Raw genomic sequence first — 126,623 nt, 5'->3', positions numbered from 1 at the left:
GAAGAAAAGTGGAGGTCCATTTGTTCGGTTGGACGCGCTGCCGCCTACGGGCGGGCGGGCGAGTTGGTGAACGGCGCGTAATCCCCTAGAAAAAATTAGAAAATTATTATGCGAACTGGTGTTTTCGATGTCCCCATTTGCCACACGTTGATTGGCTGCGATTCACGCTACGTTGTCTCGATGCCAGAACTGCTCCAGCAGCTGAAAGTTACGTGACATAGTTCTCTGTACTTGACATTTCAACTATGGCCTATAGGGACACTAGTGTAAAAATGCTTATTAGTTCCGGTTTCTCAACCGGAAAGTTAATTCGGAACAAAAGGTATCGGTTTTTAAAGGACCTGCAACGCTAAAAAAATAATTGGCAAGCACAACCATCTCTGCCTCGCGTATAGTTTTCTTACCATCTTATCTACACAGCACATATGACTCTAGACAGGATGTTTTCTTGTTAAACTGATCCGTGAAGAATCCTTTTGTCCTAACCCCAGCCGGGAGCCTCCAACCGGAACTCAATCAGAACTAAAGGTCCCCACCTCCCTAGCCGTTGGAACTGGGACTAATGTTTTCATTAGTTCTGGATCCAACCCCGGTTTGAACTAAAGGGGCGGATGAAAGATCTGTTCTGTACTGGTGGGATGATAAATCTTTGCACGACTTCAAAGTAAGCATATTTTATGAATTGTGATATATACTTTTATCTAAGATCCAATCAAGATCTTTCATTTCAATTGTGTGAGAACTTGGATCATTTTATCATCCGAGGGTCTGTTTCTCTCTTCCCTATCTATCTTTTGCCAGAGGTTAGGTGGGAGGACAAAGCGATTTTTGCAATTATTAGCTCCCTTCAATCAGTCAATGGGCTAATAGTTTGCTAGGGATCTACTAATAATTAGCCCAGCTATTAGTTTGTGTACCCAAACAGGATATAAGGCTCAATTTGTATAGATTTTCAATTAGAAATCCACTTCATCTTACTGATTTCTTTAAAGGCGGAAGAAGAATTATTAGAGGACGGCATCACTTTATAAAGAGAGCTCAAAATGTGAAGCTATAACTCAATCAAACATACTAGGATACATGTTCTCTTGCAAAAATTGCATATTTCTATCTTGATTGGACCTTGTTTAGAAAAATAATAATCATCTCCAACTGATTCATATCGGGAGTGGTCAGGGGAATTTAATTCATTGTCCACCCCAGTCCTCATGCATCGGGATAGGATGATTTTGTCCAAACAAGTTCTTAAGTGTTGCGAATTGACGACTCTTTCGTCACCAACTCACCGTCGCCCCGTACTGTTAAGTGAAATAAATAGGAGCAACTATTCACACCCTTAGTCACACTCAAGCTAGCGTGTAAATGGGTTCTCCAGCCACAGTATTAGTGGTGTTAGACATCTACAAGATATGCTAAGGCTGGGGTAGACCAAGCTACTCTTCCTAACCTATGTCTCCGTCATTGACATGCCACCGCAATCATGGTGCAAGCTCGCAAGAGAATATACTCCGCACTGCAGTCACAGTCGCAGCAGCTAGCACCCACGCTTGCAGGAGCGACTGAGCGAGCGAGCTAACACTCCCCGAAAGCCGCTTTGGTTCTCACCGCCGTCAGCTAAAGCCTGAGATCGAGCTCGCTGCAACCTAACCGTACGACAGGGACGCCCATGTCCTGCACCCTAACAACCCAGATGCTCGAGACGGAACCTTGCGCCCGTGCACCAGGCTACCAGCAGTCAGTTCAGCTGCGAAGCGTGTGCAGTGCAGCCAGACACGGCACGGGGTTGCTCGATCTGTCTGGCCTCGGCCCCCTCGCTCGTTCCCCCATGTCGCCATGCCACCAACTCGATCGCCGCGGGCGGAATCCCAGTCGCCGTCGCACGTACGAGTACGGCGAGGAGCTCCCCGCCTTTGTTTCGAGCCTCGTCCACCGGGGACAAGGGTGGGAGGCAGGTGCAACCACCGCCGCCCGTGCCGCTGCCCCCGCCGATCGGGGCTTGCGGGGGAAGAGAAGGCGGCGGGGCGCGCGGTTGCTTGACGCCAAATGCAATCGCCGGCCGGGTCAAGCTGGCCGCGCGCTGCAAGGCAAACCCGCTTCGGCCGCTGGTCGTGTCGCGGTCGGTTGGGTTCACAGTTCACACCGCGCGCCGGGTTGGGTTGGCGCGGAAGTCAGGCGGGGATCCTATCAGACGGTGTGGGCTTGGCTGGAGTCCGGAGCAAGAAAAAACATACGGGGGGCGCCGCTTCGAGCCTTGTCTCACTCGCCGCTTTCCCGGCTTGTCTCGGTGGACCATCGGATACGCGAGCCTCCCTGGCTGGCTGCGTTCAGATCGCGAGAGGTCAAACGCAATCATCGTGCGCGTGCCTTTTCTTGTAATCACGTGTTTTGGATCCGGGCGGAAGTTACTTGCATGATTAAACCATGTGGTTTTAGGTTTTTTTTTCTGAAGGTGTTTTCGAGGTCCAATTGGCCTGGTGTGACGATCGATCGACAGACGACAGTCGACGCGACTTACGATGGACCGATGGCACGTGCGCAGTTGATCATGGGTTCATGTCGTGCTACCGCTCGCTGCCGCTTGGGATGGGGTGGTAAGGACATCGTTCACTGTCGCTTGGGTGGGGTGGCACATTCGCCGTCGCTGAGGTGAGGTCATACCGTCGCTGTCATTTTTCTCGAGGTAAAACGGTCGTGGTTAAATGATTGCGAAAGATGGATACTTTTAGCGTAGCTCAATATCAGGTACGGTGCCAGTCCATTTTGCCGTCACGTTCACACGAGGGGGAGAGGCAAGGACTGTTCAATCTTCCCAACCACCACAGAGCGCGAATCTCAAGACTCTAAATGCACGAGCTGACAGTCAATTTCAGGGAGAAAGCATTTCTTGTATGGCGAAAAAAATCATTTTTATTTTAGGTGCTCACGACTCGCGAGGCCCATCCCTCGCATGAAAACGGTCATGCATGCAAATGGTTTCGCCAAGTGCCAAAAAGTTGTTGTTTACAGAAAGGCGCGTGATTTAGTGTGACTAATGATCATCGAAGAGAGAGAAAGCCAGCTAAAGAAGCCAAAAAAGAGAACTATGGAAGTGCCCGTCAGAGAGAGAGAGAGAGAGAGATCGGCAGAAAACAACACGCGCAAGAGGGGCCCATAAACAAATGTAGGTAGAGTAACACGCAAGCCAAGACGGAGTCTTCTCCTTTACGACCCAAATAATCCACCAGCGCTAGCGCTAATCGATCTCGCCTCTCCACACAATCCTCGCGTTTCGCAGGCGTGCAAGTTTCCCCGAGAAATCTCATTAGATATCATTTTCAGATTGTTCTATAAAAAAGCACGCGATTTTCAGTTAACCTTTCTTCCCTGCCATAATTCCGGCCCGTTTTTCGATTTTCTATATTTCCCCTGGGTTTCTATATTCCTAAGACAGAAGAGAAGGGAAGTAAGCAAGACTGAGGCGGAGGCGAGCTGTGGCCCTCGCTCCTCCCCCCTCTGCTCTCGTCAGATCCAAACCCCACGCGGGAACCCAAACCCTAGCGCGCCGTTCGCGCCGCTGCGTGCTGCCGCGGGGGTTTCGAGGCGATGAGGGGCGTCAGGGCGGATGGCGGCGGTGGAGGAGGCGCCGCGTCCTCGTCTTCGCCCGCAGGTGATCTTCTTCGCGGCTAATTTTGGCGTGCTTCCGTTGGGATTTTGTTGGGCGCGGTTTTGATGGTGGCATCCTCGGGATTTTAGCGGTGGTTTTGATGGTTGTTCATGGCGCGCTTGCCGCTTCGGAATTGCTCGGGTTGTTGGACTCGATTAGCTAAAATCGCAGTTTTTCTCCCTTCGTCTGCAGAGAACTCGCGCTTCGACGCGGCGCAGTACTCCTTCTTCGGCAAGGGGCCCATGGAGGGGCCGGAGCTCGGTGGGTTTTTGGAGGATGGAGGCGCCGACGGCGATGGTGGCGGATTTGGTGGACATGATGATGGGGGCTACCAGTTCTCTTCTATGGGGGAAGAGGTGCGGCTCTCGGCACCTTCATATCTGGCAAAACTGGCTTCATAATTTCTTGCTTCCATTGTATTTAAGTTCTTGACAGCTGTAGTTACTTTTCCTCTATAATGCAAATCCCTCTTTCAACAAATATTTTAGTAGCTATGGACCAGAGATTGAGATTGAAGTACAATTGGATTTAAAAGGATCCCAGGATCCCAATCGACTATAATGTAATCGGTATGGGTTACTGTTTGGTATAGGTGGCACTTGGAAGTGTTTAGAGGTATAATGATCATAGGAGCTGTGCATGAGCACAACTGCCCATGTTCTTGCTAACAATTTAATCAGTGAATATAGTTTGTAGTTGTAGCCTTGTAGCTGTTGTACTTGTCTGGATCCGGACAACAGCATGCTTTTGTGCACTAAAAAATGCAGTTAGATTGCTGTAATATAGTTATAGCACAATTGATATGAAAGATTAGCTAGCAAACTTTTAGTCTGTGCTACCAATTCGTTTCATGGGCTGTTCTAAGAATTAATTAATTCATCAAATCCAGCCCAAACTATTGGTGCATTTGCTCCTTCCCTTGTCTCACTTCCTTTTCCTGGTTTACTTCTATTCTTTCTATAGATCATCATGATCATTTGTCTGCCATTTGTCTTCCTGCAGATTGATTGTATGAGTAACTTGTCTGAAATTGATGATCTTGCAAGCACTTTTGCAAAGGTTAGTGCCTTGTACCACTTTCTTGATTGGTGATCAATTCAATTTGTGTCTTCTACTTCAAAATTCTCATACCTAAGCATATAAGATATCTTCGGTTCATATGATTTACTGTATCCACGGTATTGAATTGTTTGACCAGCACATGTTTGAAGGTTTCTTAAGGCTATGTCATTTATTCATTATTGTTCTTTTCTTTAACTCTTTACAACCATGTCTATTTGTATATACCGCATGCCCAACCCATTACGTTCTTAGCCATTCACATAAAAGTGGTTAAGTTATATAGAATTCTCAAATTTTTCTAGTCGCATATTATGTTATGAATCTTGAGATTATATATGCCCCTCTTCCTTAAAGTTTTTTTATTTGATTATGTGGGTGGCTTCATGGTGCATTGAATTTTATCTATATCATACTCTTTTACAATAATAACCTTTTTTTGGTCTTGCTACACTTCATATATTCAGTTGAACCGAAGTATTAGCGGAACAAGGAATCTTGGTGTTATTGGTGATAGACGATCAATTTCAAGAGAAAGTAAGTAACATTTCTGCCCACTATTACCATGAAGCTTAGCACCGCATATAAATGGAGGACAAGGTTTCGTTATTATTGAACCTTTACTTTTGCACTTACAACGATTTATTTACCTTGATATGGCATGATTTCATTTTGTATGACGTCTTGAACATCGTATATTCTTATATTAAACTAAAATAGTTCTGGACATTGTAAATATGTTACACTGGCTCGCCACACTGAAGATTAGATATTTTGCTGATGGGTAATCCAAAGTCATGCTTATTTTGTAGTAAAGCACCACACCTTTTACAAATAACATGAGGAGAAAAAGGCACAAAATATCTAATTGGCCCTTGGTAAAAGAAAAAAAAACAAAACTTCATTCATGTCCAATGTTCCCCGAGCAAGTACTCAGGCTGACCGTGCCCCCTATCATTGCCCCTCCAAAACTACCACCATCTCCCTTCTGTTGCAAGTGTGCTCTCTGAATCACTGTTATTGATGTAATACTAATATATTGCCTTGTTGAGAAATAACTGTGATGTCATTTTTTTGTCACATTTTTGGCAATATTCACTGACCTATATAGTTTCTTCCTTCAGGTTCTTTAACTACTGACTGGGTTCCAGATTCAGACTTCACCAGTTGGGTAGATCAGGGTATGCTAGACGGTGATGAATTTCTGGACAGCAAACAGTGGTGCTCGCAGCTGCAGTCTTCACCTCACTTTGGAGAGTCCAAACCACTGTCTCGCACGTCTTCATATCCCGATCAACCACTACAGCACCGCTCAAGCGAACCTATTCTTCTACACAGATCTACTTCATTTACATCCTATCCACCACCAGGTGGCAGCGCTGGGTTGCCTTATCCTGCTCAAGGTCTTACACGGCACTCGAGCATTCCATCACCTGCTGCTGGTCACCACATGGGTTCTCCAAGTTCGTCGCTTTCTGGCTCTCCATATCATATGCATGGTCTGTCTCATGGATTGCCTTATGGACGAAGCACATCTTACACCGCTGCAGATCCTTCAATGAACAATCTCGTGCAAAATGATTGGCTGAACCAAGCTGGCCCACTCGCTTTTGATCACCTTAACCGGCGATCCAGTTTATTGCAACCACAATTATCTCTTCCAAGTAGTTCAATGTCTTCATTGCTTTATTCTCAGCAGCATCAGAGATTACCACCAGTCCAGCCGTCTTTTCAGAATTACCTAAATTTGCAGCCTCACCTATTCTATCACCATCAATCTCCAGAGATAATGGGCAATTTTGATCATATTCCTACCGTGCCTTCACCCAGAGACAAGAGATCAAGGTCAGGAAGAGGAAAGCGCAGCATACGCTTACCTCAACAGCCTTCTGATGCAAGTAGCCAGCATAGTGAGAGTGTGGGTATAAAGTTCAGATCCAAGTACATGTCATCTGAAGAGATTGAAAGCATCTTAAAAATGCAGCACTCTGCAAGTCACAGCAATGATCCTTACATCGATGACTACTACCACCAAGCTTGTAAAGCCAAAAGATCTGTAAATTCTCAAAAGTGCAATTTCTGCCCTATATCAATAAAAGACTTCCCCTCAAAGTCCCGCTCTGGTGGTGATCAGCATTCATATCTACAGGTTGATGCTAATGGAGGAGTTTCATTCTCTGCCATACGTAGACCTCGCCCTCTTCTTGAAGTTGATTTGCCTGGATCTGGTGATGGTTTGTATGATCATAAGTCATCCACGAGGCCATTGGAGAAAGAACCAATGCTTGCAGCCAGAATAACTGTTGAGGATTCTCTTCGTCTTCTTCTGGATGTTGATGACATTGATCGATTCTTACAGTCTAGTCAGCCACAGGACAACAGTTTCCAACTGAGGCGAAGGCGACAGGTCCTCCTTGAGGGCTTAGCTGCATCACTTCAGCTTGTTGACCCTTTTGGCCCCAACAAACCTGGCCAGTCATCTGGATTGGCCCCTAAGGATGACCTAATTTTTCTTCGCATTGTTTCTCTCCCTAAAGGACGTAAGCTTTTGGCACGCTATCTTCGACTTCTTGTCCCTGGAAGTGAGCTGACCCGGATAGTTTGTATGGCTGTCTTCCGACACCTTAGGAGCTTGTTTGGGGGTTTGCCGTCAGACTCTGGTGCTGCAGAAACAACCACTTGTCTTGCCAAGACTGTTTCCTCTTGTGTGCACCATATGGAACTAAGTGCTCTCAGTGCCTGCCTTGCTGCTGTTGTCTGTTCATCGCAGCAGCCACCTCTCAGACCACTGGGTAGCTCTGCTGGTGATGGGGCCTCTCTGATCATAAAATCTGTACTGGATAGAGCAACTGAGCTACTGGCAGATCCTCATTCTGCAGCAAACTACAGCAGATCAACACGTTCACTTTGGCAAGCGTCATTTGATGCCTTCTTTGGACTGCTGACGAAATACTGTGACAGCAAGTATGAAAGTATTGTGCAGAGGTTTGCCATGCAGGGATCCAACTCTCTGGGTGGACCTGAAGCCACCAAAGCAGTTAGCAGGGAGATGCCTGTTGAGTTGCTACGTGCAAGTCTTCCTCATACTAATGACCAGCACCGCCAGACACTGCTAGATTTTGCTCGAAAGTCTACGCATGTTTCTGGTTTCAGTCCTAATGCTAGCCGTGGACATGAATCAGTTCCAGGATAGAACCATTGAAGAGACCCCAAAGCTTAATTTATATGTGCAGTTTGTCTTCAGATGGTATATCTGGAGATGTGCTTGTGACCTCATCATAAGGTGCGAGCTTGGAGAAGTTCCATTGGCTCAGTGAAGTTAGCATTCAGGATGTGACCATGTGTAGGATCGAGATTATATTTATAGACTGAAAATCTCCTTTATCTAGGTCCTTTTATATCACCACCTGATGGTTATAATAGATTATGCATGTATGTATCCTGTTGTAACTGTGTAGTGGTGAATTGGACATCTGTTGCAGGTAGCCTAATTGACTTATTTTCTCCCACCGAAGAGGACATTAGTGGGTGGATAGCAACAGCGTAACATACCACCGTGCCACCTACTTGTTTCTGGTGACGTTTGCTTCAACTGGGGATGTGCCAAAGGCAGGAGTGATCTGCTACAGCTGTATCTGCTGCTCCCGTCTCTCTCCCTATATCTATATGAATTGTAATACAAGCTTGGTATGATTAGTCTATTAATTGGTTACACTTTACTGATCTTGTAATTCATTTCCGATGCCTTTTTCCTGTGCTTATTCATCTCTTTATTCAGGGTATGTATGTTATGTTCACATACCCTTATTTATACAACAAGGTTGCAAAGATTGATATTATCAAAAAAAAGGGTTGCAAAGAATGATGTTTGCCAACGGTTGTTCTGCTGCTCTAATAGCCAATTAGCTGTTATTGCTGTTTTTTTTTATAAGAGCTGTTATTGCTGTTTGCTGGATGCTTGCCTTCTCACAGCAGTCGAAGCCTCGCGCGACTCTGGTATCTCTGATTTTCTCGCAGGAGTCACCACTCACCATCCTGCCATAGATCCACACCATAAAGTTTTAAGGTTGCGTTTGGTTGGGCTATAGTTTTTCGAAAAGCTGTTGTGGGTTGTGAGAAAATTGCTGTGGGAAAAGTAGAAAACCGTTTGTTTAGAGCAGCTGTAAGCTATGAGAAATTGTGTGCTGTGGGTGAAATATTTGCAATACCTTTGAAGATTTTGTGGAACTGTTTATATGCAAAATATTCATACAAATCTAATATGTTCACTGTTTTGCATGTAAATATATTTTTTGAAAGAAAAATATTAAATTTTCTAAGTTTTTCATCCATATGGTCCAGATAAAGAGCTCATACAATTATGATATATCTCAACATAACTATCCTTTTCTCGCACTAACCAGATCATCAGCGATCTTGTGCGAATAATATTCATGGTATCTTCATTCTCCACATCTTCACTTCCATCTCCTTCTGTTTGTACCGAGCCACTTGTAGATGGTACCAAGTACCGCTCATTAGCATCACATCTCTCAAACTTCTTATCACGCAAATTGCTATCACGGATAAAATTATATAAAACAAACCAAGCCATGATTATATGCTTTTGAATATGAGGTGAGAAACTTACATGCTCTTCAAAATACGCCACTTCTGCTTCAAGACTCCAAAAGACTTTTCAATCACATTTCGAAGGGACGAATGCAAGAAATTGAACACCTCGTACTTTCCTTGAGGAGGGCATGTACGATGCCGAAATTCGGGTATATGATATGTGCTTCCTTTGTAAGGTGCGAGATACACTATTCGGTTTGGATAATCCGAATCTACGAGATAATATTTTTCTATAAACCTAAGCAAGTGAGGCAAAATAAATAATACAAGTAAAACTAACATAAAATGAAGGAAATAATGTACCATGCATACCTTTAGGGGAAATGATTTACCATGCATACATTTAGGATGCACGAGAAATGAAGAAAAATTTGCTAATGTATGATTGAGAATACGCGTGTCATGTGCAGCACCTGGCCAACCAACAACAACAAAGTTAAACCTCATATCAAAGTCACAAATTACTAGCACATATGTATATCCATAACGACATCTGTGGTTAACCACTTCGTCCACTGGCACTACCACTTTCACATGTGAACCTTCTATTGTTGCTACCACTTTCACATGTGAACCATTTATTGTTGCTCCAATTGCACCTTTAAAGTATGGCCAGAAATGGTTCTCTCTCACCCTTGTATGGTCTGTAGAAAAATTAGGATCTCTCGGAATAATATTGTCTTTACCTAACTTGCGCATACACTTCAACACTTCATGAAACTTCACATGAACCGTCTAAAGCGATCGAGTGAAACGATTTTCAGCTTGTGAAAATAATTGTGGTCCTACGACAATTAAAAAAATATCGTCAATGACTCAATGGATGAAACATTATTGGTAGAGATCAATCCGTTGATAGAGACTAGCAAGTCATAAAGTATCATAAAAATCTCGACGCTCATCCAAAACATCTTATAAAAATATCTTGAACGACCATGCACCTCATCACCCATTGAATTCTAGTTTATGACATTTCTCCAGTATTCACCTTTGCGTAAATACAGCTCATTGTACAACTCCCTCATTTCTCCCATAACAGCAGTATGTTGGGCTAGTTCAACTACCATCAACGAATCCTTTTACCCTTCTTTGGCGACATTTGCCAATCATTTTTTATTCAACACAATATAATAATAGAAACTAGTATTTTATATACTAAATTGGTTTAGATCCTAAAATATGATAATGCTGCATAACTTTGATATAATAAAATAGTTCAGAATATGGAAACATTAAAATATGAAAACAAGAAACCATTGGCGCCTATCATGCTCCCTCTTAATAAAATCGAGCTTTTCCTCAATTATTTTTAGAGAGCTAAAACCCTCCCTAAAATCTAAAAACCTCCCTAAAATCTAGTTTCACAATAAGTAAGGTGGCTGTGTACATTAGAGCAGTTACTTCCTCCACCCCTATATTTTTTTCACCATCTTCATAGTCATTGCTATGGTAGGAACATGGTTGGCTGGAGGAGGGGATGATGCTTCAACACTTATGGAGATCTTCTCGGCAACAGTTTTTATCTTCTGACAGGTATTCTTATACAAATGAAAGAAATAGCTCTTCTCATCCTTCTCCTCAGCACCAGTGGATGCCCCTTGCGTTTCCTTTTTCCTGTATTTCTTATGTGTTTGTTATCTTGTTAACATTCTCTACATATTTTGGTACCATATCATCATCCTAATCACTTGCATCGTCAAAGGATATATTTTCAGGACATGATACAGAAGACCCACTAACATGTACGTTGTCAAATACATAATACATATCATCAAAAAACTTTGGGGCTTATTTTTAGAACTTCGAATGAGGATATTTGATTACTTTCTCTTTATTGTTGCATCTCTGAAATTAAATAAAAATAAAATCAGCAAGGCATAGTATATAATAAATATTAGTGAAAAAATACCAAAGTCGGATTATTCCACTTACGGTAAGGTGTTCATCCCACCATTCATCCGAGCAGTCCACAGTTTGTTTAGCCTCATCCGATCCCAGCCCAGTGATAAGATTCTTCAACTCCATAAAAAATGTATAATCCTTTTTCAAAGTATCTATCTTATTCTTCAATTATTTTTTATATTTATCATCAGATTTTTCTACAATCTTGAATATAAAATTCTTCCAACCGGTAGTAGTGAAAATTCCCGACGATCTATTCCCAACTTCTATCTTTTCTTTGCATGCATCGTACAAATACCTCAAAAAATATCACCTCAATCTGCTTTGTCACCCATTCTTGAGCCAAACAAAATTTTTCCAATCAATTTGCATGCAACAAGTACTAATCACATATCCTCCAATTTACCAAACAATCATACATTCTTGAATCAAAACTTTCTCCTATTCTCCAACGGACAGAGCAATAATTTTGGATAAAGGGAGAAAATATAGAGGTAGAAAGACTAGCTGCAGTGCACTACCGGCGGGGTGAATCCAAGGCGGACGACGGGCGGACCGGAACAGAGGTCGGCGGGCTGAACGGAGGCGGTGCAGGGGCGGCGGCCGGGCTGGAGGCGGGTAGGGGCGGCAGCCGGCCTGGATGCGGCGCTGGGGCTCCAACAGGGGGCCATCCGGCCTGGAGGCGGCTGGCGGGTGAACTGGGATGGCGCCGCAAGGAATGCGGCTGGACTGGAGCGGCGGCTGGCCGGTGGACGGGCACTGGGGGGCGGCCCAACCGAGCTGCAGGTGGGAGGCGATGGCGGACGGGAGAGGTCGGATGGGTGGGAGTCGGGGTCGGATGGAATAGAAGAGCGAACCGTTTTTTCATAATTAATGGTAGGTGAGTAATTTTTATCCCAAAGTCACTAAAAGTAGTGGAAGAGATATTTTTACATTTGTACTGCAGTAAAAATTTCTTTTAGATAAAAATACCTAAATTTTTTTAACCTTTTAGTTGGCTTTTAGCTTTTAAAAAATAAAAGCAAGTTGGAAAGGCAAAAAACACACGGTAAACCGTCTGGCGCCGTGGCGCGCCATTTTCTTGGGTAAAACCGTAACAACCAGCTCGTCCTTCCACTTCGAATCCATCGCCGCGCTCCGATTTCCCCGACCGCCGCAATACAGAACTCGTTCGCGGCAAGGCTGTCGTCTCCCTCGGTTCGCGCGCGCCCCGCTAGCCTGAGCCGCCGTCCTCGGCCCAGGTCGGCGGTGGTGGTGCGGTGCCAGGTGGAAGGGGAAGCGGCGGAAGTCGGTGGGTTGGGCGCCTCCGGAGCCGTACACGGGGCGGGACCCGGAGGTCAAGAAGCCGGCGTGGCTGCGACAGCGGGCGGTGCAGGGGGAGAAGTACGCGAGGCTGAGGGATTCGCTCGGCGAGCTCAAGCTCAACACCGTCTGTGTCGAGGCCCAATGCCCCAACATCGGAGAGGTAGGATCGAATCCAACACGCACTGCTAAATGGTAGTGTTAAGATTCGATAAATTGTAGGCCGTAATGCGGGTATGGTTTTGGATTTTGGTTTGATTTCGTTATGACGATGGTGTGCAGTGCTGGAATGGAGGCAGCGGGGCCGGCGGGGAAGGGGACGGCATCGCGACCGCGACGATCATGCTCCTAGGTGATACATGTACCCGGGGTTGTCGATTCTGCGCCGTGAAAACTAGCAACAAGCCTCCAGCGCCGGACGCCCTGGAGCCTCTGAAGACAGCAATGGCAGTCGCGAGTTGGGGGTATGATCTCTGGCAGAGTTATTGACATGTTGAAGGTGATGGTTAGGCTACAGATTGTCTGATAGATAACGTCCTTTGCAGAGTGGACTATGTTGTGCTGACAAGTGTTGATAGGGATGACCTTCCTGATGGTGGAAGTGGCCATTTTGCTCAAACAGTCAGAATTCTCAAGGTTTATCCCTTACCGCACTCTAGTTTGACGGCGATATTCCAATCTACTATGCTAAGATTTTTTTTTTCAGGAGTTGAAACCTGGGATATTGGTGGAGTGCCTGACTTCAGATTTTCGAGGTGACCTGGATGCTGTTTCATCATTAGCAAACTCTGGTCTAGATGTATATGCACATAACATTGAAACAGTGAAGAGTCTGCAGAGAATAGTTAGGGATCCCCGAGCAGGGTAGTGCTCTTCTTGATTTCATTTCTGTCACAATATTTTTCCAGCTCCTCTGTATAAGTTTTATCAATACATATTCCTGGGGATCGTGACACCCATTTAAGGCTTTCTACAATCGCAAGTTTTATAATACCGACCATGGATATCTGCAATTCCTATTTTTGGAAACTGAAGTCAAGAAAACTAAATCATATAAAATCAGTGGAATCGTTGCAGTTGCATTTGGCCTAGTTTTTTCTCAAACACCTGGTTTCTTATCCCTACAGATATGATCAGAGTTTAGCTGTTCTGAAACATGCTGAGATTAGCAAAGCGGGCATGGTAACAAAGTCCTCGATCATGCTTGGTCTAGGAGAGACAGATGAGGAGGTGAAGCAAGCCATGGCTGACTTGAGGGCTGTTGATGTTGATATCCTGACCTTGGGGCAATATTTACAGGTTTGGTCTTCGTCCCCTGTGACATATTCTTTACCCCTTCATGTATTCCCACACTTTCCCAGCCTTCTTCTTGTAACACTATACACTGAAAGCTTCCTGATTTTACAGCCCACAGAAAGACACTTAACAGTTAGAGGGTATGTGACTCCTGAGAAGTTCGATTTCTGGAAGGAGTACGGAGAATCTTTAGGTTTTCTCTATGTGGCTAGCGGACATCTGGTAAGCATAACATATACGTGCTGCTTTTCAACAATGTCATCATAGAACTACCCCCAAAAAATGTCATCATAGCAAAGGAACAATATGCTTTCTAAAAAGACGGGATTTTACCAATGCTCATTGTGGCGTAGAGAAGGATAACACTTTTAACTTGTATTTGCTATTCACTAGCACTTGCTTTTGTACTTGCTGCATGTTTCCAGGTTCGGTCGTCATATCGCGCAGGAGAGCTCTTTCTATGTTTGGCACTTGCTTTCACTAGAACTTAACGCTTGCATCTACTGCATCTTAGCCAGCTACCTTCAGGCCGCTTCTGCTCTTCGATCATATCCCCATACTCGATATTGTATTATAGTATGGTCAGCAGAAAGGCCGGTGGCGCAATAACCCATCTACTCTTCAAAGTTATATGCCATTGGCATTTGGAAGGACAGACTTGTAATTCTGATGATCCTGTAATCCTTTGTGTTACACTGTTACTCTGGCTGCCTTAGGGTGAAATTGCCAAAATTTTGATTTGTACCATTTCAGATGTGTATGGAAATGTGGCCAGATGATGAGAATCAATTAGTGTTTTTCTTAGCCCAAAAGGAGTATTTTTTTCTTATTTTTCTGTATTTCTCCACTTATACTGTTTTGTTTCAAAAATAAAATAAAATGGAGCAATGATTCATCCTAATTAAAAACGTGTACACTGATGTTCTGTTCAATCTGCATAATATGCAACAGCGATTGCGACTTCTTCCAGCGGAAAGCTGCAAGGTATAAGCCAAACATGTAAAATGTCTCATGCAAAAGAGCCAGAAGGAAAGCCAGCCTGAAGCAAGACGGTCAGATGAACTCAAAATGGCAGTCCAGTGCCTGGGGGTCTTTGTGGTTCACAGATTACGGATTTCAGTGGTTTTACCTTTTTTCATTTGCACAGCCATCACAGCGGGGTGGTGGCGCAGTTGGCTAGCGCGTAGGTCTCATAGCTTGTTGAGTTATCCTGAGGTCGAGAGTTCGAGCCTCTCTCACCCCATTTAAGTTTGGCCAGGTGATGATGAAATGCCCATGTGACACATGGGTCGTCACTATTAGTCATCTACATAGATGATACGAGCTCCTCTGAGCCTTGGCCCAAACATTTTTAATTTTTTTTTATTCTCCTCCGAGCCTTGGGGATCCAGGTGGAAGGTAAAAAAAAACATTCGACAAATCGAAGATGTGTTAGGACTTAGAAGGAGAAAAACAACTGCCAAGAAAGAATTCAGGGCAACGCATTGTCAGCAGTTCAGCAATAGCAATCTGGATCGAGCGGGAGGGCAGGACGCAGGAGGCCAGTAGCTCCGCACGATACGCACGGGCTGCGGGCAGGACCTTGCTCCCGGATCACGACCCGGGACGCCTCGTAGTCGGCAGCGGAGGGCCGACGAGGGGGAGGAGCCGGAGGGCCTCATCCATGGCAGCCTTGCTCAGTGCCATCTCGCTCGGGATGGACGCCGTTGCGCTGCGCAGCGCCGGCAGCTCGCGGTGGGGTGGGTCTCTGCCCCCCCGCCGTTCGCTCGTCTCCTACCCGTTGCGCCTGGGCGCGGAAGGTTTGGGTATGGCGAAACGCGTTCTTCTCCGCCGGTGCGAGCAGAGGCGGTCTTGAGGTAGCCGGACCGGAGCCGCAATTGCGGCCACGGTGAGGTCGCCGGCGCGTGCGGCTGGTTCCGCTCCCCAATTTACATTACCCCCTAAATTTACAAATAACCCCTAAATTGGATCATCACTATTAATCGCGATCCGATTATTTACACAAAACCCCCCTGAATCGGATCACGATTGTTAACCGCGATCCGAATATTTGCATAAAACTTCCTGTATATTTACATAAAACCCCTTAATTGGGCCTGGTATCCTCTGCGCCGGCCCAATGCCTCCCCTTTCCCGTCCGCCGACGGCGATGGCCGGCCTCGTTCGCGGCGAATGGACTTCCGCTCCTCCTACGAATACACTCCTCTCTCAATGCCGAATATCCACCGCAGTGGATTTCATCATCGGCATCCTCCGCCTGACCGGTGACCGCGGCCCTCACGGCACGCGTCCTCGACGAGCACGCCGCCGGGCTCCCTCGGCGAGCACTACTCTGGGAGGAGGTCCCTGGAAGATGCGTTCAGCGTCTACCCCTTCTCGACCTCCACGAGCTCCTCATTTCCCATCCCGCGAGCGTCGTTGAGTCCGCTGCGCCTCCCCCTAGTCGGCGCTTGACGGTGGCGCCGGATGCGGCGTCGCCGCAGGTGAGCCCCCGGCAGGACTCCGTTTCGACTGCGTCCTCTAGGCTGCGGTGAGAATTCCATATCAATAGACTTGACTTGGGACATCTGATATTCTGATGTAATACCATTTGTTTGTGTTTTGTCTTCCAAAAAAATGTCTGTCTTCGTGAAATCACCCCAGGCCTTCAATCGGCTCCGAACCATTCATGGATCATTGTCCAATTGCTGTGCCTGTGGGTGCAGGGATCATTTGTCTTGTAGTTGACAGGCAGTTTGGACAAATCCTGAACTCATGCTTGCAAACATGGCTTTACCTATTGAGCTTGAGCATGGCAGGTTCCCTAAGCTTTTGCAGAGCTTATGTGCTTCAGCTATGCCTGATTCTAAACTTATTTAGCCGTAGAATGTTTGCAATATGTTTACAGCAAGACCACTTGTTTTTGTCAAAGAAAAGAGAACTGTTTCCATCATTTAAAAATATGCAGCATGCCACTTTCTGCTTTGAAGGATAATGTTATATCAATCTTTTTCTCCCACTTATTATTTGTGAGAACCGTCCAATTTAATATCATTTTAAGCGAAACCGTCGGTCGTTATCATGGAGATGAGAGCTAACATGCACTTGCACAAATGGCGCGTTACGGGTTAACCCACATCTAAACTACTACGGACCAACTTAACCTTTCGCCGAAAATAACATTAAACCCGGTAGTCCCGGTACGTGCTCCAACATATGCCCAAGATCATGCACATGCACATACCGTCACAAGCTCTTACATCACCAATGATCCACAAAGAGCAAATTTTAATACAAGTTAAGCAACTAACCATTACAACATTAATTTAAGAAAAGATTCCGAATCTGAAGTTTAAGGTTCAAATAAAGGATACAAGCCTCGGGCTCACAATAACGTAGAAGAGATAAAAACCATAGAGTCTAGTATTTATCATGATATCCCAAGAACGATACGCAGTGGAAAATATAACGATAGATAATATTAATGGCGTCTTGCTCAAGGACACCATTGACCATATTGGCCAATTCCTCGCCCGCGCCGGGTTCGGCGGGGTAGAAATGGCCAAACACCACTTCCGGCTCACCTGCAACTTAGTATAATAAAGCAATATGAGTACAAAGGTACTCGCAAGACTTACACGAATAAATAGATCAAGGAAAATGCATATGAAGGCTCACAAGAAAGATTTTAGGGTTAAGTAATTTAAATAAGCATGAGCTCCCTAATTCCACCATCTAGCCTCCTAGCATTTTAATTAGCTTGCCCAACCCACCTCAGATTTTAGTTAATTAGATAACTCAATTCCTAAGCATCAACAAGAGTAAACGTAACATGCAACCAACGCTTCGACCAACACTTCTACGAAGATTTCGTAGGATAAAGAGCTTGCTCATAACCGAGAGCGCGGCAATTCGAATTGATTCATTAACCTTGCAAGGGCGTACATCTTTACCCACATGATGCAAGGACCATGCGACTCACCCAACCGATCACATTGGGCAAGGGGGTACTCGCATCAACCTTTCCCGACAAGTTGTAACCATTGAACATCACGCCTAGCTTGCGTGGAGAGTTACCTAGGTCCACCGGGGACACTCCTAAGCCTCTCTACAAAGCCCTACGGCCACATATCTAGGACCGTGCATCAACGATTAGAACTAGAGGGTAATCGGTTTATCCACCCCATGAATGGATATGTGGTAGTACGATAAGTGCTCAATTTCCGAGGTCATCCACGGACGGTCCTTAACCAATTCGAGCGGACTATGCCTCCGAGACTCCTTTCCCTAGGCCCTACCTTCCGCTCGAATTAAGACATAACCATCTCACTAATCCCTTTTTCCGAACTTCCGACAACAAAGGATAAGCACACATATACTAAGAGTGGTGTAGTGAGTAAAGTGATCCTTATTTCAATGTTTCTTGCAACTAAAGATCAAGTCTAAGCATGACTAAGCATTCATTAGATCATTTAATTATTAACTACACGTGACAAGGACACGGAAGTAAGATCAAGAAAGGTCATAACTCAAAAGTAGGATTAACAATGCAATATATAAATATTAACATAAGCATAGATACCCCAAGTGAAATAACTAAATTTAAGCAAGTTAAGTAGGTCAAGGGATCATGCTTAGCTGCTTGCCTTGGTTCTCTTCTTGCTCAACCACACACTCGGCTCCCGGCTCGGTCTCAACGAACTCGGTGGGCTCAACGGGTGCGTCCTCCGGCGTCTCGGTCACTATAATGCATGAATGAGATGTATGCATTAGGATGATGCCAATGATGTGAAAATGAGATGATATGCAATGACATGGTAATAGAAGAAAAATGTCACATCAACGCGAAAGCAAAATCACCATGGCACCACAAGCTTGATTACTAACTTAAACACTAGGACCGAGGCGAATTTCGCTTAACAAAACATCTACAAGCATAAATCATGGTTTAATTTAGGCACACAGGGGATCTCAAAATAAACTCATGAGAGTTGAAATTGCATCAATAGCATATTTGTGGAATTACTTATGTTATTTATAATTTTCAGCCATTAAACTCAAGTGAAATCTTAAAAGATACACAAAGCATCTCTACAAATTCTCAAATAATTACTGGAGGCAAAGTACATGATAACAAAAGTAACAGAAGTGGTTTTATCATTTTATCAATTTTCTATCAAAAGTTATTCATTTTACAAGCTTGCAGGCAGCAAAACCAAAAATGCATTAAAAACCTATCAAACAGTACAGGAACAATTACATAAGCTGGACCATGAGATAGATCATTTCACAAGGAACACAACAATATTTAGTTTGACATTTTTAAAGCATCACACAACAAGATTAACAATTAACTTGGTTTAGCAAGAAAAAACTATAACTCAAGGTACAGGGCTCTAACATGCATAACATTAATTTATCTAAGTAGATCTATTACAGAGGATTCAAACAAAACAAATTTCATAATTTTTGGAGATCTACAACAATTTCTACGCAATTTACAAGTTCACACATGAAATGATAAAGCGAAACGGGCGGCAAACGCTAAATCCACCCGGGCCGGCACCCAACAGGCGCCGACAGGTGGGCCCGGGGAGGGAACGGGGCCGAGTCAAGGCCAGTCGTGGCCTTGACCCGCCGCGGACGCGGCCAGGGCGTGCCGTGGCGCGGCCCGCACGCGAACGCGCGCGCGCGACGTCGCGGCGGCCGGCACGGGGCCGCGGCCCACGGGCGCGAACGCGCAAAGGCGGAGCGCGCGCGGGCAGCGCAGCGCGGAGGGGGCGCTCACCCGCAGCGCGGATGAGCGAGGCGGGGCGGCGGGGAACAGGACGGCGGAGAGCGGCGGCGGCGGACGGGGGCGCGCGTCGGGGAGCGGCGGCGGTGAAGGAAAGGGGCGATTGAGGGCCGGGGTCGAGTGAGTAGGTGGAGGGGAAGCTTCACGCGCGGGGAATCGGGCGGAGGTGGAGCGACGGCGGGGGATTGCGGCGGCGGGCGGCTCGGAGAGGAGGAAGCGGAAGAGGCGAAGGCGTGCGGGGCTAGGGTTGGAGGGGAGAAGGAGAACAGCGCGATTTGAAGTGGGGAGGGGAAGAGAAAGCGGCGAGCGCAGGAGACGAGGAGGCGGCGGCCACGCTGGACGGGCCAGCGGCCGCCAGCGTGCCCCGCCGCGCGGGCGCCCAACGGGCGGGCGCGGAGGGCCGGGGGACGCGGAGGGAGGCGCTGACGTGCGGGCCCGGGCGCACGGAGGAGAGAGGGAGGAGGCAGACAGGTGGGGCCGTGAGAAGGGAAAAAAGAAGAAAGGCAACAGTTCAACTTACAAAATCAAAAACATGCATTTTCCGCGCTCCAAAAATCACCAAATTTTTACTGAAGCAATATCACACCACCAAGAATATAATTCAACAACAAACACCCAAAAAATATGCCAAAACTTGCCCACAATAAATCATCCAAAACTACAGTTTTCAAACTTTCCAAGAATTTTATGGCTCGGCAGAGACATCCAAAAATTTAGTAAAAATATCTAAAAATCATCATTTGAAATCTAGTATTTGAATAAAATATTTGGGGGCACAGCCACATAGCAATTTTTAAACTTCCTTCACAACTTACACATTAAGTCACACAAGAAGATGGATGATCATTATGTAATTAAGTGCATATGATGCTCCTTGATGCTTGGATGATGCTCATGATGATGTTTTAAATTTTATCCCATGCTTTCACATTTTGGGTCGTGACATTATTTCAAAAAATAAGAGCTTTTTCTCACACTTGTATATATCTGCTAACATCTGTATAATCTCGTATATAAAATGCACATCTACTCACTATTCTTGTCTGCAACTTTAATACATTTTCGAAAGGAAAGCAATGCAAAATAAGACCAGATTTTGCCTATAAGTGTTTGTTTGCAAGGCACCTGCAAGATTGACTACTGCCTTGCAAGAGTAAAAAGGCTTCACATCGCAATTATCCCAAATTGACAGTAAATGAACATCACAGAGTTGCTGATGGCCCACCAGTGCTTCAAGATCGATGGTGTAAAGTTTCCTTCTGAATTGAGTGCTCACAAGACATCACTACATAGTTCAGCAATCCCCTGTCAACTTCATCAGATGCATTTCTGCGGAGCAAGCACATCACATACTCCACTGCCACTGCATCACAAGGCGGTGTGATCCTGCCATCGTCTGTGAACTCAAATACCTCAGACAAACTCGGCAACTCACTGAAGACCATTATGCCGAGATATGCCAATGGGACCGCAAACAGTCAAAACTTCCTACGTGCATTGGTGACTACCAAGGCAGTTTAGCGGAGAAGCAGCAGAAGCAATGACCCCGTGTTAATTGGGATCAACGTGAAGTGAGAGGGACAGACTAGTTCGGCTAGCCATCATTCAATCAGATGCCGATCAGGCTGACATCCTCCATGGTGGGATTCCTTTCCGTTAGGCGTCAGAACATGAGAAATTGGCAACGTAGGGTACGTTCGTTTCCTCCCCTCTAGAATTTAGACCATCACATCAAAAAGAATCTTATCATTCAGAAGTATTAAATAAAATCTGTTTATAAAACTTTTTGCACAGATGGGTGCTAATTCGCGAGACAAATTTAATGAGCCTAATTAATCCATAATTTGCCACAGTGATGCTACAGTAATTATCCGCTAATCATGGACTAATATACCTCATTAGATTCGTCTCGCGAATTAGCCCTGGGGTTCTGCAATTAGTTTTGTAATTAGACTTTATTTAATACTTATAAATAATAAGATTCTCTTTGATGTGACCCCTAAACTTTAGGCCCCAGGAAACGAAGGGTGTGTTCGTTTTCTAAGGGTGTGTTTGTTTCCTAGGGCCTAAATTTTAGAGGGGTCACATCAAAGAGAATCTTGTCATTTAGAAGTATTAAATAAAGTCTAATTACAAAACTAATTGCAGAACCCTAGTGCTAATTCACGAGACGAATCTAATGAGGTATATTAGTCCATGATTAGCGGATGATTACTGTAGCATCACTGTGGCAAATTATGAATTAATTAGGCTCATTAAATTTGTCTCGCGAATTAGCACACAGCTGTGAAAAAGTTTTATATACAGATTTTATTTAATACTTCTAAATAGCAAGGTTCTCTTTGATGTGATGGATCTAAAGTTTAGAGAGTAGGAAACGAACAGGCCTCAAGTTTCGGTGATGCTGCTTTGCAATCTAACACTACTGGCTGGTACAACAATCTGTTGGAGCATCGTGCATTTCGGTAATCGTTCCTCTCTGGCCTCACTTTCAGCGTCACAGTTCATACATCAAGGTAGTAGGGGCATTCACGATTTCCATGGCGGGGTATCGCCGCTGTGGGAATGGTTTGGCTCAATTCATGAGAGTTGGGCAAGCAACAAACTGCTGTGACTAGCTTCTGAAGATAACACCTGGAATGTCAGCCAGCTAGGTGCTTTGTGTTTGACTTGCCTGATATAAATAGGTGTTTTTACATGTAAATAATTACTATACATATTAAATTGAGTTTATGCAGCATATTTATATTAACAAAGGTATTTCAAGCTCTCCGATGTAGCAAATTTACCATGGTGGTTTACAGTCAATTTTTGTTTTTGCATCAAACAATCTACGAATCCTTCGTTTGTGCTGCTCCATAACTCCGCAAAACTGGATCATGAAGGCAAAAATATCACGTTAAACCAAAAACTAATGTTTGTGTTGAAAAATGACATAAAGCTAATGTGTTCACACGTGCCGAAGGACATCAGCATAGGAAGCGGATGCAAAACTCAGACTAACAACTTGTCAGGCATGGGCACAACCCAATTCTGACTTGTAGTAGTCTATTTGCAGACCGACAGCAACGGGGTGGTGGCGCAGTTGGCTAGCGCGTAGGTCTCATAGCTTGTTGTGTGATCCTGAGCTCGAGAGTTCGAGCCTCTCACCCCAAAATTATAATTAGGACAGGCCATGATGAAATGCCCTGTGACGCATGGGTCGTCACGATTGGTCCACCCTCCTAGGTGATACCGGGCACCTCTGAGCTTTTTGGTGCATACTTTTTTTACCCCTCATTTTTTTGGCTTGATCCCATCCCAGTTTCTTGAAAATCTGGCCCGTTAATTCCTGATCCAGCGAACGTTATCTCACTAGCTGCTGCAGCCATTCCCCATCGCGTAGCTCGTCTCCAATCCGCCCAGTAACTCGCAGCCTCCGCCGCTGCCAGCAACGATGCCGCCGCCGCCGCACCCTCACCTCCTCCTCGTCCGCTCCCAAAACCTAACTCCTCTCCTCCGGCGAAGCCCCAGCCGCGACACGGCCCTTCGCCGGCCCAGGCGGTTCCTCTCCGCGCGCGCCTCCGGAGCACAGCTCGCCGCTGCGGGCGTCGCAACGGCGCAACAACCTGAACTTGGTTAGTTTTTGGTTTCTCTTTCTCTTCTAATGCTTTTTTTTCAACGTCGGCGTTGGTCGGCAAATTTGCTGTAACTGTGGAGTGCGTTTCGTTGCAGGGGTGGAGGATGCGGTGGTGGGCTTTCTCACCGGCAGGAGGAAGGCCACCGAGGTAGCCCACGCGTAGGTACTAATCCCATTGTTGCTTAGTAAATGTGTACACTGTAAACTTCTTTCCAACGTCGAAATTACAGCATGGGAAGCTTGCCCTGTGTACTACTGAGAGCTGTGGAAGGAGATCTACTTCATCGCCCTGTCTCATATTATCTCCATATTTCTCAGATAGCTAATTTTGCGTGTGTTTTCATGGTCAGGGTGTGGAGAAGTATTGCTCGGAAAGGGGATACGGTGGTTGATGCCACATGCGGGAATGGCAACGACACACTTGCTTTGCTTAAGATGGTGGCTGATCAAAAAGGTCAAGGATGTGTGTATGGGATGGATATTCAAGATTCCGCGATAGAGAGCACTTCCTCTTTTCTGAAAATGGCCGTGGATGATGACCATCAGGTGTGCATTTGAAGTAACTGCAGAAGACATTATGTATGTTGCTAGGTTCCTCTAAAGAAGGAAACATAATGGATAATGACAACAAAAAAAGGCATTCAGCTTTTAGCTTTTCATGAAATATATCTGTACCTTTTGTGACTATACTTGTTTTGTGTGGCAGGGGGAACTAGTTAAGCTATTTCCAATATGTCATAGTAGAATGGAGGAAATTGTTCCCAAAGATGCTCCTGTCAGGTGATCAAGGCCCTTTTGAGTTCATTGCTATTTGAATGTTTATACTCATTTAGTAGTACACCTCAACAAAACAGTTTCCTCGAAATGCTGGTCTGTAGCTACAATCCTAGACATGCTGATTCACCGTGACACGTTTGTTCTAGGCTTGTAGCTTTCAACTTGGGCTACCTTCCAGGAGGAGATAAAACACTAATCACAGTACCTAGGACAACCGAGCTAGCATTGCAGGCTGCCAGCAGAATTCTTAGTTCTGGGGGACTCATAAGTGTTCTTGTCTACATTGGGCATCCAGGTGGAAGGTAAACACCAATTCCAAAAATTGTGCCCATGCACTGTAATATTGTTCTCTTATTGCTAATCATGAAACATTAAATATTATAACTACTCACAGCTCCAGGTTCTGGACAAGGAACATAATTTCTATGAATAGAAAAATAAATAAAATTATTTGCTGTTGGGTTTGTATGGTTTTGACTTGCCAGCACATTCATGTTGTTTAATAGAACACCAAGTTTTGTTCAAGAATCAGTTAAAAGTTAGGTTGTTGATTTTTTTTCCTCTGACTCGTAGGGATGAACTCAATGTTGTTGAATCATTTGCATCAAGCCTTCCAATTGATTCCTGGGTGAGCTGCAAACTTCAAATGGTCAATCGGCCAATTGCTCCAGTGCTCATTCTTCTGAACAAGAAATGATCAGTCTTGGTAGAGGCGTAGAGTGACACAATGTTAGCTCTTAGGCAATGTGAGTGACTAGTGACCATGCTTGCCAATGGAGCTCAGTACCACTGTAATATGGATTCAACTTTCACCTTGGCATTGGCTGCACTTCGGCTGAGTATGCTACATGGGGCACAATATTACGGCCAACTGCTTGGCATTTGTACAAGCTTTGAGGGCAACTGTGGTGTACTCTGCATATTTTAATACCCCTCTTGATTTGTATTGTACTTTTTCATGGCTTGTAGAATTCTCCACTTTTGGTTCTTAGATGTGTTAGCATTTGCTGCAGAAGCCATGTCTTTTAAACAGGAGTACAACGATTCCACAATTGATTGAGTTCAAACTGCAATCACCATGAATAGCAACCTGATAGGCTGATACCCACTCCAGCATTGGGGCAGTTTTTTTTTAAAAAAAACAACGTTAAGTATATGTCTATGGCATGATAAACTCAACTCTTTCCAACAAGAACATAAAGTTTGATTCTAATACTTGCAATATAAAATTATGCATTCCTGTCACATACTAAATTTTATGTCCATTACTTAATCTACCGTGCATGCAAGCACACACTTAGGGCAACATAGAAGGCTCCCTTCTAATTTAAAGAGGTTGAAGGTTGCAAGCTGCTATGGAGTCGATTATCCATGCGCTGCTCACAACTCTGCCACCAGACGCGCAGGCCAGAGCCTGAGCATCTGCTTGGTTACAACCAGTATGGACACCATCCTTGGATTTTGGTTTCACCTTGTCTTGATTTTCCACGCTGTAGACAATGAGGATGAGGGAGCTGTTGTCGACCAACTTCTGCTGGTCTCTTGACACAGGCTTTCTCTGTAGGACATTTCCACCGGCTGCAACCACAAGGTCCTGCAGGTAGCCCCTGTAGGATTTGGAGTAATCTCCATGGAGGTAGAGCTGAATGCCGTCGAATAATTTAGGTTGCTGCATAAAGAAAGATTGTGATTACTAGAACATATCCCTGGGAACAATGATGCTCATGCTAATAAATGTCCTTAACCTAGCATTATACTAATACTGTCAGCAGTACTGTGTAGATAATATGAGACAACCAGATGGAGTATGCAACAAGGGCACACAACCTTACCTTGTTGATAACTCTTTGCCTGCCTAACTTGGGACCCTCACTAACCCCATGTACATCAGTGGTGACTTCAAATCTAACTTCATCAACAGGTTCCATACGATCCATACAAGTTTTAACCCCTATGGAATAAAGTCAGTATTTAGCAACAAATGGTAGCAATTTGACAAGCACTGTTCTGCATAGATATTATGATGGTCACCCAAGGTAGGAAAGCGGACTTACAGTCTATAGAGAGAATCCATTTGCCATTCAGGATTGCCATCAGAAACTTCAGTGTGCGCTTGCAAGCACCGGACAGATCCGTTTTTGCAATAACATGAGTAACACTGGGATTCCAACTAGTTGAGATAGGCACACCAGCTATTTTTGCAAATTCTGATACAATACCCTAAGTGATTTGTTCATTTTTCTATCAGTTGAAATGCGTATGAAGCAAACATCATAAAAATCATCAGGAAAATAAGATGGACACTAGAAAACACCTTTTCTGCAGCAGAAAGGGCTGAACAGCAGAGAACCCACTTCTGTGGTGATCCAGATGGCCATGTCCATTTATTACCAGAATCCTGACAGGGTCTTGCTTGAGATGGCCTGGAAAGCAGTTATGCTACAGTGAATATCCATATCTTTGTCAACCATAACCTTTTTAACTAACATGCCATAAACACTAAGAATACCCTTTTGGTGTTAGTCTCCTCTGAGGCATCTTTTTCGACTCAGTTTCTATTGGCAACTTTGAAGATTGGTGCAAAGGGCACAGCATCACAAAGTTTTCCTGTCAGCAAGAAGAAAAGAAAAAAGTTGGCAATAAGGCGATACAACTGGACTTTGCAAAATATCAAGAAACTATTCTAGTACAGTTGAAAACACTAGTGTAGCAACCGAACTTACATTATCCCATCTACATTCTGGGATCAATTTAGCACAGGTGAAGTGGAAGCTTTTTCGACAACTCATCTCAAAGCATCCAAGTGCAGCACCTTTAATTCCACAGCAAGCACATTTGATCCTTCTACTTCTAGCCAATTCAGTTGCAAGATTAAACACAGAGTCATCTTTGAAGTAGACATCAGGAGCCCTTCGATGAAATAAAAACAAATACGAATTAGCTAGGGATACTGAAATTTAAAACTTTGCCAATATAACGTTCCGTTAGAAAGGGCAACATACCACTCAAGGCAGTTTTTGTGGGAATGTATTACACTAGCCCCTCCACTAAATTCTGCAGGCACTTGTTTCCCATAATGATAGTGAACCATCTCTCCAGATTCCTTTAAAAAAGACATATTTGGTTAATTTATTCATTTAGTAAAAGGAAGGATCTGTAACTTCAAGAGACTTGTCTGCACATACCTCTGTGATATCATCAGACTGGCAGAAAGCACATGAAATCTTAGGAACTTTATCCTCACATTTCTTCAGGACAGCACTGCGTGCAGTGCATGATCTGATAGTTCCTGAGTAACCTGTTTGTTCGATGGCTTTTGCACTACTATTCTTTACTGAAGGAACTGTGCGTATGGCCTCATTAAATAGGCATCTCCCAGGTAAAATGCTTGGCGTATGTGGACCAATGTTTGATTCTGTGCTTTGTTTATTTCTGCCATCCAAGGATTTATATTGGCTGCGGCCTTTTATGAAACTCTGAAGCTGCAGTGGTTCTGTTTCATTTTCAGCCTCTGAAAAAACTCTTATCTTGTCAGCTACAACACCATCAGAAATTCTTCTGAAACGCTTACTTCTTTGTTCAGATGTTTTCTCTGCAGTCTTCAATGCACTATCCCCTGTTATTTCAAGTTTTTGTCGACTGTTTTTATCCATTTTTGAGGACCTTTCTGAAGGCTGGTCCTCAGGTGCTTCAACCTCCAAACCATCATCTTGTGGGGAAACTGTCTCTGTAGATTTATCACTAGAGCAAAGAAATCTACTGCTGTTGCCAGAGACCTTGTTTCCTCCACTTGAAGTATTTCTCTCTCTTTTACTGCTGTTCTTCTTGCATTGCTTTGCATCAATACTTACAGGCATATTTGTAACTTGGTTATCAGCGTCAGATCCTTTTGTACATAACTTAACACAATTGGGCAGTTTTGAATTCTTGTTGCTCCTAGCCCTTGACAACTTTCTCTTCTTAATTTCTTTAAAATTGACAGGCTGAGTGGAATTGGCGTTACTTTCATGGTCTAACTTATCAAATGAACAACCAAGATTCATATCTTCAACATCATCTGTCTCTGTGATTTGATCTAGAACATTCTTCGATTTACCCTGAACAGACAAAACAGCTAAGTTAGGTACACACAAAATGCAAGAACTACATGAATTGTCAGATTGCAAAGGTGGCAGAAGAACTGGAAATTATAGAGCTACTGTCAGTTAACAAAAATACCTGTTTTTTCAGTGGAGTAGATCGCAGCTCAGGGGAGCAAGGTCTTTGGCTCCATTCAAAGATTTCACTGTCAAACATCTCTGAAACCTCAGCTTTGCTCTACAGCACATGGAACCAAATGGTGTGCACAGAAGTTCAGCCAGGAAATAAAATAACAAATGAAAAAAAATGCTCAGAAGAACTTACATTAGGAGTAGCATCATTAGGTATTTCATCATCAGAATCTATGATATCACTGAAGGTAGGTGCATTGTGACGCAAGGGTGTGTTCAATGATAGTGGTTCACTTGAAGTTCCAGCAGTGCCACCTTCTTCTTCCTCTTCTCCCATCAGCCAAAAAAATGGTGATAATGAAGGGCTTTCTGGTCTATCAGAATTCAGTGTTTTATTAATGTCCTCTTCAGCATCACCATTCAGCTTAGTTTTTTGCTCTTCAGGCTTCATAATCTTATTGGGCCTTGTTGGTGTCTCAGATTCAGGAAATGGTGTCACGTGTATTCTTTTGTTAGTGGAGATTGAAGGCTTTGTAGTAGGACAAGATGCAGAAGCTGCAGTAGCCTTGGATGTATTATTTTCCTTCTTGGATGCTACCTTCTTTTTCCGCGACCTTTTAGCCTTGCTACCACTGTTCCCACCACATTGTGATTCATCTTCAAGTGAAAGTAAGAAAGTAAGTCTAGTATATTGTTCAATTTCTCTGAAATTCGATTGTTACAGAGAGTCAAAGACCTAAAACAGCAAATATGCTGAAATAGACTTAACATCTGTGGTCAGAAGACAGAGATGCAAAACAATCGCTGTAAGTATGTAACTAAATCTTGCTCATGTGCCATAAAACAGGAAACTAAATAAAGATTTCTAATTACCTGCAACCTTGGGTGCAGGAGCCAGCTGTGTTGACACAACACTAGTACCTGCTGCAGCTTCCATACTTTTGAAAACAGCCACCAAATTGTCCATGTGAGGTGCTGGCCGTATTTCTATAATCAAAAGACCATCACATGCAATGAGTTTTGCACAATACCTCAAGGAATTACCTAAGCATTTCCAGTAGATACCACTTTCAACAAAATCGGATAATAGCAAATTTATAAATGAAATGCACCAATGGAGCCCAACAAATCATTGTTGGTGCAGATTCCATTGTCTAAAAGGTTTGTGCGGATTTGGAATTTCTTCAGTTAATTTCTACACCAAGCATACGCAATTCAGTTGCTGCAACAATCACCGCAGCAATGAACTAACCTCTTCGACGGAATGGGACCTTGCACACCGGGCAGCTGGACGAAGATTTCATCGACTCCGTCAGGCAGCCGCTGCAATAAGAGACGTGTGAAATCAAATTGAGCAAGACTATAAATAGCGACTATAGTTCATTGGAGAGGAACAAGGGACGGGACTCACTTGCAGAAGATGTGGTTGCAGGTGATGGACACTGCCGAACTCAGCAGGCTCAAGCTGCCAGGACCAGGAAACATTTCAGCAAATACGCAACAAATCGCAAGTCTCAAGATTTACCATTGGGGAATAGCAGAAATGTAAGAAAAGACCTCGACAAAGATCACAGAAACAAAATAATACGGATCCAAGAAAGCAAAGGGAAGGCTGGCGGAGCAGCGCAGCGGCGGGGGCGGCGGCGGCTTACCAGATGGGGCACTTGAGCTCCCGGCCCATCTTCTCAAGGCTCCCCACGTCCGCCATCACGGTCCTTCGATCCCGCCTCCGGATCCTCGGCGACTCTTGCGTTTCCTTGCGGCGATTTCTGATCTCGGTTCTGGGCTTCTGGCACTCTGGCCGTCTGGGAGAGGGGGATTTCGGGGGCATGGTATTTATGGTGGCGGGAGATTTCCCTCCAAGCTTTCGTTCAATTTTTGTGCTCCTCCTTTCGCAAGCTGGCGGGGATCGGGGCGCCTTCCAGAATCCAGAGCGATTCAGCGGCAGCCGGGTCGGAGTCGGCCACTGGGCCGGGCCCCCACCGCGTCTTTTGTGATATACGGGCCTTTAGGGGGAGCGTCAAACTTCGTGCTAAGAAGCAAGAAAAAAATAAATGTGCTAATGAACATTTTAATTTGGACGCCACTCGACCCATTTTTCTGCAGGTGACCGTTGGCGTGCGTATGGTGTTTAAGAAATGATACCACTATATTTGTACCAAGAACTAACCGAATTGAGCTACTGCAGATAGTCAGGATTCCAGTTTTTTGTGATTAACAATGCTATTATATTAGTAGCTGGTGTTATGCTCATCAGCTTTGAGGGGGCATGTTATTAATCAGTCTGTGCGTGATTCCTCGACGGCTTCAAAACCTCGTTCATGATGAGCCCACGGTGTTGGTCGGTCAGAGGACGATCACAAAACTATCAAACTGAACCGTGCTTGATGGACCAAGATAATGTATAGGTGCATGCCCCACCACGCGTCGGTGTAGCATGTTTTTTCCGTGTTTCACATGCACACACGGTTCACGGCAGCCTTTGACGCGTGGCTATGTTTTGCGTGGATCGATCGGTGGGCTTATCAGCTTCACATAAATTTGCCGGGGGCAACGCCAATACTAGCCTTTCAAGACAGTCGTATATATTATTGCCGCCTGCTACGAGCTGCGAGCGTTCGTTGTCGAGACACAGAATGCCATATATAGAGAATACTGCGGCGCTTCTTAACTTTTCGAAGCGTGGTATAGACGATGAATAGTATTTTGTGTTTATTATTTTGAATAAAAAGTTATATCACTGTCGCAAAGACCATAAAACTGTTTTGCTAAGGTATGTATGCATGGATCGTGAACGCATGTAATTTATCCAAAGTAGGATTTGGCATTCTCATTTGTTCCTCCGAAAGACACGGAGGGTATGAATATTAAAAGAGTAAAATGCACTACCGGCACTCGAACTTGACTCATAGTGTCATCTAGTTAGATCCCCAAACTTTCAAAATGGACACTCAGCTCCACAAACTTCCTAATTGTGTCACGTGAAGTCCAAATTACCATTTATAAGTTATAAAGCGGAAGTATTTATGTTGATGTGGAGCTTACATGTGTCCCAAATTTTATTTTTAAATTTTTTTGCTCAACTCTTATATTTTTGAAATTTTCTCCAAAATTGTGTTTCAAAACTTTATGCCCGAATATCGTTTCCAATGTTTCCTCCAAAATTTGTTCTTTTTTGTTTTCTAATTTTTAAAGATTTTGGCATATGAGTTTCATTTTCCTACAAAATTTTATACAATATTTGAACATAATTGTACAAGTAAATTTGTTATGATTTTTTTACATATATATGTTTTATATATAATTTTGTATTTAAACAATTATATGACTTTCGGTTTAGCTTAAACAATTGTAATTTGGACCTCACGTGATACGATTAGCAAGTTTAAGGATCTGAATGTGCATTTTGACACCCGAACCGAATTTAAGATCCGGCCGTGTATCCTACTCTTATTAAAAGGTAGAACACCTTCCTCCTGTACTGAGAAAATTAGTTGTAACCATCCTTTGCGATAAGGTATAATCGATCGATTGGATTGGGATCAATATGGATTAACAGTTGCATGCTCGCAGACTAAGTATACCTTAGTTTTTTAGATCTTCGTGTAGGAATCTTTCTAACCAGGTTCGAATTTTAAACTCAACATGGTGGTCAAAGCGTGTATAGAGTACGCGGCGTCCAATCTCGCTAATTACTAAGACAATAGGTAATTGTATCGTCCATTATTCCCAAATTAAGCACGAAATATATAAAGCACTGTTGCGGTTTGCTACCAAAAGTTGTACCATTACAGACTTGTTAATTTGTCTTGCGTTTTCCTCATTTTATCGTTGGTGGTGTCGCTAGGGAAAACGGACGGCCAAATTGGCTCGTGGACGCTGTAGGATGGCTTGATCACCACTGCGTGGGCATAGGCTGCTCGCGTATCGCATTCGCGTCGCTAGAGCCCCGTGTCTTCGTCCGCTGCCATGCCGTCCACGAGCGCAATTAATAAAATGCCCCCGCCCTCCTACTCCTTTCCACTCACCGATGAAGGCACTCGATCTGGCCAAGAAGAGTACTACACCACGTGGGAGCTCACACCGCGGTCTACTGCCATGGCCATCCTGAACCACGGCGACACCACCACAGCGAACGGCAGCAGCCCGGCCGACGCCGCCGCCGTTGCACCTGCCATGCCTTCGCTTGTTCAGCCGCCGCTGGACGCCGACGAGTTCCGCAGGCAGGGGCGCCTGGTCGTGGACTTCATCGCGGACTACTACACGCGCATCGACGAGCACCCCGTGCGTCCAGCCGTCGCTCCGGGGTTCCTGGCCCGGCAGCTTCCCGACACTGCGCCGGCGCGGCCAGAGCCCGGCGACGACGCGCTCGCCGCGGCGCTCCGCGACGTCCGCGACCTCATCCTGCCCGGCGTCACGCACTGGCAGAGCCCCCGCCACTTCGCGCACTTCGCGGCCACGGCCAGCAATGTGGGTGCCCTCGGCGAAGCCCTCACCGCGGGGCTTAACATCAACCCCTTCACGTGGGCAGCCTCGCCGGCAGCCACCGAGCTCGAGGTCGTTGTCACCGACTGGCTCGGCAAGGCGCTGCACCTCCCGGAGAGCTTGCTGTTTTCTGGAGGCGGCGGGGCCACACTGCTGGGGACGTCCTGCGAGGCCATGCTCTGCACCCTCGTTGCAGCGAGGGACCGGAAGCTCGCCGAGATAGGCGAGGAGCGGATAGGAGACCTCGTCGTCTACTGCTCCGACCAGACCCATTTCTCCTTCCAGAAGGCCGCGCGCATTGCCGGCATCCGCCGGGGAAACTACCGCGAGATACCAACGTCCAGGGAGAGCGGCTTCACTCTCTCGCCCAAGGTGCTCCGTGCCGCCGTGCGTGCTGACGAGGCGGCGGGCAGGGTCCCGCTGTTCCTGTGCGCCACGGTGGGGACCACCCCGACGGCGGCGGTCGACCCTCTCCGCGAGCTCTGCGCCACCGTGGCCGGGCACGGCGTGTGGGTGCACGTGGACGCGGCCTACGCCGGCGCCGCGTGCGTGTGCCCGGAGTTCCGCCACGCCATCGCTGGCGCGGAGGCGGTGGACTCGTTCAGCACCAACCCGCACAAGTGGCTCCTCGCCAACATGGACTGCTGCGCGCTGTGGGTGCGGCGGCCCGAGGCGCTGACGGCCGCGCTCGGCACCGACCACGACGTGATCCTCAAGGACCCGTCGTCGGAGCGGGACTGCGGCCGTGGCGTGGTGGACTACAAGGACTGGCAGGTCGCGCTGAGCCGCCGGTTCCGCGCGCTGAAGCTGTGGCTCGTGCTACGGTGCCACGGCGTCGAGGGTCTGCGCGGCTTCGTGCGCGCCCACGTGCGTATGGCCGCGGCGTTCGAGGACATGGTGCGCGCCGACGCGCGGTTCGAGGTGCCCGTGCCGAGGCAGTTCGCGCTGGTGTGCTTCCGGCTGCGCTCCGCCGCCGCTGGGGAGAAGCGCGCCCGTGACGGTGACGACGCGGAGCCTAACGAGCTCAACAGGAGGCTCCTCGAGGCGGTGAACGCGACGGGGCGGGCGTACATGAGCTCCGCCGTGGTCGGCGGCATCTACGTGCTGCGCTGCGCCATCGGCAACTCGCTCACCGAGGAGCGGCACGTCCGGGAGGCGTGGTGCGTGGTGCAGGAGCAAGCCACCGTTGTCTTGGCTGCCGCGGCGTGCACGGAGGAACGTGCGGTACACAGTGCCCGTTGCGCCGATGCTCCAGCTGCTGTTCCTCCTGTGCAGAATGAGGTTTCCCTCCATTCATTCTTGAACAGTTAGGGGCGACTTGGCGACTCTTGCCATTGTGGCTTGCAAGTTGCAAGGCCTTGTTTGGATTGTAAAAGCTGGGGTCTGTTTGGATCCTTAGCTATTTTTTCAAGTTAATTGTTTTTTTTCTGAAGGGTTGAAGTTAATTGTTTATAATGCCATAGTTGGCTCGCATGGTAAGTAAATGGCATTGTAGGGTAATCTACTAAAAGGCATGGTAACTATAAGCTGGTTAAAGCTAGGAAAAGACATCTTATGGGATTATTACATTCTGGTTTGTGGATTGTAAAAGTTAAGGCTAAAAGCTGAGGTGCTTCATGCTTGGATAAGCTAGGTATTTAAACAAAGGATTTGTTTCATAATCTTATAGTTTCTAACCGAGCCTTAGTCCAATCTTCGGAGCACATCTTTGGCCCTCCACAATGTGAGTGAAGCCCAAAACTATTCACTAGAGCCACATCAGAGAGAAGCTAGATCCGCTTTCACAGTTGCAGCATTCAAGTATCACTCATGGATCCCACAAACTGAAATAAAGAATCTGCATATGGGCTCCATTCATCCACTACTCACTAGTTTGCCTGAACAACACAGAGGAATCAAGTGCACGTATTTTACTTTTCCTTTTTTTAATCAGCAAGGCATCGGTGAACCTACAAGCATCGCTGCTAGAATTTTTGGCACGTATTTTACTTTTTCTTTTTTTTAATCAGCAGGGCTACGGTGAACCTACAAGCATCGCTGCTAAAATTTTTGGCACAAGCATCGCACGCTGCAGCATAAAGAGTGAAGCCTCAACCTATCACTCTTGGAGCACATTGTGGAGGACCTTAATGTTCAAGCTTCTGACATGGATTATATCGAGATTGTAGCTTAAACAAGATCTACATTTTGTAGTTGACATTTTTTTTATTTGATAGCTTTTAGGATCCTAAATATTCGATATAACTTTTCAGATCTATTTTTACAAACGGGTCTTTTGAATTTTCAAACAACCTCGGATGAAGACAAACTAGTAATCTCCATAAGATTTACAACTTTATAGTTGACAATGACAACTTGTCACATTCGGGATCCTTTATGGTCCCAATATTTATTATGATTTCATAGATTTACTTTAAAATGAAGTTTTGAATTTTTCAAATGACCTTGCTTGAAGACAAATTGTATATCAAAATCATAGAGATTAATGAAATCTTAAATTAACTTTATAGTTCGCAACTCTTCGTTTAAGGTCGTTTAGATGACCAAATATGAAATACAAGGAAGATATTATCGGTGTTTTATCGGCTGCCCACCGAGGGGTATGCCCAAGGTGGTAAGTTTAGATGAGGAGACGCCGAGATCACGAACTTGAAGGTGCAAGGAACACAAAATTTAGACAGGTTCGGGCCGCGAGGTGCGTAATACCCTACGTCCTGTGTGGTGGTTTGTATTCCCTTGGGTGTAGAACGATCTTGGGATGATCCGCTTTGAACGGGTCCCTGCCCCCCTTATATATCTGGGAGGTCAGGATTACAAGAATTCTAGTCCAATACTAGATAAGGAATCGTAACTGAATACAACTCGAGTAGATTCCTTCTGTACCGACTAGCTTTATCTCCTATTCATACGGGATAAATAAGAGATAAATGAGATAAATAAGAGATAAGATGGGCTTTATCTCTTAAGCCTGTTTAAACTACGTTACGTACACAGTCCCGTGGCCCCGGGTCTAACAAGCCCCCGAGCTCTTCGTAGCTGAGTATTATTGGCTTCTCGAGTACTTTCGAAGTAGTCTTCGGCTTCTTTTGAAGCTCCGTCTTGAAGTTGTTCTTCGAGTACTTTCTTGGCTGTATCGAAGCTATGAGTCGCTCACGCCCTGAATTACTTCTTTGGTATGGTATGCGATTGAAAAATTGCTCCATATGAAGTAGCCCCCGAGCCCCGCAGCCCCCGAGCGTTGAACCCAAATCTCCCAGGTTTGGGAAAAAAGATCCAAGAATCATGGCATTGGTGTTACTCTGAAATCTCGAGAAAAACTCTTCGCCTTCTGCATAGTAAAATTAAGCCTCCCGCTGGTTTATTTAACCGCGCAGTGACTTAGGGTTTCTTCTGCACTCTCAATCTTCATATGAGTCATCTTCGAGTAGTTTTGCGGCATCCAGCCCCTGAGCTTACGAACCAGGAGAGCCGAAGGAGCCATATCGAGTAGTGTGCATCGCCCAGCCCCTGAGCCTGGGAACTAGCGGAACTTTGATGGCACGCTGTGCTGCCTGGAGGGTTGTTGCATAATACGAAGATACCGAGTAGTACTCAGTAATAATGTGAAGACACAAAAATTTATTCGGTGTAAAAATTATTGTGTCAAGCTCTTTATTAGGCCATTTAAATCTCCCGAGCAGTCCACCTGTTACGTTTAAGCGCTTGGTCCTGTTTTAGCCGTTGCTGATAGCGTGTATGAGATCTTTATCTCGTGTACGCATAGAGGCGTTAGGCGTGACAAAAGAGCCGAGGCTTCACGGATTAAGGCATGTGCTACCCGAGTAGATTAGCGACCGTTAAGAGGAGACAACGAGCGGAAAGTAGTCGTCATGCGACAAAGAGGATGCGCAGTGCGCAAAAGTAGTCGATGAAGTGTAGCTCTGGAGGGTTTCAATGTCCGTCGAGAGACGTACACAAATAGGTAGTTGACGAAGTCTAGCTCTGGAGGGATTCATGCCCGTCGAGACATGTACACAGATAAGTAGTCGATCATGGTGTAGCCCCCGAGGGTTTCATATCCGTCGAGAGGCGTACCAAAAAAGGTAGCTGATCATGGCGTAGCCCCCGAGGGTTTCATGCCCGTCGAGAGGCGTACCCAAAAAGATAGCCGATTCTGTGAAGAACAAGTCGGAAAAGATATAAGTCACTTAGCTTGATTCGTGGACGAATGTCGATGAAGCCGTGGAGCTCGTTGATGGAGCTGTGACGATTTGTTGATGAAGCTCGACTAGTCGGAATCGATTCCGACTAGTTTTTAAGTCAAGGCGAGTAGTCGAAGTAGTCGTCGGCGGGCAGCCGATCGTCCTCGCGAAGTCGAGGTAGTCGAACTCGTCGCTGGTGAACTGGAAAAATGCCATCGAGTTCGCCGGTGGATCTTCGACGCGCTCCCCTACCTGGCGCGCCAGCTGTCGGTGTTTTACCGGCTGCCCACCGAGGGGTATGCCCAAGGTGGTAAGTTTAGATGAGGAGACGCCGAGATCAAGAACTCGAAGGTGCAAGGAACACAAAATTTAGACAGGTTCGGGCCGCGAGGTGCGTAATACCCTACGTCCTGTGTGGTGGTTTGTATTCCCTTGGGTGTAGAACGATCTTGGGATGATCCGCTTTGAACGGGTCCCTGCCCCCCTTATATATCCGGGAGGTCAGGGTTACAAGAATTCTAGTCCAATACTAGATAAGGAATCGTAACTGAATACAACTCGAGTAGATTCCTTCTGTACCGACTAGCTTTATCTCCTATTCATACGGGATAAATAAGAGATAAATGAGATAAATAAGAGATAAGATGTGCTTTATCTCTTAAGCCTGTTTAAACTACGTTATGTACACAGTCCCGTGCCCCCGGGTCTGACAGATATGAAGTCAAAATAATAGCATAAAATAGCATCCTACCGTCCTCATCTAAGGCTTATTTGAATCATCTAGAGTTATGGTTAGCTGGCTAATGCCTTTCTATTACCTGGCTAATTATAAGCTAGCTAACCATTAGGTGCGTGGGGGAGAGAGGTTTTTGGATCCACCTGATAACGGGTTTTAATTAGTTGGAGTGGTAACGCTACTCTACCTTTTCTTTAATTGTATTTATGGTTGCACCAATATAAAAGTAGAGATGGGTAATATTTAGTTAAGACTATGGGCATTTTAGTGTTTTGTCAATCCATTAGTTGCTTAGAACCAGGAAGGTGGATATGGGTGTTACGTAGTCTGTCTGGATTAGCTAGAGCTAAAATTAACTAGCTAGCGGTATCAGGTGAGTGGATTAAAACAAGATCTAGTCATAAAAAATCACGTGACCTGTAACTTGAAATGTAGATGCTCACTTTGAGTTTAAGGATCTCGACGAGAATCCATGAAAGTTTTAAGGATCCGTGTGCATTTACTCCTCGGGTTCACCAATGCTTAACTGCATGCATGCATACGAGTGTCTTTTTTGAAAGGAAGCTAAGCATCAAGCATGCAGATGCGCTTAGTGCCACAACGGCGGCAAGCCGGCAAGCACATCGTACATATATACTGGTACCACATAGCAGTGGCGTACATGTACAGGAAGCTTGGGCCGTGCTGTCGACGCAATCAACAGAATCGACACCAACGACCGGGTATCTCGTGATAGTATCACTTGGATTGATGCCTTGTACGAGATCGGATTAGTCCTGGGATCGCGTGATGCACTGACGTGCGGCTCGCAGATCGGATCCGCGCACGTTGGCCTGGCCTGTATGTGCGATGCGGGCACGTGCTCTGCCTGGCTTTGGCTGCGCCCCCGTCCTGCCTGCTGCGCGTGGACCATCTCTCGCGGCAATCGCCATTCGCGAGGAAGATAATTGGCATTGTGGGTAATGCGTGGTAGGGGAGCCAGGTATGTACGTACGGCATCTTAAAATTTAGCGTAAATAATCTAAAAATCAATCTTTAATTTTATATAATTTTGAGCTAAAAAAATATAAGAATCAGGTTAGATTGTGAAAAAATCACTAGGACCATAGTCGGTTACCACTCCTACATACGTTATAAGTTTGTCGACAAGGCCGATAGCCAATCTAGACTATATATGGTACATATAATATGACATGGCATGAATAAATAAAGTGCACTCGAAAACAATGTTCACATGAAACATTTCGTACATATCTCGTAGCAGATGAATTAAATTTGCGGTCATCGTCGCTCGCAGTGTTATCATCCGTGTTGGTGTCATCAGCACTGTTTTTCTAGAAGGCTATATGATTCTTTTGTAGCAACTACTACCGCCAGCTTATCTAGTAGGTTTCCTGTAGTGCTCGTATTGATAAAAATTGTCAGTGGTCATCTCTGTTAGTATACCAACTCATTTACTGTTTTTTTTCTTTTCCATTCTCACTGCGAGATGCATGCTTCTAAGTTCTAAACGATATTACCGTCAATGCTCTGAAAACTAGAAAGGCAATTATTAATTAAAAACTAGCAGCGCAAAGATACAGAAGGTATTGAAGCAGCTCAAGAAAATTTGCCCCCAGGGCGGAGCTGCACCGAGGGAGAGTGGGCACACCCCATTTGGCCTAGAATTGTCCAAGTGTTTCCACGTCTTACGGTGTTAGCTAATTAACTTGCTATGTGCAAAAAGATGCTATCAAGCCTTTCTTCTTTTCTTGCTCGTGCACACAAAATACTTTATATGGTTTGTTTTTGTTACATATAATATTTTTTTTTTCAAAATACAGTACTAGCGCAGACGCTCCCAAACACACGCGCACACTCACATCTATGAATACATGCATTGGCAGGTTTCACTATAAGAAACCTTAGCTTAGTTCGCACACATATCACATTTTATGATATTGTTAGTTTAAACACTGGAGCTAGTGAGATCTTAAATATGTCATCTATCCACAGCCAATATCCTCTAAAATTAAGAGTGCAAGGTCAAGGAGCTGGCATGCGAGGAGACGGCACTAGCCGCATTTGACTTCCTGCAGTGCCTAGGAGCCAAAGGCTAGCGCCATATAGCAGGTCTCCCATTCGGTAAAACTAGCTAGCAAAGCTTCTCAGGTCAGGTCAGGAGTTAGCATACAGACCCTTTTCAAAAAATTGATAGGGTAGCATCTCAATCTACACCTAAGTATGTGACGCATTATTATACACTAATTACATGCCTAAATCCTAAAGCAGAATCGTCGAAAGGATTAACTGCAGTCACGTAGTTAGCAACTGCCGTTTTCCCTGTGCTCCGGGGCACTGGGCTGGCCACCTTCGTGAGCGCTGGGACAGGCACGACAAGGCAGCCACAAAGCGAAGTTCTCCGGCGCAAGGGTGCGTGCTCGTTCTCGCGAGCTTCTTGCCGAAAGATCGACGCAGGATATTGGATGGATGAGCTCAGTTTTGAGGCCGTTTTTTCTCTCGCACTGGATGTCTGGATGGCTGACGGTCTTGAAAATTTCTTTCGGGTGGGGGAGGAGCCGGAACCCAAGCTTCACCTCCATGAGGGTCCACACTGTGTACCTCATGTTTATGTATGAGCTGTAGATACCTAGTTGCGTGCGCATGACGCCCTGACCACGTCACGCACGCTATTATTACGACTCGCACGCTGAGGCTGCCCCTGCCGCGCGCCGGCAGTCGGCGATCAGCGGCTCTCGTCGCGTCTGTCCCCAGTACACTTGAAAGGCACGGTGAGTGGGCGCCCACGCAGGTCGATTCGGCATAGGTGCGCTAGGCTAGCGCTCGAGCAGTACTGCAGAGGATCCCAGTGCCCCACGCCTGCGCCACAGCTTTGCCCTTTCTGGTTTTCACAGGCCTACATGAAACATAAGGTCTGAAACACGCGCGCTGTAGCGATCGCCAGAACGGAAGATAACAATTTCGGGTAAAGATCTTCCTTGTTCAATGCTATCAGTTTTTTTTTTCTGGGGGAAAATGACAAAACTACAAAGCGCTACAGCGACCCAAATTGTCCCTCAGCTTCTTAGCAAAGTTTCTACACACGCGTCAAAGTTTCTGATCACGAAAAATGGGAGAACTGATAAATCCTGGCCAACGGCTCCAAGGTCGGCGGCCACCTCTTCATCCTCGCCATCTAGAGCTCGTCCTGGAAATGGCATCCATGGCATAGTGTCAGGACACGATTTGACGCGTGAGAAATTGTTTTGTCGGAACTGAGAATTTTGGATGGATGAGCAACTTACGTGCTTCTCATCATCAGAATCCTTGCCATCCTCGGCATCAGAGTCAGCTTTGTCCTCGTCTGCCTTCTCATCATCTTCCTCATCCTGAGGTTAATATATGTAGAATTTAGATCAAGTACATCGCTTAAGTAAATGACCCAGGAGGAATATGATAGATGCAATGCTTACCTCTAGGTCATCGTCCTCATCACCAGCCTTGGCAGCTTCCTGTTGACAAGATATTCATAATCAGTGACAAGCAAAATTCCAAGAGAACAAGCAAAACCATGGTGGTTCAGAAGAAAAAAAAGAGACTTCAGACATCCAACATTTTGTCATTTGTCTGACAAATACCAAAAAAAAAAGAGCCAGGGGTATCAGTCAAAACTTAAACTCACACTGTATAATTTACCACCATTTGATTAGGTTTTATGGTAGTGACAAGGTAGTTTTATCAGTTAAAATCACATTCGCTTAAGTTTAGCTAAACATATATCAATTGGCTTGACCTGAAGCACTACCCACAGAAAACAGCAAGGTGACCACATATCATCAGAAAACTAGTCCCTACTTCAACACGGACCAGAGGATACATGACAACAACAACATTCAACAACCAATATACAATAATGGGCAATTACACAGTTTGATACCCCTCAGCACAAAACGTTTTATGGGTTAGAAAAATTACCTCCTCTTCCTTCTTCTTCTCAGCCTCATCAAAAGCAGCCTTCTCAGCCTGTCAAAACTCATCATAATTAGTGCATGTTGGATCAACCATGAGCTGGTGATAGGGGTTACAACAAGAAAACCAAACCTCCTTGTGCTTGCCCCATGTCTCCTCTGCAAATTTCTTAGCCAACGCTGGGTCGTCGGTGATGATGATGTTGTCAAACAAAGTACCTGATTTAACCTGTATATAGAAAAAGCCAGCATAACTAAACTGTGTTTGCCATCTTAACAAGAGAAAGGAAATGCTGACTATCCAAAACCAACCTGCCACAGCTCAATGCCAATGTACTTGAGGCTGTCAAAAGCATAAATGTATGGATCATCCTTGAAATCTGAGAAGCACAAGAATCAGCATTCACATTTCACTAGCTGAACAGTAGCAGACAAACAGATTTCATTTCAGGGGAACATACCTGGGTTGTCAATCATAGGTGCCTTCCATTTACCCTGGTAGTTCGGGTTCTTGATTTTCTGGCAAAAGACAGAACTCTCCATTAGACATCAGAATACGCATTACTGATTAAGTGTTTGTTAGATAGAAGGAACAGTCATACCTTTTGCTTCCATGGTCCCTTGTATTCTGGGTTGGGAATGGTAGGGGCAGTCCATTCACCATCTTCCTCATCATCCCAGTCCTCAGGCTGCAATGCCACATTTTAGACTGTTTAAACCCACACTGTTATCATCATATGACATACATACTAAATAGCCAGTTTAAGTACCTTCTTAGCATCAGGGTCAGGAATTTCCTTGGGAATGTCATCATAGCCCTGAAAGTAATGGGAAAAGGAAATGAGCCATGCTGCAGGGGGAAAATAATATAGCTTGTTTCTAACTGCAAATTTTCAAAGAAATTCAAGAAACTAGTGGCTAAAGCAAGAGCAAATAGCTCACAAAATAGATCTCCTAATTATGGCCAGGTAAGACTTTTTCATAAATAATTGACGTATACACACAATACCAAAAAAACGAATCAGTACCTCTGGCTTCTTGTCCTCAGGGTCAGGAATGTACTCCTTGTCATCCCAGTCTTCGGGCTGCAACCATCAATAATACAAAACCACTGTTAATTCTGAAGAAACACAAGAAGGAAATTCAAAGAGACAGCAACCAATATCATAGCTGTACCTTCTTAGCCTCTGGGTCCTTGATTTGCTTTGGGGGAAGTATGTCCCAGTGCTCGTAGACGCTGCCTGTTTGCTTCTCTTCATTGTCAATGAGAATGGTGTATGTCGCATCAGGGCGGATGATCAAAGTGTACACATGTGTCAGCTGGTCAGTCTCGCAAGGCACATCCTTCTTGATCAGGTGGTTCTTGCCATCCTTTGTCAGGATAGTGTGAACCTTCTTGGTGCTGTATCCACAGATATCTGGTCCAAACATAATGCTGCAGTACAGAAGTACCGAGTTAACTACGTGATAAGATAAAATAGGGAAAAAGAGTACAAGAATGGAGTCAAAAGCTACCTGTAAGGTGTGTCTCCACCGAATTTCTTCTGGTCGACATCACCGCCAAGCAACTTGACATAACCACCACCGCAGTCCAGCTTCTGCTCGTGCTTCACTGAGAACTGCAGCACCAGGGTCTTATCCTTGTTGCTGAACTCAGGGTACTCCGCCGAAATGGCATAGAACCTGTAGTCCTCAGAGGTCTGGATACCTGCAACAAGAAACACCAGTTCAGTAAATAATAAACTGAATCACCAATCTTCCTCGATGAGGTGTTTAAAGGGATTGTGCATTCACCTTTGTCCTCAGCATCTCCATTCCATTTCCCAGACGTGTGGTTCCATTCACCAGCCATGTTCTCATCCTTCTTCCAGTCGGACTTGACCCACCGACTTTCCCAGCCATCTGGGCATAACCAGGATCCATTTAGACAATGCGACATGCCAGGCACAGTGTATCATAAACAGAACAAATAAAATCAGCAAGCAAATTGTTAAAGACTCCTGAAGTATCCACTTATGATTGTAGCACCGATAAATGCAATGGATGTCCATTGATGGTCACCTGATGGCACAAACTGAAACCGGTAAAGTACACAACATGGTCGGGCCTAGATTGACAAAAATTAACACGATAACTCATTGTCGGGCCTAGATTGCTACTAGCATTCCATAATCAAGTCCCAAAATCAAGCTATGTTCCAGAACACACAGATATGCTATATTTGATCCGACTCATAAGAGGAATTGAAGTAAATTTCATCACATTATCGAATACAACCTATCAAACGTCAAATAACTGCATATCAGAAATGAACAGACAACAATTATCGACCAGTAGGTCCAATCCGAACCAGCGAGTAATTGAAGTGATGTGGCCTACCGAGATGACCGAACACTACAAATAAACGCCCCCTAGATCCCGCGAGCAAATGCACTCCGAACAACAGAAAAACGACCGAATACCCCGGATCGCTGCAACCTGGCATCATCAAATGGGCAGAAAAATCCTAAATCCTAAACCCTAAACAATTCCACGGAAGCGCCACCAGATCCCCGACCACCACAACACTCTTAGACAGCTAAACCCCTAAACCCCACGAAAAATGACAAAACCCCACAGATCCGACCAAACTAATACCAAACCAGTTCGCAGGCACTGCACTCATCGATCCACTAGATGCGTAGATCCAAGCCAAGTGATTGGGCGCATCGCAACAAACGGGATCGCGCTGCGAGAGGGGTGGGATCAAGGGGATCACCTTCGAACTTCTCCTGGAAGAAGACCTCGCCGGCGACGGCTGCGACAGAGGCGAGCGCGAGCAGTGCCGCGAGGGCAAATGAAGACCCCCCGCGAATCGCCATCCCCGGCGGCGCCCGACGGTAACTCGCAGAAGCTTACGATCCGATCTGACTTCTGAGGCCCCCGCTCGTGTTCTACCGGTCGTCGCGAAGCGCGGGCGAGGCTGCTTAATAGTAACAGGGAGCCTGCCGCGGAATGGCTTCCGCTCACCCACCCGGTGGGGTCACCGCACGTGGCCGTCTCTCTGACGGCTGGGCCCGGAGGAGGTGAGCGTAAGGCGGCTGCCGCGGTGGCGGGTGTGGGCCGTGGCGTCCGGCCAATGGGAGGCGAGCCTTCGGTGGCCGGCCAATGGGGGAGCGACGCGTGTAGAATTCGACGTGTTCTGCTTCTTCCTCGTGCTGCGGCCACGTCACCGTTCCTTATGGCCCGTCCGACCTGCTATGGACGGCCCCGGTATCTCCGCCGACGGGCACATCTCGATTGCCATTGGCGTTCCTGCAGGTTCTGAGAACGCAAATTACTGGAGAAAGTTAACCGTCAGTAGAGCACAGAGGCAGCGAGGAATATCCGAATATCATCCGGCGGCACCAAATCCATTCTATGGGCGCCTGTTCGTTTCCCACTCTCTAAACTTTAGACCCATCACATCAAAGAGAATCTTACTATTTAGAAGTATTAAATAAAATTTATTTATAAAACTTTTTGCACAGCTGGATGCTAATTCGCGAGATAATTTTAATGAGCCTAATTAATCCATAATTTGCCACAGTAAGGCTACAGTAATCATCCGCTAATTATGGACTAATATATCTCATTAGATTCGTCTCGCGAATTAACACTGGGGTTCTGCAATTAGTTTTGTCCGTATACCAAACTCGAGCCCTTTGTCCGTATACCAAACTCGAGCGCTTATGCATATTCACATCAGAAGGCTACAGCATTTCCAGATTCGCAGTATTACGATACAAGTCTAAAACACTTGCAAATCCTTTTTAAGTAGTATCACCAGTTTTCAGCTTTCGCTAACTCCAGTCCAATCTATGAGTACACTCATGATACATGTTGATTTACAGGGCACATCGGATGCTATTATGCAAACAAGCAGTGCGATCCAAAGCAGAAATTACATAAGGTTAGTCCCTTGATGTGGATACCTATAAGAAAAAAAATATCTATGCCACCACATCTGATCTCAGTGATAAGGGAGCTCCCTCAGCGCAAACACCATCAGCTCAAGCTTGCCTCTCTACTCCAGCATCGATAAATTAACGCCTGGATTCTCTTCATTTCCATCCATGTTCTTGCTGGAATGCTGGCAGATGTGCAGCACGGAAAGGAATGCATCCATCACAATTGGAGCACATCCAAAATAGGTGCAGATTGGGGTATAAAAAGGCAGCCAGAAATGACCCTTGTAGGTATAACATCCTGAAATGAAAAGAAGGTTTCAATAGTATGTCAGAAGTGATAATTTTATATCAGGTGTTAAAGGTATCCAAACTTGCAATACTGATCGCCAAAAACTCCATGTTAAACATATTAACTTATAACTGGAACATCTAGTGGAACAACTGCTGAGCGCTCTAAATCCAATATGCATCATGGAAATATAGCATCCATCAAGTTTTGCTTTTTATGTGTTTTAGTCATGCATATGTTTATGAGTTAACATGGTAGTGAACGTTAACTGAAGTAAACCTGATGCTTTTGAACCATAAATTTTCTTAAAATCAATTTGGAACTATTTCGGGGGCTCCAAGAGTTCCATAGGACCCATGAAGAACCTGACAAACCTTATATTCAGCCTAAACTAATTCCATCGCAAAGAAAATTTCCCATCACTATTCACTACAACACAAAAACAGAAGGTCCTTGAGTAAATCTAATGAAGTTAGGTGACTGACATGCAATGTCCACTGAAAAACTAAATCGTAGGGCAAAAAGGTTTCTCATATTGCTTGCAAAAATCTGAAAGTAGTTAATCACTAACTACAACAAAAGCATGCATGTGCTCTATTGGCTAGGGACCACCGAACCATACTGACGATCCACTTGATGGAAAGATATTGAAATACTATATCCTTTCCAAAAACTGAGCAGTCCATCTGTCTACCCTACACACAAATTTGACTTCCACAAGCTTCAAACATCTAATTTTCCCTGTCCCTTTAATGGATAACTCGCAACCAGTAATGGCATGGCAACCCGTGAAGGGTCATGCAATACAGCTCTTATCAGCTATAATCATGTATAAAAGCAGCTGCATTCCACAGATTAGGCCAGATTCTGGCCCAGTGAGTGTGACAGTCCAACCACAACGACGCAACCCAAACACACCCACATGCATCTGTGGCAACCACCAAAGGGATTTGGGAAAGTAATTAAACTTGATCAGCTAGACCTGTTTACTTCTAGATGAAGGTACGGTTACACTTATTACCCAAAAAAGAGACATTTTTAATTGCAATAGAAGACATTTTCAATTATAGAATACATCTCCAAGAAACTGGTTGATGCCTTGTTCATTACTAGTTGCCACTGGACTACTGGAAAGGGGTATCCAAGATTTGTAAGATTCTGTGGGGATGAGAGGTAAAATGGTGTATCTTCAAAGCTTGGATTAGAAGGCTTTCAAAAGAGGAATCAGAATGAAGGGTCATTGTATAGTGATATAGTCAATTAATGATGCTAGATGGCTAAAATGAGCGAGGAAGCAGAATACCTATACTTAGCAGTTGGTACAATAGCAGAATCAGGAACAGACTAAATGCAAATGATTAATGACAACATTTCGTAATAATCCATATGCAAAACTATCTAAATATGGAACAGAATTGAATTGTCAAGAAATGAACAGAACCACTGTTGGCTCAACAAAGTTGATTTGCACAGAAATCACAACAAATATGCATGCTCACAGCATCCAGAAACGGCATGGTCGATGAGCAGGCCAGCGGAAAGCATGGTGAAGCAATAAAACTGTCATAAGGAGCCCATGAATTGTGGACTTGTGCAAACTAGCTAGTAATGTCCTTCTTTGCAGCCTAGGGCCTTTGGTCTCCTCCTCTTTTGTGCTTTGCCATATGGCCTTTACAATAAGCTTCAGTACATCCACACAGAGCTGCTGTGTAGCCAGGGGAGGTGTGCCTAATAGGTTGGTTATTGAACAGAAGTCCTGGCCAGTGTTACATAGACACAGGTGTGGGTGTTCGTGCCCAAGTCGAGTGTGGGTGTCCGTTTCAGCAAAAAAAAAAGGAGCAAGCCAAATACCACTTAAAATCTGACAAAGGTGCTTGGCAAGACTTGGAAAAAAAAGGAACATGGGTGTCCAGGTAGCAACAGTCCTGAGTCCTGACCGCCCAAAACTTAGTTCCACCTGAGTAAACTAAAACACAAAATTAGCAATACTTTACTTCTAAGATACAACAGAAGCTAGACTTAAATAGGCAGGCATAAATCCAATCAAAGATACTTTGACTCATGCTGTTTACACAAATGTGCGCTTGTAGCAGTGACCTGGTTGTAATTGACTCATTGTGTCACAACGACACAAGAATACTTAACTTGATATGCAGAACAGCAATTACAAGAAAAAATCAGGCAAACATCAGATTTCAGTTTAATATGAACTGTACCTCTCATATATGAAGCTTCCAAATGCCACCTCTATGGATTAGAATGAATTCATCTCAAGGGTGTAAGTCCTCCGCTTGAGAAGCATCCTCGCTGCTGTCCGGTATGGCTCCTCGAATGCATCTAAAACCCAGGCTGCCGTAGCAGCCCCATTCCCTACCATGTCCCTTGTAGCCTCCTCACTCGGCTTGATGGCCACCAAAGTCGCACCATTTAGCACCAACCCCCCAGGCAGCTCAATGCATGGTGCGTACCACAACCACATGCTAAGCTCCGGCATGAGGGTCCGGTGCGAGGCTGCAGATGATGATACCGGTCTCACCCGCAGCTCCTGCAGTTGGCACTTGTCCATGGTGAGCACTCCCTGCCCATCTGCGTCCGTCAGGTCCAATCTTTCCAGCGTTGTGTGGTCAGCAACGATTGGCTGCAGCAAGTAATGCCTCCCTGCTGCTGCAATCAGCGAGCTGATTGTCCACACCACCCGCAGCCTCAGCCCCCCATTTGTATAGAACGATTCTGGGATGCTTCCTGAATCGTCACATTCCTCGGGCTCGCTGCGGCCACTGTCAACAGAGGGAGCTGTGCTCGCGCCATCTGAGCCAGCAGGGGACGGCGAGGCCGAGGATGCGCCGAGGATGACGCAGCTGCCGAGCGTGGACCCGAAGTCAGCCTTCCACTTGAGCATCACGCCGTCGTCCGTGCCAAGCTCGCCCGCCGGAAGCTCAATGCGAAGGTGGCGGAGCTCCTTGAAGGAGCGGAGCACCTCCGAGGGCGAGTGGTGCGATACGTCCCCAGGAGGCAACGGCGAGTACGACGTCGAAGATGGGGGGAAAGATGACGACGAGGAAGCGGAGGATGCCGAAAAGCCGGAGGCAGAGTGGGCCGGTGAGAGGATCTGGCCGAGCGCCTGGATGGGCTTCACGATGCCGCCGAGCACGATGCGCGCGATCTGTGAGAAGACCCCGCGGGCGCGTACAGAGGCCGTGGGGGAGGACGGCGCGGACGGCGAGGAGGAGGAGGGGGGCTCGTCGGGGATGACGCAGTCGACGCGGACGAGGACGGAGTCGACGAGGGGGACGAGCTCGTGGAAGCGGCGGGAGACGATGGAGCAGCGGCCGAGCGCCTTGACGTCGCCGATGCGGTTGAAGATGACGAGGAGGAGCGCGTCGGGGAGGCGGTCGAAGTGGTCGTCGCCGGCGGCCCCCGACAGCCAGCGGTCATCGCCGCAGAGGTCGCACCGCCAGCGGCGGGATCCCGCTAGATCTTCGGACATCGGCGGCGGCTGGGGAGACCGGATCTGGAGGAGGAGGGACGGGGGGGCGTGGGAGACGTGGGCACGCGACGTCACGAGGAGCGGTAGAGAGAGAAAGTAGAGAGAGATGGAGAGGAGGTCGGCTCGCACTCTCTTGTCTGCTCCTAGTTGTTTTTTGTTTAGGAAGATGCAGAGAAACCCCTGGAGCTCCCTGAAATTACCGTATACTATTGTGAATTTAAACACTAGGGCCTGGATAAAGTTTTATTTGAAACTGACTGCAGGTAATGCAAGGCCAAGAGCTAGATATTTCTGGCAAAACGGATAATTTGATCCTTCAACTTTTTCCAAGGTTCAAATTCGTCCTTCAACAATCAAAAGACCAATTTAGTATCAAACTTTTTATTTGGGCCCAATTTTAACTTTGATGTGATGTGGCACGCCTAGTCATCCCAAAGTGCATGTAAAATTCTTGGTATATTACCAAGTGCAACACAAATATCAATTTTATTGCTATATTAACCCATAATTCATTAATATAGCAAACTTAAGTTAGTGTTGATATTATGTTTACGAATAAAAGGTTTACACTTTTATTTATTTGTGCATTCTAATTGACTATTGAACCATATTTTTTTTTTGACATTGAACGCGAGGAAAAATTAGAGGTTAAAGAGTTTATTTATATCTATTGACTTATTTTTACATCACTCATTGTTGACTAGGCATGCCAACATGGGACGACACATAGGACTAGGGATGAAATTGAGCCCAAATAGAAAGTTTTGAGGACTAAATTGGTCAATTTTATAGTTAAGGGATAAATTTTAGCCTGAGGCAAAAGTTGAAGGATCAAATCGGCTATTTACCGATATTTCTCTACATGAAACATACCAAAGGTGGCCATAAATTTCAGTTAGGTGAATTTTTTAAACTACAAATTTCTTGTAAAATAGTTAAAAGTAAGCGTGAAAGCTGGAAATCCATTAAAAAAGAACACAAAAGATTTATTATGAATGGATATAGCAGCTTTTAAAAAAAAATTCAATATAGACGTGTACTCACATGTATATCCTGCCCCTATAAAGGTTGATGAAATTAGCATATGCTTCATATTATCGATGAATATATCACCTACCATTGAAAATACCATCGTTAATTTCTACAATAAATTTTAAAAAATCGGAGTAAGTTTAGGACTTTGAACCGGGGTCCAGAGCAATCATTTACTTTCCTTTTGGACCTTACTGTGCAAGGAGTTTCTTTGAACTGCTTCTACACGAACAAAGACAACAAGGTCGGTAAATAATTGATGACTTATGCCTTTTTGGCTTCTTCCTGTCTATTGATCCAATCTGAAAATAGTTCAAAGCTCGAGGTTCCAGACGGGCACTTGATGGGTTGAGTGGGTGTGCTGCACGCACAGTACTGACGCGGCGATGGCTGATGCCCGATGGCCTTTTCTGGGCTCCGAATTTCTCCTTTCCTCCGGGCGGCAGGCAGCTTTGGGTCGAGGACTGGCGCCGTGGCGCGCCTCGGCATCCCTAGGCGGCGGCGGCGGGAGGGGACATCTCTGCCGCCGCGCAGGCGCAGGCCCGAGCCGCAGCAGCGCAGGCGCAGGTGCGGGTGCGGAAAACGAGGGCGGAAGCGGCTGGTTTTCCGGTCATTTCGTGGGGATTCTGCTGAAAAGATGCCATGGTCTCGGTGGTCACCGCGGCCGCCTCCAGCGGCCAGCGCCGAGCTGCAGAAGCTATTATGCTCCCTCGCAAGCTGATGACGCTTGACGGCGACCGCGCGCGCAGAGCTAGCTTGAGCTAGCAGGATGTGTTTCTTTCCATCCAACGGAATCTTGGTAGAGTGGCTTCTTTAATTCGCCCGTTTTAAATTGGAAAATGGTGAACAATTGTGGCAATTCTCTACTGTTTAAGAGAGCCAATCCAGTTGGGCCACAAACATTTTTTTTCCCTTGCGTGGTGGCGTGGCGCAACATGTTGGGCTTGCAATTGCCAAAACAAAGAAAAATGGGATGAATCGCAGGTTTGGCTGGTGGCACGAGCTCCAGCCGTTGCCGCGGGCGTCGCTCGCGAGTCGCGAGGACAAACGGAAGCATCGCACAGCTCACACCGCTTTCGCCAGTCGACGACGTAGTGGCGTGGACGCGAGCGACGAGCGGACGGGACGGTTGGCCGGACCGGCCATTCGGTGGGACGCGTCCTGGCGGTGTCGAGCGTACAGGTCGCTGCCTCGTCCGACCTCGAGCATGACAGCTCACGCGTAACGGTTCTCCGGGCGATGCTCGTCGAGGTGGTTGGTCTGGTCGTCGCCGACGATGCCGACGCCTCGACGGACGGCGACTGGTTGGATCTGAGGCGTCGGGCGCGGGATCGGGCGGCTCGCGTGGCCTCGGGAGCATGGTACACTTCTTGGTTGGGCTGCATGTACACGTACCGAACTTCCAAGCGATTCAGGTTCCCCCATAACAGTCTCTAACAGTTTCTTATTTCAATCTAACATCCGTGCATGTATCCATCACAAAAGGTATCTTTTGCTGAGAAGATTGCAGGTACATATGCGAAGGCTCGGTTCGAATGCGAAAACGATACGCCAACAAGCAACGATTCCACGAGTAGACACGAACCATTCTTCCCACTTCTCCATTTGTTCACCTCTCGAATCATTTGCTGTCCTCTCTTATCAAGTTATCATGCAAGAACGAATGCCTGATGGCTACGCTATTGTTCCAGCGCATCAGCGCCGGGAAGTTCCAAAGCAAATACGTTACGTTGACAAAGAAATAAAACGATAAATGTTCTGAAACAAGCTTTGAAACAACTTGAAACACAAACACTGTCCTTGGCGGTCGTAGCTTCAGTCTCCTCCTCAATATGCCAGTGGCATTTTTGCGTCTTAGCGCAGTTCAAGAGCATGAGGACATACCAAAGTACACAGCTTCACAGCACAGACGATGTGCACGAACCGTTTCCCTTGATATTCATTTTTTTCCGCTTACATGCCATCAGAATTATCAAAATTCTTGTATATTCTCAGGCCAATTTGCATCCGGAGATTACACCAAAATTTTACATTATGTCTCTATCGAATGTTCCCCCAACAACTGAACTTAGTCCAAAATTAAGGACCTGAAAAGGTTGAAAGTCCATTTGTAAAGGGTCAAAAACATGAAAAATCATGCTTTAATCTGCCAGCTATTATCTTACAGAAGGGGGTGAAAGAGGATCTTCTACATTCTAGACAGAAGGGGACCAATCAGGGTGGGGACAGTGGTGCCTATTGCATGGGGAATAACATAAAAAAAAAGGATATTGTACATGAAACTTCGCCACTCCTTGTCTCAAACTCAGCAAGGAAAACAAAAATGTCCTCAAAAATAAGCCGCGCAAGGAGCTGGATAGTTGACCACCAAGATCCAATTGGCACCTAAATTGTCAGGGATAAAAGGCAACAAAAATATATTAATGGTGATCAGGCATAAGGAGAATAACAAGATAAGTATCAGGTCAATCAAGTATTTCCACATTAAACAATTATAGAAACCTACACAATATACTCTTTGTATCAACCAAAAAAATAAAGATGCATACCTAAGTGGCTTCTGAAGAGCTACTGCATCAAAATTAAGGATTTGGTGGATATATGCTCTCAAAGTATGATCTCAGGCGTTGAATGAGACTTTCCACCAGTGACTCCGGAACTTTTGACCTAAATATTCTTTCAGAATCTGATTTTAGCAGCTTTCTGCATTACAAGAGAAAAGCATAGCATTAGAACATGAATCTGGAAATATCTTGAGAGTACTTAATCCAACCAAGGCCTTTGATATAAAATAAAACTAAGGAAAACTACAGAATCTTAATCAGCAAACTTCCTGCAATCAAAAAGCAAGATGTTTTCTTCCATTAACAACAGCAAAGCACATCACCTCATTGCATCAATATCTTGAGGAATGCCTGGGTTTTGAATTCGCCGTCTCTTTTGTGAGCGCATAAAATTACTGACATCATCCACCCAAACAGACAGCCGAAGCTCAGAAGAAGCTGACTTAGCAAGCCTAGATTTTTTTAATCAACAAAACACTCCATTAGATTACAAGATTATTACAAAATGAGACAGAATATAGTCTGCATATACATCAAATGGGAGAAAAGAGAGTGTGGCCGTAGCTAGGGCAAAAATGGTAACACCGTAATTCATACATGGATCACTGAAAAATGTCAAATTGATTAGGTATAGGGTTTTGATGAGGCAAGAGCCTTCATGTGTGATTGCTAAACACTAGGGAAAGTTGTCTCCTAACATCTACGAACATCTAAGCCCCATGCAAGTATGCAAAAATTAGCACGGTCAGAGTTGGTAATATTTCAAAATAAGCTCAAATGAATCATGTTCTGCAGCAGCTTACTTTCCAGCATTTACCAACTACCATTTCTAAAACAACACATCTGTATCCATCCTAGATGCTACTAGTTCTTGACTTCAGACTATCCTCTCCTCTATTAATACAATGACACACAGCTCTCCTGCATCATTTGAGTGATAAAAATAAAAAAGATGCTAGTAGTTCAAAATACAAAGTTTTATGTGCAAACCAAGTATGGATAATTAGATGTTAACATATTCTAAATTCGCATTGTAAAGGATCAAATATAATGAGTACATGACTGAACTTGGAAGCTGCTAATGTTTGCAAAGTGCAAAAGGCAACTGAAAGAAATGGATGATCCATATTTCATGGAAAAATATATCAAAAGAAACAATATTGATTAAGGGCTTACACTTCCTTAAACCTGTCTTCTTCATGTTGGCGTTTCAGGTGCACGCTATCCTTGGATGAATTCGCCACATCCTTTACTTTAGCAGACTCTTCATGGTGTGAAACTGGACTTTTAGAGGCAACAGCACCAGATGACTGCTCAGAATACTGTTGAGCACATGTGGCATTACCATTACTGGCCTCGCCAAGATATTGGGAACGAATCAGGTGGCCATTTCCATTTGCATCCTGCAATATTCTTTCTGAATGATCATCAATCTTTCCACAAGACATAGTACCATCGGCATCCTTTTTACTGGGTTCCGCAAATTTTCCAGTCTTGTGCCCATTTGATTCTGATGGTATAGCACTCTCATTAACTTCTGGGTTCATTTTTGAAGGGAGGTTTTCTTTGCCATTTGACTTAACCTTCTCTGTCCCACTATTCTTAAAGTGAATCGGCTTGATAAGTGGACCTGATGCAATCTTGCCATTCTTCAGGGGCAGCAGGGCATTACCTTCGGTAGAACATGAACCATTCTGTTTTATCAAAGGTATCTTCAAGGTCTCATTAGGTGAGGTGCTTGATATGCCACTTCCATTGGTGCTGAAAGGTTTAGCTGCAGTAGAAGAGCAACCATTTGGACTAGGCTTTTGATTTTTCGAATTCAGTATATAAAATAGGATATAGACCTTCTCAGACAAAACATTCTGAGAGCTTGATAGGGAGACATGAGAATCGTTACAACAAAACCATCGACCAATAGCATCCTGCAGATAATGCATGTTCCTAGTCATAATTTAGATAGATGTAAAAAAAAGGATCAAAGGAGCCTAAATACTGATTGAATACTTTATTACCTTAACATACGCATAGTAGTGACCAGAATCAGGGGAGAGCCCTGAGTGGACGATACAACCAAAAAGATTATATGCTGGATGTGAATCCTGCAGCTCCATGCAAAGCAATATATATTTTAATCAATCAAGGAGGATAACTGATACAGAATATATTGTCGATATTATGAGCAACATATGCACGAAAAAAATAAAAACAAAATGTTTTCAAGAAGACATGGAAAAGCACCATGCCTTGACTAGATGAAAAATTTATTATTACAAACAGTAATGGCACAATATATGATTAGCAAATCAGCAAAGTTAATACATTCATACAGACAACAAAGAAAAATAATTCACAAAGGAGCTCGAGTGATCCACAATCAAATACAGAGAAAGAGAGTTCAAGTGAGTAAAATCCTGCAAAGCAGTCTCACAGTCCACATTGCCATTGCACCTCTCTGATACTGTTGTACCCTCCTACCAATGCTATGCCAAAATGATACCCATAAGACCTACCTAGTTAAAAAAAAAATCCTTAAAATTAGATGGCCTTGAATCGTGATTTAGACTGGCGTATTTTGGTGATAGTTTCATGCAGTAAAAATGACCTTGAGTATCAAGACCGGTAAACGAGGTAAATAACTGACAACTACTACAGAAAGCAATTTGATGCAAGCATGCATAAAAATTAATAGCGTAGGAGGCACCCAAGCACCAGCAGATTGGTAGAAGTCCCAACAGGGGAAATTCAAATTCTACATGAACCTGTTCATTAGGTGACTTTACTCTCATCACACTCAAGGTAATGACATCTGACCCCTATCACACTCAAGGTATTTCTCTTACCACAACTCTAAATTCAACTTGACTTATCACCAAAACAAAATACACAAAATGGCTAAGCAAACAAAAATTGGTTCCCTAGAGCTGCATCAATAAGGAATAAGCTCTATAGCTCAATTGTAGATAACTAAATTAAGTATCTATAGCTCAACTTTGGCTTGTCTTAAATACAATAATTATTCAGTGGCTACTAAGTATACTAGTACAAAATTGGGAACCAAAAGAAAACGGCTAACGAATGCTAAAACCAAATTAAACCAGATCCTATGCATAGGTATCAACAATGAGCACGAATATACTCCTACATAGTTAAGATATAATGAGCAAGTATCAACAATGAGCAAGTATACGGTTTGCAACATTGAAGAAGTTATTCATTACTCCTGCTGTTCGTAAATTTATGCAGAATGCGTGCAGTCAAAAGCTTTGTAACTTTGACAAATATATAACCTTTTTTTGAAGAAAAAAAGAAAAAATAAAAACTATTGGCCATATATACATAGTATCACTGGATTTGAGTATATCAGCAAATGGGAACTGTGTTGATGTCCAAGACCTGACACATTTACAAACGGAAGGAGTTGGTGGTTTTTCTCTCTGGTAATAGTAGAAGCAAACTGGTTGCGAAGAGCTTGCAAATAGCTCAAAAACAAAATCAAAGATAAGAGCATGTTACATCAAAACAGAGGACAGAAAATTAGGGCTCAAAGTGGCAAGGATATCCTTTTCCTTGCAGGAGAGCCATTTTAGTGCTTAAAAAATATTTTTAGCTCAAATTTTCTGATAATTAGACCTCACACACAAGTACTAAATACAATTACAAATAAAGGTCATGAACTAAGCAATAGTTTGCTCAAAAAATTAATCGCTAGCTCAGACAAAACCCATTAGAAGTGAGTATCACAGATTATTAGACAAAGTTATTATAAACTAGTTTGTGTACATCTTCTTTTTTTAAGTTGATCGGTTTACTTGGCTCAAATGGACATTTGCTGCAATTACCTCAAAGAAATTTGATCCACATAATTGCAAACATAGTCCTTGAACAAACTAGAAACTGATGGCAGGAATTATAGCATACCCAAAAACTATCAAACAAACAGCTAACATGTGGTTTCATCTCAATGAGCAACCTACTACAGGGGAATAAGTAAGTTTCACAGATATATCTGCATTCTCAATTTTTTGATGCCTAAGGAAAATTCTAAGATTAAGCAATCCAAATTATATGTTTTACCTGGTTTTTATCATACATGAAGTCAGAAAGAACAAGAGCCTCCTTGAATTCTATACTCCTGTTGATCTTTCCACCATTTATCCCCTCAAACCTCTAACAGCATCATTAAAAAAACACAGACCATCAGCAACAGCTCCTAACCATGTCCAAAAAACAAGAACATTTTTTGTCCAAAACAAAACATCAGAAATGACTGAGGATCAATAACCTTGAGTTGTATGACAAGCACCTTAGGTGCCCTGAGTATAAACATTTGCTTCCGTGCTGACGTGAGCTTTTTACATCTGCCATAACCAAAATCAGAGTTAAAGCCTGTTTGGATTTTGGACGTAGGAACTGGAAATACAGGAGAAACATATCTGGATGAATGAAAAGAAAAGCACAGGAAATTTTTATCGCATCAAGAAAGGCGATAGCAAAGTAAGTATTGAATATACTGGAAACAAATCCTAAAGTTGACATTAGCTGCTTTATATTGACAATTTCAATTTAATCCAGATAGAGCAATAGGGTGTTTTTTTTACCAAGTTTGTCTTATTAAGCAATCATATACAGGTGAAGTTACCAAGGTTATATGTGATATCTTTTGCCTTGGTGTGAAATGTATACATGTATAAAATTCCAACCACTACAGAATAGTAAGCTTTTCCTTCTCTAAAAAGTAGCCAGGTAAATTTCAAGAGGTTCAAACTAACATTTACATTACTGTCAAATTGAAGGACTAGAAAACTGAACTAAGTTTTTTCTATAGGGATAATTACATTGCAAAAGCGGCTGGTGATAATTTCTACGGGATTCACAGTCCAGATTATGATCAAACCTAAGGGCGAGTTTGTATAAACCCATTCCATTCCAATACATGTGGATTGGAGTGGAAAATGAACTAATTTCCACCTCAATCCCTCCCAATACCTATGGGTTGAAGGGGATTATCATGTTTCCAAACAAAGTCTAAAGTGTCCTGAAAGTTTTTTGCATTCCAAACATGTGATTAGTGAAAAATCCTACAATACATGTAACCTTCCTCTGGAAATCATTTGTTCCATTAAAAACATACCTTTCGCAACTATATTTGTTTGCACCCTCCAAGATCTCCGGCTGAAAGAAGCGGGCAAGGGCATCAGCAACAGAACTGCTCCCAGGTAGATCGAGACTGATATCCATTATATCGTCTGTCTTGTTTGACTCGCCCTTGCACAAAAGACACTTCACCTGACTGAGCAGCGCCCCACCAAATGTCTCCCTCATAATCATACACATACCCTGCCCCCGGCCCTCCTCCTCACCACAGTTTCCATTGGCAACTGCCGCAGGTAGCCGCTTGCGCATGCGGAGACCAGCAGTGTGACAGGCGTCTACGACATAGCGGAGGAACTCGTGCGCATCCTCCTGGCGCCCCCATCTGAAGTGCTCGGCGAACAGGGGCATGCAGCGGATGATCTTCGCTGGCGAGTCGAGCGCCCCTGCATCTGCCCGTAGGAGCCGCGCGATCTGGCGCTCGAGCACGCAGAATGCACAATCCTTGTCCCTGTTCGGGAATATCTTCTTGCCTACAATCAAACAAACCTACACGAACATCAACCGCCTGACGAATTGCGAAGACACAAGTACACAAGGGAAAAGGCGGTCGCGCTAGGGTTCCGTACACAGGTTGGAGTGCCGCGAGGCGAGGCAGAACGTGGCGAGGGGCGGCGTGGACGCGAGGCACTGGAGGACGCTGTTGAGGTAGCAGGTGTTGCCGAGGTTTTTCAGCCCCGGGGGCGGGCCCGTGCGGGGGCGCCGCGGAGGCGGCGGCGAAGGTGGCTCCGCGGTCGGGGCCATCACCGGCTCCGAGGGGCGGGCGCGGCGGGGGTAGCGCCGCCGCGGGACAGCACAAGGCCCCCCTCCTCCTCCTCCTCCGCTCCACGAAGCGCCGCCGCCGCCGCCGCCAACTCATCCGATGGCATCGCCCACCAGCGGGCGCCGCGGAGGAACGGCCACCGTGGAGAAGCTGGGCGCTCCCGACGCGAGCTCGAGGGTTGGCGCGGTCGGCGAGGGGAGCTGCGAGCGGTGGGGAGGGCGCGCGCCCTCGAATCGGGCAGCAGGACGGCGACGAGGGGACGCGAGAGGAGGGACGAGGGAGGGAAGGCGAGCTGTCCGATTTTCACCCTCCGGGGTCGGAAGAGAGAAGGGTACTAAAGAGTTGGTTCGGTGTGATGGCTCGCGCGGTTGAGTTCGGCTGCCGCTCTGCCAGAGTTGGTAGAGCCGACCGAGGGTTCGTTCGTTTCCTCCCTAAAGTTTAACTCGCTACGTAAAAAAAAATCATGCTATTTAGAAGTATTAAATAAAATTTGTTTATAAAATTTTTTGCACAGATGGGGGCTAATTCACGAGACAAATTTAATAAGCCTAATTAATCCATAATTTGCCACAGTGATGCTACAGTAATCATCCGCTAATCATGGATTAATATACCTCATTAGATTCGTCTCGCGAATTAGCCCTAAGGTTCTGCAATTAGTTTTTTAATTAGACTTTATTTAATACTTCTAAATGACAAGATTCTTTTTGACGTGACACCTCTAAAATTTAGACCCTAAGAAATGAACATACCCTGAGACCGAGAAAATTCGGCAAGCTTGGCCGTTTCCATTTTTATTAAGCTATCTTTGATATGCAAATGTTGGTGTACAATTTTGCTTGATGTATTTGAGGATTTTATGAACAGAAAATACGAGCAATTATCTTATATACCATAGATTCATAAATTTAAACAATAGATAATTAAGTTCTATCTCCGTTAGGTTTCTTTCTTTAGTTTGCTAGTTGTTCACCGTAGATATAAATAGTCCATGCAAATTTTGGCTACCAAGACGGCCATCCCGGATTTGGTCGATTATTGGCTAGAAAATAAACTGAATGTGCGCACATGATCTTGGGCAAACTAAAATATGGCCTCGATCCAAACGCAACTCCGCCCACAGTCAAGAACCAAATTTTGGCATGGTATGTATAGGTTGTCATCCAAATACACCCTTGGTTTGTCTGATCCATAGCAATTTGATGAGATGTTTCGATAAACATGATCTCTATGGATAAGTGTAAAACCATATAGTTATGGTGATCAAATTAGAAAGATATCAAGAAGATGAAGACGTGATGTACGCGGTTAATTTTTTGTGCTGTAACTCGTTGTAAATGCGGCAGATAAACAATGCTACACTTGCAGTACAAATAAAGCCTAAGGTTGATAGTTTCGATGTTGTATAAACAAACTCGTGCTAGACTAATATTTGTAGAGCTATGTTTGGTATGATTTTTCACCGACTTCTCCTGATAATGTAAATAATATTCACATGAGTTCATTTTCTCTTTCTTCTATCTTCACTCATAAAATACACTTAGGAACTGATGAAATTATTATTTTTAGCTTTACTAGTTCGGATTAACAGAGACTACAATATTGGAGCTGGTGCTCTCAAGAGTCGTTGGGTTCAAAGATATTGTAACTCTTTCGATCTAAAAGACAGTACATCTAGATATGATGTAGTTTAGGTGTATATTAAATTTATATTTTTTTAAAAAATCTTTAAGGATTTATAATTTGTAACGTATGGAGTATGATATAGTACCTTTGGGGGTGTGTAGATCATCTACTCCACAAATATGAATATGCAGCACAACACATGTTGTAAATAAAAAAACAAGATATATCATCCAAGAAAAAGTAAATTAGAAGATAATTTAAACTTTGATGTGATCCAAGTTCAAGTTCTCAACACAAGGTAGGTGCTCGTATTTTTCTAAATTTATTTTAGAAGTTAACTACGCTATTTTTTAATATTATGTGATTTTATACATTGTTTTGTTAAAAAAGTGAAATAATTAAAATTATGAGAATGGTAAATTTTCTTTCTTATAAAGAGAAGGCAGCTCTTCGAGAACACGAGGAAGCCGCGCTTATAGCTAGGAGCCTAGGAACCGCACTGAAGCAATCCCACTATCACGGCCTCACTTCTCCCCCTGCCCCACGCAAGGCACCCAAGGCCTCCTCACCTCCCGCTCAAAATTCCTCAACGCATCGCGCGGAGCGCCGCCGTGCCTGAGCTCGCATGAGGTGTGCCTCCCCGCGCCCGCAGCCATGGGAGCTCAGCAGAGCGTCAACGCAGGGAAAGGTCATTGCTCTTTCCTTTAACCTGTCTTGTTTTGTTCGTCGGGGTTGTCAAGCGCGTGTGTAACATGCTGTCGTCGCTCACCTGTTCGTGGAAATGCTGCAGCCAAGGTGGATATGCAAGTCGACCTCACCCACATGCTGTGCGAGGCGCTGCTGCTGCCGCCCCTCAGGTGCTCGGTCTTTTGCCTGTTAGGGAGAGCTCGAACGCGTGTGTGCGTTCCTTCATGTTTTTTTCCTGGCTATCGGATCCTGACGTTCTCGTGTTCTGGGTGGTTTCAGGAGCTCTAGCGTCGCGTTATCACAAATTGTTGGAAGGTAGGCTTGTCTCCGTTTTGCATTCGTTGGTAAATTTTGTTCATGGGCACTTTAGACTTCAGCATCCTGTGTCTGCCTATCTCTGTGCATACGCCTTTGGTGCTCGGTGCTTTGGACATGTTTGTGCTTGCACGCTCTTGCATATGTGCATCATTGTCTTGTCTGTTTAATGCACATGCAGATTCTCGCTCTGTCATTTTATCAGATCTGTGCATTTGTGCGTCATGCCTATGCATCTCTCTCTGTGTATATGTGTATAGGTGCTTATGTCTTCATTACTGTTTGAAATCTTACTACCGTATTGTGAGTTTTGGGGTTTGGCCTGCAGGATATCACTCAAACACCCAAGCCTCTTTGGGAGAAGCGAGAAGTTGGATGTTATATTGGATAAGGGAATCAATGATTCCAACGTTGTTGTTGCCTTTAGGCGCCCAAGGCCTGAGTGGTTGTCACAGCAATCATTTGTGATTCAGGTTGGCATTGTGTTCAATTTATCTCGGTTATCTTTTTTTCTTTTCTAAAGTAAAGCTGAAACACCGGGAAACCTACATAGTTGATGATCTTCTGACTGACTCTCCACAAATTTTCTCATTTTCCCCTGGTTTGAGCAATCAGCACTCAATGACACCAGAAGTTGCAGTCCATGGGTTCCCGGCTGATAACTTCACACGATCAGGGAGCAGAGGGATAAACCTTAGCCGGCTGTCATTTGGTTTGGAGCTTAATGAACCAGCAACATCAAACTGGACTTCTGGAACTAGTGTTAAGTTTGAGGTCTGCCTCTACTGAAATATGATTTTTAGCGTTAATACCATTTTATAAAAAATATTTATCTGTTGCCTTTTCCCGACAGCATATCCGGCCTGTTAATAATCAGGGCCGCTCCATTGCCAGAGACCATGATGGCTTTCCTCTGACCTGCAGGTGATGATTTCATTTTTTGAGGGGATTGCTTTAGAAATGTAACTTGAAGTGGTTATCAATGCCTAATAGTCTTGTCCTGCAGTGGTAACCTCCATGATAACATGATCATCTTGAAGCAAGAATCTGGTTATGCAGATGTTAATGATAATAGCTTCTTAAAAGTAAGTTTATGCCTACTTTACGATGCATTTTCTACCGTAATGCATATCTTACACAATAATTCTTATTGGTAGGTTAACTTCCAAATGGAACAAGGATTACCACTTGTACCAAAATCACTGACCTTCAATAGAGTTAAATGTGCAGTTTCAAAAGGCATTAAGTTGGGCCCAACATTTTTGGTTACTAGGTAATGCTGCCCCCACTATTCATTCTCTAGAATGCTCTTCTCTGTTGGTTCTTCATTTCTCTCTATCTTACAGTCTGACAGGTGGGTCCATTGTGGGGGACATGGCACCATATCAAGCTTTTGCCATAGGTGGACTTGGTAGTGTCCGAGGCTATGGTGAGGGTGCGGTTGGTTCTGGAAGACTATGTCTAGTTGCTAACTGTGAATATACGATTCCCTTGGTATGTATAATAGATCCAGCCTACATTATGGATTTTGGTTTGATACTTATACTACTTCAGAACTTTGATACTTAGAACAAAAGTGAATGAGGACCATATTAAAGAAAGATGAATAGAAGCAGTTGCAACAACACTTGGAAGCAGTAGCGCTTACCTTTGACTAATTACATGAAGTGGCAACTTGTTTTTAGCTAGGTAGTTTAAGCAATTAACAAATACTTATTTATGAGTGTGCGGTTTCTTGATTCTTAAACTTTAGGTTTAACAGGTTCCTTTTGCAGTTTATCATGTGATACATCATACATGTTTGCCTGTTCTGAGCTAATCATGTGATACATGTTTTATGGCCTGTTAGTGTTCTGTGGTAGTTCATGTTGACCATTTGAAGATCAATGTATTATGCTACAAGCTCTGAATTCTGAGAGGTGTTTCTACGCGTCGCTCCTTTGTCGTGGCACACTGTTTAGAGCACTAGACAAGGGCTGATTCTGGGCACTCCCTGTTATGATCCTAAGATCATTAGGGCAAAAACTACCAGGAAGATAGCCGGGCGTCATCTTGGAGGGAGACTAGACTGTTGGGGGGAGTTGGGGTTAATTCTTCTTCGTTGCTTGATTTCAAATGACTTGTCATACCTCTGCATATATAGAGCCGGACCTAACAACCTGATAATTATCCTAACAAACCAACGAACTGATCTAATCTTGCTCCTAATCCTTATCTCTCTATGTGAAGGATACATGGGCTGGCCCTCTGGCCTCCCCATAACACACCCTCATTGATGTTGAGTGGTGTAACATCTATATCTTGATTTCTCTTTGATGATATTCGTTGAATGTGAAATACACTTCTGTAAGTTGTCGTGGTGCTTTCCAGCTACCCGCAATGCCACTACTGAAGTATGATCACACAACTGTGTAATCATTTATTATTATTTTGTTTGGAAAAAGTTTGGAAGCTTTCTTGAATCTTTTAATTAATCGAAAGTGCAGATCGGGGATAAAAAATATGTAATATATGTTTATCAGAAATCAGCAACAAGGCTCTAGCTCGAGAGAACGATGGTCACTAAAAGTTTTGAAGAAAAAATGTCAGCAGTTAGGCTCATGTTGCCAAAGCTAGTACTCTAACTAAGAATTTTCCATGAAAGTGTCTCCACCATCATCAGTTCATTGCGCCTATTATTCAGAATAGCCATATTTCTTTGGAATGAACACAAAGTATTGAAACTTATGTTTCTGTGAAGGCTAAACATCTCGAGGGTTCTATTTTCATGGACTGTGGCAGTGACTTGGGATCTGCTCGTCATGTTCCTGGTAAGGGCATTGCTTCCTCTGCGTATACTAGTGTACTAATTTCTCTTTGTTTCAAAACAGACTTGAGATTAATTGAATAATTCCCAAGAAAGTAACAGCATAATTTCTTAATTTATGTGCAATTTTGTTTCTTTTTTTTTAAAAAAAGCTTGGAATTTTTACTAGAATCTTTTACGCAATCAGAATTCAGAGCAGGGATGGCAAAGTTTACAAATTCACCAGAAGCTGAAATACATTATTCTACCCTGCTCTATGTAATTATCAAGATGTCTTGCAGGATTTTTTGTCGAAATGTGTAGATGAGATATCTTCCAGATTGAACTAAGAAAACCAATATTATGGCATGAAAGACATCAATGTGCTGTATAATACATGGCACTTACAGAAATACGACAAAAATACATGATTGATAATAGATGACTGCATACTCATCTTTAGTTATGGAACATGCAGTTTTTAACTTCACTGTGCTTTATTATCATCAGAGGCTGTAATTTCCATGGTCTTACAGCAGATAATTCATTCCTGTAGAATTTCTATCATCAACGATTATTTACACTTGATTGCAGGCAATCCAGCTCTACGGCAGGGGAAACCAGGATTTGGCATTGGATTTGGATATGGACTTCACTTCAACACGGACCTAGGTCAGATCCGTGTCGACTATGCTATGAACGCATTCAGTCGCAAAACCATCTACTTTGGCATCAACAGTAGTGGTGGCTCGTAGGTTATGAGAAACAAACCTCTCTCACTTAACATAGACTTGCAATTCAAATTGATTCTTGACATAGAAGGGGCTCCCCTGGTTTCTTTCTTGACGGTGTGTTCCGGACATGCCAGCAGAATCATCTTATTTCTATATGCTGGCATTCAAAAGCTGTATAGTTGAGATGCACGAGATGCATGCCCCTTATTATTTATTGTTACATTTTTTTTTCTGGTCACACGCTGAACAAACGTGTGCCGATAAGATATGTGTTGAACTGCTCCAAAGATACTTTAAGTACATTATAACTTCATTAGGTTTACAAAATATACAAATCCTAGGCATGTAGCTTCATTGCTTGTCGTTAATTTAGTCAGATGGTGGACAAAAAGTTCGCCGGTGAGATGGTATGTGTAGAACTGCTCCAAAGATACTTCCATTTCATTTCATCACTTTACTGAAAAATACTTATACTACAAGTAGATATTTGCGGCCAATTGTCATGTCGTGGAGTTTTTTTTCTTTGAGGGGGTCATATTGTGGAGTTGTGTCGACGTCAACGTCATATATTTTGCATTTGAAGGGCAGTTCGTTCCCTGGGACAAAGTGTGCATCCATTTTTATTCACAAACCTGTCACCCGTGCGGCAGATGGAATCTGACGTCGCCTCTGATACGCTAGTGATTAGCATCACTTAGCTTTTGGATGCGATATGTTGATGTTGCTATTTGTACCCGAAAGGAAAAGATCAATCCAGCTTTCTCGAGTGTCAATTGTCTCGTCTCGTCTCATCTCATCTGCACAGTTCATAGCGAAAAGGGCAAAGAGATGCGATGCTGCCGTCGACAGCACTTGTGCAGCCCGTCCATTGCCACCCACGTAAAAGACGGTCCATTTTCTCGGCTTGAAACCTGAAAGAGCCAGCTTCACTTCACTGCCACACGCAGGGTTTCCACTGTTTGACCGCGGGAACGAAGCCTTGAATGGAGGCAACTCGGGTGGATCACCCACCAAAAATCGTGACGCGACTATTTCTTCTAGGCGATCCAAGGTCAAGGAAATGGAAGAAAAATGAGGCACCAAATCGTCAAAGATAATTCACATCATCATGCTCAAAGGTACAACAAGCTCGATTCACAAGCCAGAGATGAGAGATCCAAACTTCGACGACGACGAAGACGAATCATCACGGAAGTATCTGTAAAGTGTACTACTACATCACGCAGAGGCAGAGCACGCGAGCGGGAGCTCCAGGCAAGCTTACGCCGGCGAGGTGGTCTCGAGGGGGTCCTCTCCTAGATCGCCGTCGACCTCGTCCCCGGTGATCCGGTCGAGCACGAGGACGATCCCCATGGCGAAGGCGGCGTCGAAGCCGGCGCGCACCCAGAGCACGAACACGTCCCGCCCCATCACCACGTGCGCGTCCTCGTCCACCTTCCGCCGCACCTCCGCCACCACCACGTCCTCCTCCGCCTCGCCGCCGCCGCCGTCGGCCGCGGCCCAGGCCTTGGCGGAGGCCACGACGCGGCAGCACCGGCGCGGGAAGGACCCGTCGACGTGGAACTCCCCGGTGGCGCCGGGCGCGAGGAGGTCGACGAGGACGGCGGCGGCGCCGGTCCCGGCCCCGAGGATGGAGGAGCGGCGCGCGGAGAAGAGGGGCTTCTGGTGCCCGCCCCCTCGCGCCGCGGCGCCGTCCCCGAGGAAGCCGTCCCAGCGGTTGTGCAGGCTGGGGCGGCGGCGGCGCACCGTGAGCACGGGCTCCCCCTCGGCGTCCAGCAGCGCGAGGTCCCCCGCCGCGGCCCCGCCCCCGCACTCCCCGCCGCGCCCGTAGGTCTCGACGCGGAACGCCAGCGCCCCCGTCCGGTGGTCGTACGCCTCCAGCCCGTCCCCCGGCGTGAAGAGCGTCGTCTTCCGCACCGTCAGCTCCCGGTCCTCCCCGCCGCAGTGCTCCTCCCCGACTATCACCACCTGCTGCTGCTGCTGCCCCATCCTTTCTAGTTTCTCCGCCCTCCCTGCAACTTGGCCTCCGCAACCTGCGGCTGGAGACGAGACGGCTGGCTAGTAGTTTGCTTATGAAGGGGGAGGGGAATGGCGTAGCGCTAAAGATCTCGGCGTTCGCTTTCGCGTCGCCCTCGCGGGGGAGGGAGAGGCTGCTCTCCCCTGTTTATACACGCCCCGCGCGCCTCCGCCAGCGCGCCGGCCAATGGCGGGTGTGCAGGGGCCCACCAGCGGGGGTGGATTCGATTCGATTCGATTCGATGCGCCGTCCGGGCGCCGTCAGTCGCCGATGCCACAAGCTTAGGACGCGGGAAAACAACGGGAGAGGCAGGGCAACGAATTCAGCTTGGATTTGGATGCGCATTAACGCGACGATAACGTATATAATGCCACGAAACAGTGTTGACGTGGTTGTTTAGTGACTTGGAATCGTTGGCCTTGGGTAAAGCTCGAGCTTTGCAGCGAGATAAGCATCGTAAGCAAGGGGTAGCTAGACTTGTCAAAGCCTGTCCGCAGCCGCCGTGGTGCCCGTGCGGTCGCCGACATGGCAAAACATGTCCGGTAAAACGCCGCCGCGGTAGCACGTTCCTCCTCTCGGCTCGAGGTCCGCCGGGTAGGCTAGTTGGTAGCAAAAGAGTTTCAGTAGTACTTTAAATTTTAATTTTAATTTTCTATAGGAGCGAATTTTCTATATTTTAACGGCTTTTTCTTTTAGTGGTGGGCGATGTTTCCGTCGACAGCGAGATATCTGTGGTGATTTTATTAATCTTGAGAATTTACCGTTTCAGTTTTTAAAGATGCGATCGTGTGCGTACGTTGTTTAATTAAAAAAAAGCTGAGATGGATATGTATCAAGCGGGAAAAGGCGCATCGGCGCAGCAGCTCAGATCTTTGCAGGCAGTTGGCACACGCTTGGTCCACGTGGTAGAGGGCGTGCCACGAAGCCGAAGCCCAGGCCTCCAGTCCTGGGCCCCCGGGCGGGTGTTGGGCTCCGGAGTTCTAGATTTCGCCACCGCCTTTGTCGGCCCTTTGGGGCGCAGTGTCAGGTGAGCGCCATCTGCGGGCCTCTTTTTAAAGGCGGCGCGGGGGCCCGCGCCGATGTGCGGAAGCAAGCAGGCACGCGGCAGCGCGTGCGCGGCGCGGCAGTGCGGCACCATGCAATGTGAACATCGTCGCGGGCTCGCACCTCCCAGCCACACTCTAGGATCCGTGATCGGTTGCTGGCAGCGGGAAAAAATAGTCCTCGACCTGTCACCTGTCTGGATTGTCAGGTTTGGATCCAAAGATCTCAGGATCCTTGGAGCCCGAGAGCAAAGATTCCTCAAACATCTTGAACATGGTCATCATCAGTAGGCTACGTTGAAGGAAGCATTTAAGCATGTGCTGACGCAGCTCTTTTGTTCGGAAAAAGCGTGCAGATGTCGTGCCGCTTCAAGCTGGAGTTGACAGCTGAGGCTGCCGACCGCGTGCCAAACTGCCGTGCTTCTGCACACCTGCTCTGCTTTGCTACCGAGCTGTCTGCCGCAGCACGCGCTGGAGCATCACCTCCCGGCCGGTCTCCTGCATGGCTGACGCTGACTTGGCAGCGGCGAGCCCGAGCCAGGAAGCCGCCGCCGTGCCCGTCGTGGCTGCCGCGGTGAGTGAACACGCGCACGCGCATTCACAGCGGCTGCCAAGTGCCAAGTGCCAAGGCTCGGAGTCTAATCCAACCGTGTGCGCTCCAACCCGGCCACATGTCAGCGGCCGCCGCATGCGTCTCGCCGTTCTCCGCGGTCTCACTTGTTCCTTCGCGCTCGGACACCAGCTTTCAGTCACCGACCAGTGGGTTCCGCGAATGAACTTGATCCTGACATGTAGGCCCCGCCGAGTTGTTGACCTACCCCTCCGCTCTCCTAGCCACTCCCTTTCCGCCTCCGTTCTCCGCAGTGTCAGATCGGCCGTCGCGCGCCGAGCCCGAGCCCTAGCGCAGCCGCTCGCCCCGCCTCTCAGCCCCGACCTCTGAGGAACAGCGAGGGCCTTGCGGATCGGGATCGCGCCGCGGCGGCAGGACGACCGATGGGCGAGGAGGCCAAGTACCTGGAGACGGCGCGGGCCGACCGCTCCGTGTGGCTCATGAAGTGCCCCCCGGTCGTCTCCCGCGCCTGGCAGGCCGCCTCCGCCTCGTCCTCCTCCGACGCCGCCAACCCCAACCCCGTCGTCGCCAAGGTCGTCCTCTCCCTCGACCTGCTCAGCAACGAAGAGCCTTCCCTCCAGGCAAGCCCCCTCAGTCGTCCCCTCCGCCCTCTGTGCTTCAAATTTGACTTGTAGAATATGCTCGAGCAAACTGATGGGGAATTCGTGAAATTGTTGTGGTTGGCTAACTGGCCGCCACACTGGAAGCGCATACTTGAACAAATCGCGTGCCTGTTTGAGTGAGTCGCATGATTTAGGTGTTTACACTTGGACCCTCTAGGGCTGGAGAGAAATGTGCATAGGTTTAAGCAGTGGAACGGGGAGCTTTAAATTTGCTTCTAGATTCCAGGATTGGTTTCGAGTACCCAGGTGAACTGTATATGTGGCAGGAAGACCAAGAGGTGGAATCCACTATAGCCTGTTATAGGAGGTGGCACAAATTAAATTGATGTTCAAGCAAAGCAAGTGTTCCCATTTCAGTTGGTGTAGTCTCTGCGGTTTACATACACTATGAACAGTACATCAGTCTTTTTGCAAATTGCATGGAGTGATTACAAATCCTTAGATGTTTAATTTGAATAACTGTTGCCGTAACAGGCGTTCCCTGGTGTTATTTCTGCTCATTCTGTACTTGTTTCTCATTCATCATATCTTGCTTTTGGTGCCTATTATTGTTCTTACATCATGCTATTGGAATTACAGTTCAAGATGGAGTTGGCGCAAACTAACACTGGCAATACACCTAAAAGCTACTCTTTGAATATGTTCCAAGATTTCGTGCCCATGTGTGTTTTCTCCGAATCTAACCAAGGTAGGATCCAAATTCACAGCTCGTCAGCTTTACACTGCTTTACTGCACACTTCTCTGTGGATGATTGAAGGCAAAGTTTACTGTCCAGATAGACATGATTTGCCTTTGTTGTACCTATATGATTATAGTTAGACAGTGATGTTGTTTTGGCACATGTACAATTGTAATCTTGTGGAAACAATCAAGTATGCCAAACTATTTATGTGTATGCAATATGTTTAGTATTGCACATTTTCTACAAGAATGCTATGGCTACATTTTTGAAATATTCTTGTGGGATAGAAATTCATTAAACCCCTCCCCTTTTTATTTCCTTTTGTGTTATAGTGATTTAGTCATCTGAAGTAAATTCATATAGTTATGCACTAATGCATATGTGCAACTAGCATTTGTCTGACAAAAATGTGGCTAAGCCGTTATTATGTTTTACAATATATCTAGATTGTTTGGTTCACAGTAGGTTGCTATTGTATGCTATAGGGAATTCACGCTGATGCTAAGAAACTTTCACATAATCTATGCCTGTTTACTTATCTTCTAAGAAAGTTATATAGAAAGAAATAGGAAAATGAGGGCATATGTTATTTCACTTAAACAGTTAAACTTATCTGAGCTAACTGTTTCCAGATTGATTTAATCATTTTTATTTTTTTTCTTTTTTAAATAATCAGCTGGCATCAGGTGGGTGTTACTAGTAACTGTTCGCATGCAGGTTTACTGCTTGTAACCAGTTTGGGAAGTTAAAAATTTCCAGCCATTCTGGTTTTTGATTCTTGAATTATTTTTGGGTTCTTCCAATAGCGCCCTATTTGTTGCAGGGAAACTTTCATGTGAAGGAAAAGTCGAGCATAAATTTGACATGGAACCTCACAGTGATAATTTGGTGAACTATGGAAAGTTATGCCGTGAAAGAACACAGAAATATATGGTTAAATCTAGACAAGTGCAGGTGGAGTGGTTTGATGGTTGTACTTCATTATTATGAAACTTTCTGAAGTATTGTGGTTTACCCTTGTGTTGATACCTTGTAGGTACTTGACAATGACCACGGCATGAGCATGAGACCAATGCCTGGCATGGTTGGTCTAATACCTTCTGGTTCAAAGGTAATTTCATATTGCACTTCAACAGCTTAGAAATTATACATTTTGCTGTTGTCCTTAATGAGGGAGATCAATATTTCTATGTTACCTATATGGTCGATGCTTGGGAAACAGTTTGTTTGCATTGATGAATTTAAGCTTCTTTTTGATCTTCCGTCACATTGTCAATCTCAATCATGTCATCAGTCTCTTCATCTTGGACCATCAAATATAGCTTCTCATGACCTGCTCATTTTTTGCTTGTCAGGAGAAGAAGAAGCAAACACCAGCCAAACCATCTGATGTCAAAAGAACTCGTAGGGATCGCACGGAAATGGAAAATATTATATTCAAGCTTTTTGAAAGGCAGCCTAATTGGGCACTAAAGGCGCTAGTGCAAGAAACTGACCAGCCGGAGGTATTTTTCTGGGCTCTTTTGTAATATTTTAGTAAGGAAATGCATGTGCTATGACAAACATATTTCAATTATGGATTTTTTCGTTTGTTGTCCTCTGAGAGCTCATGCAGTTATTGTTTATCTTCAACTTTGCACAGCAATTCCTTAAGGAGATACTGAATGATCTCTGTGTGTACAACAAACGAGGACCAAACCAGGGGACACATGAGCTCAAGCCTGAATACAAGAAATCCACAGGCGATACTGATGCTGCTTGAAGATGCAAGTCCATTTATCTGTAGTTTTATGAGTGAGAGATACTGACGACCTGTTGGCCTGACATGCGAAAACATTAGCTCTCTGTTGGTAACTCAGGCTACATGTTTGTAAACATGAGATGATTCAGTTTCATTTGCATGCTTTGAGAGGCATTGTTTGTAAGGATATGTATAAGCTGGATTCCAATTGTTCACAGAAAAGAGAAAAGAACTGAAACCACATGTAAGAGTGTGAATTGCCGGATGAATGTGCCTCAAGGGTATCACAATGAGGATTTGATATGCATACACTAGCTTTTAGCTGCTTAGTGCAGAGGAAACGGACAACCTGAATGATGTTGTCTCCCAGACTTGAAATAACTTACTGGCATTCTCTGATAGAGCTAGGCTCAATGCTGGATCATGGGAGTTGCTTGTGCCTTCCCTTAGTTAGCGAGTTGCTGTGTCGCACAAGCTAAAAAAAATACAAAATAATAAAGCTAAATGTCTAGATATGCTTTGTCTTACAAGCTAAAAAAATACAAAATAATAAAGCTAAATATCTAGATATGCTTCTCTTTTCAGTTTCTCTTTCTATTCATCAAATTAAATCTATTTTTATACATGCGTCTAATCATCTTTCATTAATACTGTAGCTGTGGAGGCGCTCTGCCACAGTTTAAAAAAATTAAGAACATCTTAGGCTCAGATCGACCTCGGTTCGGGATACTCCAGCTTGAGGTGGTAGGCTCCCTCGAGCTCGGCTCATTGACAGCCCTCCCGCTCAGGGCTCAGGTTCATCTCCCTCTGTTTCTTAAACCCTTTCCCTTCTCTCGGACTCTCTCATCCCTTGCTCTTCCTTCCTGGCGGCGACGAGTGGGCGAACGGCGGCGACGAACATCCACCAAGTATGCCCGCCCCTTTCTCTTTGCTTCTGCTGTACGAGACGGAGCACCCCGAACCCTAACAAAACTATTTGTATTCGGATCTGAATCCAGTTACAATATGTTACCTACTAACTTCGATTTCGTTTGCAAAAATTATCGGGTGTACATGTGTACACCCATGTCCTATGCTGGGTCCGCCCCTGCTCACGACACAGCAGGCAGCTGCTATGCACCATGCATGAGAGGTGTTCGTTCATATGCCTCAATGGCCTATCCTTGACATCTGATCATTGGCATGTTCCCTCCGTGTAAATGTTAGTTGAATGCAGGATTCTAGTCTGATGACATGCCCATGCTGTTTCTTTTGGAGGGATACTGCAGTGAGATTTAATCTGTGTAATTTGTGTTAGCTTATATTAGAAGGATTGCCTCCGGAAAGGTGTCAATAGTGTGTTAGGTATATTGTTCAACCAGAGTAGAAACTGTTATGGCTTGCAATAAAGCACTTTGCAATCAGGTCTTACCTCCATAATTGTTTAATAAACAATGCTCATCTTGCACTATCAGAAAAAAGATAGCAGTGACTGGATTCAAATTGTCAGCCATTGTATGTATTGTCCCATTATTAGTTATATAACTCCTAGAATTAGTCCATGCTTTGATAAAGAATAAGTGTTCAATGAAAAGATGTGTTGCTTTGAGGGTAGAAATGACCTGCACCAGGATTACGGAAGCAGGAAGATTGAACTCCACATTTACCATTTTGTCTTCTGGTGTCTATAGTCCGTACACAATATTCAACTATTCATATATAAGGTGTTCCTCTGATGCATTTAGTTGTTCTGAAGCTTCTTCTTTTAGCTTCTGTGCACTAGTTTCTCATCATTCTAGTCACGGTGTTCAGATGATCAGTTGGTATCTTGATGTATCATTTTGTCATGTCCTTTTTTACTGTTAACATTAGGTCATAAAAAGCTTTGAAGAATAGTATGCTAAAGTGAGAATTTGAACAAATTTGCTCTAGTGCTTTCTTTAGGTTCAAGGAGGGAAGCAAGAAAATCCCAATATTGCATTTGTGGTTATATCTTCTAACCTCCTTTTCTCTATTCATGTAGATTCACCATGAGTAATGCAAGCACTGGATTGCTGAAAGGCTTGAGGAGGGTCTTAGAACAGCAAAAGATTTCAGCTGGTAGTATTTGTTTCATCATTATTTTCAGATTACACCTCATATGTAACTGTGATCACTGATCAATCACTCTATGATATATACATCTGCACTGAGGTGCAAGCTATATTAAACCTTTCTCTCTGCAGTTTTCTGCAGACGATCTCAAGCTTGGAGTTCTACTGTCTCTTTTTCTGACCTTGATGAGAAGGGTGATATGGACTTTGACAATGATTATACAGATTCAAAGAGAGAGTTACAGCCCCAGACCGTAGATCCCAAAAAGGGCTGGGGGTTCCGCGGCGTACACAGGGTATTGAACATAAATAAAATGGAAATGCTATAATATTTATATGAAATGATTCCTTTCGTTTTGGTTTTGAGGAGCCTAATTTTACATATATAGTTCTGTTCTGCTCTTGCTAGGCTATCATCTGCGGCAAAGTTGGACAAGTGCCTGTGCAAAAAATTCTAAGGAATGGGCGTACAGTAACCGTTTTTACCGTTGGAACTGGTGGCATGTTTGACCAGAGGGTAATTGGGCCTGAGGATTTACCAAAGCCAGCTCAGTGGCACCGAATAGCTGTTCATAGTGACCACCTAGGTGCTTATGCTGTTCAGAAGCTGGTGAAGAAGTATGTGGTTTGGATCAAAAGATCCTCTTTTCCTCTCTGATACATCTATATTTGTCCTTTTCGCCATGGATGCTGTTATATTTGTTCTTTTGCCTTATGTCAGTTCTGCAGTCTATGTTGAGGGTGATATTGAAACCAGGGTCTACAATGACAGCATTAATGATCAAGTCAGAAACATACCTGAGATATGTGTTCGACGTGATGGTATGCTGATTCAACATTCAGCTTTTTCCTAGTAACGTTCCTTAGTGAAAATGCATTCTGTATAAGTAGTTTTTATAGTTAACTCAATGGCAGTAAGAACTGTTTTTTATGTGCTAACAATCATTAAGCTCTGATTCTGATTCAAATATGATTTGTTTGTATGGTAGTGTCCACCTATCTCTCTATTTCTGTGTCTCTCTATTGTGCCAAAGCCTTATGTTTGGATAACTATTCTATGTGCAGGCAAGATTCGTCTGGTTAAATCTGGGGACAGTGCTGGTAACATATCATTAGATGAGCTCAGTAAGTTCCCTGAATATCTTGAGATTCTAATATCATAAGAAAGTACACACCACAAATAAAAAATATAGTTGTTTGTTTTTTGTAGACAAACAAAAACTTGTTTGTCTCATCAAATTAGTTTCTGTTTGATCTTCTTTTTGAATGGTGTGTATGCAATTACTAATTACTATTCTAGTGTCCACCTAAATTCATAATTTCTCAATACAGTTGATAGCATGAAAACCTTGAAATATTCGAAACATTGCGATTCATTAGTCCTTAGCCATACACTTTAAAAAATGGGATAGCTATCCATTTATTACCTTTTCTGAGTCCATGTTTTTTTTGATCATGCAAATTCCGATAACAACAAAATTTGGTTGCAGGAGAAGGGCTGTTCTAGATATAGTTTAGGATGTCAGTGCAAGCAGATCATGAGGTTGCTTCTTGCTTGAGACAAGTTTGAGTATGTTTATTCTTATTATTATAAGCAGTGCTAATTTAAGTGTTATGCTTTCATACTATTCTGACTGGATTTTCATTCGTTTGAACTCTGCCTTATAGTACCAAATTTACATATCCGCAGAACATTTCTGCCCTCAATTTAAACATTTCCCTAAATACTTTAGTGCTACTATATCTTTAATATCTTTACCATGTGATTCACATCTTTCATTATCCAGTCCTCAATCCTCATGTTGACTTCCTTTAAATAAAAAAAGAAAGCTTATAATTAACTGAGTAAAATAACTGTTCACTCTCCACGCCATGAGAACTGAAAGGAAGAATTGACTTGTGGATACAAATTATCAGAATCAATTGAGTAAAATAAACAAGCCACCAAATGAATTTTCTAGACTTGAAAACAAAGAAATATGGAAAGGAAGAAGCAAGTGAAAACAGAAAAAAGAGATATCTACAAATGTTGTCTCAAAAAAGTGGCATTCATGTGGATGCCACTTGATTCATGCACTAATCTTGAAACCTCAGATTAATAAGATTGCTCGTATTTACACTTGACATGCTGCCTCGTAATATATAAAAAAACTTATAGGAAGATAACATTTAGTAGATTGAGAGACTCTCACATCAATGCACTCACCTTAAGGCGACTAAAAACATCTTCATCTACAGTCCTTGATTGTGAAGTTTCTTACCTACCTTGCGACACTGGGTGTGCCTTTGACGGTGTTGCTGGCCTCAGCTTGTCCCCTGACCTCCTCCTGAGCATCTCCTTCATGCCATCAGCTACCCGGACCGCTGGGCTTGACAGTGGAATCCTGCAGAATTCCATATGAGCCTTGATAGCCTCTTCAATTCCATCCTGGCTGCTCCTGTCTTTACTGAGTCCATCCCTTACAGCTTCTGAGCATAAGCCACAGAGCCATTTCCCTCCAAAGTTGCCCTTGACATTATCTATGTATTCTTGGGTGCAATCCTCTTTCAGGCCACAGCAAGCGCACCTCACCGATTCAATGTCCATCTTCAGTGCTCATGAAAGCAAGGTGTGTGAGCCAGCATTAGTGTAGAAATAGAGCCGGAAAGCAATAACAAGGAGGGAGAGGGAGACAATAGATACCAGTAGGGAACAATTGGGGCCTCAGCTCTCAGGACTAGGTTGCTACTTGTATGGAAAAATTGGACAGCTTGTCTTTTCCTCTGGATTGTATTGCTTAGCTCTGATTGATGATTGAAATTTCGGGATTTGCCCAGGCCCATTGTATCTTGAGCAGTGCACTAGCTGGTGAAGGCCTATGATCTGCGTCGATGGCTGCTGGTTCACATGGCCGTAACTGTGATGAAGGTACGAATAGCAGCAGAAGCCTATACCGATTGGAAAATGCAGTAAAACTTGGGTTCACGCCTCCATTTCTGACTGTACTTCTTCCTCCATGTTTTCAGCACCTAAACAATGGTCTATGAAGCAACTTTTTTTTCTCCGTTGAAGCAATACAGATCGTTTATGGTTTTTTATACCTGAAAAACTATTGACCAGGGTTTCATATACTTGGCATGTTGGTCCCAGCCAGCATTCTCAGGTTGCCTGTTGGAATTTCGAACTGGTAATTTTACTCCTGTCACCTCTATCGTGTGCTATTGCTTTGCTGGGCACTGGGCAGGCTAGCAACTTGTGCGTTATGTCTGCGGTTCTTTTGCTGAAGGCCTCGTTTTCTTTTAAACGAATTTTGCTGAACGCATGTATCATGAGACTCGAGTTGAAGGAATGCTTGGACGAGAGAATTGCATGCTCAAGGATCCACGTCTTAATATAAACAAACACCTCTGGGCTCTGACCTCCGAGGTCCGTTGCTCACCCTTGGTTACCGTGCAAGTTCAATGGGCATGCAACATGCGCATTCGGTTGGCTCCCCTGGCTTCCTTTGCTTTCCTCTCCTAGATAGGATTCCCTTATCCCCGGCTGGGGTGGCACCGCTAGTGCCCCGGCTTGGACGTTGCCGGTCGAGATCCCAGGCATCGCCATCACTGGCTGTGCCGCCGTAGATCTCGGCCACTATGCGCCATGCCCGCAGGCCTTGTCACTGCCTCCTTGCTCGTCGAATAGCGCGCACCGCACCCGGTGGCTGGACCCAGAGCCCTGGGGGAGAGCGACACCGGGGCCTTCTCGCCGGAGAGGGAAGCACCATGCAGGGAGCTAGGCCCCAAGCGCCACGCGAGCAAAATGAAAGTTGGAGCCATCCAACTCACTCCTGCTTCCAAATGAGATCAGGTATTAACTTGGTAGAGTCCGAGCAAGGTAGTATGGTGAACGTTTTTCCAGCCCCGCGCGTGCACGATTCGCGCGCCCGCGCCGGACTTGCGGGCACCTGGGGACAGCGCCCCGCGCGGCGCTTGCACGCGGTAGAGACGAGGCTGCCGACGGAGACGAACGGGCCCAGTTTCTCTCGCCCTGGGACGGGGCCGCACAGGCCATGTGCGCGCGCGCGGCGGGCGGGGTCACGGGCCGGGGCAGGCACGCGGTGGCCGCGCCGTGGCGCTTGGCGCGTTCCGCGCCGCGGCTCCGAGCCTCCGACAGGTCGTGGCCACTGGCCACTCGACCAGCGGCTGCCCGAGGGCTGAGGCGCGCACTGCCGCCTCCACGTGAGGGCGAGGGCGCTGTTTCGCCGCGCGCGTGTTTGCATTCCTGCATTTGCCGTGACCAGGCTACGGGGGTGCAACCACTGAACGTTTGGTAATTTGGTTGCCTGGGCGGAGCCGCGGAGGCGTGAGCTTGGCGGCCGTCGGTATGCAAAAGCAGCCAGCGAGCCTGGCTCAAAGAAAACAAGATTGAAATCTGTTTCCCCGGAGCCAAGCTCACGGTATGCAGCCCAGTAATGATGGTAGCATATCTTAAGATGTATTAGTATATTTTGAAGTAGATTAAGGTTTAATATGATAATAATAAATAATATATTGTGGATTCAAGCAAAATAGATACGATCTCTGTACTTATCTCTTTAATTTAAACTATAATTCAAAATATACTATACTAGTACAACCAACCAAATAGCTGTTGTATTTATCATGTACATATTAATTTAGCCAACAAAATATCAATATATTGCATGTCTTTGGTTTATCTCAGTTTAGCCTGCTGGTAGGTGCAAGCCAGGCTCACCTCAACAACAAACCAAACGCGCCCTCCCTGCCGGTGCGGCCGGCTCGGTCGCACGGTGCCGATCCCACGGGATCGTTGACCTTGAGACTTCCGATGCACGGCGATGGAACGATAACTACATTCTGTCATCGAAGGGCACTGAACCGTACCCACAGTTCTGCCTTTTCATGCATCTACAGGTATATGCGACCTCCACATGTTTACGTTCCGAGATGGCCATGGACCATTGGTCCTGATGTGAAAAGCTCGCTAGCACCTGCCGGTACCACCACGTACAACAAGGGCCGGGAGACCAAATGATGCGCGCAGAGCAATCGACAGGATTCTAGGATCGGCCAGCAACTCCAGTACAGTGGGGTGGGGTGTGCACGCAACCTGCAAAAAATTCAGAAAAGAGAGAACCGAGCGTAGCTCGCATGGCTTGCGCTGCAGGTGTGCGGCAGCCCGTCCGGGTTCGATTCTCACGATCGCAACCTAGGCGTCTCACCGGATGCTGAGGCGTCTCACCGGATGCTGAGGCGCGTGCATGCGTGAGTAGGTGTGTGCGTGTGGAGATGTGAGCGACTCAGTATGGCGCGTCCCGAGACTACTCGGGTAGACTCGTCTGCATCGAGTCTAGTCAGCGTGGACGTCTAAACCTCTTACATGACAGATAGTGCTCCTGACTACTTTAAAAAAATTCAGAAATGAGTCCACCCTTCGAGTTCCCGGATGAATGAAGGGTCTACCCAGTAATTCAGTCGCTGTGATCAGTACAACAAAGGCCGGGAGAGGGGATCATGCTAGATGCCACGGCACATTCCCCTCGTCTGCTACGTGACTACGTCTACACGTACCCACCAAGCGGCGCGGGGACACGCGTGTGCCATGCAGATGCAGGCCAGGTTCTTTCGCGCTTGACCTCACCACTCGCTCGCAGCTGCAAACATTGCACATTTGTACAGGTATATAAGTGGCGACAGTGCATCGCCCCGATTCATCTGCCGCAGCCGTGCTCATCTCAGACCCCTCGTCGTCCGCGCGCGAACATGATGCCGCTGAAGGTGCGCGCCGTGCCGCTGGCCTTGCTCATCCTCCTCGTCGCCGGCGCCGGGGCCTCCGCGGGGGACGAGCGGGAGGAGGGCGTGGACCCCGAGGTGGCGGCGTGCAGGCAGCAGTGCGCGCGGCAGCGGCAGTTCGGCGAGACCGAGCGGCGGTACTGCTTGCGGCAGTGCGATGAGTACGGCCGCGCCAAGCGCCAGCAGGAGGAGGAGGAGCGGCAGGGGCCCGAGCGGGAGCGCGACCGGTGCCTGCACGAGTGCCGCGCCGGCCCGCCCAAGCCCGGATGCGAGCGCCGGTGCCGCGAGGCGTACGAGCGGGGCCACCCACGGCGGCGGTAGGCCGCGCGAGGCCGCCGCCGTGGTCGCAGCAGGCCGGATGCTTTGGTGTAAGCGACATAGCGCCCGGCGGTGGGCGGAGTTGAACCCGGTGGGTTCTGTTGGGCTGGCTACACACCGCGCAAAGCCTCACAGGGCTGTCTTGAGTGTCTTGTGCTGTGTCACAACCGAGTAAAAGTACTGTACGTACTATACGCAAATGAAAGAAGTGAAATTCTTCTGCCAAGCAGTAGAAGTTCAAATCAACCTAATGGCAGCCGTAGCTTCCTTCTAAAAAAACGAAGCCATCAACCCATCGACAGCGCGGATGTGCGACAAGCCTGGATGGAACAACCAGTGCCGAGCGAGAGCGATCGATCCATGCCGGCCGGCGGCGTGATCGCGCAACTCGTCGTGTTCGATTCGCGTCAGGCCGGGGCACGCACGGCAGACGGTCGGCACGGACTCGGCTGCCGAGACCCGCACGGAAACTGGGCCAGGCCCAGGCTACACGATTATATTCCCTTGTTCTCTTCAATTCCAGTCGCAACCGCAAATCTGCGTGTCGTCCCGATCCGCCGATCGCTCGATCCAGCGGCTGAAACCCGGCCATCTGCGTTGGCAGTTGGCACCCCTCGCCACGTACGCTAGTCGCCGCCCGGGCCTGTCACGACGGCACCGGAGCCGCCGCGACCCAGAGACCCAAACACCACCGAGCACATCGCCCCAAGCTAAGCGTCCCCCGCCTCCCTCCGCGCCCCGTCCCATCTCATCACGCCCGGCCTGATCGCACCGCCGCTCCGTCGACGGCGAGCAACCTCGAGAGGAGACGCCGCCGCGCGCCGCGGCTCCGCTGATCGAACGACCGACCGTCGTCGCCGAGTTCGCCTGCCGAGATGGTGCTCGCGCAGCTGGGCGGGAGCATCGCCCGCGCGCTGGCGCGGATGAAGGACGCGACCGTCGTGGACGAGAAGGTGCTCGCGGACTGCCTCAACGAGATCTCGCGCGCGCTCCTGCAGGCCGACGTCCGCTTCGAGACGGTGCGCGACGTCAAGGCCAACATCAAGACCATCGTCAACCTCGACGCGCTCGCCGCGGGCACCGACAAGCGCCGCATCGTACAGAAGGTACGATACATACCCGATCGAATGGACGACCCCTCGCTCGCTCGTCGAGCCCGCGGCCGCGATCGCGAGCCCGAATCCGGCCGGCGGTAACTACTAACAGAGCGGTGTCCCCCCCCTCTCTCCCGGCCGTCGTCGGTGAGCTATGCAGAATGCTGGATCCAGGGAAGCCGGCCTTCACCCCCAGCAAAGGGAAGCCCAGCGTGGTCATGTTCGTCGGCTTGCAGGGTTAGTATCAGCCACCTGGCTAATCGCTTTCTCCGTTCTACCTCTTGCATCTCTTGTCACGAATTACTTTCTGACGTGTGAAGTTTGGATATATGAAAACGATACGAGTAGATTTGTCTAGAGATGTAGTTTGTATGCTCTTGCTAGTTTTTCAATACTTTGTAGAAAAATACTAGTCAAGTTTATGTGTTGGCTGTTGTTTAGATGTCTAAAACGTTACTTATCTGTGACTGAATGGAGTAAACAGGCGCTCTTAATATCTTATTGCAATTTTTAGGTTTGTGCTCTTATCAGAAAGTGATATCTTGGTGACAGGCAACTACGTAACTAGTGTTACATTATACCAACAATAATTCCAACTTCTATGTTTAATTAATGGATATTTTGGGTAGTTGTTGTTGTGGTGGTGGTGTTGTGTGAGTGTGTTAGGTGTTCTTTCTTGTTTCGTAACTTGTAAGTTCTCCTTCTCTATTAATCATGCCCAGCAAATTTCTTGCTGTTTGCTTTTCAAAAAAAAATGGATATTTAGGTAGACAGATTTATTTTCTTTATATCTGTCTATTTATTTCGTGATAGAGCTCAGGCATTTGGTTCACCTTGTTTTAGGTACTAGACCTGTTTAATAAGTGAACATTGTGGCAGTACTTCTTGTCAATTGATTTGCAGTTGTGGTAGTGTGATTTTTCTCTTCTTCTTTTCCTATCTTTGAGATAGCCAGATGGTTGCTGTTTATTATTGTTTTCATGATTTTTATTATGATGCAATATAAAAGTGTTTTTTTAAAAAAATTGATCAAATTTTCATCACTGTAGGTTCTGGAAAAACCACTACTTGTACAAAATATGCAGATTATTATCGGCGGAAAGGGTTTAATCCAGCACTTGTTTGCGCCGATACATTCCGAGCTGGTGCTTTTGATCAGTTGAAACAGAATGCATCAAAAGCCAAGATACCGTTCTATGGAAGGTGCTTAATGTCTTCCAATCTTTTTGTTATTAAAAATCTGCACCCAAAATTTACAGAGATGAACTATTCTGTTCTTGCAGCTACATCGAATCAGATCCTGTGAAAATTGCTGTTGAGGGTGTGGATAGATTCAGGAAAGAAAAGTGTGATCTCATTATTGTTGATACAAGTGGACGCCACAAGCAGGAAGCTGCTCTCTTTGAAGAAATGCGCCAAGTTTCAGAGGCTACGGTATTCCCACTTCCATAGTCTCCATTATATTCGATGTGGCCTTTTGCACCGCTAGTTTGAATTGAACCCGTTTTTTCCGTTTGCAGAAACCAAACCTAGTGATATTTGTGATGGATGGTAGTATTGGTCAGGCTGCATTTGATCAGGCACAAGCATTTAAACAGAGTGCTTCTGTTGGTGCTGTTATTGTTACAAAAATGGATGGGCATGCAAAAGGCGGAGGTGCACTTAGCGCGTGAGTCTCTTTATTTTCTTGCATAATCCACCTTGTGCTGTTTCCTATGTATATTTGGAGGGAGGGCATTGAGTAACGGCTTTAACGAGTAAATAGGTGAAGATTCTGATGGCCTTTTTTTCACATCCTTTTCTCTCTTTTTTCTTCCAGGGTTGCAGCTACAAGAAGCCCGGTCATATTTATTGGAACTGGAGAGCATATTCCAGATTTTGAAGTCTTCGATGTGAAGCCATTTGTTAGTCGCGTGTTAGGTCAGCAGAGTGTATTCAATATACCATGCAATATTTAATTCTTCTTTCTATTTTGCCTAACTTCCGTGTACTTATCAGGCATGGGAGACTTGTCTGGCTTGATGGACAAGATCCAAGATGTTATGCCTGCTGATGAACTTGTGCCGAAGCTGACTGAAGGAGCTTTCACTCTCAGACTTCTGTACGAGATGTTCCAGAATCTCCAGAATATGGGTCCTCTTGGGCAGGTTAGCTATCTTTCTATTGATTTGATCTTAAAAAAAATTTGTTGGTTGTGTTATTGTGATTAGCTTCAGAGGAAACTCTCTATAGCAAGAGGAAGATTTGAACTGCCTATAGCTTAGTTATAAGTTATAACGTGTCATAAGCAAGAACTGTACTAAGCATGTGCAAGATTTTAGTTCATTATAACATTCTAACCGTTCATAAAAATCTAATTCTGTCTTGCTTGCAGCTCTTTTCTATGATACCTGGTCTTAGTGCCCAGTTTATTGAAAAAGGAAAGGAAAAGGAAGGTCAAGCAAAGATTAAGCGGTACATGACTATCATGGATTCCATGACTCAAAAAGGTGAGCTAACGCAAGACTTTCTCTTCAGTAAACAGGCTGGACATGTATTCTTGAACTTATTTGATTCTTGCTGTCTACCTGTAGAGCTTGACAACACGAACCCAAAGTTGATGAACGAGTCGCGGATCAACCGTATCGCTCGGGGATCTGGCAGACTCGTCAAGGAAGTGGTGGACATGCTGGAGGAGCACAAGCGAATTGCCAAAATGTGGAGCAAATTGCCGATCAACAACATCAGGAGACCTAACAACCGTGACTCATTAAAGCCGTTAGTCAATGCGCTCCCTCCAAATATGCTGAATCAGCTGGGTGGCCTAAATGGGCTGCAGAATATGATGAAACAGATGGGTTCTCAGAAAAGATGAGCAGATTAAACCTATGAAGTCACGGGTGGCAATCGTTAGTCTTAGAAATATAGATAGGCTGTGAATACTCTTGACAACCACTAAGAATCTAAGCTTTCAATGTAGCGTTTTGTTGGAGTAAACCTATACCTTATTTTGGGATTACCTCTGTTGATCCTCTCATGTCAAGTGTTGCCTGGTGCGCTTGGGATGTACAGAAGAATGCATCTTTCTGAAAATGATCACCCTATTGCGATGCATTTTCATTTTTTTTCTGTATTATGATTGTACATGGAATCGAGGCTCACATGCCCTCTGCGGCTCCCTTGTATGGGAAGTGGGAAGACCGGTCTTAGCATCTCTGCTTGCAGCAAATTTGACTTACGAGAACTACAGCCCTCGCCGTGGTAAAATTATACTTGGACAGCGTGTCCAATTCGAGGTTGCCGTCTTCAGTAAGCGAAGTTCCACGCGTTGATCAAAAAAATCTTTAGGAAAGCAATTACGCTTCGTGCTTTATGAATCCCTTTTTCATCTGAAAAGGAAGTTAACATGCCATGCCACTAACTGTACTAAATAAACAGATAAAGCTGACACATGGTCCGTTACTTTCTCACTGGACTACAAGAAACACTTCTCTCATGAACAATTGCACTCAAATCGATCTGGAGTTTTCATCTTTGCAGTGCAATATTCGGAAAATATCAGAACAAAAAAAGTTGTGTATTATGGAATCTAGATTAAAAATGTGCCGATTTACAAAAGTTTTGGTCGTCTTCATAGAAGTTGATGTTTTAGAAGTTGCAATAAAAGTTGCATTTAGCATGCCTCAGCAGTTTGTATACTTTCCGATAACCATTCCAGCAACTTGTTTTCATACAAATTACATGTAGTATATGGAATCAACCTACTGATTGCATGGCAAATTTGTTCAGTTGGATTCCAAATTTGTTCCTCCTTGTATTGAGCATGCTGTACTTAACGATTATAGAGCTATCCTTAAATAAAATGTGCACACTCTCTTCAAGTTATCATAGCAGAATGCACCTCACATGTTTTAAAAGTAGCACATATAATAAAATATATATGCAAATTAAAATAGATCAAATCAATAAAAACCAACACAATTTGTTCCTGAGAAATTTTATTGCCACAAATAAGTAGTGGGAAAAAGAATCCAAAGTAATTTCTTCACTTAACTATCTATTGAAAAGGCAAAATCGTAAAGGATCCAAGTTTGAAAACTCCAAAATTAATCTCCAACAAACTGAACCCAACCAGAGAAAAGGCAGAAACGTATAAATGATTAAAATACAATAAACTACCAAACCAAAACCGTCCAGATTCCAAAGTCAAAACGCTCCAAACCCAGCAAGAAAAAGGCAAACAAAACCCCAAAAACCTTTCCGAGAAACACAAAAACCCAAGAAAGAAACCCCACAAGGGTGGGCCAGCGACTGGGCCCACTTCACAGTCTAAGAGGGCCGAGGGGAGCCGCCTCCTTCCCAAACGGACCCGTGTGTGAGCGCACCCCTTCCCCGCCCCCTCTCGTGCTCCCATGGAGGCCACCCCGATCTCCGTGAAGCCGCCGTCGCCGCCGCCGGCGGCGCCACCCCCAGCGGCTCTGGAGCCCAGGGACTTGCCGACGCATGCCGGGGCGGCGACGGAGGTGGAGCCGAGCAGCATGAACCAGCTCGCAGTTGCAGTCACTCCGGACCCCAAGCGGTGAGGATTCGGCGGCCCCGGACCTGGGGGGCTTTGATTTCTCGACTTGCGCGTATCGTGGGGATTTCCTGTTGCCTGATTTAAGGGGTTTTGTGTTCGAGCAGGCAGAAGGTGGAGGAAACCGCGGATGGGAACGGGTGCAAGCATTGCGCCTGTAAGAAGTCCAGATGCTTGAAGCTGTAAGAAACCCACTGTTTCCTCGGTTTGTTTCGATTTTCTTGGCCAGTCTGAGAGTGGAGTCGATTTTTTCCTATCGTGGTTCAAATTCTTAGCCGTTTAATTTAGGGGAGAGCGGGGAACGAAATGCTGGGTACTATGCGATCTGCATCCATTTTGGCAACAGAGAAAGCGGATTATTGCGGGATGATGCTAGTTTAGTATCTTATAATCATTGGTTTTAAGTTGGGAAATTTTTACAGCTTCTTGTCTAGTTCTCTGGTCCAGTTCTTTCAACAGGTTGCATCTTGCTTGTGTAGGCAATGCAAATTTCAGGTATCTGTGAAATGTGAGTTTTAGCAGTGTTCTCAAAGTCAAATACAAAATCCCATGCTGAAAAACATTTTTAGCATCTGTTTGCGCTGTTGCGCATTAGTGTTTGATAACTTTGTACTACTTTGAACCATGGAGCTCAAGATAGCACTACATATACCTATGGGATCAACTTACAAATGCTACTGTGGAAGTCATTATTGTCCTCTTAAGGTGCAGTCAGTATCTTCTTGTTTTACTGCTCTATTGCAACAAACTATGTCGATTGAAATGCTGCTATGCTAAAATGACGGAAAATTAGGTGTTTGGTTGATGCCCAAATCAAGCTTCCAAAATTTGCCACTCACTTGGATGGTTGCCAGAATTTGGCAAGCTCACACCTATGTGTCATATCCTATCCCAATATCCCATACATTTCTGTCTCTTGAGGGGCGGCGGCTTGTTTTGGGTGAGCCAGAGGGAGATGATTTAGGGTTTGTCTTCTTCTGGCCAGTTAGGGCTACTTATAGGCCAGCCATGTGGAATGCATCAAATGTAAAGTGGAATCCTGGCTGTTATGTAGAGCTATGGTAATATTAGTAGTCAATATCTAAAGAACTTAGAGGTCGATCTGCACTTCCATTTCGCAGCTAGATTTCCTAATTTGTCGCCATGTAACATGTATTCATTTTTTTTCATGCAATGTTAGCCATTATTTACTATTGTTATTTCCATCAGCTGACTGTTGCCTAGATGGGCTCCTAGGTGTCCCCATGACGTGTGTTCACCATGACTTGCTGGATCACTGTGATAAATGTAATAGGAGTGTAAGAATGATTTGTTAATTTCAATCAGATATTGTCATCATTTGCATTTGCAGCTATTGCCCATGTTTTGCTGGAGGTGGTTATTGTTCTGAAAAGTGTGGATGCCAACCATGTTTCAACAAAGATGCATACGCAGAAACAGTTCAGACTACGCGCAAGGTGTTGCTTTCAAGACAGAAGCGTATGTCACTGAAAATTAATAGGAGATCTGAGGCAAATGCTGAAGCCATGGTTGTCATCCTAACCCACTTAGATGATGTCAAAACTGTTTAAATTTCTATTTGATTTAATTATAATTCTTTGTTCTGCCTCTATAGGAAGATGCTCACCATTCATCTTCTTCAACTCCACCAAAGCGAGGTTGCAACTGCAAGAAATCAAGTTGCCTAAAGAAATACTGTGATTGCTATCAGGTTTCATCTTTAGCTCAAATTCTTTCCTTAATCTTTAGGTGCGACATGATTACCGTACTCATTGTTATGAACAGGACGGGACTGGTTGCTCCTTGTTTTGCCGCTGTGACGATTGCCAGAATCCTTTTGGGAAAAATGGTACATACAAAATACTTTCAGACTATTCTAATTATTCAAATAATCCTTTATCAGTATGTGCCCCTAATATGACAGTAATGCTATTATTTTTTACTAGCTAATGATTGTTTCCCTACTGCAGAAGGCATAATGGCTGAAGATAGTAAGCGCTATCTATACACCGGTGCAGACTTGGATCACAGTGAGGGTGAACATGAGTTTGTGGTGGAGCGTTCACCTCGTCTACAATCACCAATCTCAAAGGAGTCTTCTTTCCACCAAACCCCACCTCATCTCAGAGCATCAAGCCGAGAAGCACATGTGTTCCCACAGGCTGTGTCGCATTGGCAGGCACTGCCCCGGTCATGGCATTGTTCCAACAAGAGGAACAACAATGACCGGGCGATGGACGACTCTGCAAACTACAAGAATTCAAACAATGACTGGCAGCTCCCGAAGCACGAAGACAGCTACAGCATATCAAAATGCGTCCAGATCCTAAACGGTATGGTGGAGCTGTCGCAGGTGGAGAAATCGGTCGCCCCCGACGTCTTCCTGCTGCCGGGCAACCGGGAGATATTCATCTCACTCGGTGGCGATGTGCGGGCCCTGTGGCTGAAGCGCAAGATCCAGCACCTGACTTAGCGTATGGTATGGTTCATCATCGTTCTGAGCAGAGATTGGAGGGACCATTGAATTATCCTTTAGATTATGCATGCCCATCTGGTCGTGGGCGTGCGCAGGATTCTAGGCTTTTCCCCCCGTCCCTGTATACTGAGTGTATTTTCGGATTTCCATTATGTATGCCTTTGTAGAGATAGCCGCTTCGCACCTGGTAAACCGTTTCATAATAAAATGAGATCATGCGCCTACAAGTTGTTTACTGCTATGGATGCCTTGTATGTAGGGTGGTAACGGATCGTATCGAGGACGGTAACGGATCATGCTTTCTTCATAATTTAACTTGCCGAATTATATTTTTAGCTTAAAATTATACAAGATTAGAATTCGGTCTGGCTCTTAGATTATCTAGGCTAAACTTTGAGACCCTTTACACCAGGTTTTCAACGACCCATTTCTCTTGCGCGCGTAATGGTCTCCAGTGTTGTGCTGCTAGAGAGACTCGTGGAGACTGGTCGGGCAGGACGGTCTACATCAAGTTGGGCACTATCAGAAATCCAGAAGCAAATGGGATACCGGGGCGTAGCCCGTATCCGTTGGAAGTTGGGTTGCAGTGAGTAGCTTCTGCTCTTGGATCGGATCAGTTTGTCACGGTACACTTTCCATGGGCCATCACTCGGACGAACACAATAGGGGAGGAGGCTACGGTTCAGAACGTTCATGGACCACTCGGGAGTCAGACCCGACGTACTAGTTGAAGATTTTCTGCTCGAGAAGGAACTGAACAGGCTCCCAGTGCCAGTGGCGTTTATATGCGATTGTGGTGGACCGTGGGATGAAAGACGGCAAGTCTTACTCTGCAGAATATACATAACCTGAGCTTTGACCAAGCTCATCCATTCATCAAAATTCTATTGGTTTGAAATACCTGGAAACCGGGGGGCCAAGCTGGTTCCAGTACTGAAAAATGAAAATTGAGTTATACAAGCTTTTTGGTTGTGGCATGCCACATATAGTACAAGCATCCCAACACGGTATTCAGCCCCAAAGAAACACTTCTAAATAGGCACATATCGCTTGTTTCTCCAGAGGGCAGCATGTCACCTGGTTTGCAGATTCACCAATCCTCCAGGTCTTCTAACCACTGCACCAATCCTCCAGGCCTTCTAACCACTGCGATTATTGAATGAGTTTGGAGCACAAGCAGCGCAACTAATCAAGACCTATATGAAGAGAAGTCTTCCAAATAATATACCTAGCTATGGCGCTTCAAAGCTGAGATCACAGATCAGGTAAATAACCCATGTCCGTAACAAAATTTAGCAGCTGAGTGTTTTCTGATAAGCAACCTGCAGGCAGTGGAGATTACGAAACAAATTTCAGCAATAATCTCTAAGCAACAACAGTTACATGTAAATACTGAAATAAAGAGTGTAGAAACATACTGAAGTAGAAGTTTTCAGAAGCTCCCTGATAGCCATTGTAGCATAACATGATGCTGGTAAAGTAAACGCTAATTTTATGGCCAATTTTCTTGGTGCTGTATCTGGGCTGCCAGTAGGCTTATTTTCTAGGGAGCCGCTCCCATTAGTTGGCATGGAGGTATCTGAAGCCTTCTCCAACTTATCCTGTGACTGATCGCTAGTTACAAGCTCATTTGCTTCTTTAGGCGTTCTGGACAGAACATCCAAATCAGTTTCTGCTAAAGATGAACTCTCGTCTGTGTAAGTCACGAGCTCCCTGCAGTCATATTAGAGAATTTCAGTATGACCAAGCAAAATTCCTTGCGAAAGAAACAAATTAAAACCAAGCAAACCCATGGAAGAACCAAAAAGTAATAATGTCTATTGAGCACTGTAAAAAGATGGTGAATATATACCACTGAAAATCAATAGGGTGCTGGAACACTCGACGGTAACCTCCTTTCATGCTTGTAATTGAGAACTCCCTAACAAATGGCGGTTGCATTAAAAAGGAATAGCAATTAGGATCTAAGGTTGCAGATCAAAACAAGCACACCAGGCTAATAAACTCACTTGACACCGTGAGCATTCTCCGTCAAGCTAATACCATCCTGCGACAAAAAGAAGAAGCAAAATTCAATATATTTCCATTCGTTGTCATGAACTTCACTGAAAAACTTGTCATCTCAATCATATATATTTCCTAAGAAAAAAACCATTATGCAAGCGTCTAATGCTCACAGAAAAGTTCTGAGTTGAGACCAGTATCAGCTTACCATCAATTCAAACCAACAAGTTAAATTGCTAATGCAGTAAGTTCCACATTTTAACAAATTTTGTTACATGTGTTCATTATTAAAATAAGTGAAATTGACGCAGGTTTGACGTGATAATCACCAAGTTAAGGTAGCAAGGACTTTATACAGAAAAAGAGGGTGGGGGGGGGGGGGGGGGGGGTTACTCAACTGCTTATTCGACAGCTAAGCTAGTCCAAACATTGGTATGTAACTTTGTAAAAAGCATGAAATGCTCATACAAAATATTAAGCACTGCACAATTTTCACTAAAAAGGAAGGAACATCTAAATAAACTATTGAAGGTACTAAAAACACACTAAAGAATAGTGTTTACCTTTTTGGCCATTTCATGGTATATCTCAGCAACTGCATTCCCGGGAAATATTGCTTGTGAACTGCATACTAATACAATAAGCATAAACAAAAATTGGAAGTACAAGTACAATGGAAATGGTAATTACCCAGGCAAAGGAAGGACAACATCATCAAATGTGTACATCCCCTTCAACAAATCTCCAGAATCAACTATCTAGAAAAGAAACAAAGTTGGACCATCAGGATCTTTAGAAAGGATTATTATTTGTGTGTGTGTGTGTTTGTAAGTGTGACATGTATGTCCCACATCCATAGCAAACCTTAACAGACTGGATGGTTTCCTCTGGTTGTGCTTCAGAACATAGATCAATCTCAGATGAATTTGTATGCCCATCATCAGTTTCTGTAATATCTACAGAAGTAGATTCTTCAGGAAGGCTTTCTTTGTTATAAACCAAGTCACCTTCTACAACCTGTGAAATGCCTGTACCATTAATAGTTAGAATATGAAAAAGGATGAAAATAGTTTGGTAGGAAAAGTTATAGCCATAAAAAGGCATAAGATAACCATCTCAAGCAATAATCTACACTAGTTCAAAATTACATAATGATTTTATTAAAATTAGTAGCAAGAAGGATGAAGTAGACTGACCATACTTTTCCACTCTCATGCTGGCAGCATGATTCCACAGGTAACTTTGGTAACTATGTACATACCTACATAGAATATTCCAAAGAAAAATTAAGAATATTATGAAAGAAAACATGGCTATCATTCAACAGAACTCGGTAGAATACCAACTACAGACTTAGTTAATGTACATCATAGTCGGAGATTATTAAGATAACAGAGTATGACATGGTAACTATCGGAGAAAATCTCCAGCCAGGTGGCGGAATGCACCCGCCTAATCCTAGTTTAGGAAGAGTTTAGGGGAGACCTAGGAGCGTTTGATCGATGGGCGGATAAACACAGGAAAGACACAAGGATTAAAGTGGTTCGGGCCGCCGGAGCGTATTACCCTACGTCCACTTTTGAGTTGTATTGCTTGAGAAAGCTTGGGACTTAGCAGTTGGAAGCTGTGTGTGAGACCTGAGAAAAACCTGTGTTCTAACGGGTGCACTCTCCCTTTTATAGACCAAGGGGAGTGCTTACACGGTGTGGGGCCCTGACAGGTGGGCCCGGCAAACATGAGCCTGTTCTACGAGAGATATGGAGATCTTCATCTCCAGCTCCTCTCTGTAGTCCTCTCTATCGGGAAGTTGATGTGCGTATCTACAGCCAGAATATGGCCGTGTGCCGCCTTGCCGGCACAGTGACTGCTGTCAGTGTTACCCAACAGTAGAAGCCGTGCTGCCACTGTTGGGTCAGGTCCCTCTGACAGATGAAGCGGCAGCGCTGACCCTGCCGCGCCGTCGCCTCCGTGCGCACTGTTGCAGCGCACGCCTCAGCACACCTGCAGCAGGCCATCATTACTCACGCGCGCGGCGCCGTGATGTGACTATACGCCGTCTACCCGCGCGCAGAGCACAGTGACGCGCCGCTTTGGTAACAGGCGGGCTTACCGTGGTGTCAGTTGGGCAGACCATGCTTTGACTTGGGCACGCACAGCCCACCCAACCGCATTTAATGCGGTTGTTGGGTTGGCGTCTCTCGGAAGGTCTTCTGCCACGGGCACGTGGCAGGGCCGGCCCTGCAATTGCCTCCATGCGGCACGTGGCGGCGCCGGACCCCTCCCCGGAGGAAATAAGGGGGTCCGGGCCCCCGAGGCCAGTTGGAGAGACAGGCCCATAGGGGTTTGGCTCCCACACGTGGCGGCGCCGGACCCCCTGGGGGGTCCGGGCCTGTGGAGGCCATCCCCGAGTACCTTGTCCTCATGGGCACGTGGGGGGCGCTGGACCTATATGAGCTTAGGGGGGAGGTCCGGAGACCACATTCCCAGCTGTCAGGTCCGGGCCGTACGTCCCATCTCCCAGAGGACGAGGGTGAGGTCACGGATAACCTCGTGTCCACCAGGGTGGACAGACTGTCAGATGACTCCCTGACGGGCTAGGCCCGCGGAGAGGCAGATCTCCTCGTAGTGGACTATTAGGACCTTCTGGTCGTTGAGCAGTTCCTTGACGATGATGGAGGATAGGCGGTCGAGCATGTGGTGGCGCGCGTCCACCACGATGCGCTTGGCGTACACGCCGGAGCCAGACACCATCACGCCCTTACCTGTGAGGCGTCAGCGAGACGCTAAGGGTCTGGACACCCTAGCAGGAGGTACCCCTATCCGTACGTACCGACAGTAACAAAGCAGCAACTTATATCATATAAAGTAAGCAGTGCCAAATGATGCGAGACAAACATTACTACATGTGCAAGATGTGATGCAATGGCTTGAGAATTGTCAGCATTAACAAAGAAATGCATAATACGAATACAGAACTGAACACAAAGGTACAGTTGTTATTAGATGCCAAGAAAAAAATTTAACCACAGGAGTGCGTGAATGACAAGTGCCACAATCATAACGAGGAAAAACAAACCTTCTTTTTCCATGCAAGTTGGGCTAGGTAGCACATTCTTAATGTTCTAAAAGGATGTACCTTAATTTGCTCAATAATATCAAGAAACATGGAATAAAACTAGAATAAAGGATGTAGCATACATCATTCTCAATGTTCTTGGGATACCCTTAAGTGCCTGTAGATAGTTACCAGGGCATTTCTTCAGACACTGAAGCTGGAAACATGCAAATAATGGAACATAAGAAAAGAAACAGTACAAGCTCACACAGCCAAACTATTTCAATTAACACCAGGGCACGTAAAAATAGTATATAAACAAACTTACTATAGCTCTCTCAGCTACAAGGTGTCGAGGGAAGTTCCTCAGTGCCTTGTCAATGTCACCATGTTCCTTGTAATGTTTGCGCAGCTCATTTATGTCATCACGCTGTTTGATTACTAAGTTATGATTAACAAAAGTTGGCAGAACTCAACATACAACTCCTAATTGGTTGCATATAAAATATTGTAGGATATCTCCTTCCCTTGGATCAAGAATCAAGTTTACAGCAGCCTTCCACTCTCCTCTGAGCAAAGCAGCACCAACAAGGTGTGTTGGAACTGAACCACTTCCAAAACGCTAAGCAGATGAAATAAAGAAAAAGAAACTAGATGAGCTTCAGAAATAAAAGGAAAATAGGTTTTGAAACATGAGGGCGTGACAAGAATATACCTGCAAACCATAGTAGTTGATAAATCCATTCTTTCCTAAGCCATCAGCAGCAGCTTTTATTACATCTTTGGATTCTGCAATGACACCCCTGAAAAAAAATACAGTGAAGCATAAGTTCTCCATTTGATCTGTTTCCCTAAAAGAGAAAACAGGTCTGTTGCATGTAGACTGAAGTATCATAGCAGAGAGTACATGCCACAAGTGTACACAACAACATGCAGTATTCTAACAATAGAATGTTACAAACATGATTCTAACTTCTTATGTCACATGGATGTATTCTTAATCTAAGAAGTTATAAGCATTAATGTCAATTGGTGAGCACTTCACCAGGAAAATGTCATTCTGTTACACCAAAAAATTTAACTGTTAGCATAAACAACTAAACAAAAGAAACAGTACCTCAGAGTAATTGTAAATCGATTTCCCATGAGTTGACCAAGAACAAGTCCCTCCTTCACATAACTAAAATGATTGGTTAGTTGCAGAAGTATCAAATTTTGTGACTTATCGGTCATATCTACAAAGAAATAGATGATAATGATGATAATGTACCAGAAGTTTCCAACTTTAATCCCAAATAGCCGATTATTAAGAGCAGCCAATCTGTTGGCTTGCACCTTGAAAACAGTTACCTAATAAAAAAAGGAGAAAATATCCATTGAGATAATAGGCAGACAGGAATGAGAATTACATAGGAAGAATTAGTATATTAGCATGCAGTTCCTGACCAAAGTATCTATCAGCCTCTTGCGCAACTAAAATCACTGAAGTGTTTCTTTTCCACACTTATATGTCATATCTTAGCTAATTTATTAAAAAAACAAAAACAAAAACTCCAGGATTGACTAAAGAAAAATTACTGCGCTGTTATAAACTTGAGGAATACATGCCTGCTGCGAAGTAACAGCACGCTTATCCTTTGTCCCTGCAAACCCAAATGAACGTGGCTGCAAAAAGTGCAGTTAATCTATCAGCAGCAAGAAATGTAAGTGAATCCAGCAATCCAGGACAAATAAAACAAATTCTATAGATTAGCAACCGTGATATACCTGAAGTCCTAACATTTTTCCTATTACTCCTAATGCTTCTTGAGTGTCCTTATTCTCTTTGTAAAGATGAAACCTGAGAAACATCCCATAATGTAACTCCAGTTAAAACACTAGTTAGCAGCCAAAAAATGAACTGAACAACCATACAAGAATGCTGTGTAGCTACATTAGATGCATAGCAAAGTTTGAAAAAAATAGAACATGTCAGGTATGCCATACATGTGAAATGAGCTCATTCCGATACAAACAACAGTTAATATTAGCAAATAGAGTAAACAAACCAAACAGGATGTCATCACCTCAGGAACTTCCCGACATGATCTGACCAATTACTCGACCCTCTACTATCAAATGGCCGGTCATCTCTCCAATCAGAACCACCCATGTTCTTCCGCTTCCTTCCTCTCCCGCCACCACCGCCGCCCCTTCCACCACCAGCTCCTGACCCCAACCGCACCCTGATGCACCTCTGGACACCATCACTGTGTTCCACCGTGTCCGTGACAAAGAACTTGAAGTTCTTCTTAAAAAAGTTATGCACCTCCTACAACCAAACAATACATTTTTCATACCGTCTCGGCGTCTCCACCCAACCCATTGGCGCAAACAATCAGTAACCGGTAAAAGGTGAACTAACCGATCTGTGAGCCTTGTCGGCGTCAGACGAGAGAATGACAGGTGAGACATCACTATCGCCCTCCGCCGCCACCCTCTCGAGGAGCCCCCTCAGCGCCTCGCAGTCCGCGTCGCCGCAGAGCGCGCGGAACGACTCGAGGGCCTGCGAGTGGTCCGCGTCGGCCGAGGGCGCCGCCTTCTCCTCTTTCACATCCACGCACTGCAATTCCACAGTTTCCAGCGAGATTGAGATCGGAGATGCGCAGTTGTGAACTCAAACTTGCAGTGAGGGCCTGATACCTCGGTGGGGAGATCGAGCGAGGTGAGCTGGACGAGGGTGCCGTCGCGGGCGACCTCGTGAACGATGAAGTCGGAGTAGCGATGCTTGAGGACGCCACGGAAGCCGGGGAGGGAGGAGGCGAAGCAGGAAATGCCCGCCTCGGCCTCGGAGAGTGAGCTCGAGCGCGCCATGGGAGGTGGCTGGTGGAGGGTTGCTAGGGTTTTGGGAGGAGGAAGAGGGTTTACCGGTTCGGGAAGGGGGGAAGGGAGAATTTTGCGCCTTGGTCCCTCGTTTCCCCCAATATTTCCAAATTTAAGTCCCACTTTGTCATTCAGTTCATGGAAGTGGCGTGCTTAATTTTGCAGAAGCTCCAAACGCAAATACAACTGAGAACAATTTTCTGTTTCGATGCAAACAGCATGGGTCTGCAAATTAGCATTCCACTTTGAATTTTGTTTTATTGTTTAAAAAGTGAAATAGAGCAACTTTGGAGTACTTTTTTTTGTGCGAGTAAAACTTTAGAGTACTTTGACTAGGAAAAGTTATGAAATTTTAGCATGAGCAACGATTTTCTGCTCCAGCGAAAACATGGGACTACGCTTTAAGTTATTGTTATTATTTTTGCCCGAGTTAATTTTTTTATATAAAAAAACTGACACTACACAATAGTTCCATGTAAGATATCTGTCATATCGACCATTGCAGAAAATCCAATATTGGTTCGCAAAATTAAAAATGCATATCAGGGGTATGGATGTCATCTTTAAATGGACTAACAACACGATCTTAATACAACAAAAATGAATAGCAGAACAGTACGGCGGTCGATTCTCCCAGCTGTCAGGGGGCTCAGCTCCTTCACCGGTTGCCAAAATACAAAGCGTTTGCCACAGCTCAAAACATCTTATTGTCTATCAATGGATCGTTTCTCTGATGGTGCAGAATAAAAGTTAGAAAAGCTTTCGTCGATGAAACACAAGAACACTTCAGAATAAAAAAAACGTCCCTTCCTCTGGTTCCAGTTTGCACACCTTACAGTGCGAGCCTACTTATTTGTGTGCTCGTAATGCTCCAAGGCAAACCTAGCAGGCATCTAGATCCCTGCATGGAGGAGGTTTCGGCTCTCCGTGCAAAGTGGTGTTCCCTCCAGCAGGGCCACAGTTTTTCCGCTCTGGGTGCTGTGTGCCACGCTGCAAAAGAAATTTGATCGTTGAAACAGCGCATTAACCAAAGATAAAAAGAATGTGACGGCTTGATATAGAAATAACTAAACCAGCAAAAAAAGAGAGAGCAGAAGTTAGCTGGTACTTACAGGGGGAGTTTCTCCTCTTCTCAGCATCTCAACAATCTCAATAACTCGTTTTGGAGTGAGGTCCTCCTGAAAAAGAAGCTCAGAGTTATTGCGCAGAAATTCTTTTTTTTTGTCAAGTCCTCTTCAGTTAAGAGAAACATTTTTTGGGTCATATAATGTTCTGTTAGCAATTTTATGCCTTGAGTACTACAGTTGCATGGAAATACAGTCTGAGCACATAATAGAATAATAGGGAAATGAATAATGATAGCAGGAAAGTGACAATACATGCAAATAGACTTACATAATAGTTGTATGTGTAACCCTCTGAAGCTTTCGAGTAGTCAGCCACAGCAATCATGGGAGCATTCACACAGCAACCCTGCAAATGCAAGATAGACATGTCAATAAAAGTTGCATTCTAGTTCTCAAAAATAAAATAAAATAGAAGTGCTTTCTACAAAGGAATCAATCAGAAATAACCGATTTTTTAAAAAAAAATAAACATTCATCAACAACATATTATAGACTACTCCTGCAGTTAAACATTTAAAACACAACTAAAAGGTGCAGCTTGAAGGCATCTGAAATAGAATATCATAAATATGTAGATCACATTACCATGCACTCCATTTCTCCAACAGAAAATAAACCATCACTGGTCACCTCTGCAAAGGCAACAAAAATATCAACAATACTTCAGAGATAGCACTGGAAACTAAGGCTCAGAGAACAATTTTAGTGGTAACCAATCAGAAAGCAGCATGCTTAGTTAACAGAGTAAAGTACTGCGAATAGTAATACAAACCATTTCTTTTAACTCCAAGGTGCTCTAATAATGTGTCTTCAATTTCACGTGAACCACGAATCATGCAAGGTGTAGTTCCACACACTAGAAGGTGGTATTTACCAACCTAAGAATACAAAAAAGGTCAAAAGCATAACACAGGTGCTAGAGGGGGCAACAACAAAAACGAAATAGGAAGTGATGCATCAAGATACCTTGGTCCGATTAAACATAGTGTAAAATGTAGCAACTTCATATACCCTGATTGGCGCAACTTCAACGATTTTAGCAATCTGAAACAAAAGAGACAACAATGTCAGGAATATAGAAAAACAAAGGACGTTAATCTTTCCAACCTCAGGGGCAGCAGGAGAAAGGTAATCAGATAATTACACAGCTTGTCATAACATGCATATGACCTGTGTGGAACAAGTAACATAACCACTTTTAATGCTCCTACCATTCATATGCTATGAGCATAATTAAATATGAATTTTATGAAGCATCAGGTGCATAAAAGGTAGTTGCAGAAGGGGTGTCAACTGCCACTAAGGTAAATATGCTTGTTTTTTTTATTGGTCATTAACCCTATTCTCCAACACTGCACTTAAAATTAAGCCATCTTGTGTTTTGCTAGCATCATTCTTTGTCTGGACTAGCAATGCCAGGATAATATTGTAGTTATCAAATGGCGTTACATGCTATGTTGTCTACTCTACAAGATGTAACTCAGATCTCCCCTGTTTTCAGTAGAGATCAGATTTGAATACTAAAGAAAACTCAGCTAACATTAACCTACTTATAGAAGAAAGAACACACATATTGTAAGTATCCAACCATTAATAACAATAATATGTTGGCAGTAGTTCATTTTATGTTAGAACAAGAGCTATGGTAACTCTTGCTAAGAGAATTGTCGGAATCAAAGATAACTGACACTGCACAAGCCATTAGATAATCCTATCACCAGATATGCACATGCTATTTCTCTGTGCACCTAGACAAAGTTAAATAAGTAAAAATTTCTTAAGAACTGGACATGATGAAGATTATCCTCGGAAGGATTAAAGGAAAAGCAGCTGTAACACGAAACCAGGGTCAATCTGTGTGTCTGCTATACTATTACAACTGAAATGCGACTCTGTAAGCACTTCAGTGAATGAAGGCCTGTAAAAAAGTTCATTGCAGTTCTTTTGGATGGAAAATTAGAAAACATACTGAAGGTAGAAAATAGGCTTTAACATAATACATAGTAGAACTTACAGCATCCATGGCTGCAACTGGCACCCATCCACCATGCTGCTGCTGCGCAAGATCAAGCAGTGGAATTATACCTGATTGCTTGTAATTGCTTGGATAGTGAGACAGTATCTCCTTGACCTGCAATCAATATTAGGTGCATTCACTAAGCGCATCCTCTAGTCCTCAAAAAAAACTAAGTGCATTCTCAGGTCAACAGGGTACAACATTAAGCTGACATTTGCCCATTAGTGAAGTGTCAAATTACAAGGAAATTAACTGTGTCGAATACTGTCCGGGAAATTGTTTAATCTCCGTTCTCAGAGTCAACAATGAGCTCAAACTTCATCATCCAAGAGTGTCAGACAATATAATAGCCACCATATCCTAGGCTCTAAGCATCCAAGCACAGGACTGAACAAAATCTGACATAATCGCCCGACCTAGCCAACTGATCCTAGGGAGTATCGCTAAACGCGAATCAAACAACGACATGGGCAGTCAGGTACCTTCTTCATGTTCGCCGCCGTGAACTCCCATTTCATGTCCGGCTTGTTCTCCGGCGAATCAATGTGCTGCCACAACAACACAAAGCGTCAGCTCAGCTCAACCCTCAACCACCAAACAGATCAGGCAGACACGGGGGGAGCGGATCCGAGGAGTGCTCACGTAGTTAAGAGCCGTGGAGAAGGGCCTGGAGCTGGGGACGGAGCCCCTAGCGGCGGCAGCGTAGGACGAGGCGGCGATCTGGAAGGAGATCAGAAGATTAGTTTTGGGGAAATGGCGGGGGAGGAGAGAAGGGGAAGGCGGAGGGGGGACTAACCGGAGACGGAGCCAGGCGGCGGGCGGCGGCTTCCGACGCGGAGGAGGCGAGGCCGAGGAGGCGGCGGGCCGCGAGGCGGGCGGCCGGCGTCAGCATGGTGGCGTGGCCCGGCGGGGGAGGCGACGGGAGGGGGTGGTGGTGGTGGTCTCGCCGTGTGGCCGCCTTGCGAAGCCTGCGAGGTTGGAGAAGAAGCGACCCGTCTCACTCTGCGCATCGCTAAGAGACGAGCGTTACGGGCTTGATGGGCCAGATCCAGCGCTTCGGTCCAGTTGTTACTTGGGCTTAAATCTATGGGCCGTGTTGTGGAGATTTTATAAGATTCCTTGCTTAACCGTAGTTGTCTTGTCAGCAAATGTAATTAGCTTCGGCCGCGTAACAGCTGAAATTTGAAACAAGGCCCCCCTTTATCATGGTTGCGGGTCCTTAAAAAATAGCTCTGGTTCCGTTTTCTACGGTGGAGCTGAAGCCATTTTGAAAAATATTTAGCAAAATAATTTTTTCTAGCTGCGTAACATAAATAGAAATAATGAAATATTTATAATACCTCTATCTTTTTTAATTTTTGTTTTTCTATATTCGTCCTATTTTTTCTATAATGCCCCTATCTTTTTTATTTTTCTATATTCCTCCTATTTTTTTCTCCCCTCTTTATTTCGCCTTCCTTTTTCTACCTTATCCGGAGCTTCCCCGTCTAGCCATCTCCTCCTCGTATAGACCCCGCGCTGCCCCTCTCCACCACACCTCCCCGCGCCGCTCGCTCCGGGCATAAAACCCGGATCCAATGCCCGAACCCGAGAAAACCCGGACCCAAAACCAAAATACCCATTACCCGATGCCCAAACTCATTTGGCGGGTAGCAGATGCTAAAACCCAATTGAGTTTCGGGTTTGTTCGGGTTTCAAGCTCCGGTACCCGAACTACCCAGTTACCCGATCAAAATTTCAATCCGTAGACCCCACATATCATACTCTTTTATTTTCCGTTTTTCCCCTCCACCCCTTATCTTCTTCCTCGAGCACCCCTGGGCTGCTGGGCACACCCCGGGAGCGCCCGTCGACCGCCACGCACCTCCGCGGCACCCCTGCGCCTGCCGCGGCCAATGCGCCGGCCACCGCCCGCCTCCGCGCCGTCCCTGCGCACGCCCGCCACCGCGCCACCCCGGCCCCTTGAGCCTTCGCGGCGCCTCTGCACCGCCCGCCGCCGCGCCACCCCTGCCCCCTGGAGCCAGCGCCGACCGCCTCCGCCGCGCCCCTGCGCTGCCCGCCGCCGCAGTCAGCAGCCCGCGGCTCTCCCCAATCGATTCCCCAAGTCCTCGCTCCCCTCCCGCTCCCGGTCAGAGGCTCCCTACCTCCCTCACCCTCACCTCACCCCAACCCTAGCCGCCGCACGCCCGCACCTCCCGGAAGGCCGGAACCCTAGCCGCGGCGCACCGGCGCGGCGGCGCCCCAGTGCCGCACGCCAGGGTGCAGGCTGCAGTCCCCTCCAACTCCAAGCAGGCCACGGCGAGCTCCCGCAGGTCGCAGGCCAGAGTGCACAGCGACGGCGAGCTCCCGCAGGTCACAGGCCGCTGATTGCTCCGCCCTGACGGGCGACCTTCCTCCTCCGCTTCCTCGATCCGCTTCCCCCGCAGGTAAGAAACTCTTCATTTTCATCCCCTTATAGGACTTGGAGAGCAGACAATAGAGCACCTTACATGTGTTTATGCTAGTTGCTCCTCTATCAATTTGCACCCATCTGATTGCTATCAAGTGTCGACTGTTTGTACGTCATAAAGATTATTACAACTGTTTATGCTAGATCTTGTTTATGCTACATGATATTTATGCTAGCTCTCAATTTGTATCTCTCTGTTTTTGTCAAATAGATGGCAGAACCTGAATCACATGTCGAGATGGAGGTTGAGTCAGTGCCATTGGGTACCCAAGCATCACAAATTGAACCTGAATCACACACCGAGATGGAGATTGAACCTCAGGTTGAGTTGGAAAAGAGTGAGAACGTGGCTGAAAAAAAAGAGATGGCACCAAGGTCAGAGATGTGGAAGCACTTCATAAAGATCAAGAATGATAAAGGAATTGTTCAGAGTGCTAAGTGCAAATATTGCCACCGTAACATGAAGGCAGATACAAAAAGTTATGGTACATCTTCCTTGAAGAAACATTTCAATGTTTGCAAGCGTAATCCACACAAGTTTAACAAGGATCCAGCACAACGTACTCTACAAGCATGTCAAGGTGAAGCTGTTAGCACTTGGAGGTTTGATCAAGATGAACTTAGAGCTGCTTTTGCTGAGATGGTCATAGAAGATGAGCAACCCTTTTGCTTTGGTGAGAAACTCGGATTGAGAAAGTTTATGGCAAAGCATGTCCACGTTTCCAACTTCCATCTAGGAGAACATGTACTAGAGATATCGTGCGTTGTTTTTTCCAAGAGAAAGTCAAGCTAAAGAAATTCTTCAAAGATTGTTACCAAAGGGTTTGCTTGACAACGGATTGTTGGACTTCCCAGCAGCTTGATGCTTACATGACTGTGACTGCCACTTTTATTGATGATAATTGGAGATTTCATAAGAAAGTAATTGGTTTCTTTACGGTGAAGGGACACAAAGGTGAGGATATTGGAAAAAATGTGATGAGGTGCATGGCTGAATGGGGTATAGAGAGAGTGATGACTATAATGGTTGACAATGCAAGTGCAAATGATAGTGGTCTTGGTTATTTGAAGAGGCAGCTGAGCAAACATTTTATAGCTAATGGCACGTACTTTCACATGAGGTGTGCAGCACATATTGTTAACCTCATCGTGCAAGATGGCCTAAAAGAAGTGGACCTCTCTGTGAAGCGCGTTAGGGCTGCTGTTAGATATATCAGAAATGGTGATTCAAGAATAGTCAAGTTTAAGGAAATTATGGATGAAGAGAAGCTGACCAGCAAGCCATTTCTGAAGCTTGACATCCCAACAAGATGGAATTCCACATATCTCATGCTTAAAGCTGCAATTGTTTATGAAAGAGTGTTTGCAAGGTTAGCTGATGAAGATATTAGTTATGTGATTGACCTATCTGATGTGAAGGATGGAGTTGGTCATCCAGATGAAACTGATTGGGAAAATACGAAGAAGATGGCAGATTTTCTAGAGCATTTCTATGATCTTACTATTCGGGTCTCTACTGCACTTCATATCACTGCCCATACATTCTTTCATGAGATTGAAGAAGTGCATTTGTTGATTAAATCTTGGCTGAACAGTGCAGATGAGCTGCAATCAGCTATGGGCAGAAGAATGAAAGATAAATTTGATAAATATTGGGAACTTTGGCATCCAAGCAACAATAGCATTGAGAATGAGAATGACAGGGGGAGGGCAAAGGGAAAGGGAAAGGATAAGGAGAATCTTAATTTGCTAATTTTTGTCGCTGGTTGTCTTGATCCAAGATACAAGTTATCTTTGTACACAAAGATAACTGTTGAAGAGATATTTGGTGAGGCAAGGGGGCAGCTAGTTTGGGAAGCTATTAACACTTGTGTACGTGACTTGTTTGAACAATACAGGAGAATGTATGCCCCATGTGAAGGGACAACTGATGCAAGTGGTCCAATAGCATCAAAGGGAGGTAGAGGTGGCAAGCTGAAGGAAGTAATAGCTAAGAGGATGAAGATTGACAATGCTTCAACCAACAATTCTAAGTCTGAACTTGACAAATATCTTGCTGAAGAAACTGAAGACATAGAAATGAAGATTGACCTTTTAGTATGGTGGAAGGCATATGAGCAGAGGTTTCCAATTCTATCTCGTTTGGCCCGTGATGTGCTTGCTATACCTATCTCAACAGTAGCTTCAGAGTCGGCATTCGGTACAAGTGGACGCATCCTAGATGACTTTCGAAGCTCCCTTACTCCATTCATGCTTGAAGCACTAGTATGTACACAAGATTGGCTGAGATGGTCATTACCTATTGACATTGAAGAGAATTATGAGGAATTAACAATGCTGGAACAAGGTACAAGCTTGATTCATTGTTTGCAGAATTACTTTATTGCACATTTGCACAACTAACTCCATTTTTGAATTGATTGATTGCAGAATTAGTTGAAGAATTTGGTTTCAAAGGCAAAGGGAAACAAGCTTCCACGGTGACTTCAACAAGGACACATGCAACGATGATAACGGGAAGCAATTGCATCTATCCTGAAATATCAACATCTTAAAGTGCTATGCTGCCTAGAACTTTGGTCTGTTTTAGGGCTGTCATGTGATAACTGTTATGTGTGTTTTAGGGCTGTTATGTCTTTGAATTCAGGGCTGCTGTTATTCTGTTCTATTTTGCTATATGTGATAACTGTTATGTTTTTGAATTCAAGTAGTCATTGTTGTGAAGTGTGAACATTCAAGTACTGAATCTTAGCCTAGTTTGCTGTTCCAAACTTGAAATGAGTGAACTTTGGTCTCATTTAGTGTTGTCATGCTGCTCTATTTAACACTAGAATCGGGTAACCTGGGTACCCAATACCCAAACCCAAAATTATCCGAACCCGAACTGGCGGGTACCCGTAAGTTCGGGTCTGATTTCGGATATCAATCTCGATTACCCAATTCTTATATTACCCGAATTACCCGACCCGAACGATCGGGTAAACCCGAACGCCCGGAGTGACGCGCCGCCGGCCGCCTCGAGCCCGCTCCCCAGCACGGCTCCGGCCCGTGCCCCAGTGCCGCCGCTTGCAAGCCCCATCCACGCCGCCCCCAGCCCTTCCTCCTCGGCCCCGCAGGCCATGCCCCTGCAACCGCCAGCGGCCGGCCAGCTCCTCCTCGCGAGCCGTGCTGCAGCGGGCCCCACCCGAGGGCAGGGCTGGCAAAGAGCATGGAGGAGCCGCGGGAGCCGGACGGAGCCACAATTTCTGGCTGTGTCTCGCCCAATCCGCTTTAGTGAGCAGGATTTCAGGGGTTCCTTGGTTGGAGCTGTTAGAAAAATACCATTTGGAAGAGCTTCTTGAGAAGCCGGTTTTGGAGCCCCTCGAGAAGCTCTGCCAAAGGGGCTCTAAGTATTTAGTGCTGTAGCATCTTGTTGAGCTAATTACTGGCTTCTGCAGTATAACAAGAGACTTCATGTGTTTGGCTGAGGATGTACTACATTTGATTATCGACATGCGCTTTGTTGACAATTCTGCATTTTTGTCATCTGAACAAAGGGTGAGTCCAGTATGATCATGGGGCTCAGGTTGCACAATAACCTCAATGTGTTTTCCACCGTAGGAAAAGGCTACTTGTATATGCTAATGCGCAATTCAAACCAGCTCGTATCTGGAAACCTAGCTAGAAAAAGTCCAGGCTCGCAGGCGAAAGCTAGAAGCCGAGACTTATTAACCAAAACATAATTCTGCTTCATGTGAAACATCGGCAACATCAAAACTATTCTCATTGTCAATATGAAACATAAACACTACTCACATGAAACAGAGTGCAGTTTCAACATGACTTTAGAATATTTCTCCTCTCATGCCACACTCAGCAACCAAATCAGATACTAAATGTTACGCATGACACTGCCACACTGCTATCGAACTTCATACGGTACTGCATGTGCCACATCTTCTTTCATGAATCATATAGGTACAATCTCAAACCACCATAAGCCACAGCTACTAAGCACTCGTCATTACCATCTCCGATGCAACAACCCAATCACAGCCGCATACAACCATGTCTTCAGTTGCAGACTTGCAGTTGCACCCACAGATCGTCGAACTCACAGGTCAGGGCTGAAGGAAACAGCTGGAAATCGAAAGGATTTCACAGGGAGAGGCCGGAATCCTCGTCCTCGTCGAGCGTGGAGGTGTAGACGGTGTAGAGGGACCAGATGAGGCCGAACACGCCCAGCAGGATCCACCCCAGCAGATTGTTGCTCAGCCCCAGGCTGAGCCCGGTGCCCTCCGTCGACATCCGCTCGTCCACCAGCGCCAGCGCCGGCGACGCCGTCATCGCGCTCGCCGCGGCCAGCAGGGACGCGCCGGCCGGGGCCGCCGCGGGCGCCTTGCCGCTGCCGTCCTGCTGCTTGGAGAAGGCGCCGCACCGCACCTTGCCGGCTCTCGCTCTCAGCTGAGGCAGCCCTGCAGTTGCGCACAACCTCCTCGTGTCAGGTTCAAGTCAGGGCATGTCTTACACGCAGCGGCAGATGACCATCGGCGTTCTTGCTCCAGATCTCAGGGATGATGGGCTTACCGTGAGCCTGAGACGGCCTGGCGACGCAGGTGCCGGCAAAGAGGGCGGCGGATGCGGCGGCGCTGATGGTTGCCATTGCTCACTCGCTGGGCCAACGGTCTGGCGTTTGGGTTCTAGATGAAAACAAGCGACAGGTGGAGAGTGGGCTTCTTGGCGGAGTTATTCTCCAGGCATCCAGCCGAATTGCTGCCACTGAAGTGTGGCTGCCAACGGCCTGGTTATCCATGTCATATCCTTCCGGAGCCAATGGGCACTGGCCACGAATACCCGCCGATTCCCACAGGAAAACAAGCAGGCGCCAACACGACCACGTCAGCACGCGACTCCCTCAGACCACCAGCTTCGATATACCAAATATAAACAAGGTGCACCAGCAGCACTACGGCATGTATAGTGAAACCAGAACATGCATGATATTGATACCCTAAAAAAAAGCAACATGCATGATAGCAATTCGCTACCCAACTGAATAAATGGGTCAGGCAGATTGCATGTTATGGAATTGACAGATAAGACACACCGATAATAGCAAAGACGCAGAAAGACAACGGGGAGGGAATTGCACCATAGACAACATATCTCCACTTTCAATTTGAAAACAGAAGTAGCTCTCAGGTTCTCAAAATTCCACTGCAAAACTAGAATCATTGCTGGACAAACTTTCCTCAGACAAAACACTAAGTGCTAAGGAACAAAGTCTTATCCGATAAAAGATAACAGCAGGCCCACATAACTTTGGCCTGGACATGAGCATGCCCTCTGGGATGCTTCACTTGAGAGGGATGAACCTGGAGGAGTGGGTGGCACCAATACCGGGCCTTCCATGCTTGACGGGCTTGTAGCTGATGGAGAATTCAGCAAGGTAGTGCCCAATCATCTCAGGCTTGATCTCAACCTGGTTGAAGGTCTTCCCATTGTACACTCCAATTATGGAGCCTATCATCTCTGGCACAATGATCATGTTGCGCAGATGGGTCCTGACAGGCTCGGGCTTCTCACCAGCAGGCGCTTCCTTTTTCTGTACATGTACAGAAAACAAAGGATGGTTTAATGGCTTAGCCTATGTTCTCAAAGAAATGGTGCAGCATACAAAATACAACAGTTAGCACATTTTTTTTACACTTCATGGCAACAATTCGTTATTTGTGGATTGACAGCACAGCATACATCTTTCAAGATCAACTAACATTTCTGTTACATCAACAAACAAACATACCATATATTTGAATTCCACAGCTGATAAATTGTTATGCGCTTATTGCACGGGTGTTAACTGAACATCATTCTTCAGTTCAACAAATAATGACACCATCAAAACAGTAATTTTAATATGTTAAGTTAAGATGTAGCAGTTTTGCAGAGAAGATACCAATCATTGAAAGGAAGAAATAGCTGCACTTTCAGCCATTTCCTGTGACTAAATGTAACACTGAGTGCTCACCTCCAATCAATCATCTATAATGCATGCATCAAAAGTGAAAAAAACCATTATGCATTGTTTACATCTGAAACTACATGCCAAATAAACTACAGAGTCAGATGAGACAACATGTTAATCGTTGCTAAGCTGCTTTATGCACTCAACGCCTAGACTACAAAATCTGCAAGTTCCAGCATCCCAGCATCAAAATTTACAGGATGGCAATGAGCATTAATCAAGCAATCAGCCAAATTAAATCGCAGAGAGGCAGGGAATGCATTACCGCCTTGCGCAGCCTCTTGATGAGAGCCATCGGCTTCCTCTTCAGACCCCTCTGGAACCTAAATCCACAAAAAAAACAATCAAAAGGGAGTCAGAACAATGATCAGACATTCTATCCTCAGAACCAAAGCACCAATTCCTGCCGCATCTAGCACCCACCTTCTGCGGGCGCGGGCGGGGAAGAGCTGGACGAGGTCATCGGTGGACATGTCAAGGAGCGCGTCGAGGTCCACGCCGCGGTAGCTGTACTTGCGGAACGTCCTCTTCTTGGGCGCTCCTGCGGCGGCGACCTCCGTATCGACGTCGACGTCCGCCTGCGAGGCACCATCACGCGGGCAAAGGGATCAGTAAGATCAGCGACGGCGAAATGCGAGAGTGTCGGGGATTCGAGGAGTGCGAGAGCTCGGGCCACTCACCATGGCTGCGGCTGGTTGAGGAGGATAGGCTGCAGGGGAGGCGAGGAGCGGCGGCGGCGGCGGCGGCGGCTCTAGGGTTTGGAAAGAGTGGCGAATGAATGTGGCCGCGGGTATTATTAGGTATTCCAATTTGTAAACTGGGCCGTTTGAGGTTGCCAGCCCTGCGACATCGGACCACTTGCGGCCCACAATGGTGAGGGAAAGAAGATTAGAAGAAGGCCCCGCCCCGCCTTGGATGTCTGACAGGAGCGGCCCACGGCTTCTGGGGGGCCGAGCTATGATGTAGTAATAAGCAGACAATTTTATAGACAAAGTACTAAACGTGGTACAGTTTATCCAGGAACCAAACGGTTGCAAAGACATCATTACTAGTATAGTACTATTATCCACAAGCTCAATGGCTTGGCTCTATTTATCACGAGTTCGGCTTTTGTCTAACGGATGACATGCGTCGACTGAAATATAGCAACGCACTTATTATCCTTCATTACTAGTACAGTTTCTTATGGGCATTACTAGTACGGTTGTCACAATGAGATGGTGGCGCAGATACTTCATGCTAACAGCACCTCTATCAATCTTTTTTCCCCCAATAAATTGTAAATATTGCAAAAAATATGCTTTAGCAGTTCTCCAATACCTCTCCCTTTCCCCAATAATTATTGGGTTATCCCAATATTTCATCTCAAACTCCCCTCAAATAAAGGAAAAATTTTTACTCTCTTAATATGTTAGTTGTATTAGGACGAAAGTATTAAGTTGTATTAGGATGAAAGTATTAGGGAGCATCTTCCCCAATAATCTATAAAAGTGATATTCGGATAACCTGGCAATATGTTATTGGAAGATGTTTACTGTCCCTGATCAAAATATAACTTGCCATGTGGGATCTTATCTGTTTTTTTCCTTTTGAAACACAGTAAGACACTCACGCAGTTGATATGGAAATCAATTGGGATCGCAAATTCATAGGAATCATGGTATGTTTATTTTAAGGTGAAGAAGCCAAAAATGATAGGCTATCTCCACAATCAAGTTTACATAAACTTCTTTCTTTCCTGGGATGGTACGCCAGTCAGACCGCGGCTACGGTTATGCGGGTCTGAAGCGCGCCTCGCCCTTCTCGATGGCGGCCTTGAGCTCCCGCTGCGCCGACGCCCTCGACGGCGACATGACCATGTCCTGCCACACGGACGACAAGCCGCCGGTCGGTTGGCCGTCGGCGTACAGCTCGTGGACGCAGTCGGCCTCCTCGTTCAAGCTGCTCACTCTCTCCAAGCAGCCGATCTCTTCGGGATCCACCAGCAAGCTGCTCCCGCCGTCCTTCCATCCTATCAACTGCATCACGGGATAGGCTTTCAGCAAACGCGATAATAATAGTGGAAGTAGTAGGGCATGCTTGGAACACAAGCACATGCTGTAGGAATTCGACTATTCCATGTAAAATGCCTGTAACAGTTCTTGTGAAATTCATGTGTCCAGAAATGGTTCTGTTTTGTCATGTTAGTTTACCTTAGCAGCACCCAAGCTGTTGGTGCTGTAGAGCCTTGCGTTGTCGACTAGGCTGCAGTAGCTTTTGAAAGCAGTAGCAAATCGCTTGTGAGACTGCAGCTGTGACTTCACCCTCACTGCCCTCCCGGTGATTACAGCTCTCCTGCAAATCGTGAACTTTTAGTAGCGCACGGTGTCTGAATGCGAGTATAGGCATTGTTTCCTGACATGACCGCTTCAATGTGAGATATTCAGAGCTCAATGCAAGACAATGTCTGAATGGGCAAAATGTTATCGACATAGTGACTAATTTTGGCATGGATAAGCTATGAGCTGCACCTGATTCCCCTGACAACTGCTAGATATGCATCGCAGACCACACCGACAAGCTCGATCCGGTAAGGCTTCCTTCCTGTCACCTCATTCTCCTCTTCGCTACTAGAGTCCTCAACCGGCTCCCAGTACTCCTCGGTTATGGTCCCGTCATCACTGACCTTGTAGCCACGTCCCATGCGGTACCGCTGCCTGTGCACGTCCCTAGCCATGGCAATCGTTTGCTGCACGAACGGCTCCCAGGACAGAGTGCCATCCATGATCACATCCCGGCCTTCATTGAGGGCGGTGACAAGTAGTGAGGAGGCTGCGTCCAATGATGACTGGTGCACCTGCATCGATAATCATGATTATGGGTCACTGAGGCCCAATTTTCAGGCAGTAAACATCTGTACCGTGCAGAAGTGTAAGATCATGATGTTTAGAGACAAATATTGATCTGTAAATTAGTAGTAGTTTCGACTGGTTACTTGCTTCAGATTTTCAGTATGCTTGCAATGTGCACATAAAGCTGGGGTTTCTTTGAAAGTCTGAACCATTGCAATGTGAATGTTGCAACATTATGCATTTTGACTTGTTAGCTAGTTAGCTATATTGCACACTCGAGATAACTACTGTCTTGTCTGATAGCAAATATGGTAAAAAAAATATTTACCAGCTCTGCTGTCCGCAGCATGTCATTGTGATGGCCTCTAGAGCTAATGGCTCGGTAGATTACATCTGTTTCCTTGAACGCATCTGCCTCCACCACCACTGATTTCGCTGATGCTCCAGACCAAAATGCTCTGCAAATCAAGAAATGCATACCAGGACAATCAACATATACATATATCCAGATAGTATCATATAAGGTGTGCTCTGTCTTCTTTAAATGCTACAATCGCTTTGATGAAAGTCACCAGGATTGTTTTTTCCCTTCTCAATTCATTCTAACAACATACCAATGTGATGAAATGTGAAGATACGAAGACCAAATCAACATCTTTTCATTTTTCATGAAACTGGAAGTTTAAGATGATTATCACAATTTAAAAAGGGAAAATGAACAGAACTTAAACAGTACAAATGATCAACTTACTCCTTGAGGATATCTTTAAGTACAGTGCTCTTGCCGGCTCCCATCCCACCACCCATCAAGAGTAAAACTGGGCTGCGGTTGCAGTGCGCTACAGGGACCATTACATCATTTCGTGGTGAATCTTCACGGCTTGATGGTCCGATAGCCTTCAGTTCCTCAACCAGTGTGGAGAAAAACCTAGTCACCTTCAAGCTTCTTGCCACCCTCTCGAATCTTTGTTCCCTATGTTCAGTGGAGAACCAATACATCATTATTGGTGTAGGAGGAACAACTGTTTAATTGTGTAGTTCAAACAGGAAAGGGTCAGAGAACTGTGCATGCCTTTTCAAATAGAACAACGATTGGTGAACTAAATTAAAAGTATTCCCTCGATTAGAATTCCGCTGTTTGGGAATCCCACAGCCACAGAAGCTAAACGCTACAGCAATTGGACACATTGAGCATGTATTTCCTGTCAACTTATTTACTTCTATTTTTGGCCTTGGGCTCCATGTTAGTCACTCAAGGGGTAGAACAGGGGACACACCAAACAATGGTGTTGCAGCATACTCTCACTACTTCCTACTGCTGCCCACTACTTGCTACTGCTACTGCCTGCCATGTCGAACATGACATGCTGAGCTGAGCATGGCCGAAAGGAGAAGGGGAGCACTACCTGCCCCTGATGAACAAGAGATGAAAATATCATGCTTAATTATCTATCATCTATTAGACTCTGTACATTTTTTGGTAGGAGATTCAATGCCTTGAATCCAACCAGTCTTATATTAGCACACTTCAATATGAACAAATGCATTCTCATTAAATTGCTGTGTCACTTCGACAAATACACAGTTGAAGTATTGATTTTATGCTTTATGTTTAGTAACGATAATCGCATTAACCAGCAATCATTTGAGTCATAATAGACCATTTCTAGAACACCTCTAATCAGAGCATGCATTGACCATAAAATGACTAGACATCTGGCTCTGGGAGTAATTAATGTGACCTGACTTTAGCCATATCAAGTTCTTAACATCTAATTACATGTGACTTCAGAAGTTTTAGTTACTGATGAAGTGCCCATTTTGCAATATGAAGTTGATCTAGAGCCATGTTTGCATAGTACAGGTAGATTACTATTTGGTCAGATGAGAGATAAGATACAGGTCAACAGAATAAATTATAAGGTGCAAGCAACTAGTACACCAAGGAACGTGATCCAACATTAACAATTAACCAGAGATTCTCAAAGCATAAAATAATCAATATATTTTCATTAATGACACTCCGATCAAGAGATCACATGGTTTAACTAATACATAAGGATGAAGTAGAAAGTACTTGTACTAATAGCAAGCAAGGGGAATTTGAAAACTTAAAGTGAATAGAGTGAATGGGCATAAGCAGTACAATATCAGCCACTTAGCAACCAGGTAGCATGAGGGTGGGCACTCACCTGGTGGCCTCTAACACCATGTTCTTGAACTTTCTTTTGGTCACACCTTCTACAGTGAGAACCTGTCATGATCACTACTATATCAATATACAAAAGATAGCATAAGGAGAATTTAACTAGGACTAGGAGACAATAGGAAGTAAACTTCAAAAGTCAGTGTACTCCCTCTACCTGGGTAATTATATAAGTTGCATATTTCCAGTGGAAGGAGAAGTAGCCAAGTATACACTTGTCAAGCTCCTCTATAAACTTCACAATCAGGGGTTCAGGATCCAAGTTATTTTGGAAGAATGCAAAAATGTTCTCTTCATAACCCTTATTCTTCCTCAGATAATCATAAGCTAGCGTGCACAGGTGGGGGCATTCCTTGACATCGTCAAAGCCAATTTGCCTGGCTGAAAAAGGAAGCAGAATTATCTCGTCAATGCGGACATGGCAAGAGTGGGGGAAACAGTGCAGGTCGCAAGATCACAAGATCAGCATATATCATAAGATGTGCAAAACTACAACCACAGCGAGTCAATTACATATCTTGAGATCACAAAATCAGCATATTATAGCTCAAAATGTGCGAAACTATAACCAGAACCAGTCAATCACAAAGAATATGTCGCATGTGGGATATAGATCTTGAGTGTGACGTGCAAGCTATAGAACCATAATTTCGTATAAGCAAGTTGGCTCTACACAAATCTCTCCACGGCACCTAATAATTTATACCAATCGAGATGCTTCTGCACTGGTATTCCGAGCTGTATCCTTATATATTGGGTCGGGCAAAGTAAACAAAACAAATAGAAAGGCGAACCCCGACGAGTTACCCCAGTTCGCCTGATGAACTGGGTTGGTTCTATCGCTGTTCGCTAGTAGTAGCAAAGCTACCAGAGTCGACCATTGCTTACAGTAAATCGACATCCGAACAGTACCCATGAGTCAAACACTGGAACGCAAGTCCAACTTTTACCACTCGCAATTCAAGTAGCAGAGCGAATCCATAGAATCCTGATGCTACCATCAGCAACAGGATTACAGGAACGAAGCAGGAGCAGATTTGGGGACCTACCGACGTAATGCGAGAACTTCTCGAGCTCCTGGACGCGGCTGGAGGCGGACACCAGCAGCCGGGGAGACAGCATCTCCGCCGCGGAGCTCGTCCCGTCGTCCTTCATGCCGCCGCTAGCTCCCTCCCCTCCTACCCTCTCCAACCGGGCCGGCAGGCAGCGTCAGGAGGCCGCGGCGGCCGAGCGCGAGCGGGGCCACGGCGCCAGGCGAGGTGACGCGGCGCGCGGGCCGGCCAGGACCATGCTGCGGTGCCAGCCGACTAGAAGGATATGGGTTCCGGCCGACGGGGCACAAGACCGACCGTTCCGTGAGGCCCGGGGGTGCGGCGGAGGAGTGCGACAGTGGCGTGGCCCAGTACCCCACGGAACCCGCTCGCGGCGGCGGCTGTGGACTGGGCTACGGCGGTGGCGGAAAAGTAGGCGAGGAGCGCTGCGCGACGCGAGGCGGGGGAGGTGGGAGGATTGAAGCGGGGGGGGGGGGGGGGGGGGGGTGGGGGCGCACGCCGACGCGGACGGTTCGCTCGTGGACTTCGCTTCGCTGCCTCGCGTCCGCGCACGCACGCGCGGTGGGTGGGTGCTGGTGGCGAAGGCAGTTCGCAAAGCGCCAACGGTCAACGGGCGCGCTCTCCCCCATCTATCTGCTCGACGAATTCAAGGCACGGGGTGGCGGCTATAGCTCGGGCACGGCGGCCCCGCCCGCCGGGCCACACCATCCGCGCCTGTTTTTGGATCGGGGTGGCCAGTCCACGTTAACCCGCTGCTAGTACTGTTCGCCGGCCAGGGCACCACCGCGCCGGGATGGCACGCGGATGACGACGTTTGATTGCCGCGCGGGGACATGGGACGCGGATATTCTTGTTTGGCCTGGTTTCAGTCCGTGACGGCGTGTGCCGGTCCGATTTTAGTAACTACAGACTAGAATGTTTATGGAAAGCTTTTATGCCTAATGCCTTCTCTTTTTAAAGAATGGACCAGGGTAATTCCACAATCGCAATTCGCAGGTCAGTTTCCTCTGCGACCAGACTCGAGCAGTACCTCTCTGCTAACCTGAGAGGAGCATAATCGCCGACCAGTTAACCTGCATATGGTTCCCAGACTCCCCACTTCCCAGTATAACTTTGAACAACAGCAGAACGACAATACAGCGTTTAACCAGAAAAGGCACTCGAATTAGCTTAATCACGGCGGGGGCTTTACATGATGTATCTCTTTCCTTTCCCTTTTTAAAACTTTAAACTTTCAAATTACATGGCACACCAGCTCAGGCCCGGAACCCAACATCTGTTACAACAAGCATTATTCCGACTGTAAGATTGTATACAGGGCATCACATTACCAGCGGCCGTTGGCATGGCGGCGCCACACGGACACTCCGTTCACTCCACCCCCCAGATTAGCGTAGTCCCCAACCTGGTGGTGGTATCCATTTGTGACAACTCCAAGGCTCACCGCTGGATTAGGAGAGCCATTCAGCCAAGGCTTTGAAACACTCATGTCGGGCAGGCCGTTAGAATAAGAACCCATTGAGGGAAATTGTCTTTCCCTCAGCCCATGGAGAGCACTCATGTCATAGGACCTTGAGAATCCCTCATCATAGTAACGGTCAGTTGAATTGAACAGACCGGGACTACTAATAGAAGCCATCTCCATATCTGTCAAGTTGCCTCTTGGCGAAAACGGCCGACCGAACACATGGTAATCTTGACAGAATGAATCTGGCATACTGCCGTTGATGTGGTCCTCCTCAAGCAAATCGTTTATGATGTCAAGGTGTGGAAATTCTTCTGGTACTGGCCCCTGCTGTGGGTGCCAGACATGGCCATCGCTTGTCCCGGATTGGAACTGCCTAGACTGCTGTCCTCCATACCTGCTGAGCTTTTCTGTTCCTCTGCTGCTTGCTTGCTGATAACTATCATCCCTCCGTGGTTGTTCATATGCTTGACCATTGGTCATCTGTTGGTAAGGAGCCTGATCCCTCCAGACATGCTTATCAACGTTACTATCACCTTTCCACTGCTGCCAGCTGTCATGTGCTTCTAACTTGCCCAGCCCAGACTTCAACGCATGCCTATTTGACAACTGATCAGATCTTCCAGCAGGAGGCATCATGACTCCTGTACTTGATGCATATGCTGACAGAGGCTGCGAAGGGGTTGTATCTTGGCTCAGAGAAGATGACTGATATACAAGGCTTGTGGAGGTTGTACCCAGGCCAGCCTTTCCAATAATGGCATTGCGGTATGTCTGAGGAGCATAAGGTGGGGCAGGAGGGGAGGAACCACTGGCTGATCGTCCAGCTGCTTCACTCATAGAGCGAGAAAGAAGTGAAGAAATGTGAATGTGTGAAGTAGCTGGTGCAGTTGATCTTGGCGTGGGGAACACAGGCGCACTTGAAGGCCTTGATGCTGTAACCTCGGAAACTAATGTGGCTGTGACCTTCCTGGAAGTAGCTGCTTCTTGAGCTTCAGAATTAGTGCCTGGAGAAGTTTGTGGCAATTCTGAGGACGGCGGGGCAGCTTTATCAACTTGTGGTAGTCTTGGGGGAGCAGGAATAGATTTATCATGCACTGATCTTGAAGGAACATAAACATCTTTACCCCCTGTTGGTGATTTCAGCAGAGCTGGAGAAGCTTTGTCAACTGGCGTAGATTTGGGAAGAACTGTAGTTGCTTTGTCACTGGCTGAAGATTTGGGGCCAACTGGAGGTGCTTTGTCAACTGCTGGAGATTTGGGGCGAATGGGTGTTGCTTTGTCAACTGCTGGAGACTGGGGACGAACTGGAGCTGCTCTGTCTACTGCTGGAGATTTTGGCCGAACTGGAGTTTTGTCAACTACTGGAGATTTGGGGTGAACCGCCGGTGCTTTGTTTATGGGTGGAGATTTGGGAGGAACTGGAGTCACTTTATCACCGGAAGGCAGTTTTTGGGGAACTGAAGCAGCTCTATTGATCCGTGGGGATTTAGAAGGAAGAGGGGCATCTTTATCCAAATCAACTGCAGGCTGTTTTGAGCAACAAGGAGATGCTATGTTGGCTTTCATTTTCGAACTCAGTCCGTTATCTTTGTTTGAAACTAGGTCAACTTTTGCTGTGGCAGGAGCAGTCACAGGTTCAGTATTTGTAGGGGCTGGTATGCCTGAAACAGCTCCCTCTCGCATGCTATTGACCACAAAGACATCCTTATTTGGTGTTCCACTAGCTTTTAGATCAACTGCAGCTTCTGAGGAATGCTTTGGGCTCTCTGGAACATCAAGTGGCTTCTCCAAAGAACTTGATGAGTTGGAAGACTCTGCTTCCTTCGCTTTCGCATCCCTAGCTTCAAAATGAGCTTTAAGAAGTTTTTGCCCCTCAATGTTCTTCTGAAAAAAATACAGAAACAAAGCATAGGTTACAGAAAATGAATTGGTTGGATGCTAATCATGAAGTAAACAATGAGCACTTCAAATGTAGGTTGGCAAACAAGAACACATCAGCACATCCATGAATGCAACCGGCACATGTGTTTCACAGAGAAAACAAAGGAAGAGATACAGTCAATCAGTCATATCATCCCAACAATAGAGCACAATTAATGGAAAAAGATTTTGCTTGAAGATACGAATTTGTCCAGATCCTGAATGAATCAATATATTTTTAGTTCGTCATTTTGCATACAGATCCTGAATGAATCAATATATTTTTTATCCACCATTTTGCATTTGAACCATTAACTCTAAACAACTGGCATAAAAATATGCTACACAGGAGAAGCATGGTATCAATGATTTGAAGGAGGAATCAGGATGGTCTTGACCTTGAACCAATGATCCCACCACCAAAACCGTTCCTCTTACCACTTGGTTACAGGGGTGTCCCAAAATCATGTTCCGAAAAATTATTGCATTTATGATGTGCATCACAAACAAAACCAATGGTCACATCTTAGATACATCCTTCACGCATATGTGGAAAATATGGTAGTCAAACTATGAATTTTTATAACAAACAAACATAATTTCTTTTGGAGAAGTAACTTCACCTCGTGCAGACGCTGCCCTAGCTTACGAAGTTTATCTCTCAAGGTAAGTAGAACAGTATCCTGGTCCAATTTTGGAACTGTGCTGAAGCCAGAACTATTGCGGCCTGAACCACCAGCAACACTAGAGGTGGAGGGAAGACCATCACCTTCTTCGGCAAAGCCAACAATGCTTAAGCCCTTGTTACGCTGATTTTTCCCTCTGCACACAAGTCCAGTTGAAGAAAATGCCAATCTTACAAGAAAAAGCTGCACAGCCATTTTTTTACTAACCTATTTGACATGTCTGATCCATCTGATGAACCTTCTTCCAAGGCATCAACCTTTGCTGTCACTTCCACTGCTGGTAAGCCATCACTATTATCAACTGCAATTTCATCACAAAGTCTTTCCAGAATTTTAACTTCACATTTCTCATCTCTTTCCTTGTCTTTAACCTTACGATTGTTCTTCTTTTGTTTGGCCTGAAAAAGATATCAAGCATATGGTTAAAAGGACAATACAAGCAGTAAAGGCATCAAGCCAACAACAAGAGCTGAGGGAAAGAAAAAGGATATTTTAACATTTTTTTTGTCGGTAACAAAGAAAAGATATGCACGATCAACCCTGATGAAACTGCAAAACCTAGGATGGTAACAATGTTATTTTTGCCATGCATCAAGTCCAATTAAAATGAGTCATTGCTAAACATTAATGACAACATGGTTCAACATAAGAAACAGAGAAGAAAACTAAACATCACCTGCTTTTTCTTTGCACGCTTCTCCTTCTCATTTGCTCCACCACCACGCTTCCCCTTCATCTGATTTTCGAGAAGCCCTGCCTCCTCCTCCTCCTCACGAATAAGCTCCTCTTGTCTTTTCAAAGCAACAGCTTCTTGGTATGCAACTTCAATTCCACTGAAACAAAATGTAAGAAGCATAAGCAACAGTTAGTCAATCACCAATAGACAACAGCAGGCCGACAATTTGAAGATATTCAACTTTTCTAGTTTCTTTTCAAAGTTACCGAACTATAAAAGATGTCTTCATCTTCTGTGCATAAAAAGAATAAACAGAAAAATTATTTTATCCTCTTTTGAGATAGATAATCAGCATGTGCTTTAGAGGGATCATCAAATATAGTCGTGCACTTATGTCAGATCACAATCTTTGCATTCATAGTAAGTTCAGCCAAAGACGCTTCATACAGGATTTCTAGTATTTTTGCAGCTCTATCCAACTTTAAGCCACTAGGCGCTGAACATTTGAATCAGAGTATCAGACAATGTAACCGTTCAGTTCCAATACTCAAGAAGTTAACTATATCTACTTTCATGTTCATATTGTAGATGAATATTGAATTTGAAGCGTTAAGTAGCTCTATATGGATGCCCATGACTAAAGAATAAACCAGCAAAGTCTGGGGAAAAATCAGCTCTGAACTCCTGACACTAGCCAAGAGAATCAACTACACTTAAGTAATCAGAATTCAGAAGATCAAAATAAATACATCAACAGTTACCCAAATATATGAGATAGCACAAATGTTTCAAGTATCTTCTGGCCAAGCTCAGTTAGGCGTCTTTCCTCGCGCTCCATAGAAACTTTGTAAACCTCACCAGCAGTTCCATCCTACGAAAACCGGCATAACTAAAAGTAATTAGGTGCAATGACGATTTCACTTCTCAGTACCATCCGATAAATATAAGCTAACCGTTGCCCGATCCACCAAGACAGCCTAGACAACATACTACAGTGTACTCGAACATTCGTTTGTATAAACAACATATCTATTGGCCCTGACTTTAACTGAGAACCTCTGTTTTAACAAGGGAAAATTCTATGAGCTACAACAGCTAGGTATTGTTTATAAGATGTTATCCTGTTATCGGGTTGTTGATATGATGTTGAGTAATAGTAAGCGCAGTTAATAACTATCAGAAACTATACTGAGTCACATACAGATTGCAACTCCAACCGCTAGCTGAGCTTGAATGGATCACCAGTGAGTAGACATGAGAAACTAGCAACAAAATTGCCCTAGTCCAATTGATCTATTGCCAAGAAAATTCATGCCTGCTAAGGTGTGCAAACTGGGGGAAAATCAAGTTATAATATGTCAAATTATAGTGTTCCTACCTTCATGCGGCTTTGGGAAGTTTTGTCATCCTTGGGAGCTAGAGGTTGACAAGGCAAGGGTTCTGAAGCTGCTCTTTTAATCAAAGGTATAACATCACCAGCCAAAACAAACATGTCCATGTCAATATGGACCATAGGTGCAGGTAGTTCTTCCAAGTCTGCTGCTTTTGTACTGCCTTTCTTGCCATTCATCTGGTATTCAAGTGCCTTCAGACTCGTATACAAAGAGTCCATCACTAATGTGGAAGTAACTTCTTTCTCTACAAAGAAATGCTTCACCAAAACTTTCAATATAGTGTCAGTCTTTTCCCTGGACATGCGATGCCTGGTGCTTGGGTCAATTGCTGCCCAGAATCCACAAAAGCTGTAAGAAAAAACAAAAATTTCAATGGCTAAAAGTAACAAAAAAAAAGTCAGCAACAATAACGAATTTAATATAACAGAATAAACTAGGAAAGCCAATTGTCTAACCTGCCCCATCTCATCTGGTCCTCAATGAGTTTGCTAAGTTTACTTCGTCGCTCCTCAACAAAACGCCGGTATATTTGCTCCACTTGTGTCATATAGACACGGAGCAATTCTCTACGATAAGGACGATCAAGGCAACGAAAAGGTCTATCCACTTTCTCCCTTAAATGTCCAAAATATAGCAGTCTGATGTTAGCATGTTACAAGATAATTTGCTAAAACCACAAAGAAAAAAAAAGTGAGTAAATTGTCTCATATACAGAATAGCTGAGCACAACGATTGTTTACTGGTTTGTTTATTGAAGGCTATGAAATTGACTAAATTAAATTATAAACTGGAGCAAATGCAGCAGATGCTCCATATGGCAGTCACGGCAGAATCAATAATGCATTCGCAGGGAGAAACACAATTTCCACACATTTGCAGACCACTTGCAGAAATTCATAAATTCTTGAATCAGAATTCAGAATCATTATCAATCAGAGCACAAGCAGATTAGTTACCTGATAACCTGAACTTGAGCTATGATTTCAAGAACATCATCAACAAGAAAACCATCCTGAATCTTTGACAACTCCATAAACTTTTTCCATCCCCAATCATGCTCCTTTTTCCAGAACCTATGCAAAGTATCTACAAAAAATATATAATTAACGCCTGAAGATGATAATAAGACAAATATTGTGGTCAGCTTCCCAGGAAGAAAGGTAGAACACAGACCAAGTTAGCTCACCTGAGTATTTCATCTTTTTAGGATCTACATTGCCTACAGCTATAGTGAACTGTGCAAAATGGCTCCATCCTGGAGTTGTCAGATTAGGATTGGAAAGTCAATATCAGTGGTACACTGGCATGTAAAATATAGCAGCAGACACAATAACATCAAACCTGGGAGAAGTTTGTCATGATTAGCAACGCAAAGGAACAATGAAAGATGATTAGAGACATCACATCCTTGAGGGTATACAAGAATATACCTGTGTAATAACATTTGGAAAAAAATTAAAAAAAATAAGCAAAGGAAGCAGCATGTTATCATACAGAAGGTGTACACCAGAAAATGCCATAGGAAGTGTAAGGTTTGTTTTCTAAGCCCTCAGTGAAACTATATAGCTTTCTAGTGTTACCAAATTCCAATGGACAAAAAAGAAGTCAAACCCATGGGGGTGTATTATATATTATATATGTAGGATGCAATACACTATATTAACACTACCAGGATATAAAATAGAAATGCTGAGGTTATGAACACACTCCCTGTTCCCAGCCATCCAGAACCACCCACAACAAATATATATATTATGTCAAAAAATTATGGAAATAGTGCAAAGAAGAAAATAGTGTGCGGTATATTCCAATGTCGTAACATGAGGAACAGAAGAAAAGCTATGGTGCGAAGCATTGGAAACCGTGAATGGTGCGGTATCTAACCCAGTCCAGGTGATAAAGAAATTAGTTCATGATAGCATCTATCATGAATGGCAGATTTCATCCCTCAAGTAGCCAAGTCAAATTTTAAACAAGGTTAGATACCGAGAGCAATGTTTCAGTTTTCAGAAAGGAAAGGCAGAAAAGAGACATCAAGACAATGTCCAAATAACTGTCATCAAGCACCTTACCATTTGTAACCACCAGCTTCAAATGGCTCACTTTTCATTTCTCTCTTCTTCTCCTTTGAGAAGTTTTCAATCCTCCAAGTGTAACGTCCAAATAAACCTGAAGGCTTGGGGCCTGCTATGGTAATTCAAAGAAATGAGCTATTAAAAACACAACATAAGAACTTTAGAACACATGTTACGTTCGAGAAATTATTATTATAACAAAATATTAGACTTGAATGAGGCAAAGGGTTTATATTTATCCTTGACGAAATAGCACATGTCGAGGCAAATAATTTGAGCATGATCAGCGCGAAAATTAACTTTCAGGAAATCCTATTCCAGTTTACAAATCTAGAAAGAATTAATATTAATAAATAGCATATTAATGACACTGTAAGGCAAAATATAAAGACAATCAACAAGGTCCTATGGATGCACTAAATAAAAACTATTAAGTGGCATCATAAAATTTTATTTCTTCACAAGAATAATTTGTTGCAAGAAAATTGCATCTGATGAAATTCAAACTCTAACAATCATGCAGACTTGAGTTTGGGCACAAATGTCAAGAATCATCTGGCTTTCTGATTTAATCATCATTTATGTTTTTCCTTAATGACAGATAATAGGATGAATTTAAAGTTCCATATACCTATAAAAACCAAATCAGATAGGACAAGATACCAAATGTGTGATAAATATTATCCACTCTTGTGCCCGAATAACATCATGGTAAAAGCAACCAACATTGACAATCTTTATGCTGGTCATTTCCCAGCATGAAGCCACCTTGGATGCTGTGGCACTGCCTAATAGAGAAATTAGTATTCTCCCAAAGCCAGAATAGTTACTTTTTTGGACCTTACATAATTGGCAAAAACACTACAGCTTCACTTTTTTTAAAAGACAGGGTAGTATTATTCCAAATAGCCCTGCTGCTAGTCTCCCAGTTCAAAAGAGCTTATTCTCTTGGACCTTGCATAACAAGCAAATAAAAAATAACATGTTCCCGCTATTGGAAAACAGTTGGGTACTATGCAAAAATGTGTCTCCTAGGAAGTGGCCTTATCAAAACACATTACACCATAAACAATATAGTTACGCCAACCTATCCACCATTTACCCTGCTTCTAAAACCAGTGCTGTAAAGTGTGTGAGGTGGGCAATGAGGCACTGATTAGCACCTATGCACTGCCTAGGAGGGGTCTTGAAGGAAGGAAGGTAAGGCGGAGAAGAGGCAACAGAGAAGGACGAGAACCTGATGGTGTTATATGGGTCGGTCCACTTAGCCAAGATCAGTCCATGAAATGACTAAAAGCAAACAATAAAAGCTCCTCTACCATCCTCCACTCCTTAACAGCTGCCGTCACCACGACAGTCACCTCCTTGTCCCCACCCCCCGTGGCTCACGAAAGGCAGAAATCAATTGCCGGCGATTCACCATCACGACCAACCCCTTCCTCCTCCAAACCAGCCGACACGTGGCCCACTCTGCCTAGCCTGATTAACTGTCGCCCTGGACCACCTCCCCCTAGTCGATCCAGCTGCGCAGCATGATGACTTCCCCCAAATTGTGTGGCTAAGCGCTATCTAAAGCATCGGAGGAGGCTAAGTGATAGAAGCAGTCCATTTAGAGAAGGAAAGCATGGTCCATTCTCATTAACTATTTCCTAAATTACCTGCCCCCTTGTGCATGAGCGCAGCATGGTTGGACCACTTTTTATATAACAGATCGACTAATCCGGCTAACCATCAGGGCCTTCAGCTAACAGTCACTGATTGAATACTGAACAAATGGCGTGATCTGCCTTAAGGCTACAGACTTTTCAACCAGAGCTTGGGCCATAGGTTCTACTCTTGCAACTGAAGAAGACATGTTTGCATGCAGCAGGCATATCAACTATGTTAATCACGAGTTCAAACGGCATACTGCCCATCCAGACCAAAGTTGCTAACGCTCAGTGCTGCACCAAAGAAACAGGCATTGGATCAAGCAAGTGCATTCACGCACCAGGGTCATCATCCTCGCCGTCGGAGTCCCAGAAGGGTGGGGACGTCGAAGGGCTGTCGCTGTCTGCCCGGTCGCAGGACCTCCACTCGGACAAGGAGTCGCCGGAGAGGCTGCGTTCGTCATCCCTCATCCCAGCTGTGCTTGCCGCGGAATCATCCGTAACCGCAGAACCAGCCATCCGCAAATCCGCAACGGCTCTGGACAGCCTTATTCGCAGCTGCACGCATGTAAACAGTAGCATCATGAGCTTTAACTGAATCCGACACATGGAAATGCTAAATCTCCAGCCCACGGATACTCCCAAAAGATCGAATCGACTAGCTCCCCCAAAACCGACATAAAACCGCCCCCGACAAGCATGCACATCACAGCCCAATCCATAGAGAACCTTCCGATTCACTGAATTCTCATCGAATTCAGCACAGAAGGGGTCAACTGCCCAGGCCGAAACATCACCTCCCTGGACGAGACAGAAACCAGCTCATCGTCCGATCAGCTAACTCCCCCACGAACGAACGATAAGAAAAATCAACCGCCCAGCCACCCGAACCCTAACCCCCCGACCCCGCGCCACCGCCCGCATCGAGGCGCGTCGACAGACGGGCGGGGGCGACTCCCGATCTAACAAGCGGCCAGGGCGCGTGTGGTTTTACCTGCCGCGGCGGCGGCAGCGGCGACAGTAGCGTGCTCGCGGCGGCGGCGAGCGCGGACGCTGAAGGGGCAAGGAGAGAGAAGGGAATATGTTTGGATTGGGGAATTGGGCGAGTTGTAGCAGCGAGCGAGACGGTCCCGAGCCGAGAGAGAGGGGGGAAGGGAAGGAAAAAAAAGGTTCGGGCGAGAGCAGAGGCGGTGAGGTGGATGGCCTCGGCGCGGTCTGATCTCGTTTGCGTGCTCGCGTTGCCCGCGCGCGCCTGCGATGAGATGCGCGTGGCCCGTGCGGACGGGGAAGGAGGAGGAAAGCGGAAAACGGACGACAGAAATGGGGGCGAGGATGCGGACGAGGTTGAGAGCGAGAGAGGTGCCGGCTTCTGTTCGGCCTTTTCGTGGACTCGAGCCTCGCCGGCCTCGTTGGGCGGCCATGTGTTTTCGCTCCCGGTGGGGCTGCTCGCGCCGCTGCAGCAGGGAGATCCTTCCTCGAGCCAGTCAGCCACGGCTTCGGTTTTGGGCTTTTGCATAGGTTGGTTTTAGGTTTTTTTAGCACGTTTTAGGTTTTCTGAAGTTGTTTCAACAAAAAATGACGTTATATATTGTGTGCTTTATCCTCGATTTATTATATGTGCAGAAGTGAAATATATGGATTCTATGGGCGTTGTTCATCTGTAAACACTTTCTCCTTCTACACAATAGTAGTAGGATAATTGAAATTATCGTTCACAGAACATCATTTACTGGCAAACCTAAATATCAAACATTTCCCTTGTCTTCTACCATCCCAGCAAAATTAGCACCAAGATGTAACTAACATCCGACTTATACTTTCACATGTTGAAGTGAAGTGTAGTTTACTGATTTAAAAATATTACATGTGTTTTTCTTTCCATACAAACGGTATCTTCTTATTAGCAATAGCAATAACATGATGTAACGGATTGCACAAACCGTCATTTTGCTTTGCGTGTTACTAAAATACAAACGAAAAATCTAAGTAACGTTTTTTCCATCATTCAATTTTATTTTTTCAGCCGTTACCACCAAGATGTAACCGACACCCTACGATAAGCTCCTCCACCTCCTTTTTTTCCAAAGTCACTGTTTGATCCGTCACTCCTTGATCGCTCCCTTCCACAATGGTATATTGCTGCGGATCCGATCTGGCACGTGAAACACGAACATGGGTGGCAAGGCACCAGGCCGTGTTTGTTTCTCTTTTACATGCTGAAAGTTCCATATTAAGTTTGAGGCCTTTTGATCTATGATGAAAGCTGTTGGTTTAGTGAGTCAAAGCCGTTCCAACCCAACGCAAGTTGAATCAATGGCTTAGTTTGGATTTATTATCTTGAGGTCAAAATTCTCAAGTTTAGTCTGAATGTTTTGAAACTCAAGTAGAACCATATTCTCCAGCCTCGTTTTTTTACTTGGACGGTTGGGGAGATGGTTGTATTGTTTGGTAAAAATTTTCTAAATAGTATCATCAAGAAATATACTTATATATTATAGACAATTATTTTGATCTTCAGTGATGTATGCGCATTCTTCATTCCTGGTAAGTCGTTCAGCAAAATTAACATATGGTTGACATGGAAAATCTGGTACCAAGCCACGTAAAAATCACTGCTCTGCGATATTTGTGCTCATACCAGTTACAATGGACATCACGTAACAGTAGTGGTGAATCCAGCCATGGAGTAAAGAGGGGCTTGTCAGACCCGGGACTACGGGACTATGTACATAATGTAGTTCATACAGTATTAGGGAATAGGATATGTCCTATACCTTATCTATGTTGTACTCTACTCGCATGTGAAGTAGAACTAGCTGGTACAGAAGGAAACTACTCGAGTTGTACTCGAGTACGATTCCTAGGCTAGTGTCGGACTAGAATTCATGTAATCCTGTCCTCCCGGATATATAAGGGCGGGCAGGGACCTCCTCAAAACATCAACACCCAAGGCAATACAAATCACCAAACAGGACGTAGGGTATTACGCACATCGCGGTCGGAACCTGTCTAAACCTTGTGTTGCTTGCACATCGAGTTCCTGATCTCGGCGTCACCCTACCTAAAACTTACCACCTCAGGTATACCCCTTCTCTTATTCTTCCTTCCATTCTCTTCTTCTTCCTCCTCCTTCTTCATTCTTTCTTCCAAAAAATAGAGGAAGAGCTTAGAAGGTATTCATTGATCTTAGAGAGGTAGGGCGCTTGAGCCCCTAGCCCCCTTTAGATC

At 45.2% G+C, this 126,623-nt stretch overlaps 19 protein-coding genes, 1 non-coding gene and 1 pseudogene across 30 annotated transcripts; 10 read left to right on the top strand and 11 right to left on the bottom strand.

Moving 5' to 3' along the window:
- Positions 1–3,392: 3,392 nt before the first annotated feature.
- On the top strand, positions 3,393–8,564 carry LOC112884924 (protein PAT1 homolog 1-like). 2 transcript variants are annotated; one of them, XR_003227207.1, is made up of 6 exons: positions 3,393–3,646; positions 3,836–3,999; positions 4,646–4,702; positions 5,170–5,239; positions 5,827–7,985; positions 8,185–8,564. XR_003227207.1 is itself a non-coding variant. In XM_025950566.1 (5 exons), exons 1-5 carry the CDS (start codon positions 3,583–3,585, stop codon positions 7,893–7,895), a joined length of 2,424 nt encoding a protein of 807 aa, XP_025806351.1. In that variant the 5' UTR covers positions 3,394–3,582; the 3' UTR covers positions 7,896–8,561. The 2 variants fall into 2 exon arrangements, 1 of the variants encoding a protein (XP_025806351.1); XM_025950566.1 differs by having other exon boundaries at positions 3,394–3,646; positions 5,827–8,561.
- Positions 8,565–11,921: 3,357 nt separating this feature from the next.
- On the top strand, positions 11,922–14,581 carry LOC112885254 (annotated as a pseudogene).
- A 392-nt stretch (positions 14,582–14,973) lies between these two features.
- On the top strand, positions 14,974–15,059 carry TRNAM-CAU. The gene is given in 2 exon segments: positions 14,974–15,011; positions 15,024–15,059. It is a non-coding gene; the product is annotated as a tRNA-Met (tRNA).
- A 7,839-nt stretch (positions 15,060–22,898) lies between these two features.
- LOC112883845 (putative rRNA methylase YtqB) lies at positions 22,899–24,975 on the top strand. The gene is made up of 6 exons (XM_025949089.1): positions 22,899–23,206; positions 23,304–23,367; positions 23,559–23,754; positions 23,915–23,988; positions 24,132–24,287; positions 24,559–24,975. Exons 1-6 carry the CDS (start codon positions 23,026–23,028, stop codon positions 24,680–24,682), a joined length of 795 nt encoding a protein of 264 aa, XP_025804874.1. The 5' UTR covers positions 22,899–23,025; the 3' UTR covers positions 24,683–24,975.
- A 207-nt stretch (positions 24,976–25,182) lies between these two features.
- Positions 25,183–30,028, bottom strand: LOC112883844 (protein BREAST CANCER SUSCEPTIBILITY 1 homolog). Its single transcript, XM_025949088.1, has 14 exons — positions 29,849–30,028; positions 29,608–29,661; positions 29,449–29,519; positions 29,070–29,183; positions 28,390–28,853; positions 28,204–28,302; positions 27,171–28,082; positions 26,988–27,088; positions 26,709–26,895; positions 26,495–26,592; positions 26,300–26,408; positions 26,040–26,205; positions 25,818–25,936; positions 25,183–25,654 (listed from the first exon to the last, which is right to left on the bottom strand). Exons 1-14 carry the CDS (start codon positions 30,025–30,027, stop codon positions 25,313–25,315), a joined length of 3,015 nt encoding a protein of 1,004 aa, XP_025804873.1. The 5' UTR covers position 30,028; the 3' UTR covers positions 25,183–25,312.
- Positions 30,029–32,152: 2,124 nt separating this feature from the next.
- Positions 32,153–34,113, top strand: LOC112886565 (tyrosine decarboxylase-like). The gene has a single exon (XM_025952505.1). It carries the CDS (start codon positions 32,166–32,168, stop codon positions 33,990–33,992), a length of 1,827 nt encoding a protein of 608 aa, XP_025808290.1. The 5' UTR covers positions 32,153–32,165; the 3' UTR covers positions 33,993–34,113.
- A 6,433-nt stretch (positions 34,114–40,546) lies between these two features.
- On the bottom strand, positions 40,547–44,504 carry LOC112884559 (calreticulin). Of its 2 annotated transcripts, XM_025949969.1 has the most exons (14): positions 44,304–44,504; positions 43,340–43,447; positions 43,061–43,253; positions 42,722–42,980; positions 42,574–42,630; positions 42,316–42,363; positions 42,148–42,234; positions 42,007–42,064; positions 41,858–41,925; positions 41,679–41,774; positions 41,553–41,600; positions 41,051–41,089; positions 40,883–40,966; positions 40,547–40,785 (listed from the first exon to the last, which is right to left on the bottom strand). In XM_025949969.1, exons 1-14 carry the CDS (start codon positions 44,404–44,406, stop codon positions 40,774–40,776), a joined length of 1,260 nt encoding a protein of 419 aa, XP_025805754.1. In that variant the 5' UTR covers positions 44,407–44,504; the 3' UTR covers positions 40,547–40,773. The 2 variants fall into 2 exon arrangements, with proteins under 2 accessions (XP_025805754.1, XP_025805755.1); XM_025949970.1 differs by lacking the exons at positions 42,316–42,363; positions 42,574–42,630.
- Positions 44,505–45,299: 795 nt separating this feature from the next.
- On the bottom strand, positions 45,300–49,369 carry LOC112884561 (F-box protein At5g46170-like). 3 transcript variants are annotated; one of them, XR_003227131.1, is made up of 3 exons: positions 47,980–49,369; positions 47,615–47,729; positions 45,300–45,772 (listed from the first exon to the last, which is right to left on the bottom strand). XR_003227131.1 is itself a non-coding variant. In XM_025949971.1 (2 exons), exon 1 carries the CDS (start codon positions 49,248–49,250, stop codon positions 48,018–48,020), a length of 1,233 nt encoding a protein of 410 aa, XP_025805756.1. In that variant the 5' UTR covers positions 49,251–49,367; the 3' UTR covers positions 45,300–45,772; positions 47,980–48,017. The 3 variants fall into 3 exon arrangements, 1 of the variants encoding a protein (XP_025805756.1); XR_003227130.1 differs by having other exon boundaries at positions 47,615–47,720; XM_025949971.1 differs by lacking the exon at positions 47,615–47,729 and having other exon boundaries at positions 47,980–49,367.
- Positions 49,370–52,197: 2,828 nt separating this feature from the next.
- On the bottom strand, positions 52,198–59,129 carry LOC112885834 (ubiquitin carboxyl-terminal hydrolase 25). Of its 2 annotated transcripts, none has more exons than XM_025951500.1 (9): positions 58,570–59,129; positions 57,981–58,473; positions 57,132–57,207; positions 56,924–57,016; positions 54,862–54,948; positions 54,023–54,771; positions 53,170–53,298; positions 52,832–52,985; positions 52,198–52,667 (listed from the first exon to the last, which is right to left on the bottom strand). In XM_025951500.1, the coding sequence occupies exons 1-8, from the start codon at positions 58,742–58,744 to the stop codon at positions 52,865–52,867; spliced, it is 1,923 nt and encodes a 640-aa protein (XP_025807285.1). In that variant the 5' UTR covers positions 58,745–59,129; the 3' UTR covers positions 52,198–52,667; positions 52,832–52,864. The 2 variants fall into 2 exon arrangements, with proteins under 2 accessions (XP_025807285.1, XP_025807286.1); XM_025951501.1 differs by having other exon boundaries at positions 57,981–58,489; positions 58,570–58,702.
- Positions 59,130–60,861: 1,732 nt separating this feature from the next.
- LOC112886963 (outer envelope protein 80, chloroplastic) lies at positions 60,862–65,223 on the top strand. Its single transcript, XM_025953012.1, has 11 exons — positions 60,862–61,077; positions 61,180–61,246; positions 61,356–61,391; positions 61,720–61,864; positions 62,007–62,165; positions 62,245–62,315; positions 62,398–62,476; positions 62,549–62,664; positions 62,738–62,885; positions 64,132–64,201; positions 64,771–65,223. The coding sequence occupies exons 1-11, from the start codon at positions 61,044–61,046 to the stop codon at positions 64,929–64,931; spliced, it is 1,086 nt and encodes a 361-aa protein (XP_025808797.1). The 5' UTR covers positions 60,862–61,043; the 3' UTR covers positions 64,932–65,223.
- A 759-nt stretch (positions 65,224–65,982) lies between these two features.
- Positions 65,983–67,051, bottom strand: LOC112886964 (protein LURP-one-related 5-like). The gene has a single exon (XM_025953013.1). The coding sequence runs from the start codon at positions 66,897–66,899 to the stop codon at positions 66,171–66,173; it is 729 nt and encodes a 242-aa protein (XP_025808798.1). The 5' UTR covers positions 66,900–67,051; the 3' UTR covers positions 65,983–66,170.
- Positions 67,052–68,813: 1,762 nt separating this feature from the next.
- Positions 68,814–71,892, top strand: LOC112887929 (general transcription factor IIF subunit 2-like). The gene is made up of 6 exons (XM_025954224.1): positions 68,814–69,161; positions 69,783–69,891; positions 70,710–70,840; positions 70,923–70,997; positions 71,242–71,391; positions 71,529–71,892. The coding sequence occupies exons 1-6, from the start codon at positions 68,964–68,966 to the stop codon at positions 71,646–71,648; spliced, it is 783 nt and encodes a 260-aa protein (XP_025810009.1). The 5' UTR covers positions 68,814–68,963; the 3' UTR covers positions 71,649–71,892.
- Positions 71,893–72,318: 426 nt separating this feature from the next.
- On the top strand, positions 72,319–76,884 carry LOC112883940 (single-stranded DNA-binding protein, mitochondrial). 3 transcript variants are annotated; one of them, XR_003226996.1, is made up of 9 exons: positions 72,319–72,535; positions 73,630–73,706; positions 73,832–73,995; positions 74,109–74,317; positions 74,421–74,521; positions 74,765–74,824; positions 75,190–75,242; positions 76,517–76,607; positions 76,706–76,884. XR_003226996.1 is itself a non-coding variant. In XM_025949212.1 (7 exons), exons 2-7 carry the CDS (start codon positions 73,637–73,639, stop codon positions 75,204–75,206), a joined length of 621 nt encoding a protein of 206 aa, XP_025804997.1. In that variant the 5' UTR covers positions 72,320–72,535; positions 73,630–73,636; the 3' UTR covers positions 75,207–75,357. The 3 variants fall into 3 exon arrangements, 1 of the variants encoding a protein (XP_025804997.1); XR_003226995.1 differs by having other exon boundaries at positions 72,320–72,535; positions 75,190–75,269; XM_025949212.1 differs by lacking the exons at positions 76,517–76,607; positions 76,706–76,884 and having other exon boundaries at positions 72,320–72,535; positions 75,190–75,357.
- A 3,786-nt stretch (positions 76,885–80,670) lies between these two features.
- On the top strand, positions 80,671–84,004 carry LOC112887089 (signal recognition particle 54 kDa protein 2-like). The gene is made up of 9 exons (XM_025953173.1): positions 80,671–80,900; positions 81,026–81,126; positions 81,939–82,092; positions 82,173–82,323; positions 82,410–82,558; positions 82,709–82,809; positions 82,888–83,036; positions 83,264–83,378; positions 83,463–84,004. Exons 1-9 carry the CDS (start codon positions 80,671–80,673, stop codon positions 83,741–83,743), a joined length of 1,431 nt encoding a protein of 476 aa, XP_025808958.1. The 3' UTR covers positions 83,744–84,004.
- Positions 84,005–85,213: 1,209 nt separating this feature from the next.
- Positions 85,214–88,161, top strand: LOC112887998 (protein tesmin/TSO1-like CXC 3). Its single transcript, XM_025954310.1, has 6 exons — positions 85,214–85,447; positions 85,552–85,626; positions 86,796–86,973; positions 87,060–87,155; positions 87,230–87,293; positions 87,415–88,161. Exons 1-6 carry the CDS (start codon positions 85,281–85,283, stop codon positions 87,915–87,917), a joined length of 1,083 nt encoding a protein of 360 aa, XP_025810095.1. The 5' UTR covers positions 85,214–85,280; the 3' UTR covers positions 87,918–88,161.
- A 597-nt stretch (positions 88,162–88,758) lies between these two features.
- Positions 88,759–95,940, bottom strand: LOC112887968 (pseudouridylate synthase 7 homolog). Of its 2 annotated transcripts, none has more exons than XM_025954271.1 (20): positions 95,662–95,940; positions 95,384–95,584; positions 95,046–95,290; positions 94,747–94,819; positions 94,588–94,644; positions 94,250–94,329; positions 94,097–94,159; positions 93,695–93,782; positions 93,499–93,601; positions 93,308–93,411; positions 93,123–93,196; positions 91,121–91,185; positions 90,789–90,952; positions 90,615–90,682; positions 90,488–90,548; positions 89,930–89,967; positions 89,773–89,841; positions 89,339–89,633; positions 89,149–89,242; positions 88,759–89,066 (listed from the first exon to the last, which is right to left on the bottom strand). In XM_025954271.1, the coding sequence occupies exons 1-19, from the start codon at positions 95,830–95,832 to the stop codon at positions 89,213–89,215; spliced, it is 2,049 nt and encodes a 682-aa protein (XP_025810056.1). In that variant the 5' UTR covers positions 95,833–95,940; the 3' UTR covers positions 88,759–89,066; positions 89,149–89,212. The 2 variants fall into 2 exon arrangements, with proteins under 2 accessions (XP_025810056.1, XP_025810057.1); XM_025954272.1 differs by having other exon boundaries at positions 95,384–95,581.
- Positions 95,941–96,357: 417 nt separating this feature from the next.
- Positions 96,358–99,976, bottom strand: LOC112887994 (NADH dehydrogenase [ubiquinone] flavoprotein 2, mitochondrial). Of its 2 annotated transcripts, XR_003227675.1 has the most exons (11): positions 99,782–99,976; positions 99,628–99,705; positions 99,468–99,533; positions 98,983–99,099; positions 97,935–98,012; positions 97,741–97,846; positions 97,554–97,600; positions 97,237–97,314; positions 96,954–97,019; positions 96,673–96,831; positions 96,358–96,571 (listed from the first exon to the last, which is right to left on the bottom strand). XR_003227675.1 is itself a non-coding variant. In XM_025954305.1 (10 exons), exons 1-10 carry the CDS (start codon positions 99,875–99,877, stop codon positions 96,724–96,726), a joined length of 840 nt encoding a protein of 279 aa, XP_025810090.1. In that variant the 5' UTR covers positions 99,878–99,975; the 3' UTR covers positions 96,358–96,723. The 2 variants fall into 2 exon arrangements, 1 of the variants encoding a protein (XP_025810090.1); XM_025954305.1 differs by having other exon boundaries at positions 96,358–96,831; positions 99,782–99,975.
- Positions 99,977–105,166: 5,190 nt separating this feature from the next.
- On the bottom strand, positions 105,167–106,171 carry LOC112886781 (photosystem II reaction center W protein, chloroplastic-like). Its single transcript, XM_025952768.1, has 2 exons — positions 106,001–106,171; positions 105,167–105,888 (listed from the first exon to the last, which is right to left on the bottom strand). Exons 1-2 carry the CDS (start codon positions 106,074–106,076, stop codon positions 105,572–105,574), a joined length of 393 nt encoding a protein of 130 aa, XP_025808553.1. The 5' UTR covers positions 106,077–106,171; the 3' UTR covers positions 105,167–105,571.
- Positions 106,172–106,543: 372 nt separating this feature from the next.
- Positions 106,544–108,330, bottom strand: LOC112886780 (40S ribosomal protein S15-like). The gene is made up of 4 exons (XM_025952767.1): positions 108,119–108,330; positions 107,862–108,016; positions 107,704–107,761; positions 106,544–107,018 (listed from the first exon to the last, which is right to left on the bottom strand). The coding sequence occupies exons 1-4, from the start codon at positions 108,119–108,121 to the stop codon at positions 106,770–106,772; spliced, it is 465 nt and encodes a 154-aa protein (XP_025808552.1). The 5' UTR covers positions 108,122–108,330; the 3' UTR covers positions 106,544–106,769.
- A 724-nt stretch (positions 108,331–109,054) lies between these two features.
- Positions 109,055–113,980, bottom strand: LOC112887527. The gene is made up of 8 exons (XM_025953715.1): positions 113,525–113,980; positions 112,633–112,856; positions 112,462–112,523; positions 111,021–111,242; positions 110,598–110,727; positions 109,949–110,274; positions 109,631–109,772; positions 109,055–109,456 (listed from the first exon to the last, which is right to left on the bottom strand). Exons 1-8 carry the CDS (start codon positions 113,628–113,630, stop codon positions 109,211–109,213), a joined length of 1,458 nt encoding a protein of 485 aa, XP_025809500.1. The 5' UTR covers positions 113,631–113,980; the 3' UTR covers positions 109,055–109,210.
- Positions 113,981–114,669: 689 nt separating this feature from the next.
- On the bottom strand, positions 114,670–124,727 carry LOC112885715 (TNF receptor-associated factor homolog 1a-like). Of its 2 annotated transcripts, none has more exons than XM_025951328.1 (13): positions 124,390–124,727; positions 123,737–123,953; positions 121,744–121,858; positions 121,013–121,101; positions 120,858–120,926; positions 120,628–120,757; positions 120,127–120,285; positions 119,656–120,019; positions 119,039–119,148; positions 118,278–118,434; positions 117,809–117,999; positions 117,539–117,737; positions 114,670–116,879 (listed from the first exon to the last, which is right to left on the bottom strand). In XM_025951328.1, the coding sequence occupies exons 2-13, from the start codon at positions 123,912–123,914 to the stop codon at positions 114,855–114,857; spliced, it is 3,786 nt and encodes a 1,261-aa protein (XP_025807113.1). In that variant the 5' UTR covers positions 123,915–123,953; positions 124,390–124,727; the 3' UTR covers positions 114,670–114,854. The 2 variants fall into 2 exon arrangements, with proteins under 2 accessions (XP_025807113.1, XP_025807114.1); XM_025951329.1 differs by having other exon boundaries at positions 121,744–121,855; positions 124,390–124,625.
- Between the last annotated feature and the right edge of the window lie 1,896 nt (positions 124,728–126,623).

The sequence above is a fragment of the Panicum hallii genome, chromosome 3 (genome assembly GCF_002211085.1).
Source record: "Panicum hallii strain FIL2 chromosome 3, PHallii_v3.1, whole genome shotgun sequence".
In the NCBI taxonomy this organism is placed as follows: Eukaryota; Viridiplantae; Streptophyta; class Magnoliopsida; order Poales; family Poaceae; genus Panicum; species Panicum hallii.
The sequence above is the reverse complement of the archived record's forward strand: the minus strand, read 5'-3'. Positions and strand labels throughout refer to the sequence as shown.

What these genes read in the sequence shown, in the direction of transcription:
- LOC112884924 (XM_025950566.1), top strand. Translation starts at nt 3,583, where the DNA reads ATGAGGGGCGTCAGGGCGGATGGCGGCGGTGGAGGAGGCGCCGCGTCC. An exon ending in TCTCTTCTATGGGGGAAGAG is followed by an intron (nt 4,000 to 4,645) that starts GTGCGGCTCTCG and finishes GTCTTCCTGCAG; the next exon opens with ATTGATTGTATGAGTAACTT. An exon ending in TTGCAAGCACTTTTGCAAAG is followed by an intron (nt 4,703 to 5,169) that starts GTTAGTGCCTTG and finishes TCATATATTCAG; the next exon opens with TTGAACCGAAGTATTAGCGG.
- LOC112883845 (XM_025949089.1), top strand. Translation starts at nt 23,026, where the DNA reads ATGCCGCCGCCGCCGCACCCTCACCTCCTCCTCGTCCGCTCCCAAAAC. An exon ending in GGCGCAACAACCTGAACTTG is followed by an intron (nt 23,207 to 23,303) that starts GTTAGTTTTTGG and finishes GTTTCGTTGCAG; the next exon opens with GGGTGGAGGATGCGGTGGTG. An exon ending in ATTGGGCATCCAGGTGGAAG is followed by an intron (nt 24,288 to 24,558) that starts GTAAACACCAAT and finishes TCTGACTCGTAG; the next exon opens with GGATGAACTCAATGTTGTTG.
- LOC112883844 (XM_025949088.1), bottom strand. Translation starts at nt 30,027, where the DNA reads ATGCCCCCGAAATCCCCCTCTCCCAGACGGCCAGAGTGCCAGAAGCCC. An exon ending in CTAATGATGCTACTCCTAAT is followed by an intron (nt 28,303 to 28,389) that starts GTAAGTTCTTCT and finishes CATGTGCTGTAG; the next exon opens with AGCAAAGCTGAGGTTTCAGA. An exon ending in GGCAAAGAGTTATCAACAAG is followed by an intron (nt 25,655 to 25,817) that starts GTAAGGTTGTGT and finishes TTCTTTATGCAG; the next exon opens with CAACCTAAATTATTCGACGG.
- LOC112886565 (XM_025952505.1), top strand. Translation starts at nt 32,166, where the DNA reads ATGCCGTCCACGAGCGCAATTAATAAAATGCCCCCGCCCTCCTACTCC.
- LOC112884559 (XM_025949969.1), bottom strand. Translation starts at nt 44,406, where the DNA reads ATGGCGATTCGCGGGGGGTCTTCATTTGCCCTCGCGGCACTGCTCGCG. An exon ending in CTTCCAGGAGAAGTTCGAAG is followed by an intron (nt 43,448 to 44,303) that starts GTGATCCCCTTG and finishes GGTTATGCCCAG; the next exon opens with ATGGCTGGGAAAGTCGGTGG. An exon ending in CATGGGGCAAGCACAAGGAG is followed by an intron (nt 41,601 to 41,678) that starts GTTTGGTTTTCT and finishes GAGTTTTGACAG; the next exon opens with GCTGAGAAGGCTGCTTTTGA.
- LOC112884561 (XM_025949971.1), bottom strand. Translation starts at nt 49,250, where the DNA reads ATGTCCGAAGATCTAGCGGGATCCCGCCGCTGGCGGTGCGACCTCTGC.
- LOC112885834 (XM_025951500.1), bottom strand. Translation starts at nt 58,744, where the DNA reads ATGGCCCCGACCGCGGAGCCACCTTCGCCGCCGCCTCCGCGGCGCCCC. An exon ending in TCATGTATGATAAAAACCAG is followed by an intron (nt 54,949 to 56,923) that starts GTAAAACATATA and finishes ATGGAGCTGCAG; the next exon opens with GATTCACATCCAGCATATAA. An exon ending in CAAGATATTGATGCAATGAG is followed by an intron (nt 52,986 to 53,169) that starts GTGATGTGCTTT and finishes CTTGTAATGCAG; the next exon opens with AAAGCTGCTAAAATCAGATT.
- LOC112886963 (XM_025953012.1), top strand. Translation starts at nt 61,044, where the DNA reads ATGGGAGCTCAGCAGAGCGTCAACGCAGGGAAAG. An exon ending in AGCAATCATTTGTGATTCAG is followed by an intron (nt 61,865 to 62,006) that starts GTTGGCATTGTG and finishes TTGAGCAATCAG; the next exon opens with CACTCAATGACACCAGAAGT. An exon ending in GTGAATATACGATTCCCTTG is followed by an intron (nt 62,886 to 64,131) that starts GTATGTATAATA and finishes GTTTCTGTGAAG; the next exon opens with GCTAAACATCTCGAGGGTTC.
- LOC112886964 (XM_025953013.1), bottom strand. Translation starts at nt 66,899, where the DNA reads ATGGGGCAGCAGCAGCAGCAGGTGGTGATAGTCGGGGAGGAGCACTGC.
- LOC112887929 (XM_025954224.1), top strand. Translation starts at nt 68,964, where the DNA reads ATGGGCGAGGAGGCCAAGTACCTGGAGACGGCGCGGGCCGACCGCTCC. An exon ending in TTTCTCCGAATCTAACCAAG is followed by an intron (nt 69,892 to 70,709) that starts GTAGGATCCAAA and finishes TATTTGTTGCAG; the next exon opens with GGAAACTTTCATGTGAAGGA. An exon ending in TTAAATCTAGACAAGTGCAG is followed by an intron (nt 70,841 to 70,922) that starts GTGGAGTGGTTT and finishes GATACCTTGTAG; the next exon opens with GTACTTGACAATGACCACGG.
- LOC112883940 (XM_025949212.1), top strand. Translation starts at nt 73,637, where the DNA reads ATGAGTAATGCAAGCACTGGATTGCTGAAAGGCTTGAGGAGGGTCTTA. An exon ending in ACAGCAAAAGATTTCAGCTG is followed by an intron (nt 73,707 to 73,831) that starts GTAGTATTTGTT and finishes TTCTCTCTGCAG; the next exon opens with TTTTCTGCAGACGATCTCAA. An exon ending in GATATGTGTTCGACGTGATG is followed by an intron (nt 74,522 to 74,764) that starts GTATGCTGATTC and finishes TTCTATGTGCAG; the next exon opens with GCAAGATTCGTCTGGTTAAA.
- LOC112887089 (XM_025953173.1), top strand. Translation starts at nt 80,671, where the DNA reads ATGGTGCTCGCGCAGCTGGGCGGGAGCATCGCCCGCGCGCTGGCGCGG. An exon ending in CATGTTCGTCGGCTTGCAGG is followed by an intron (nt 81,127 to 81,938) that starts GTTAGTATCAGC and finishes TCATCACTGTAG; the next exon opens with GTTCTGGAAAAACCACTACT. An exon ending in AAGATACCGTTCTATGGAAG is followed by an intron (nt 82,093 to 82,172) that starts GTGCTTAATGTC and finishes CTGTTCTTGCAG; the next exon opens with CTACATCGAATCAGATCCTG.
- LOC112887998 (XM_025954310.1), top strand. Translation starts at nt 85,281, where the DNA reads ATGGAGGCCACCCCGATCTCCGTGAAGCCGCCGTCGCCGCCGCCGGCG. An exon ending in AGGCAAATGCTGAAGCCATG is followed by an intron (nt 86,974 to 87,059) that starts GTTGTCATCCTA and finishes CTGCCTCTATAG; the next exon opens with GAAGATGCTCACCATTCATC. An exon ending in AATACTGTGATTGCTATCAG is followed by an intron (nt 87,156 to 87,229) that starts GTTTCATCTTTA and finishes TGTTATGAACAG; the next exon opens with GACGGGACTGGTTGCTCCTT.
- LOC112887968 (XM_025954271.1), bottom strand. Translation starts at nt 95,832, where the DNA reads ATGGCGCGCTCGAGCTCACTCTCCGAGGCCGAGGCGGGCATTTCCTGC. An exon ending in GTGCTGTTACTTCGCAGCAG is followed by an intron (nt 94,330 to 94,587) that starts GCATGTATTCCT and finishes TTTTTTTATTAG; the next exon opens with GTAACTGTTTTCAAGGTGCA. An exon ending in TCTTGATCCAAGGGAAGGAG is followed by an intron (nt 93,412 to 93,498) that starts ATATCCTACAAT and finishes TAGTAATCAAAC; the next exon opens with AGCGTGATGACATAAATGAG.
- LOC112887994 (XM_025954305.1), bottom strand. Translation starts at nt 99,877, where the DNA reads ATGCTGACGCCGGCCGCCCGCCTCGCGGCCCGCCGCCTCCTCGGCCTC. An exon ending in GCCGCCTGGCTCCGTCTCCG is followed by an intron (nt 99,706 to 99,781) that starts GTTAGTCCCCCC and finishes ATCTCCTTCCAG; the next exon opens with ATCGCCGCCTCGTCCTACGC. An exon ending in TTGGAGAAATGGAGTGCATG is followed by an intron (nt 97,315 to 97,553) that starts GTAATGTGATCT and finishes TTGCATTTGCAG; the next exon opens with GGTTGCTGTGTGAATGCTCC.
- LOC112886781 (XM_025952768.1), bottom strand. Translation starts at nt 106,076, where the DNA reads ATGGCAACCATCAGCGCCGCCGCATCCGCCGCCCTCTTTGCCGGCACC. An exon ending in CAGGCCGTCTCAGGCTCACG is followed by an intron (nt 105,889 to 106,000) that starts GTAAGCCCATCA and finishes GCGCAACTGCAG; the next exon opens with GGCTGCCTCAGCTGAGAGCG.
- LOC112886780 (XM_025952767.1), bottom strand. An exon ending in CCCGCCCGCGCCCGCAGAAG is followed by an intron (nt 107,762 to 107,861) that starts GTGGGTGCTAGA and finishes TTGTGGATTTAG; the next exon opens with GTTCCAGAGGGGTCTGAAGA. An exon ending in TCAAGAGGCTGCGCAAGGCG is followed by an intron (nt 107,019 to 107,703) that starts GTAATGCATTCC and finishes GTACATGTACAG; the next exon opens with AAAAAGGAAGCGCCTGCTGG.
- LOC112887527 (XM_025953715.1), bottom strand. Translation starts at nt 113,630, where the DNA reads ATGAAGGACGACGGGACGAGCTCCGCGGCGGAGATGCTGTCTCCCCGG. An exon ending in CTTAAAGATATCCTCAAGGA is followed by an intron (nt 110,728 to 111,020) that starts GTAAGTTGATCA and finishes CTTGATTTGCAG; the next exon opens with AGCATTTTGGTCTGGAGCAT. An exon ending in ACAGCTTGGGTGCTGCTAAG is followed by an intron (nt 109,457 to 109,630) that starts GTAAACTAACAT and finishes CCCGTGATGCAG; the next exon opens with TTGATAGGATGGAAGGACGG.
- LOC112885715 (XM_025951328.1), bottom strand. Translation starts at nt 123,914, where the DNA reads ATGGCTGGTTCTGCGGTTACGGATGATTCCGCGGCAAGCACAGCTGGG. An exon ending in GCTCAAGTTCAGGTTATCAG is followed by an intron (nt 120,286 to 120,627) that starts GTAACTAATCTG and finishes TGGACATTTAAG; the next exon opens with GGAGAAAGTGGATAGACCTT. An exon ending in GTGCTATCTCATATATTTGG is followed by an intron (nt 118,435 to 119,038) that starts GTAACTGTTGAT and finishes ATTTTGTTTCAG; the next exon opens with TGGAATTGAAGTTGCATACC.